The sequence below is a fragment of the Beta vulgaris genome, chromosome 4, assembly GCF_026745355.1.
Source record: "Beta vulgaris subsp. vulgaris cultivar EL10 chromosome 4, EL10.2, whole genome shotgun sequence".
Lineage (NCBI taxonomy): Eukaryota > Viridiplantae > Streptophyta > Magnoliopsida > Caryophyllales > Amaranthaceae > Beta > Beta vulgaris.
In genome coordinates this window covers 13,155,597-13,277,492 of record NC_079205.1, presented here as the reverse complement: position 1 = coordinate 13,277,492, position 121,896 = coordinate 13,155,597, and the positions used below count along the sequence as shown (strand labels likewise).

General features: G+C 36.0%; 4 protein-coding genes across 4 annotated transcripts; 2 read left to right on the top strand and 2 right to left on the bottom strand.

Moving 5' to 3' along the window:
• The first annotated feature begins 273 nt into the window (after positions 1-273).
• On the top strand, positions 274-5,971 carry LOC104891474 (probable aminotransferase TAT2). The gene is made up of 7 exons (XM_010677170.4): positions 274-791; positions 1,997-2,336; positions 3,917-4,135; positions 4,322-4,381; positions 4,473-4,628; positions 5,236-5,329; positions 5,506-5,971. The coding sequence occupies exons 1-7, from the start codon at positions 484-486 to the stop codon at positions 5,625-5,627; spliced, it is 1,299 nt and encodes a 432-aa protein (XP_010675472.1). The 5' UTR covers positions 274-483; the 3' UTR covers positions 5,628-5,971.
• A 21,330-nt stretch (positions 5,972-27,301) lies between these two features.
• On the bottom strand, positions 27,302-56,385 carry LOC104891475 (tryptophan aminotransferase-related protein 3). Its single transcript, XM_010677171.4, has 5 exons — positions 55,370-56,385; positions 49,796-50,087; positions 46,950-47,245; positions 34,617-34,897; positions 27,302-27,731 (listed from the first exon to the last, which is right to left on the bottom strand). Exons 1-5 carry the CDS (start codon positions 55,672-55,674, stop codon positions 27,514-27,516), a joined length of 1,392 nt encoding a protein of 463 aa, XP_010675473.1. The 5' UTR covers positions 55,675-56,385; the 3' UTR covers positions 27,302-27,513.
• Positions 56,386-62,676: 6,291 nt separating this feature from the next.
• Positions 62,677-63,276, bottom strand: LOC104891535 (uncharacterized). The gene has a single exon (XM_010677243.1). The coding sequence runs from the start codon at positions 63,274-63,276 to the stop codon at positions 62,677-62,679; it is 600 nt and encodes a 199-aa protein (XP_010675545.1).
• Positions 63,277-114,429: 51,153 nt separating this feature from the next.
• LOC104891537 (protein UNUSUAL FLORAL ORGANS) lies at positions 114,430-116,060 on the top strand. The gene has a single exon (XM_010677244.3). It carries the CDS (start codon positions 114,486-114,488, stop codon positions 115,884-115,886), a length of 1,401 nt encoding a protein of 466 aa, XP_010675546.1. The 5' UTR covers positions 114,430-114,485; the 3' UTR covers positions 115,887-116,060.
• Positions 116,061-121,896: the final 5,836 nt, after the last annotated feature.

Here is a 121,896-nt window from a genome sequence, read left to right as displayed (position 1 = left end):
TCATTAAAATATAGAGGAGTACTACGTTTTGGAAATGGTTGAAGAAATCCTATGAAATACGAAGCCTGAACAAATAAAATCTCTGGATACTTTTACATCCACGAATACGACCGTTAAGCCACTGAATTCATTCTCGTCACTCTTTACTTTCTTATTTTGTCATTATTCACTTCCTCTTTTATCATAATAATATTATTATGTTTTCAAACTTATGTTTATGTATTCATGCAAAAAGAGACAAAATATAACATGTGGAGGTGATTATAACCAAACTACACCTTGAAATCTCCGGTTACTATCCAATTGTATCATCTTTCACCATCCTCTCATTCACCAAATTTTTGTATGTAGTTCTATTACGCCACTATTTTCTTTGCTTTATATAAGAGGCGTACGATCTTCTTCCAACTTCATCGACATCAATATAAGCTAGCTACGTAATTCAAATCCAAAACTACATACTCAAACAAACAAATTAAACCAATGGTTCAACCTCATCTACAACAAAAAAATTACCAAAACATGAAAGAAGCAGCAATATTATCAAATCAGGAGTTAAGTAATGATAATAAAACACAAAATATGATCACCATTAAAGGGATTATTGGTCTAATAATGTCTCAAATTGATGAGGATAATCAGAAAGATGTGATTTCTCTTGGAATGGGAGATCCAACTGCGTTTTCATGCTTTACAACAAGTTATGTAGCAGAGGAAGCTGTAGCTCGTACATTATCATCTGCTAAGTTCAATGGTTATGCTCCCACTCAAGGTCTTCCACAAACAAGAATGTAAGTTTACTAATTCTTTTTTTAGGATGTTTTTTTTATAAACAATACATCTATTTTCGTTTTGGGTTTGTGTATGGTTGAAGTCTGAAATTTGGTCTAAAATTATACTTACCTTTGTTTTTTTTTAAATACATGATTTGTCTTTTTGATAACCGTATTAAAATAATTAAATGTTGTATCTAAAAAAAGAAAGGTAAGATCTTTATGTTGGTCCATTATTTTTGCCAGTTTTGAGATTCTCACTTTTCCAGAAAGTTTATTAGTTAGGAAAGTACGAACACATAAATTAAAATGTGGATGGTATATGCAAACACTCCACCGCGTGTACGATACATAATGTAACTATGTAAGGATGGGTAGTAGCTTATTTATGTCGTGATTGTTAATCCTTCCATTTCTTTTTTACTCATTTTTCAAGTAGAAATTAGGAAGTACTAAAGCATGAGAGAGAGATTGAAAAGATAGAGAGAAATTGAAAAGTGAGAGAGAAATAAAAAAGTCTGTTAAAATATTAAAAAGTGAATGATATGGGTGGAAAGAGAGAAGAAAGTAGATGTGATATGTTACAGAAATAGAAAAAACAACAATGTGTAGATTAAAAAGAATCGGACTAAAAAGAAAAGCGTGTAGATATAATATTTTCTAATAAAACTTGAATGACTGAATTTTACGAATTAAAACTGAATTCTACTGTTTCCTATTGATTTTAACGCTTACAACTAATTTTTGCTCTTGATTTCTGATTTCCAAATACAACTAGCTATTAGGTCTGGGCTACGCCCCGGGTAAGGAAAATTTTCATTTATTAATATTATAATTTAAGATGATAACACTAAATATTATTTGGTCGAGTGTATGTTCTTGAGGTTCCAGTATCAAACCTTATACTATGCAATTTCTAATTTTTTTTTATTGTTGTAGATTACATGGAGTAACACTCCCTTAGGGAGAGTGCCACGTGGCACCGTTTCTGCCTTGGGCACGCCTTTTAATATATTAGTATAGATTAATTTGTAATAAAGATCCTTATTTTATAGCTGAATAAAACACGACATACATGGAAAATTTAAAAATTAAAAGTTGTTGTAATTTCAAGACTTGTACATCATTAATGCATACTTGTATTTAAAGATAACAATAGTAAATAGTTGGAGAAACCATGAAATGTTTACTTGTTTTGGCCAATTTTGTGTAAAATTGAACAGGGCAATTGCTGATTACTTGTCTCGTGATTTGCCATACAAATTAACAAAAGATGATGTTTTTGTGACATCTGGGTGCACAAATGCGATAGACATAGCACTGTCTATGCTAGCTCGGCCAGGTGCCAATATATTGGTGCCAAGACCAGGCTTCCCAATCTACGAACTATGTGCTTCTTTTAGGCAAATTGAGGTTAGGCATTTCAACCTTTTGCCAACAAAGGCCTGGGAAGTCGACCTTGATGCTGTTCAGAATGTTGCAGATGATAAAACTGTTGCAATTGTTGTCATTAACCCAGGAAATCCGTGTGGAAATGTCTACTCTTATAACCACTTGTTACAGGTTAGTTTTATCCTTCTTAGCTTCATTTTTTGCGCTTTACACCAGGTTTCTTGTACGAGAAATTTATACTTCCTTAGTTCTGGATAAATGAAATACTTGAATAAAAAAACTCTCACATAAAAAAGATATATCATCAAAGACCTAGTCAAAATTTTTATTTCTTCGATATTTTAACCATTTTTGGTTTTAGATTGATTTTTTTTGCTATTACACGTATAAGTGAGAAATGATAAACATATAACTGATAGATGTTTGCCAACATCTATCAGGGATAAATTTGTCATTGTATATGGAAACAAGTTGTCAGTCAAACAAAAAAGTGATATCGAAAACCGCAAACTGTCAGTCAAACAAATAAGTGATCTCGAAAATTACGAGCTGAAAAAATAGTGTTCATACTACTACAACTAGTGTTCGTGTAACTCCAAATAGTGTTTATGCAACTAACAAATAGTGTTCATGAAATATAAATAGTGTTTTATTCCTTTTCTATTTCTTGGGACCCACATCACCCCCTTTTCAGCCTTTTATTATTTCCTGGGACCCACATCACCGCCTTTTCAGTCTTTTATTGTTTTTTATTCCCTGATAGATGTTTGCAGATATTTTTTTATCATTTCTCCGTATAAGTAGAGAATAATTGCTGGTTTGCATCAACTAGCCTTCGTTCGTGGTAGTTCATGCATGAGATCATCTCATTATGATTTTCAGTGCTTTTAGTTAAGCCATTATATAGGCCAATCTCTATGAAACCAAGTGTATGAAACACGTTGTTGGCCCTACCAATTTAATTTTATAGGCCTAGGAAAAAGAGCAGTGCACTTTTGATCTAGTGTTGTGTAACGCTAGACTAAGCGTGGACAAGATCACGTACAAGAAACCATGTTACTTACAGTCTCACATGTCCTAGTAAAATAGCTATTTATATGATGAATGAGGCTCTCAGCCCACCATCAATGGCAAGAATTTTATACTTGCTCCGCCAGTGTTAGCGTTGTTTTGTCATTATTGTTCGTTTGGGGAGCCTCTACTAATGTACAACTACTCATTTCTAGTTCTTTAAAGAAGCAAGGAATAAGGAATAACTTTAAATGTATCATGTTTATGATGCACAGAGTTATAACATAATTAATGCTATTCTATCCAAAAAAAATTTGTCCGACCACAAATTTTAAGTCGCTTCAATACAAATGACACAAGAGAAATACTAATCTTTTTTTTCTTCTTTTCTACATCATGTATTATGTATATAATCAAAGACCCAAATCAAGGTTGGGGGATCAATCCCACTAGAGGCACTTTGGGGTAGGGATTCCCTTTACCCTTCCCTCTTACTCTCAAGTGTCTGGCCCATTAAGACCCCTGGGGTCCGGGCCACTTCTTATCAAAAATAAAAATAAAAAATATAATCAAAGACCCAATTTATTTCCATGTCACGGCCTCACGGGGCGGTCCATAAAAATGGAGCTGCTGCTAATAAGTAATAATGATCAAATGTAATATGTATGTTTCATGTGGTAATCCAATGCATATGATATGGATACAAAAGTTTAATATCCTCTAATAAATTGTCAGTTCAGATTGCAGAGACAGCAAAGAAACTTGGAATTATAGTAATTGCTGATGAAGTTTATGGGCATCTTGCTTTTGGGAAAAACCCATTTGTGCCAATGGGAACATTTGGATCAGTTGCTCCAGTTCTTACCCTTGGATCATTGTCTAAGAGATGGTTAGTCCCTGGTTGGCGACTTGGTTGGCTTGCTGTAACAGATCCCACTTCTATGTTCAAGCAGCCTAAGGTTTTTTTCATAGTCTATATACTACTCCATACAGTCTCAATTTATATGCTTCATCCATTCTGAAAATAAATGAAACGCTTCTCTTATTTATGTGAGAGCTTTTTGAGATGATGGAGCGTTTAATTTGAACTACATATATATCCATCTGCAAGTTAATGCAATTTGATTGTCTTGTACAATTCTCAGGTGATGGAGCGCTTAAAAAAGTATGTTGAAATCTATGGAGGACCCCCAACATTTGTTCAGGTTTCTGTTTTGTTATGCTTAGTATTAGTCATTTCAAACTAAATACTCTTCTTTATTGTCTACTAATCAATAACTAATCTACTAAATTTAGGCAGCAGTGCCACAAATCTTAGAGGAAACAGACGAAATCTTCTTCAAGAAGAATATTAACATTCTGAAGCAAACATCAGATTTATGTTTTGAGGGTATAAATAAGATCCCCTGCCTCAGTTGTTCCCAAAAGCCAGAGGGTTCCATGGCTGTTATGGTAAGAATTTAATCATATTCAGTTATGCCTATGCTTCAAATGATAGGAACATATCTTGGTAGATTCTTTTACTAACTAATTTAAACTTGTATAAAGCAAATGGACTTGTTTAGTTTGTAAAGTGCGTGAGCATGTGAAGTTAAAACTCATTCAATTCAATTCAGTGGGATCTTTCATTCACATTTTTTTCCACCTAAGAACTTTTTTTAAAACTCTTTGACCTCCGAATATAGAGTATCCTACTTTCACGTAATTCACAGGGTTCAATAAGCATCAAGTATACAAGGAATGTTTTGGTATACGCAACTCTATGGGATAACAATAAACAATAATATATTAACTATATATTATTCTGTCATAGTAGAAGTATTAGTTTTGGGATTAATGACGAAATCACATGTCAGATGGTGTAAATGACGCTTAGTGATTGCTCAATATTCACTTTAAGTTTCTTATAGTCAGTCTTTAGGGTAACACATCATAATCCTATGAAGCAATCTAATATCCAACAACATTTTACTATGATCTGATTATGGTAGAAACTAAACATCTCGATTATGTAAGCTATGGGGATCCTTAATTGATTATTGTGCAATCATCCATGCAGGTAAAGTTGAATCTTTCTTCATTGAGTGATATAACTGATGATATCGACTTTTGTTTTAAGTTGGCTAAAGAGGAGTCCGTCATCATTCTTCCAGGTAAAGTTCTTCAGAATCATCGCGGATTTTGACATGATTTTAGTTGTTAAATTACATATAAATTCATTACCATTTCCGCCATTTATTATTATAACTTAGAAGAGTGGTGTAAAAGTTATATTGAGAAACATTAACTAATGATCAAGTGCTGATGAGAAGCTGTATTGATGTTGCAGGAGTTGCTGTGGGAATGAAAGATTGGCTTCGGATCACCTTTGCTGTTGAGCCTGCTGCTCTTGATGAAGCAATACGAAGATTAAAGTCGTTCTGTCAGAGGCATGCCCATCAGTCGGATTAAAACTCATTAACTTGAGTTTCTCATGGGTCTTATCACTTATGTTTTGTTAATAATTGTTAATAGAAAAAACAAAAAAAGAGTTAGAAAGAAAAGTTAGGAGCACAAGTGTACACCAATAATATAATATATCACAATTTGTCCAAGACCAAACTTTTGAAAAATCAATGAACTTAACTAAGGAAAATGCGACAGTGTTCATGTAAAGCTTAACATGTTAAGTCTTTTGAGGAGTAGTATCAAATAATGTAATCAATTTCTTGTATGTAGCACTAATTTATTGTGGCTTATTGTGAATCTCAAAAACATATATTATACTATTTATAGAATTGAAGTTTATGGTTTTAGCTCCCTTACATTAACAAGCACTCATTGCATAATCTACTATTATAAAAAATATATAGTATTTTTTTCTTTTTTTTGCTGATCGCTACATATAAAGGAGTCAAATATATTAAGGAATAGAAGAGAGATAGAGAGAGTGATGAGAAGAGAGATAAAGTTACCATATTACTAGAAAATTAATATGTAAAAATCAATATGTTTCTTTTAAATAAGGGAAATGTAGCAATCAATGATGAATGGAGGAAGTACTACTATTATTACTTGCTAAATTGAGGCATGCCACTTCCTCGCTCTGTTTAATTCCATCTAGTAATTTCTAAGGCCTTCCGCTCAACTATACTTATTTATGCTTTCTAGGATGCATGATTCACCACTACGAAGTCTGCTAGTTAATGCATATGTAGCTAGGGATCCATGTCTCATCATAACTGGACACACTTTATGACCTAGGGATCCCATAAAGGGCTGCTTATATAAAGGTTGTAAATGAAATGTGCTAAAGTTTGCTAGTTAATGCATATGTAGATAGGGTTATCCATGTCTCATCATAACTGGGCACACTTTATGACCTAGGGATCCCCTAAAGGGCTGCCTATATAAAGGTTGTAAATGAAATATGCTGAAGTCTGCTAGTTAATGCATATATAGCTAGGGTTATCCATGTCTCATCATAATGGGGCACACTTTATGACCTAGGGATCCCCTAAAAGGCTGCTTATATAAAGGTTGTAAATTAAATGTGCTGAGCACATAAGACACATTTTGAGAGGATGAATGAACGAGCTGGAGAAACTGCAATGTGGATCGGAGAAAACATAGCTATATACTATTTGATTGAAGTTTGTTCATGACAATCTTATTTGTCATCATGGTATCAGAGTGAGGTTCGTATCAACTGAGTATGCCACTCAGTGTTTGCTACAAAATCTTCACCTTGTGATTTCTTTTTCATGAAAGTTTCCAACTTTATAATGACCTGTTAGGTGTTCTGTTGTTCTTGAATAGTTGAACTGGCTATATAGTTGTGTTAACCTATGTAGTCCTAGCAACTTTATTAAACCTAGGTATTTGAGCTGTTTATTAACTAAATGCACATGAGACAGATAATACAAGCCCTTTATATCTTCATCCTCAGATGGCAACAATTCCATCAATGTTGAGAAACTTTAGGGTTCCCAATAATTACGCTATAAGGTTGGCCTCTAAAATAAAACTACGCTATGTGACAAGGACTATAATGAGAGATGCTAGTGATGTTGTTAAACATGAAGCTTGAGACACCTATAACAACATGGTGAGTTCATGGATTATAGGTAGTGTGACCGAACCTATCAAAAGTCCATCATGTTTCATAACAACCCATTTGAAATATGGAAACAACTTGAAAAAACTATGCAGTGACTAATGGATCAGGAAAGTAAAAGCTGAGCAAGGAGATTTATGAGACAAACACAAGGAGGAAAATGTATCTTATTACTACACAGAGGTGAGAGGTTTGTGAAAGGAAGTTGAATCCCTGAGTAGTTTGCCTCCCATCATAACCCTCACTAGTGAATGCTTTTGTTAAAGCATTGAATGAAATACAAGTAGAGCATAAACTCTTCCAGCTGCTGAATGATCTCGATGAAGCATATAGTCTGCAAAGAAATGACCTCCTTATGTTGAGTCCCCTTCCTGCATTAGATGTAGCTTGTAGTTATGTACATTAGGAAGAAAGTTAATGAAAAACAAGTGTTTAAACCAGTGAAAGAAAAGAGCGATGACACTGCTACGCTTAGTAAGAGTAGTGAATTCACATGCGTTGAAAGTGGAAAAATAGGACATGCAAGAGACAAGTGCTGAGTTATAGGGTATCCAAGTAGACATCCCAAGGCACAAAGGAATGAAAGAGGAAAAACAAGGGATAGCTGGAAAAATAGTAGAGGAGGATGGTGGAGTAAGGGTGGAAGATACAATAAAGGAAGGAGAAGTGTTGCACAACATGGAAGGTGGATCCATTAGTGGAAGCAGCACCATCATAATAGCAAAACAACTTGATCAACTCATGAAGCTCCTTGCAAACCCCTCCAAGACTCCAGGATTTGACAGTGAGAAGAAATAGGTTACAACTATGCAAGAATGTTGAGCTATAATCTAGCAGACTCAGTGAAAGCTAAATGGATCATTGATTCAGGAGAATCAAATCACATGATTGATTGGCTTGGTATGTTGAAAAACACTAGTAGAATAAATGCTTATTGCTGCGGTCATATTGTTGGGGTTTTGCCCATACGCAGCAATATATCACGTAAAAAGAAAAAGAAAAATATAAATAACCATATTGTTGCGGTTTCGGCCAAAAACCGTAGCAATATAGTATCAACGAATATTTTTTGAAAAATGTTGACCCTTTGACCAGAATATATTGCTGCGGTTTCCGGCAAAAATCGCAATAATATATTAAAAGAATATTAACAAAACATTATTTTAATATATTGCTGCGGTTCTTTGGAAAAACCGCGGCAATAGCCTTTAAAATTTAATAAATCACAGTCAGGGTTCTCTCATCACTTCTACCTAGTGCTGTCAGTTTGGTTGAAAACCGTACCGATGGTTAAACTGCAAACGGTTGATCAACTGAACTGAATTGACCCATAACTGAAAAGTTAAAAACCGATAAGTCAATCAGATTAAAGTAAATTGCAATTAACTGAACTGTAACTGAACTGAAACTCAACCGAAAACATATCAAACTGAAATTAACTACACGAAAAACCGATTTAAACTGAACTGAACTGAACTGAAAATGAATTGAATTTAACTGAAAACTATTTCAAACTGTTTTTAACTGAACTGAATCAAACTGTTTTTAACTGAACTGAATCAAATTGTTTTTGACTGAACTGAATCAAACTGTTTTTAACACTACAAGAAAATGTCTCAACTACGACGAAATTTCTCGTTGTAAATGCGCTTGATCTTGTCGCAAATGGTCTTTTACGACGAGAAACGCGTCTGGTCGTCACTCTTCGTAAAAGGCTTGGTCGTAAAAAGTTTTACGACCAGTTAGACTAAGTCGTTGTAAATAATTTTGTACGACGAGAGTTAGATCTCATCGCTAATGTGAGCTATATATGATACACTTACATTTCTTTAAGCTTTTTCTTATAAACTTTAAACTAATACAAAGTTGACATAAATATTCACCTTGAAACTTAAAATAAAGTAGAATAAAATCGCAAATTCATAATATTTATATTTCATCAATGTGAATATAATTACAAATATTCACAATTCACAATACATAGTAGAAAAGAACTTTCTAAAATATACATTTTATGTAAGGTATTACACATTCTATTACTACATCTCTAAAGTAGTAGATCCACATAATAATGTTCTAGATAGATGGTGATCATTGGCAGTGAGTCATCAAGCAAAATTATGACCCAAACAACTCCATGAATCTGCAAAGGAGAAGAATTAATCTTCACATGCCAAACTATTCTTCCACGATTTTGACTCCAATGTGACACCAAATCTGCAAGACTAAAAAGTTGGATAATCCAAGTTAGTATCCGCATTCCACAATCATGACAATACAATATTTCCCAACAAAAAGAAAGTACCATAATAACAAAAATAAAATCTGAATTAGAACTATGGGGTACATTAGAAATAAACACTGCAATCTTCATAATAAACCTTAGGTATAAGTCATTGAGATATTGTTAGAAGATTATAGAAATATTTTGGTGATTCATGAACTAGAGAGATACACTTCACACAAGCATTTTAGCAAGCACATGGTGTGCATAGAAGGAAAAGAAATTGAAACTTACATCAGTATTTGATTGACGAACAACTGCAAAAGCAAAGAAAAGCTTGTTAGAACCTCAACCAACAAAATGAAAATTTAATAATATTAACACAGAAGAATTCGAGAATAACAACAAGAAAAACCTAGAAAATTAAGAGTATAAACTCCCAATATCAAGAATAAACCCAAAATTTCGAGCATAAACAACAAGAAAAACCAAGAAAATTTCGAATAAAAAACCCCCAAATATTCAATCCAAAACCCCAAAGGATATCGAATCCCCAAAAAATTGCGATGGAAGAACCGAGACGCTCAGATCTACACAAAGAAACCGTTTTTTTTTTTCCTTTTATGAAAACCTCCATCAATTTCGTACCTTGAAAGTGCTCACAAAAAATGAGCTTAGCTTGTAACCAAAGCTTGAAAAATAAAAAGGAAATTAGAATTGAGGAGGAAGACTCGCCGGAGAACGGAATGCGGCGCCTGAACTCTGGCGAGATCCTTTGTTAAAAAAGGGGTTTGGTTTCAATATAGGACAGAGAACAGTGAATGGAGGAAGGATTTTCTTAAGTTAGTCTTGTGAGTTGTGATGAGGAGAGAGTAGGCGGATGAATAAATGAATGAATTTGGGTTTCAATTTTCACTTCAATACAAAGCGCGAAGTATCCCGCTTTTATGTTCGGTGAAAATTTCAACATTTAAGTATTCACGAATCACGACCAGATTTCTACTTTAACAATGAGATTTCAATCTTGTTGCAAAAAATATGATCTATTTACAGATGGTAGGCTGAGGAGAGAGAATGTGAGAGAGAATGTGAGAAAGATGAGGAGGCAGGCGGATCACAGATGAGATGGGAGGGGATTAGGGTTTTAGAGAGGATAGATGGAAGAGAGATTAGGGAAATGGACATGGGTTTGTGAGATTGATGGTTAGATTTTAATATTTCTCAAATTGAAGGGTTCTAATTCATGGTCCATGATATTATTCTTTGACCAATAGGAAAAAAGAATGACCTAGCACATGGATTGATGACCTAGCACATGATTGACAACTTATATTCATTTGGTTTAATAACTTAGTAACTTTAATAATTAGTCAATTATTCTATTATAATTTGAAATTTTTGTTATTTTTATTGAAATTATTATGATTAGTATTTAAATATAACTATCATTTATTAATTAGCATAATATAACTATTATTATTACTATTATTACTATTTAATTAAAGTTATGAATTGAGTTTCTAAATGTTAATTGGCCTCTTTCCTTAAAGCGTTACTTATACAAATATCATTTGTGTATTAATCAATTAAGTAATGGTATAATTATATTTATTTAAGTGAACTTATATTTGGTGTTACATTGACTTATATTATCGACTTACAATGATACATTCATTGATCTCATCCGATAACAACTTGTTTCAACCAAATATATATTTTTATATTCAAAATGCATTTAACATGAAGACTAATAGCCAACATAGTGTACTATTATATTGAATTAGCTAAAATATTGTATTATTATCTTAAATTAGCTTATAATCTTTATTGATACATTCATTAATCTTATTTAGTAACAACTTCTTCAATTATCTATGAACAAGTTAGTGAGTTACTGAGTTGGTGAATAAGTCCAAGTGAGTAACTAACTAAATGCTAAGTTAACATATGGTTATTAACAAGTTAGTATATGTAATTGTTAACTTATTGACTTATGGTTGTTATGTTTACTATCGTTTATATAAATTGTTGTTATGTTTATTACTATTATTGTACGACATATGAACTCTCGTTATAATCACTTAAGCCTCATATGAACCATTGTTGTAAACATATGATTGTCATTTGTTATAGTATTATAAATTATCAAGAGTCGTTGTACTAATTTATGATCAATATAGTATTCAAATGGTTTTACAATTATTTTAATACTAATGTACAATACTAAAATGATTAAACATATTGATAAAATATTTGTTTATACTTTATCATATATAGCCATAACGTAATACATATATACCGCGTTATATGTTTGTTATTATTATTGCTATTATTAGCATTGTTGCTATTGTTATTATTACTATTAATATTTATATTTATATTGTTATTGTTATCGTTAGTATCCATGTTCTTATTTGTATTACTATTGCTATAGTCAACATTGTTACAATTACTGTTATTATTTGTATTTTTATTAGTTTTTTGTTATCATCCATATATTTATCGCATACACACATATGTATATATATGTCGATCTTAATCCTTTTAATAATATGATTCATTTACAAAATCCATATCAAAATCAAAATGACCCGATCAGGAGTTAACCAAAGTTGAATTGACCTTCAATAGTAAATGGACCCGATGCTTCACATAGATCGAACTAAGGTCATTAGTGATTCAACCCAAGTACACTTGACTCAACCCAAGCGTACATGAAATCCAAATACGACATGCGCAAACCCGGTCATAGACAAATATAGATACGTCTCTTGGTGCTATCGTTGTGTTCGACAAGTTTAACCTATTTGATAAAAGTCCAACCGAGTTGGAATCTCCTGCAATGAATAATGACTTGACCCGAAGCGAGACCCGAAGTGAAAAGATGTACATGGCATAACTGATATAAAGTTTCACCCGAGTCGATGTGGGTTTACTTAAGAAACTGAAATTAACTGAATCCGAATTGAAAATAACTGTTTAATTGATAGTAATAGGTAAAAAGTCAACTGTTTAAACCAAAACTATATGGGTCAAACCAAAAGACAAATGTAAACTTAACTGAAAATTGAATTAACTGTATGGATTGAAACTGAAACTGAAAAAGTTTAAACTGAATCAATTAAGCTCGAAAAAACGAACTGAATTAACTGAACTGAAGTCAACTGAACTGTTTGGTTTGAACCAGAACTGAACTGGTTAACTGAATTGACACCACTACTTCTACCCATCTCACTCTTTCTGCCATTTAGGGTTTTCTCAACCTTTACCTATCTCTCTCTCTCAGCCGTTTTATCACACACTATCTCTCCTCTCTCCCTCCTCCTACCTCTCACTGAACAACAAATCAGCGCCTCCTCCTCTCCCTCACACGCCATTTTCATCTCTCTCATCCTCCCAACTCACAGTTTCATCTCTCACCTCACAGTTTCATCTCTCAACTCACTTTGTCTGCCATACGCCTCTCTCCTCTCCTCCTCGTAATTCTCGCCGACATTCTTTAAAGAATCAGCGCTGACGTTCGAAATTCTCGCTGACGTTGTTTAAAAAATCGGCACCGACGTTCGAAATAGATTTTCGTTGCAATTTACACTGAATTTGGCGAAAACAACGATTATCTTTCAACTCACAGTTTCTCTTGTTTCAACAATTGTAAAAAAGTGGGGACACTTTTTAGGGTCGAACGACAACCCAGATTTGTTCGAAACTGCTGCTCGCTGGCGTTGGTTTTCGGCCTCCATTTTCGGCCCACGACGGTTGCTATTTCATTATTTGTTTTAGTTCCTTTTTTTTTCCTTTTTTTATTAGATTTGTTTATTGTTTTTATTAGATTTTTTTCGTTGCTTTTTCATTTTATTGTTTTGTAATATTGATGTAATTAGATTTTTCATCGTCATATATTAATAAGATTCATCTCATTTCATCTTTATTTTGTCTGCGAATTAGTGGATAGTGAATACGTTAGTTGTCTGATTTTAATATTTCAAAATTAATTGGCAAATGCAAAATTTTATTTTTACCTGTATTAGGACATATTACCGCGATTTTGGCTAGAAACCGTAGCAATATACTTGATTTTTCTGATATAAAATAATAATATTGCTGCGGTTTTTGCCTAGAAACTGCAACAATATACTTGATTTTTCTGATATAAAATAATAATATTGCTGCGGTTTGTGCTAGAAATCGCAGCAATATATTATTTACCTATTGCTGCACCCTTAATTGTCGCGTGGCCAAAACCGCCGCAATAGGCCACTTAATGACCGCATCAATAAATATTTATTCTACTAGTTTAAATGTCGTTGACATGAGTAAGGGGTATAGAATCAATCATCCTACTAGAGAAAAAACTATTATCTCAAACACGGGAGAAGTAGATTTGAAAAATGAAATGAAACTTAAAAATTTAGTTGACATACCTATTTTTAAACACGATATTCTCGCTGCTCAGAAGCTTACTGCATATGGTAATTGCAAGGTGGACTTTAATCCAAAATTTTGCATCATGCAAGAAAAATCATGGTAAGGTGAAGGAAGGTAGCAAATTAAAGCAATGCTTGTTTTTGAAAACTGGATTAATAGACCTTTGAATGAGATGACGAACTCTAGAAGAAAAGAAGTGTAAAGTGTGAAGAAATGGTGAAAAAAAGGGACGATGTGAAAGCAATGAATGCTGAAAGAGAAGTAAGGTAACTAGCACTATAACTGAGGTTCTAAGCATATCTCCCACCACTTTGTGGCACTAGAGGCTGGGACATGCCCCTATGCAGAAGATTGGAAACATCAAGAACCTGAAAGGGTTCAAGCATAACAGTAAAGAAGTGTGCATAAAATGCCCACTTGCAAGATTCCACTAAACTTCCATTTAGTTCATGTGAATCAGCTTCCAGATTATTTGAACTTGTTCACATAAACATCTGGGGCCTTATAAGACCCCAACCAGGTACAACCAAAGATATTTCACCACATGGATGGCTATAGTAGGGTGACATGGGTGCATATACTGAAGCAAAAGTCAAGTGCATTTGAAGTAATTCAGAGTTTTGTTCACATGGGACAAACTCGGTTTGAAAAGCAAGTAAAAGTGACAATGCACTGGAGTTTCATGGTATATTGTGCAAACCATTATTTACTAAGCTAGACCTCACTCACCAAACAAGTTGTGTGGATAGACCAAAGCAAAATGGAGGGCAGAGAGAAAACACAAGAACATCTTAGAAATGGCCATAAGCCCATAACATTAAGGTTCTAAAGTGGTCTTCCTCTGCAGTTTTGGGGAGATTGTGTGTTACGTGTAGTGAAAATTACCAACACAAGCATAATGCTCAACAACAAGACACCATATGATGTACTATACAACTCTCTTCCTAGTTATACGCATTTGAAACCTTTGGAATATTTGGTTCTTGCTAGCAAAGATAAATTCAATGCAAGAAGGGTCCCATGTCTTTTCCTTGGTACCCTATACAGAGAAAGGGTATAAACTCCTTAACTTAACCAACAAAATCCCCTTTGTGAGCAGGAATGTTAGTTTCTTTATGAGTAAGTATTTTAAATAATTCTAGAAACTATTCTCCCCTACAAACTGTTTAGTGTGATTGTTGAAAACCATGAGAGGAAGAGCACAACACTTGGTTGTGTATATGATATTTAGGAAGTTCAGGAAGGAGATGAAGAGAATAAAATTGGTACTTCTTTACTATAAGGATCCAAAAATGTATAAGGAGACATAAGGAGATCCACCAGGACTAACAAACCACCTACTTGGCATCAAGACTATGTCACTACCGATACAACCCAAGCATTTAAACTATAAGAAAAATGACCAACTCAAACAACACCAGTCACCAATTCTCATGCATGCTTCTTATCTCAAGCGCTTACTCAAAATGAACCCAATGGGTTCATAGAAGCTGTAATAGCCTTAGTTTTCAAGTTATGATGTTTTTGATAAATAAGAACTATTAACGAAGTACGTAATCTGTTGTAACTTTCGGTGGAATAAAAATTTATGAATAGCTTCTTATGTGAATTTTATCGGTAATGTGAATATTATGTGTTATTACGTCTTAAGCAATATGAATTATGAGTTAAGATAAGTTATTTTTGAATCACGTTACGAACATTAAGTATCGTTCTAGAGTTATGAGATTTTGACCTAATATCGGTATTATGTTTGAGATATTATGTAATTTTATGAATTAAGGGATTATTAAGCCTAAAAGTCTTTATTGGGGTATGATAATATTTTGAGGATTTAGTTTATCAATACTAAAGGATTAAATTTTAAGTGAAGAGAAATTAAGACGTAAAGAGAGACCAGAACATTGTGGAAAGTACTTAAGTTGTGAAATGCCAACTTAGCATTGTTAATTAAGATGAATTATGAAAATAACCTACACCTCTTTTTCTATAATTACTCATGAGGGGATCCCATTGTTTGTTTCAGCGAAAATCATCCAAGAAGATTAAGCCCAAAGTACTTCCTTTCTTCCCCTCCATCACGCCAGAATGGCGAGTGTGCTCCTCCCTGTTTATTTGCCATTTTTCTTAATTTATTTTTCGAGGCAATTTCATGCAATCACATTTCTGGATCATGCAAGTAGCATATGATATTGGAGAAAATTTAGCTAAAAATCCAACCAAAGGTAAGCCATAATAAACCAGTTGTTAACCGACTTTTTTTGCGATTTTAGCCTAGTGCTTTTGGGATAATTCTTGACTTATCTATACATTCGTGTCATGTAAGGTTGTTGAAGCTCATTTAAGGAACATATTATGTTTTGGATAAGAAATCTTGAGTTTTGACTATTGATTTAAGGAACGACACAATAACAAAGAGAATTTAATATGAAATTAATAATCTTAAATTATGTGATTGGTATATCGTATATGTGTGATAAGTCGTGTGTAAAAGAGTAATGTGACTAACATGTGTGTGATATAATTGTTGCATGTGATGCAGAAAAATATACATGATATTTTTATCTGTTAGTAAGTCAACCCACCATTCTACTTTATAAGTAATTAAGGACGATATTGTTTACAAGTATTCATAATAGTGATGATAAGTGGGTAAACAGAAGTTGTGGAATTAAGCAGTGATTATTAAGAAAGACATGTTAGGTATGTGCGTTAACGAAATGTTATAGGTAGATCCTTACTAATAGGAAGGTTGGAAGTGATAAAAAAAAGTTAGTACATGAGGGTTAAGATTAAGTTTGAGTTTTGGTGAGATCCTTAGGTAACTAATAGATTGCAAATTATTTAATTAGGAACCATGTTAGGACAAAAGAAGATCAGGAAAATTATGTGTTGTACCTAGTAGAGGAGGAACTTTTATTTATTATATTCTTGTAAGTGGACAAGTGCTTAGCATAAACACACCCTCGCCTCCCCCTATATGTCTCTACATTCCACATAAATTTCATCACAAATTTCAAACAAACTACTACTATGCAGAATTTGTCTTCTTCTCCCCTAGGAACTCGCCAGCCTTATGGTAATGTAGGGGCTATGTTCCCGCCTTGTTTTCTTTCGTTTTTCTTTCTCAACTTTTGTATACAAAGCCTAACTTTTATAAATATAGGTGCATACTATGAAGGGAAACACTCGAGCTTTACAACATAATAGGATCTGAAATTTTGATTTTAATTTGAATTGAAGAACACACAAATTATCTAAGTTTTGTAAGATGAACTTTGATGAACAAGACGATCAATAATGCCAGAATAAGAACTTTAACCTTCATTGAATATGGAGAATTTTTTTCCATTGTGTTAGAGAGAGTTATGTGAATCTATCATTACTAAAAGATAAAGGAAATGAAATAATACTTCTATATACAAACAACACTGGATTCTGGTGGAAATGATTAAGCTGAATTAATAACGCTTACAAAGAGAAGTTGCCAAGTAATAATCTCCAAGAAAGTTCGTCGCGACAGCAAGCGGCGTGGCAAACCCAGAGAAGAATAATTACTTTGGATCGAGTAATAGGAGAAAAACCCAATTTCTTCATCACTCCCTATTACTTTGGTATTCATGAATGTAATTTACCCAATTATGTCCCGACTATTAACCATCATTTTTCCAACGAACTAGACCACAGACAAATGAGAGGGGTAAGCATGGTTCATTTTTCTTTTTCGTCCTCTCACTCCCTCTCCTCCATCTTTTGCACTTAAGAGGATTTTTTTTTAAAAGAGAGTTAACAGGTTACCAACAGATGACAAGTAAAACAAGACTATTTTAAGAAGATAAAGGCAAAAGGTAGGATTATATTGAGTTAGTCCAAAGTTGGGACTGCTTTAAGAAGACCGCTCAAAGGTGAGATTATTCCCATGAATTTTTCCCTCCTAAAAATGTCTGCATAATTTTTAGTATTATGATACTGTTGTGAAAGGCACACTTTGTGTTGATAGAATCTTAGATTATTTGCTTATATTTCTCCAAATGTAAATTTCTCATGATTATTAGAATATGTTTTTTGTGATTATATTCAAATAGTTTACTTATGAAAATCAATTGTCTGAGTAAAGAGTTATTCATAATACTGAAATTTAAGCTTTTGTTGAAATTGAAGATGTATAGGTAAGATGTGACCTATAAGATGACTATAATAATTAATTATGTGTCTATTTTTCTTATCCATGTTATGTATTCGAAACATTTATGGTCTGCTAGAAAAAGAAGAACAATAGTGTTAAGCCTTCCACAGATATAGTATGACTTATTGAGCACACATAAGAATGATAAAGGCAAACTTGAATGAGTTCACACCACACGATCAAAAACCATTCATGTATCTCTTCTATTTGTAAACAAAACCATACAATATTATATTTTGTAGAGTAACCCTGAAATTTTCCACTTTATTGAATCTTGGATCTTATTATAAATTATCAAGCTTTCATGTTCTAAGGAATGCCAAAAAGCACACACTAGAAAGTATTTCGAAAGGCTTCAGCTCCCTTGTTACTTACTGACAACACAATTACGTGCATATATAGGCTATGAAGAATGGATGACGTTAATTTTAATAATATTTTGAAGGTCTGACTTGCATAACTTTTAGATACCAACTTTTGTTAATGAAGGGAAACATTACGGCTTTTTGTTGAACTATGTATGTATTTTTTGTGATCTAAAATACATTATCATTTCAAATGTTATTTTGTAATATAATACAAAAAATGCATTTTATATTATACACCCAAATATAAAAGAATGGATTTGACGATCTTTCAACAAAATTGCATAATCTTATTAGAACGTAAATTTGTAATTAATAGATGTATATATATTCTTTTGATAAAAAAATTTAAAAAATTAATCTTTTGCAAACCTTTGTGGTTGTAGAAAACAAATCTATTCTAGCAACTACTTCTGTTGCCGAACAAAAGCCAACATATTGCAACAAGTATGGCTATTGCGCAAGATATGACAATTTTTTTTTTGGCGGAAAATAATATATTTTGCAACGACTTGTGTATAGTAATGACAAAAATAATTGCAAAAGCGTTTATTTTTTGCAACAACAAATGTCGTTATTAGCTACCCGCGTACCCGCAACAACAAAAGTCGTTGCAATACCTATTTCTACGACTTGAGTTGTTGCAATGAATATTTTTTCTTGTAGTGATGTTGGTTATTAATTATAAATAAGCATTGCATCTCTAAGGAAGTACATGAAAGTTGTGATTTTTGACAGTAAAACTAGCTTAAGGCATGTTTAATGGGTTTTTATTAAAGATTTATGTGTGAATGTATTTTGTTTGATTTTGGCTTGAACATGCGGTAGATTATATGGTGGTAATGAGGTTGCAAATATAAGTTAATTGTTTAAAATTTTTCCTATTTTGGTGTGGAACATTTTTGTTATGGAAGGTGTTAAAGGAACATTGTTTCTTCCATCTTAAAAAGAGGATTAATCATTAAATTGAAATTTTTATGATGAACTCTTGGTAAAAAGGCACTTTATTGTACTAATGAGGATTTTCCAAGTTCATTTCATAATTTATTAGTAAACTAAAAACGTTGGAAACCGCTAAAAATTACGTTTTTTTGGATGAACTATGGTTGATTCTTATGGGAGTTTTGAAAGGGAGGAATTTTTCTAAAACAAATAGGCATTTGCAATAGCTTACCAAATAATTTACATGTGTAAAAGTTAATTCCAAGGTAAAGATTATTTCAAGAGAAATCTTCTTTTACAAACTCCGAAACATCGTTTTCACTCATGGTTTTTCCAATTTTTCACTCTATCGTTGAGATTACTTTCCTTAGTTGAGCTTATGAGTTTTTACTTGCACCTCAAAGTCATATAACTACTATCCTAGGCCTCATAAATTATTTTACCAAAGTCTTAAAGTGGTTTTGTGAATAGAATACTACAAGAAATGTGTTTGAGAACTCGTTTAAAAATTCTTGAACGGCAAAAGTGAATTTGAATCTGTTTTGCACGGGGAAGGGTTATGTGTGTATCTTGTGTGGGGCCAATATCTTAGAACAACTTGCAAGCAAGTAAAACAGTAGGGGCTTAAGGTTTGAAATATATGGAATTTTACACTTAGGTGTACCTCAATGTGGGAACTCTTCTTTCTGCTTTACTTTTCATTTGACTAAAAGTTATATGTTCGTTCTTTGTGAGGTTTTGAACAAAGTTTCTTTAAAATGTTAAGTATTTTGTAAACATATGTTAGTAAAGTGTCAACGGAACAATGATTTGTGTATAGACTATGGAGAGTATACGTCGATCCCTAATTTCAACCACAATAATGTGTTTCTGGTTTGATTTGTGTACCCGCGTAAGCAGATTTTGTTATATGAATCTGTCTCAACCGGGCAGAATCTCTTGTGTAGGATTTCAAAGGAAGGTTCAAGGAATTCCAAGTTTGCGTTAAGGGATGTTTGTAGCAAGCTGGAACTTGAGCATGATCATATCACCTTTGCTAAATGGCTTTTATGACGTACAATGTTAATCAGTTTTTGTGTCAGCTTTTGAACTACGTACTATAATAACTTGAACCGTTTAGTTGGTTATGTATGTTTTTTTTAAAATTACGTTCCTAGAGTCAACCTAGTCATATTTTGTTATATATATATGTATGGATATCATTGCTTATGTGAAATCTTGGTGGCATGGAGATGTGGATTTAACTACTATTATTAACACATGCATTGTGCTTATCCCTAAATGTGATGATCCCAAGTGTATGGTTGATTTTCGCGCGATTAGTGTTTGTAATGTGTTATACATACTAATCTCGAAGATTCTTGCAAATAAGTTGATGCCTTTTCTATACTCTATTATATCTCAGCAACATAGTGCTTTTGTCCCGAAACGTGTTATTACTGACAACGCGTTTATAGCTTTTGAAACTTTTCATGCTATGAAGCGTAGACGTGAGAGTGTAGAGGGGTCTAGTGCTCTTAGGCTGGATATGAGTAACACGTACGATATAGTAAAGTTTTTTAAGCAGGTGATGCAGAGGATGGGGTTATGTTCCATGTGGATTCAACGCATTATGTGTTTGTTGAGTAGTATTTCCCTCTCTTTCAAGATAAATTCTAGGGTCTCTTATTCCTTCGAGGGGTCCCCATCAAGGTGATCCTATATTTCCTTATTTATGTCTTCTGATGCTTTTTCATTGTTGATTGATAAATCTGCGAGAAGTAATTTGGTACATGGGGAACAAGTCTGTAAAGGAGCTCCGAGGGTGTCTCATTACTGTTTGCAGATGACATTATACTCTTGGGAAATTCTCATTGGTAACCTTGTAGTATGGGAAATTATATTTGGTAACCAATTTAAAACCTTATTTCATAATGTGACCTTGTAGTATTGTTTTATAACTGAACATGACATTAATGAGGTGGTTTACATAAAATCTTGTGTTTTATAGGCTTTTAAGGTTTAACCATGATTATTTACTAACCACCCTCCATTTCCCTCTCAAAATCAAAACCTTCCCCCTCCCCCCAAAATCAAAACATTAATGAGGGTGCATGTCTCATTACTGTTTGCAGATGACATTATTTACAGAAGCCTTTGGTACTAAGTGGGTAGATGCCATGAATTGAAGAGCTTGAGGCTGTTGAAGAAAATCATACTTGGATCATAACTGATTTACCACTAGGAAAAACTCCTATTGGAAGCAAGTGGTTGTACAAAATATAATATAACTAAGATGAGAGTATAAGCCGATACAAGTCTAGACTGTTATCATGGGAAATAGACAGACACTAGAGTAGATTATGAGCAAACAATTGTTCATGTAGCCAAGATGGCCACATCTAGATATTTTCTTGTTGTTGCATCCATAAAAGGATGGTATTTGCACCAAATGATGGATGTAAAAAATACTTTTGTTTGTGGTGAATTCAAGGACAATGCGTACATGAAGATGCCACCAGAATTTTTGGTTAGGCTAACAGTGTAAAGAGTAGGTGAATATGTGAACACAAGCAAGAGCAGTAAAGTGTGTAAGTTGAATAAGTCTTTGTATGGATTTAAACATGCACCATGGCAATCGTTTGCCAATTTGAGCAATGCTCTGAAATAGCATGGGTTTGTACAATTAAATTATGACTACTCCTTGTTCAACAAATAAAACAAAGGAAGTCTTATGGTGATCCTTGTATATGTAGATGATTTGATTCTAGCAAGTGATGATATGAATGCTATAAACCCTACCAAGAAACTTCTAAGCTCTCACTTTCAAATGAAAGATATGGGAATACTTAGGTATTTCCTAAGTATTAAAGTAGATCATTGTGAAGAAGGTATCTTTCTTTCAAACAGAATGTATGTCCAAAATCTACTTAAAGAGTATGAAATGACCAATTGCAAACATGTGAGACTTCATGTGGACAGATTAAAAACTCACCACTACTGCTCGAGATGCTTTTCCACACTTTGGGTGATACAAAAACCTCGCAGGAAAGCTTATTTACCTGTCTTTGACAAGGCATGACATTACCTTCACAATCCATGTGCTTAGTGGGTTCATCCATCAACCTACAAGAACTTATATGTAAGATGCTAGAGAGTACTAAGATACCTAGCATAGTGCACTAGTTAAGGAATTCTTCTTGCCAAAAACTCAAGTGCAAAGCTTGAAGCACTATGTGATTGTGATTCATAAGGATGTGCATGGGTTAAGACCCTTACAAGACCCTACTAGACACTACCCTAATTTTTGATATGGGTCTGGGTCCAAGTGAATTTCTTAGGCTCTGGGTCTAGGTCTTAATATTCTAGACCCGGACCCTACTCAAACCCTATACTTAGATCATAAAGTAATTTAATATTCTTTTGTCTTTTGTGTTTTAGAGAAAAACCTTCGTAGTTATCCTAAGATTTCAAATTTTGATATTTGGATCCTAAATTCTTAACTCAAACCTAGGCCCAACATATCATAGGCATTATCAAAAGTCAAGAAATATACATGATCTGAAAAATTCAAGAAAAATAAAGGAAATAAGCTAGACCCTAGACAGTGTAGGCCCTAAGGGCTTGGGTCTAGTTCTAAATTTTCAAGACCCTTACGGTCCGGGTATGGATCTAAGTCCAACAATTTTAGGGTCTAGGTCTAGGGTCTGACCATAACCGACCCATACCCTACCTATGCCCATCCCTAGTGATTGGAGAGGTTGTGCATCTACCAAGAGATCCACTTCAGGATGTTGTGTGCTACTTGTGAAGTCTCATATTTCCTAGGAATGAAAGAGATAATCTGTTGTTCCAAGAATCAAGGCTGAATATATGTTTATGGCACTAACGATTTGTGAAGTCATGTGGCTCAGACAACTTCTGCAAGATCTAGGAGTGAAAGATGTTGGGACAACCTTAATTTAGTGTGATCTAATGAAGCTACTCTTGCCATTGCCTCTAATCCAATGCATCATGAGAAGACAAAACATGTAGATTTTGACTGCCATTTTATTAAAGATAAGACTAATGAAGGTATTATTTCCCCTATATATGTTTCACCAAGCAACAAGTGGCATGTGTGCTGATGAAGTTCCTCTCCACTCAACAACACCAATTTCTACTCCCCAAGTTGGGAGTTCAGTCATCTCATCACTCTCGGCTTGAGGGGGAATGCTAAATTACGGCATACTTCCTCTCTTGAAGTCTTTTTGGTAGTTTGTAACGATTTGGCCTAACTATGCTTAGATAGGGTTTCTAGAATGATTAACCACTATCGAGTTAATGCTCTTACTTTTTTTTCCTAGTTATTACTTTTGTAGCTAGGTGTCGCATCATGATTGGGCACACTTTATGACCTAGGGATGCCAAAGGGGCATGTCTATATAAAAGCTGTAAATGAAATTTGTGCTGAGCACATAAGACACAGATTTAGAGAAAATGAAATAAATGAGAGAAACTGCGAGTTAGAGAAAATATAGTGATGTATCATGCTTTTACATAGTTTAGGTGCATTTAGGTTGTATTTTACGAGCATTTACGTGCATTATTGTTGGTTCATAATTGGGTATAATTACTTAAGTTACGATTTATTAATCCTTTTATGTGTTTTTGGTGTTCTTTTTGATGAATTTCAGGTATTGAGAACATAATAGGAGTATTATTGAATAAGCTTTACTATTTAGGAGTAATTGAAAGGAAGCTACACTGATAAAGATCGGTATGTATATCTTTGAGTGCAAATTGGAGCCAAATTAAAACAAAGTTAGAATTTAATAAAAAAATTGTGGAAATTGAGTCATGTTTACTCCGTTATCCAAAACATCTTACTTGATAATTATAATTGAATGGTTCCAGAGGCATTGGAAACTAGACTTGAAGACCTTTCCAATGATAGGATTCGAGGCCTAAGATAAGTTTTATTATGGAAATTATGAGCTTTGCAAGTTCACACTATTTTCCTCAGGCCTCCTCCACGTACGCAGATTAGTTAATTTCGTCTATTTAATTATTTAATTGACTTTTTTTATCTGTTTAATTTACTTAACAAGTAGCATTAGGAGATACAATTTTATATGAGAGGATTTATGAATAGGTTATTATGATATATATTCATTATTCAAGTAGACATTATTTTTCTCCTTTAGATTTTCTCTCGCTCTCTAGTTTTTTCTATATTAGACTTAATTTATTTCTTTTGCAATTTGGAAATTCAAGATTGGGTCTTTAATCAAAATTTCAGATTCATATTCCATTCAAACACAATTAAATTTTTTTATTTTCCTACGTTTTGTTTGTTGTAAATTGTAATTATGTTTTCAATTGAATTTGTTGATTTTATTGCTATGATGATTAGTAAGTAGTCTTTTTTATCTAAGATTGAGTTGATACCTAGTATAAATTGATCATATGAATTGTCTTTATTTCCCATGTTGAATTATATGTTAGGATTTGATATATTGTTTTTGTAGTCTATTTTGCATCTTTATCTAATCCTTACTTTCTATTGTCAAAGAAAATTGGATTTGAAATTAGAAGTTATCTATTTGCTGCTAAATTGTTATTCTTTTAATTGAGTTTATCAACGAAAGTGGGTCATGTTTTAGATAGTCTTGTCAGTGATTTGAATTCTCCCATGAATATAGGTCAGAACTAGGATTGAGAATTGTATATATATATATATTTTTAATGCTTTTAATTATGTGTGTAAGTACTCAAAATAGGAGACATACATGTTAGGTAGGCCTTTTTGCTATCATGAAAGTGGCCTATAAGTATTCAGGAATGATAAAGGATCTAATTTCGATTTGCATCAGCACTTTGTTGCTGAGTCATGATGTTAATCTCGCCTAAACTATAATTGAGATATGAGGTATGTATTTATCAATTCATATTAGCGGGGATCCTTAATCTTAGTGTTTAATTATCATAGTTATAATCATTGATCATGTCTTGTTATTAGTTTAGCTACTTTTACTTAAAACCCATCTAGATATTGAATGGTGTAGTTATTTAATAGTCTAGAATCAACAAGTGTTTAATATTGCAGCTCCACGAGTTCGACCTATATGTGTTACGATACCGTTCACTTATGGTATTAAAATAAAACCTTAACGCATAGCTGCTTACTGTTTGATTGAAGTTTGTTCATGACAATATCATTTTTCATCATTACTCCATATTTTTATCTGTCCACTATTGATTGTTGTGTCACATCATAATGTTCATTTCACATATACTTATTCTAATTAGTTGTATGTACTTGATAAATATTTATTCCATGGAAGAGAGTTGGTTCGGGCTTCGAGTTGTGGAAAGTGACAGTGGTGAAGGGCTCATGGCTCCTAGGAAATGGTTTGGGTTTGTAGTCATGGGAGTGCTTTCCTACTATGTTTGTAAAAAGAAATTTAAGGCAAAATTTTGGACGCCATGAAATTGTCCCAAACTATCTTTAACTTTCAAATTTTTACGAGAAACTATCTTATAAAGACAATTATTGTCCTAAACAACCTTACTTTTACAATTTTGTTGTTGACAGCTACCTTATGCCGGTTTCCGGCATTGACTTTTGTTTTTTCAGTTCAAAATTGTGGGAAAAACAAAATTACCCTTGTGGAAATTGAGGGTGATTGTTTCAATCTTAGTTAAAATAGAAGAAGAATTTAATGATGGATTGGTGGTATAAAGTGTCACATAATCAATATGAGAAAGAGAGAGCGCGCGCGCACACATGGAAATGGGGAAACTAGGGTGGGGAAAAGTCAAAAAAGGTTTAAAGCGGTCAAGTAATATAACGTGATATTAAAAAACCGTAAAAAACAAAGGTCAATGCCCAAAACTGGTATAAGTAGTTGTCAACAACAAAATGGTAAATGTAAGGTAGTTTGGGACAACAATTTTTTTATAATGTAGTTTTTTTTGAAAAACATGAAAGTTAAAGGTAGGTTGGGACAAAAAATTATTTACATAATCTCTATTATATAAGCCATGGGGGAGATATGGCGTTCCTCTTTGAAAGACTTATATATCCATAATTAAAACATAAAAAAAACCTATTAAATTTTTTTCATTCATATCCTGATTTACAATTATGCATAATAAGGAAAGTTATAAAGAGATAAAACTAACATATAAAAGTTAAGATTGTCATTAAAAGATTACTTACAATGAGGAAGCTAACATAACAAAGAAATTTTTCAACAATTATAAAGCCAAAAATACAAAGTTTTATTTTACCTAAACATTCAATAACAACTACAAAGAACATAAACTAAAAATTCATAAAATGACCCAAAAATAAATTACATAACTCATCTTTTTATTTTTCGGTATAATTGTCGTAATCAAGATGTTATTGAAACAAAATAGTTAAACCTGATGAGAAAAAGTAAGTATATACCAACTTCTTTTATCTTCATTTTCAATGCTACGTTTTGTAAAAATATTGTACTCCCCCTGTTTTTTTTTATCTTTTTTACTATCATGTGCACTTCTCCTAATGCACATCTTGAACTTAAATATCTTTTATTATATATTAGTAAAAATTATAGCGATTGAATAATAATAATATAATGTACTAATTGAGACGAATCAAATAAGATCCCACATGACTATATCGTTCCTTATAAATTGGAAAAAGTTGAGAAGATGCTCTCTAAGTATAAATAGCCAAGATTCTAAGTACGATAAAAAAAATAAATAGAGGGAGTAAGTATAAACTACATGTTTATCTTTCACATTAATATTAATGTTTTTTTATGATTCCAAACATCAATATTAATATTAATGTTGTAGCATGCATCGATTGCATACGAGGCTAGTAGATATAGAAACTAAGGAGGCTATCATAATCGTTAGACATGACAAAAGTAGAAAATATATCATGTATACATGAAACACAAAAATATTAATGTCATTTGTAATCGTTAGACAACATTTTATATAAATTTTATTTGTTATTCAATAACAAGATAAAGTATAGTATATATGTATACATAGAGATAAGTAACCAATAAGATAATTCTTGGTCTAAGTTCATTTCCTTATGAAAATGGGGTCCGGGGGTTGTAGCATACATTAGCTTAGCCCTTAATTATTGCTTCATCCTTGCTGATGGACATCAACATTTCTAGTTTTTGAAGAAGCAAATCAAAATCACGTTGGCTTTTTATTAAGCTGAGGCGCACATATTGGTTTTCAGTCCCATATGATTGACCTTTACGACCGAGGATGTCCGCTGCTTTAAGTACTTCATAGCAATCTGAATCTTCTTCCCTTTCACACTTCACCCACGCATATGCTGCCATATATAATTCAAAAAAAAAAATCATATTCTTATTTATTCATGATTTGTCAAAGGATCATCTCAACCAAAAAGTTAAGTTGATGGTTGAGGCTCCATAATAGTTTTATACTTCTATCAACCCCCCTCACGTAAGAGCCCTTTGGACTTAAAGTGTGGATGCAACACATGCCTCCATCATACCTGCCGCTAGGTATTCCAGTTAGAAAGGAGGAGTGGATGAGATTCGAACCCGTAACCTTTATGTCACCCTGGCTCTGATGCCAAGTCAGAGGACCAACTAGGGATGTCAACCCAATCCCGATCCGGCCCTATTACGCTCCGATCTAAAGGAAAAAATTAGATTCAACTCCAACAAAAAAGTAATCCGCCTTCGACTACATTTAAAAAGCCCGACTCCGAGTCACAAGAGGATCGAAGTCGAATCTCATAAAATAATCCGACATCCGAATCCGACTCCGACTTTGAGTCAATCAATACTTTTTTCTTATTTATGTTAATGCATTATTTATGTATAACATATCCATATGATTATTAGAATAAATTGTAATGATTCTATTATTGTGTTCAGATTTTAAGTCGGATCGGATTCAGAGTCGGATTTAAAGTCGGCTCAGATTCGGATTTTCGGAAAGGATGTTGGAGTCGGAGTCGGATTTAAAATCCGACTTCTTGTAGGGTCGGAGTCTGATTATGCATAATACGGTCCAAGTTCGACCCGTTGCTATCCCTAGGACCAACTCAACCAAAAGCCAAATTAAATGGTTGAGGCCCCAAAATAGTTTTATACTCTATCATGAATTCACCTTTTTATTTTTGAATTCTATCATTTGTATGTCCTTACAAATATATTTTTCAAGTATTCTCATTTCGTTCCTCCTACATTAGCGTATGGGGATGTTAGTAGCGGTGTAAGCGGTGTAAGCGGCATGCGAAAAGTTTAGAATCCAATCTAATTCAGTCCAAACTCATTGGACTACACTGAATTGAATTTTTTTTTTGGACTGAATTGAAATTTTTTTTTGGATTGGACTCTGACTCAAATTTTTGACTCCAAATATTTTCAGACTGAATTTGGACTAAGCATTTCAGAGTCCAATAATTCCACTCCAGCTCAAAAATACTTGAGCACACACATATATATATACAAGTATTGTTTGCACACAATGAGTGTGAGACATCATAGTGACATTGTACATGTTTCTTTTGTTTTAAAAATTTGAAAGTTACCTTCAGTCCTTCATTAAATTAAACTAGCACTATATGCACGCGATGCGTGCAATAGTTTATTAATATTAATATTAACATCACAAAAGTGTTAAAAAACCTAACTTAATAGCGTAATATTTATGGTGAATATAGATGAACGTTATGATTTTTTGTTTACATTGCTCTAAAGTAGAGTAATGTTTTTTAGAAAGGACTATGGCCGAGGTAGGACATGTTATCTTTTATTTGGTAGATAATTCGACAACTCTCCTTAAACAATAATCTATTTAGGTTATGTTTTTATTTAGTTAAAAGTACATATATTTTATAACCGTATTTTATGAGTTGTAGTTCAATTTAATTCCATTGGATAATTGAGGTTTTTAGGGATATTATGGTGAGTATTGATTCAATAAAAGAGAAATTATAAATTGATATTATATGATGATGTATGTTTATCTTTTGAATTATTTATTATCTCAAGTTCTCAACTGATCGTGAGCCCCAAAAAATAAAAAAGTAAATATTCTTTAAGGTTCTTAATTTATTTATGGTCTGTTGATGCATGTTATTTGAAATTGTTATTGCAACTGAGAGTTTTGATTGTAAGAATCTATGGAAATCATTGCTTTTATAATTGTTTGAAAATTAATTTAGTCATCAGTTTATAAATTCAATTGTCAGTTTCCTATTTTTAAGCATTTTTATGTATTTCTTTTTTAGTAATGTAGAACTTTCTTTATTACCTATATCTCTATTATAAACGCAAAGGGGGGAACTATGGTGTCTTCCAATAAAATATCTTTTTTGTGTTTAGCTAAATATATACTTAATTGGATATTTAAATTTTGTACAATTATATCATTTCCTAATTCAAAGATGGATCAAAATTTCAATAATAAACTAAATAAGCATTAACAAAGTAACTTGACATAATGAGAAAAATGGTTACTCAGTTAAAAAAATTACAAATTTAATTTGACTATAAAACTTTGAATCTAAATGTTTATCTCAATTTCTAAACACTTTATAGATCATAGTAGTTTGTATAACAATAATTATACATCACATTTCTATAATTATATTTTGATGAAATTTATTAATAATAGACCCAAACAACTAGTTTGTTAACGAGGAAAGAATTCAGAATATCTTTTCTTTATTATTTTTTTGTGAGTTTAAGGGTATATAAGTTTTTTCAAGAGGGGACACCATAGCTCCACCCTTGTCTTATATTATAGAAATATGGTAGTTTTTTAGGGAAAGAAAGCTAGCAGTTAAATATTTACATTAGAATTTTTTTTTCAGAAAATGTCTATGAATTTTTCGTCCTCATTAATTATCTTAGAATCTCTCATTCATAAAGGGTATTTAAGGGAATTCATGTGTACACCAAAGTGCTTAAACGTTTCCATATATAATGGAGATGATGTTAAAGAAAAAAAAAATAATGTAGAACACATATGAAATTACTCTAAAGTGTGGACCTATGTAGTCAATTACCACTATCAATTAGCATTAAAATTTTCAGTCAATAAGAATACATAACAAATTTGCAATTTTAAGTCATAGCTCTAAACATTCATTCAAGGCAAAAAGGTAGACATGAGATAACACTACACTAAAACATTATTGGGTTGCTAAATGACACCCTATAATTTTCTAGTTACGCCATAAATACTTATTAAATATTGTATTCTCTTTTTTCATTTTATCCCCTTCTTCATCTTCCCTCTCCATCACATCACCACTAGGCACTGACGCCGGCACACCATCACCGCCACACTGATACTGGCGTTGCCACCTATCGCCTACCACCACACTGATAATAAAAATAATACTACTTGTATTAAGTAAAGTCCAATTTACCTCAAAAGATATTCATATAACATTCTTGGGCGATCACTTCACCATTTTCATCCTCTTTCCTACCCTATTTCCTCTCAACAATATGAGTATAATACAGTACTATCACTTTCGAACATCTACTTTTATTTCACTGGCAAAAAAAAAGTATACTTTCAGTCTATCACCAATTCACCACGCCCCACCCTTGTTCTCTCCTCTATTTTGTTCGATTTACAGAAAAAACATAAAAAAGGCGTCCATCATGGATACCCCACCACCGATGGAGGCGTCCATGTCAGGTGCTCCACTATAAGGTGAGGCGGCGTCCATGGCAGGCGCTCCAGCACAGGGTAGAGCGTCGATGCTGAACGCCTCTCCATATTTAAAAAAAAAAGATGCAATACAAAAAGGAGGCATACACCATAGATGCCCCATCATCGGTGGAGGCGTCAATGGTAGGCACTCCACCATAGGGTGAGGCACCTGCCAAGGACACCTCCACCGATGGTGGGGCCTCCATGGTGGACGCTTTTCATTTTTTCTAAAAAAAATCCAGTCTCTTCGTCGTGGGTTTAGTAGTGGTGGTGGTGGCGGTGACGACAAATTCTTGAAATTACTTGGTAGTTAATTCTTTTTGGGGGAGAAATTACTAAAACTATAAGAAGTACTCTTATTCGATGAAGTATTTATTATTTTCATACTATAATAAAGGCGTAATGATGGACTGGGGTGTGGGAAATATGCAAGTGGTAATATATGAAATGCAGTTGTAATGGTGGAAGAAGAAAGGAAAGGTGAAAGTGAGGGAAAGGAAGGAAGAAGGAGAAGAATTGGGAAGGTATAAAATACTATATAAAATTACGTATTTATGGTGTTAGTAAAAAAAATTAGGGCGTCAAATAACAAAATCCCATTATTATGCTACTTTAAGATATAGCTCTAAATGTTATACAATTGTTGTTGCATTTCGCATGTAGCTAATATAGCTTGATAGAAATAGATATATTGCACTAAAACATTAATATGCACCCCATGTATTCCATAACAAAAAGAGACCTACTACTCTTTCTCTCTCTTTAGTTCTTCAATATTAAAAAAATTTGTATGAACCCGATGCACATTATTTAGTGTACACTCAATAGATGTTATATAGGTTGTAATGATTACAATTTCTACTATTTTTTCTTTCTCTCTACTCATATTTCATTGCCTTTTATGTTTCCCTCTCATAACTGTTTATTCTCTCTCTTCAAGTTCTTACTCTTTTCTTTAGGTTTTATTATATATATAGTTGATTGTACAATTGAACCTGTTATGAAAGATTAGGAGTATATTATTACTTTCGATATAGTGTATTTATGTGTGGTATACTGTGTTTCTCTATTCTATAGTATGTTTATTTGTGATAGTGTTCTTTATGTTACACAATGTGTTTGTGATATAGTGTATTATATATGAGATAGTGTATATGTTTGTGATATAGTGTGTTTCTATGTATTATAGTTGATTGTACAATTGAAACTGTTATAGAAGATTATGATAATATTGCCAGTTTCGATATAGTGTGTTTGTATGTGATATAATGTATTTCTCCGTGCTATAGTGTTTTTTTTTTGCAAGAGATATAGTGTTTATTTATGATAGTGTTTCTATGTGTTATAGTGTATTTGTGTGTGATATAGTGTATTTCTCTCTTATATAGTGTATCCGATTGTGATGTAGTGGGTTTATGTGTATTATAGTGGTGTGTTGCCCGATTCAGTGCATGAGCCGGGTGCACGCTAATTTTACTGTGAACGAGGTCCACACAAGTCGAATTGCTTTAATATTTACCTACCGACAAAAAATTTCACGGACTACTCCCCCATTTTAAAGTTAAAAGCTCTCATTTCTTGCAAACCCATATTCTCTTTGTTACTAAGTAGATACTCATTGCTTTCGAAGCCGGGAAAGGAAGTTATGATTAAGGCTGTAGCGCAAGCTATTCCTACTTATATGATGAGTATCTTTAACATACCCGATGGCTTGGTTGATGAGATTCATGCTCTTTTTGCTCGGTTTTGGTGGGGATCAAATGATACATCGCGGAAGCTACACTGGCATAACTGGGAGTCGTTATGTCTCCCAAAGTCGATGGGAGGATTGGGGTTCCGGGATCTAAAGAGTTTTAATCTTGCACTGCTTGCAAAGCAAGGGTGGCGGCTCATTCATAGTTCGGGCTCTCTATTGCATAACATCTTGAAGGCTCGATATTTCAAAAATGCATCCTTTATGGAATCGGGGAGGGGGTTTGATCCTAGCTATTCTTGGCGAAGTATTTGGGGAGCGAGAAGTCTGTTGTTTGATGGCTTGAAATGGCGGGTAGGCAATGGCTCAAATATCCGGGTGTGGGAGGATGCTTGGCTCTCTGGAGATGGCTCTCATTTAGTTCCCACACCAAGGGCCGTAGTGGACCCATCCCTAAGGGTGTCTGATTTGATTTATTTTGAGGAAGGAAGGTGGAAGGTGGATATGATAAACTCTTTGTTTGAGACAAATGATGGGCGAGTAATAAGGGATATCCCTCTTTCGCAACAGTGGGGGAGAGATGAACTTTACTGGTGGCCAAATAATAATGGTTGTTATTCAGTCCGTTCGGGCTATTGGATTGCTAGGCGTGGCCACCTTCGTGCATGGGAACTGCAACACGGTGTGGAGGAAGTTGACAAATGGAAGCAAGTGTGGCGCATTGAAGGGCCCCCCAAGTTACGGCACTTTCTATGGCGGGCTAGGAAGGGTGGTTTAGCGGTGAAGGAGAGATTGAAGGCTCGACATATTATCAATGATGCAACATGTCCAGTATGTGGTGGTGAGGAGGAATCGATTATCCATACTCTTTTTGTATGCACAAACGCTCGCATTATTTGGGAGAGTAGCCAGTTCAAGGACCTGCTGATACAAGCTCCCTTAACCTCGTTTGCGGAGATTTTGGAATGGATGGGTTCTCAGGTTAGTAAGTCTGAACTTATGATTTTCTCCTCTTTGTGTTGGGCTGCCTGGTACGTCCGGAACTTGTCGGTTTTTGAGACAACACCTCCATGTCCACTAGAGATAGCTAGGGGTATGGCTAAGATGGTGCAAGATTATGTGGTGTATGCGAGTAAGGTTTGGGGGGGGGGGTTTCTTCTTCCCCCCCGTCTACGGCTACAAAGTGGATTCCTCCGGTGGGAGGGTGTATTAAACTGAATGTTGATGCGCACATCATAGTGGATAGGGGAGTGGGATTGGGGGTGGTGGCTCGAAACTCGACGGGTATGGTGGTGGGTATGGCGGTTTGTAGGTGCAGTGCGAGATGGGATGCCCTCATGGCTGAGGCTGCTGCTGTCCGGTTTGGGGTCCTTGTTGCGGGCCGGCTGGGGTTCCGAGATATTATGGTGGAAAGCGATGCTGAGCAGGTGGTGAGGTGTATTAACAATGAAGTGCATGGTTTGGCTCCCATTTTTCATTTCTATGATGCTGTTCATATGGCTAGAAGGGGTTTTAATTCTTTTTCTGTTAAACATGTTAAGAGATCGGGAAACACGGTAGCGCACTTAGTTGCTAGATGGGACATTGTGTTTAATTCCGAATTTGTATGGTTTGATTCTTTTCCCCAAAGTATTTTAGCTTTGGCGGAAATTGATTTATTATAAGCAACTAACATGTTTCCCCTCAAAAAAAAAAAGTAGATACTCATTTTTCTCTCTCTTCAATTGTTAGCTACTGAACCCATATTTTCCCCCAATTTAATTGAACATAACTAAGAGAAAGGAAATATGTTAAAAGTGAAAAGGCGTGAAATTTTACCTGGAGAAGGTTCTCTAACTCGTTGATAGAAAGTGCAAAACCGAGAAGGTACATGTTGGAGGGAGAAACGAGATGACGCAGAAAACGTTACCTTCAATTTTTTCCACCTTTCCTCCATTATCTTCTGCCCAAATTCAAAAATTTCCCTCCCACCTCCCTCAATAACGGCTTTCAAAATCTTTAAAATTCGCAATTGGGTGTCCTGTGATACACCCAATGTGTTATACATCACATAATCAATCATTTTTTGGTGTACAACGTTATCCCTTACCAAGGCCCACCTGCGTTGGAAAGAAATTAAATATCATGTTATGTTTTGCTTTATGACAAGGTTATAATATTGCTCTTTTTCCATTTACCATAGTGTGTTACCAGATTATCACTTTGTAGAGGTGCTTCGTAAATTTTCTCACTTTTTAGTATTAACAGGCCATATACCTATTAGGTTATGGAAAGCTAAATTTTAGATATTTTATTAAGTATATTGATATGTTTAGCCTTTTAGAACATTACATAAAATGAAAAAAATGAAAATGCATGCTCTTGATATGTGAGATAGGATATGTTTGGGCCCATGGCCTGTTCCCCTAAAAATATCAGGAAGCCATTTTCTCAAGACCTCAGCCTCCTAGGTCAAAAGGGGATTCACCAGATTTTAGGCAATAAAGCAACTTTACCTTAAAAAGGTGGAGGGTTCCCTAGGTCTTGGGATGCTCCCCTAAAGGGTTTCTTGTCTGGAAAATCCCCAACAACTATAAATACCAACAGTCTCATCAATGAACAGGTATTGAATTCTCACCTAACAAAACCAGAGCATCTCTCTCTAGATTGGATTACTTTCTCTCTCTACCTCAATCTCAACTGACTTGAGCGTCGGAGGGGCTTTCCCGGGAACACCCCCGGGCCAGTTTTTCCTTGTTTTGCAGGATTGGAGACTACGAGACTCGGGATTATAACCTAACTCGGGATTTGACTCTCACCCTAAACATATTACTCTTTTGACTAGTTTCTAGGCAGAAACAGTTTGACGCCGTCTGTGGGGATACTACATCTCAAAGTCACGTACCGAGAGCAACATGGCACCCCGAAGGAAAACCACCCGAGGCTCGCTGTCTCGTCAACCCACACCTCTCCAATCTCACCACCCAATGTCTTGGTCCCCAAGAGGACCCCAATACCTGTCATGATGGCGGACATCGAACGGATTGCTCGACAGTTGAACGATAATATGCAGAGGAGTTTGCGAGAGCTCATAGCCGGGATCCCCCAGCTTAATCAAGGGGAGCCCTGAGAGATGACCAAGGCTGAGGCTCGTGGCAGGGATAACCCTCAAACTCATGCTCCTAACCGGAGCGAGCAGCGAGTGGGAGGAGAAAGATCCCGACAGGCTCACTCTCAGAGGACACCGAACTCAGATGCCAGGCGCATCATAGAAGAGAACCGGAGGCGCAGAGCGGAGCAGGACGCTCGTAACCTCCTGAACAAGAAGAGGGAGGAAAGGGAGAAAACGCTCCGAGAAGAGCAAGCCCATTCTCAAACCCCGAGGAGGGAGCGAGAAAAGTCCCCTGTCGGATCGAAGAGGACGAGGCAGGAAGATGAAGAGGACTCGGGGCCTCCTCGAAACAAGACCAATGCCTTGATCAATCGAGGAGTGCTCAATTTCATGACACCCTTCAGTCGGGAGATCATGGAAGTGCCTAACCCGGGAAAGGTAAAGGTCTCCACCATCGAGCAGTACTCAGGAAGTAGCAATCCCGAGGATCATATGTCGGCTTACAAGGCTCAGATGAGTGTGCAGACGGGATGTGAGGCCACTTGGTGCCGCTATTTCCCGACAACTCTCGAAGGGTTGGCGCTCAGTTGGTTCTCGGGCTTGTCACCTGGCATCATAACCAACTTTTCAGTTCTAGAGGCATTGTTTCACCAACACTTCATTGCTGGACGTAGGCACAAGAAAACCAGTATCCACTTAATGTCCATCAAGCAACAAGAGCACGAGAGCCTTGCTGATTATATCAGGCGATTCAATGAGGAGTCACTGAAAATTTCGGATATTCAAGACGGGGTTGCCTTCACCGCCTTAATGACAGGACTCTGGCCGGGAAAGTTCAGATGGTCCCTTGCTGAAAATGAAGTTACCACTTTCACCGAGGCCATGAGTCGGGCTCAGAAATTCATCCAAGCCTCGGACATATGTAAGCCTGTTGGAGAAAAGACTAAGAAGAAAAAGGATGAACTCCCTTACCGGGAACCAACAAAGTGAGGAACACCAACAATTGCTCCGAGAGTGGCAAGACAATGGGAATGACCCACGTTTCAACAAAACAGGCGGAGATCTACTTGACTCAAACACAAGTCGGTGTTACCCATTCCCCCACCTATCAGAACTTCTAAAGATAGGCGGAATAAGAGATTATGGTGTGAATACCATCGGGAGTGTGGTCATACCACGAAAGATTGGCGGGAGTTAAAGAAGGCTTTGGATCACCTAGCTGATCAAGGAAAGTTGAACAGATACATCAAACATCCCCGGAGGAAAGAGGAAGGAGAAAGAAACAAGAAATGATAGTGACAACACCGACGGTATGTTGGTGTCATAGCGGGGGCCACGCCTCGGGAGGGCCCTCTGGCCACGCTCGAAAGGCCCATCTTCAAGCAATGACACATCGGTGTTGGATGTGGAACCTGTAAGAGCAGGATGCCCGTAATGACATTCGGGGAGCCTGATCGGCACTTACACACCCCCATGATGATCCATTGGTCATAGAAATGAAAATAGCAAACTCTCGGGTGAAGAGAATCCTTGTTGACAGTGGATCCTCAGCCGACATCATCACACTTGACTGTCTGCTAAAACTGAAGTATACCGAGAAGGATGTGATCCCTACCAACCAACCGTTGATCGGTTTCGGAGGCGGGTCGGTCTACCCTCTCGGTTATGTGAAGCTGGCTGTAAGACTTGGGGAAAGAGGAAAGGGAAGGAGTCTACCAGTAGATTTCCTAGTTGTTGATACCCCGCTACCTTACAATGCTATCATGGGCAGGCCCACCATGAACAAGATAAAGGCTGCCATCTCGGTATACCAGCTGCTGCTCCAATAGAAACCGATGATGGGCTTCTCGGGAAGATTTATGGGGACCAGCAAACAGCCCGGGAGTCTTATATCAACAGCTTTCGAGCCAGGGCACCCGAGGAGAAGAAGGAAAAGAAGAGAAAGAGAGAAGAACCGACATAAACCCCCGCGGGACTCGGGGTTTATATTCGAGAAACCCCAAGTACTATGAACGCCCCGCGACCTGTGGAGGAGGTCGAAGAGGTCGTGATAGACCAGAAGTCGGGCATCTTGAGGATTGGCTCAAACCTCAATCCCGAGATCAGGGATCAACTGATTCAGACTTTGAAAGAATTCAAGGATGTATTTGCTTATTCAGCTGCGGACATGCAAGGGCTGAGCCCCGACTTTGCTTCCCTGAGTAAACATCAAGGAAGGGTTCCGCCCTATCAACAAAAGCTCAGGCATCAGGGTCCGAGAGGAATGCCGCAGCGGCAGAAGAAGTGAAGAAGCTCTAGAGGCGGGAATCATGAAGAATGCATACACTGAGTGGTTGGCAATGTGGTCTTGGTGAAGAAGGCCAGCGGAGCTTGGCGTATGTGCGTCGACTTCACAGACTTAACAAAGCATGCCAAAGACAACCATCCCTCCCGAAAATTGACAGGTTGTCGACTCCACAGCGGGTCACGAGTTGCTCAGCTTCATGGACGCCAACGCGGGATACCATCAGATCCCCATGGCTGAAAAGGACCGAGTCCATACTGCCTTTGTCACGGCCCAAGGCGTGTACTGCTACAAGATGATGCCCTTTGGGCTAAAAAATGCAGGGGCCACGTATCTTTGCAGAGCAACTCGGGAGGAATATAGAAGTATACGTGGATGATATGATTGTCAAGAGCAAGAAGAAGAAGGATCACGTAGATGATCTGAGGGAGACATTGGCGACACTCAGGCGCCATGGTATGAAACTAAACCCCAAGAAGTGTGTATTCGGGGTAACTGGCGGTAAGTGTTTGGGATTCCTGGTAGATGAGAGGGGATAGAAGCAACCCCGACAAGATTAATGCAGTGTTGAACATGTCTTACCCCGAAAGTTCGGAAGTGCAGAGGCTGACGGGTGCCTTGCTGCCTTGGGCGCTTTCTGTCCCGATCAGCGACAAAACTTGCTTTATTTTCAGGGCCTAAAAGAAAAGAGTTCGACTGGGACAAGGAGGCTGAAGACGCGTTTCAGCAATTAAAACAACACTTAGCAACGCTGCCGAAACTCATATCTCCCTTACCGAGAGAGACTCTTTACATATACCTTCGGTATCAGAGCACGCCTCAGCGCGGTGTTGGTTGCAGAAAGGGAAGCATCTCAACACCCCGTCTATTTCATCAGCCATGCGTACCGAGGGGCAGAGTCGGGTACAGCGAGGCTGAGAAAATGGTGTTCGCCTTGGTGATGGCAAGCAGGAAGTTGAAGCCGTATTTTCAAGCGCATCAGATCATCGTCCTAACCGGACAACCTATCAGGAAGCTAATTGAGAACAGGAATCATTCAACCAGAATGACCGAGTGGGCGGACCAGCTGGCCGACTATGGGTTGGAGTATGAGCCTCGTCGGGCAATCAAGGCACAGGCCCTAGCAGATTTCATCAGCGAGTGTTGCTCCCGCCCTGAGGACATTAAGATAAGGGAGTCGTGGGAGCTACAAGTAGATGGTAGTGCAACCAAGTCGGGAAGCGGGGCTGGATTAGTCATCATACCCTCTGTCGGGGACAAGATGGAGTACGTTGTGAAATTCGACTTCCTCGCCTCAAACAACGAGGCCGAGTATGAAGCGCTGATATTGGGCCTATAGATTTGTATCACAGCGGGAGCTCAGAACATACTGGCAAAATTCGACTCCCAACTAATAGTAGGGCAGGTCTCGGGGGAGTACGAAGCTAAGGAGGATAATATGAGGATGTACCTCAACAAGACCCGACAGCTAATTCAGAAGCTGCTTCATTCAAAATCCAGCATTTCCCCCGGTCCGAGAACCAACAGGCTGATGCCCTTGCCCGTATGGCTAGCTCAGCAGAAGGGTTAGCCCCTCGCAGCATAATTTGGGAAGTCCTTGAGCAACCAAGCATCAACTCTTTGGAAGTGCATACTTTGAACCGCACCACACCTGGATGGCAGAAATCATAGGGTATCTCCGGGACGGAGTCTTGCTTATAGATGAAAAGAAGGCTGAGGCCCTTAAAAAGAAGGCGGGGTGGTTTCTCTGGCATGAGGGCAACTTGTATAAAAAATCTTACACGCATCCGTTGCTAAAATGCGTCACTCCATTCGAAGGGAATTACATTTTAAGGGAGATCCATGAAGGGGCTTGCAGCAGTCATCAGGGAGCCAGGACAATAGCTGGGAAAGCTCTAAGGGCGGGGTACTATTGGCCCACCCTAAAACATGATGAAGAGGTCCTAGTCAGGAAGTGCCCTAATTGCCAACTCCATGAATATACCTCGGGCTCAAACCAATCAGCTCACCACCATCCAAGTTGTTCTTCCATTTGACAAGTGGGGAATGGACCTCATAAGCCCCTTTTCCAGCAGCCTCGGGGCAAAGGAGGTTTCTCTTGGTAGCCATCGACTATTTCACAAAATGGGTCGAGGCGGAACCACTGGCCTCCATAACGGATAAGCAAGTGCAGAACTTCATATGGAGAAACATCATCACCCGGTTCGGGTTCCCAAGACTCTCATCTCAGATAATGGAAGGCAATTTAACAGTGGGCCAACTCGGGAATACTGCTCCAGATTCGGCATTAGAACAAGGTTCTCAGCAGTGTCCCGACCCCAGACAAACGGTCAAGCAGAGGCTGCAAACAAAGTTGTGCTAAATGGGATAAAAAAGTCTCTAGAAGGAGCTAAGGGAAGCTGGATTGACGACCTCCCGGGAGTGTTATGGTCGGCAAGGACAACAGTGAAAGAGGCAACTGGCCATTCACCCTTCAACCTGGTTTATGGAAGCGACCCTGTCCTTCCCGTGGAAGTCGGGATACCATCCCCGAGAATGACATTCTATGATTACGAGCAGAATGAGGAGGAAAAACCAGTCAAGCTCGACCTGCTCCCCGAAACGAGAGGCAATGCTCTGCTGAGATCCATTCACAACAAGCTACGAGTGGCTAGACAGTTCAATCAAAGGGTCTAAGCCCATCCTATAACAGTCGGGGACTGGGTGGTGAGGAAGGTAGAAGCCACTGGCCTCACCCACCTTAAAGGAAAACTCGGGCCAAAATGGGATGGACCTTATAAGGTTGTCGCCGAGGTCAAACCCGGGACATATCGACTTGAGTCACCAGAAGGCACCCCACTCGCCCGACCCTGGAATGCCGACAATTTAAAAAAGTATTTCATTTAACTTGTAACATGGCCACACTTGAGCAATTTGTGTAATCAACTTGCAAGCCAGCTCGGGGTATTCACCAACCCTTTTTTGAGTTAGCATGATTAAAGTCGCACTGGCCACAGTTGAGCCATCGGTCTTATCATTCGTCACAACTCGGGGCCATTAGCAATACCTTATTAGAGCTCGGTATTATTGCAATATTATCTCATAATTGCAACGAATGATAAACAACACATTTATAGCATAATGCACAAGATGAGTCAAGAAAATGCTTCCATTCATAAGAAAATAAAAGTACAGCCTAAAGGTTCCAAGAACAGACTCTCACAAACCACAAAATATAACCCGGGAACAAGCTCTTGGGGCGGAGAAAACAAAGTTCAAATAAAAAGCAGCAAAACGTAAAACTAAACAGCAGCAGCTTTGATAGGAGAGCTGTCGGTGCTTCCGGTACCATCCTCTCCATGAGAGCTCCCAGACAAGAGGTCCTCGGGATCAGCATCGACCTCGGGGTCCTCAGGCTCGACAGTCGGGACCTCGGAGACCTTGGAAGCTGAAGAAGGAGGCGCCTTAGAAGCGGAAGACGAGGGAGGATCCTTCCTGGCAGCCTCCTCGGTCTTCCTAGCAGCCTCCTCGGCCTTCAAACGCTGCTCCTCAGCAATCCGGGCATCGAAGGCCGCCTCGACCATATTCCAGTCAAGGGCAGAGTCGGAACCTGTCAGTATGCCCCTCAGATGCTCCTTGGTCTCCCGAACCGCCATGGCATAAGAGCGAGAGGCCATCTTACCAATGAAGTCATGCCACTCGGGAGATCTCTTCCAGCTCTCGAGGAATTTGTTATGCTCCACTTGAAGAGCCAAAGCTTGGAAAGAAGCCTCCTTCAGCTTACGCTCAACGTGCCTAACCTGCTTCTTCGACTTAGAAAGCTTCCCCATCAGCTCATCAAGCTGTTTTTGCTTAGCGTTCCTCTCAATGGTGACGGCCTCGAGGTCCGCCATTACCTTCTTATTGCTTTCCGACAGCGTCTTGTACTCATTTACCGCTTTTGACGCCTGCTCGAACGTCTCCTTTTGGGAGTTGAGCTCGGTATTCAGGTGAGCGATCTCAGCTTCCTGGTCCGAGATCGTCTTGTTAAGGCCCTCAACCTGACCTTTAAGGTCAATGACACCGTGCTCAAACTGAGAGCGCCGATTAATCACCGATGTCATACGGATGGAGGTCTGTAAAGCGAAATGTTAGAGAACCGAAGTCGGGAAAGGATAAGAAATACAAGAGCGGAAGACATACCTCAAGCCATGATTCGTACAAGGCATTGATTTCCCCGAAACCCAGGTCTAGGAGGGCCTTGTCGTCGGCATCCGTATAGATGGCCTGGACAGCGGCCCTGGCCCGAGCCATCTTCTGAGCCGAGGAGATGGAAGTAAAAGGGACATCAATCCCGAAGGACTCAACTCAGGCGCGTTTATGAGGCTCTTCGCTCTCCACTAGGGCAACCTCGGGAAAGAACTCAGCTCTCCACTTGCTACCCGAGGAGATCCCCGAGGAGGCCTTGTCAGAGGCCTTAGAGGCCACGTGGAAAGGCGCCCTAGTTGCCTTCTCAGAAGCTGCCTTCTCGGCAGCCTGAGCCTTCTCCACGTCCCCCTTTACCTTCATGGAGCGCACATGTGGCTTCTTCGCCCTCATCGAGTCAGTGTCCTGAAAAGAGAAAGGTCAGCAAAATCCCAATGAAAAACAAGCCTAACACACTAGGCACCAAACTACCTTTGGAGGCGGGGGCACAGAGTCTTCGCATCCAACTCGGCCATCAGCTTTGCGGCCAGATCAAAGCAGTGGATGAATCTTTCAGCCATGGCAGGATCAAGTCAGTGTCGGGCTATAACTGAAACGAAGAAAATGTCAAAATTTAGCATAAATGAAGCAATCTACATATTGGATAAAGGAATTTACCCTTATCACAGCTACTGCTCAAGCCCACGGCCGCAAAAAACATCTCGTTCTGAATGTCATGACGAGTGGGTAACCAGTTCGATGGCACATAAGCCAAATCCCCCGAAGCTATTCTCGGGGTAGTAGAAAGATAAACTCCAGCAACCGCCTCCTCCCGAGACATCTCAAGGATAGTCTGATTTAGTCGAAACCTAGGGCCATCCTCGGGAGGCAGGATCGGGATCCCCCAGTCACCACTGGTGTAAACATGGTAGAAGGTTCTCCTGAAACCTTTCTGGTTCGAAGGGGGATCACGAACCACCTTGTAACCCGGGCGACACTGAAAACGGAACCATCCCGGACCATGACGCTCGGCGGGACCAAGCATTAAAGTAAAAGTATTGTGCCACAAGCGCAAAGTCGGGGCCACCCCTAGAAGTTCGCAGACAGCAATAAACCCATTTATGGTCAACCAGCTGTTCGGGAGTAAGTTGGTTAGGGTAAGCTGGTAGCCGTTCAATAAGTCCTTGATGAAAGGGTGTAAAGGAAACCTTAGGCCCATCTGCATGCTATGGTGATATACAGTAACACACCCGACAGGACGAGTCAATACCGACTCTGCACTTTTAGCCCGCACAACGAAATATGGGTCTTGGATCCAGAATTTAGTCCCGATATATTTGGCGTTCTTGACCATGAATTTCATGAAAGTGGCGTCAGGAAAGTAGGCGTGAGGACCACCCTCGGGGTCCAAAGGAGGGGCTTCCTGTCCGGATATAGTCGGGGCCTCATCCTCGGGCTCTTCAGACACCGTCACTACCTTGTCCGACAAATACTTGTCTAAATAACTTGAGCTGCAAGGTTTGTGGGCGAGAGAAACCTCAAAAGGATCGGGAGCAGCCCCCTCATCCTCCTCACTAAGGGAATCCGAAGGCGTAGAAAGGGGAACAGCCTCGGGAATGGAAGAAGGGTCATCACAAGGAACCCGAGTGCTAACTAAGAAACCATCTACCCCCCGAATCTCTTCTAATAACCTAACGGGAGGGGAAGCAGATTCACTAGAATCCGACTCGGGATCCATTCTAAAAGCCTAAACAACAAAGAATTAAGAAAAGGAAAGGGACACTAAGAGGCGTACCTTCTCGAAGAAAAACAGTCGGAATCGGGATCGGGAACGCGCGCGTTCGGAGAACTTGGGAGCAGGGGGAGCAAAGAGAGACTCTAGAGAAATTCTAGAGAGATGTCAGAGAGATTTTAGAGAGATTCTAGAGAGAGAATGAAAGTGATCGAAAATGATTTTGGGAGTACGGACAAAATCTCTCTCCACCTCTATTTATAACCCCCATCTCCCCTCCGCGTCGCGACAAACTATGGACCCTCAATGGGCCCTCAAAAGATTGGGCCAAAATAGAAGAAAAAGCCCAACTCAAGTTAAGATCCAAGGGTCCAAATAACTTGAAAGCCAAAAAGTCAACGGTCAAACTTCCCAGGGTCAAACCCTACCCTAAGAAACCTTGACTCCCTCCAATCTTCCCCGAGTGGTACACCCCTACTTGGTCAATCCAAGGGGCTCCCATACTTAGCCAAATAATGAGCTAAGTTCCATCATAATCAACTCGGGATTGCATATGAAGGCTTATTGGCCCCCGATTTTGGTACCCCTACTTGGTCAATCTAAGGGGCTCCCATACTTAGCCAAATAATGAGCTAAGTTCCATCATAATCAACTCGGGATTGCATATGAAGGCTCATCAAACCCCGAGTTGGGTACCCCTACTTGGTCAATCCAAGGGGCTCCCATACTTAGCCAAATAATGAGCTAAGTTCCATCATAATCAACTCGGGATTGCATATGAAGGCTCATTAACCCCCGAGTTGGGTACCCCTACTAGGTCAATCCAAGGGGCTCCCATACCTAGCCAAATAATAAGCTAAGTTCCATCAAAACCAACTCGGGATTGCATATGGAGGCTCATTGGGCCCCGAGTTGGGTACCCCTACTTGGTCAATCCAAGGGGCTCCATACTTAGCTAAATAATGAGCTAAGTTCCATCATGACCAACTCGGGATTGTACATGGAGGCTCATTAGCCCCCGAGTTGGGTACCCCTACTTGGTCAATCCAAGGGGCTCCCATACTTTGCCAAATAATGAGCTAAGTTCCATCATGACCAACTCGGGATTGTACATGGAGGCTCATTAGCCCCCGAGTTGGGTACCCCCACTTGATTAATCCAAGGGGCTCCATACTTAGCCAAATAATGTGCTAAGTACCATCACAACCAACTCGGGATTGTACAGGGAGGCTCATTGGCCCCCGAGTTGGGTACCCCTACTTGGTCAATTCAAGGAGTTCTCGGACTTAGCCATAATTTGTCTAAGGTAATTTGGGGCCAACTCGGGAAAACACGCTCCCATGGTATCACACCACACCCGAGTCGGGCGGAAGCTCCCCGGGATTCCTCTTAGCCCTCGGTCTCCGGGTCGGGAGTCATCCCCCGAGAGTGGAGGTCCCCCTCTCTCAATTGGGACTTGGCCTCCTTAAACCCAAATCATCTACCCAAGTCGGGATCATCCCACTCAAGCTGGGATCCGCATCACCCCAGACGGGACTCGGTCTCTTGAGGCCAGACTTCATCACGCTCGAGTCGGGTTAGTCCCGCATCCGGATGCGACACTCTCGGGACAGGAGTCATCTCCCATGTCAGGATTTCATAAACCAATCAAAAGCTATTGGATATGGCCTCCGGGTCCCCCAAGGTTACACCAGAATCTCATATTCCAAGATGATGGATTAGCATGACGAACATTCCGTCAACAAACTGTGCCTTAAGTTCGGAATCAGTCCCCAATTGTTTGACGTGGGGCTAATTGTTTGGGGCCATGGCCTGTTCCCCTAAAAATATCAGGAAGCCCTTTTCTCAAGACCTAGGCGTCCTAGGTCAAAAGGGAGTTCACCAGCTTTTAGGCAATAAAACAACTTTACCTTAAAAAGGTGGAGGCTTCCCTAGGTCTTGGGATGCTCCCCTAAAGGGTTTCTTGTCTGGGAAATTCCCAACAACTATAAATACCAACAGTCTCATCAATGAACAGGTATTGAATTCTCACCTAACAAAATCAGAGCATCTTTCTCTAGATTGGATTACTTTCTCTCTCTACCTCAATCTCAACTGACTTGAGCGTCGGAGGGGCTTTTTCGGGAACATCCCCAGGCAAGTTTTTCCTTGTTTTGCAGGATTGGAGACTACGAGACTCGGGATTATAACCTAACTCAGGATTTGACTCTCACCCTAAACATATTACTCTGTTGACTAGTTTCTAGGCAGAAACAGGAAAAATGATTTTTATACATGTCTTCTTAGTTCTTACATACTTTTCTTTAAATTAGAATTTAAGAGGTTTTTCTTTAAATATCATGTGATTCATGTCATGAATAGAGAGATGGGAAAAAAGAGATGATGAGATGGAGCATGTTTTCGTATAATGTTACCATGTGATATGGAGAGAAATGGATGTTGCCAACTTGCCATCAATGGTGGTAAGTTGGTAACCCAGTCATGCTGGTTGAGTCATTTCGAGCAGGTTTGTTTGTGGGCTATGTTTCTTGAGGTAGAGTTCATTTGATTCGGGTAAAGTCAGGCATCATGGTGTTAGGATCGAATCAGTTTACACACGTTTAGGTAAATTTTAGGCCTATGGTGTTCGACTTAGGTGAATTATCCAGTCACATGAATTGACATAGTATGATTTATAAACTTGGCCACTAACTGACTAACAAATCTACATTGCCTTAAGTGTAATAATGTCATTTTTGAGGACGTAAGACACAAGATCAACTTGAACATTTTACCTAACCTAAGAGATATGTAAGATATTTTCTTATGATGTCCGAAAGCATGTAGTAATATACAAATATGTAACGAAAAGAAAGTAACTTTAATAGTCTAATTATATTAAGCAAAGTAAGATAATTGTACCCAAATCTGCTACCAGCATGACCGGTTAACTTGGAAATGGAGAAAAGCATCAAATCTTCCGATGCCGGCGCTGGAATCGGAGTGTAAAGAGGCCAATAATAAACACGATCGTATATTGTTTTAACTGAGGGCCCTTCAAGAATGGCCTCCTTCAGCTCCCCATCAGGATTGTTCGGCGAGGTCACAAATTCTATATAAGTAGCCTTTGCAGATTGTGTTTTGTTCTTCCATAAGGTTGCATCACCACTAAAGTTGTATAATCGAGACTGGAAGAAATCAGTTTGCTCTTTGTATAGCTAATGAAATGAAGAAACAACTATTTTAATTAGAATACAAAGTTAATTCAAATCATTAATGCTGCTAGAAACAAATCATTATTGTACCAATACTGATTATTAACTAGTACTGTGACATGTTCAAAGCATGAAGTGCCTAAGATATACTTCCTTCGTTTAAAAATATAAGGCATAAACTTCGATTCCAAATATTCAAGTTGGGTAATTGATCTTGGGCGTTTAATCTTGTTATATGTAGAATTAATTATACGTGAGAAATGTATTGAAAGTTCATATGGTGTACATGTGTAGTGCGTGTAAGAACTTATGAACATGATGAGAAAAAAATGGCACTAGAAAAAGGGTTGATGATTATATGAAGCCGACTTGCACTTTGTGCTGATTTTTTTTTTTTTTGATAATTAACACTTTGTGCTAATTAATAGCTGCATAAAGTATTTGAACTATTTGGAAACAAATGGAGTATGCATTCAAATTCTTGCATAAAACGTGATAATGAAACCTAGTATTCGTAAAGCCAAAAATAACAAATTTTAGCAAAGTAGCTAAAAAGGTAATCTATTAAAAAAGCTATACAAAAAACATGGCGAGTTCAAAAATTATACACAAATACTTAAAAATTCAACCAAATATGTAAAAGGTTACAGTTTGGTCAAACAAAATTAAAATCCACTGGTAAAACAAACGATAGTTTTACATTCAAACAATAATGTTATAGTAAGCAAGTAGTGAGGAAACATTGTCAACTAATACTTTTGGAAATTTATCAACTAGTACCACATTATATAATTTTGTCAAATAGTAGCTTTATAGGAAAATGTTAATAAATCAGTTTCTTAAGCACGAGTATGGCCGAAAGAGTAAACATTCTAGCATTATCTCTTGTTTTCCCTGAAATTCTTGCATTTATTTACTTTTATGTACCGTGTGTGTCTAAGAACTGGTCATGTTGTTTCTCTCCTTGACCTAAAGAGAGGCCACAATCAGTCTGAAAACTAGCATTATCTTCAACGTCACCGAGGTAGGGTCAGGAAAGAAAATGGAAAGAATAATTCTAAAAGCTAGAGTAAATTAGCTCTAGAAGGTAAAACATATGTTTTACCTTCTAGAGCTGATTTACTCTAGTTTCCATGACTTTGAATGATTCTAAAAGGCTTGAAGGAGTTTGGGATGTTTTAAGATGAATGAAGGATGTTCGAAAATGGAAAGAAGTCATTCTTGAATTTCCGTGGTCCTGTTAACGGAAAAGGTTTCAATCTATGTGTTTTGATCGAACTGCTTCTGACCATGGTTTTATTGCGCATCCCGCGTCAAAATCCCGGTCGCCCAATCGGGTCGGGCTCCGCTCGATTGGGGTCAATTTCTTCAAACCAGCTAGCATCTCGGGCCCCAATCGGGCGACATCCGTTCGGTCATAATTCGCTAAGGGCACCGTATCGAGTAGATGTCGCTCGACCCGGTCGGGCGACATTCCAGTGCAACAGTTTTACGTAAAACAACCATAACTTTCTCGTTTCTTAGCGGAATTGGGCTTATGACTCATTGTTGGAAAGCTATTGAAACAAGCTATCACCTCTAATTTGAATCACATGAAAAACATTTATAGATTAAAAGATATGTGAATTCAAGGTTAGCCTTATGCCATTTTCATAAGATTTCAAGTCACAACTAACATCAATAATTAAATATGGGCACAAAAGAATAAGTTTAAAAAATGCAATCTTAACTTCTAATAAGCGTGAGGCTTATTTTGGACAATTGACCAGCCAGACCCCTTGGATTTTGGTAAAAGTCTGGATTTTTTAAAACCATCTAGATTATGTCCAAATCAATATTAAGGGATCTAAATATAGTTTTAATGTAAACCCAGACCCGAACCATAGTCATCCCTACATGTATGCGTTTTATTTTAATCTTTCAGCTTTTCTCTTTCACTACTTCATAGTTCATATCCTTTACTGCACACAAACCCCTTGGTCTTTTTCTTCTCATCTTCTTCACTTATACTCACACCTCACCCCCTCTATTGCGCGGAGTTAGTTTGCCATTTTTAAATCACATTATGTGTAGACCACGAAAAATGGGGAGTTGATTTACCTAATAAACCAATTTCCTAGATTTGTTTGTTGTTCAAAGGAGATAAATTCAAAGAGGATGAAGAAAACAATGATAAACAGGGAAGGTGAGGGCTTTAAATGCATAATTTAAGGAATGCAGGCGAAAGCGTAATTTGCTCTTCTTTAGGATTGCAAGTTGCAACACAAGTGCAAGAATTGGAGGAAATCCAAGAATTAATGCTAGAATGTTGACTCTCTTGATCGGATGTATAAGAAACTAATTTGAAAATACTCTCTTAAGTTAAGATACAAATTAAGATACTATATGATAAACATAAACATTAAAAGTACTAATTGACGGATTAGGTGTTATAAAAGTTACTAATTGACCATTGTTCTTAGCTAAATTTATCCTCAAAAAATGCTAAATGATTATTATTAAGCTCGAAAAATAAACTAAAGACACAAGTACTTGGAAAGTTGCAATACAAACCAGATAATAGGGGATGGAGGCAACCACGAGCACAGATTTGGAATGTGAAGAGGAGGAGAGGGCGTGAACAGCAGCATTAAAAAGTTGAGTTGAGCCAGTGCCAAAAACAATGTGCATTCCTTCAGTAATTGCGTTCCCAGCCAACTCGTGCAATTTGCGGATGTATTTCTCTAGCTCCAGTGACATGGCAAGTTCGTTAGGGTAAGTATAACCCATTCTATGCCATCCTGGCACCAACATTCCGCTAATTTCCTTGCTCGTCCAAAAGGGCTCCATAAACATCGGATTTCCACTGAATGAACCATTTGGTTTTCGTTAAGAAGTATATGCAGAAGTGGCTCATAGATGCAAACACTATGTGTTCCTTTAAAAAAAATAAAATGTGAACACTAGGTGTTATACTTAATTTTATACTTATTTTGTTTTAATTATATTGATGGCAAATCGGCAAGACTTCCTTTTTTTTAATGTAGTTTTTAAATTGGTTGCAACATATTTGATAATTATTTCTCTCCACTAGGGAAAAAAAAGGAAGGGTTGCGCAGGAAGGGTTGCGCTTTTCCTAAAAGCGCAGCCCTACTAGTGAAGGGTTGCGCTTTGTTTAAAAAGCGCAGCCCTACATAACAGAGCGCAGCCCTTCACTTAGTAGGGCTGCGCTTTTCTACAAGCGCAGCCCTACTAAGTGAAGGGTTGCACTTTTCTTCAAAGGCGCAGCCCTTCTGTTATGTAGGGCTGCGCTTTTGAAGAAAAGCCCTGCCCTTCTTAAAAAAATTTTGAAATAAAAAATTCGCGAGCTTCAAATATATTATCCCTCTCTCTCCTCTCTCACGTCCCTCCTCCCTTTTCCTCCTTCTCTCTCCTCTCTCACGTCCCTCCTCCCTCCCTTTCTTCCTTCTCTCTCATCCTCTCTTCTCTTTCAAAAACTCCCAAAAATGCGACAAAAAGCCTGAAATGATTTGCAATAATCATGCCGACGGAGTCCGATTGCCTATTGTGATACCTTTTCGGAAGCAAAACGGGCCAAAATAAGTTCTAGAATTATACCTTGGAATGGTTAGAACATTCATAAGATCGCAAGACTCACATTCGTAAGAGATTCAGGATATCAAAGCATACAAATTCCTCTCTAAATCTACATTTTGTTTCTAAGTTATTTAACATTAATTAGTGAGTACCCTTGAATGGTAGTTCATAGAGATTTTTTATTTTTTATTTAGCGATATTGAAAATGATTAATATAAGTAAGCTTTTACTTTTTTTATGTAGTTCCTTTTGAATGATAGTTCATAGATTTATGTATGACATGACAGTTAAATATAAATTCTTATATTTGTATGGTGTATTATTACAGATACTTTTACAATAACAATGCTTATACATATATATAGCCGTGTATGATAAAGAGTTTTGTTATTGTGTCACAGTATATACATCTCAGTATTGGGTTTTGATCGATTGAGAAATTATTCAAGATAATTAAGCTCTAGGTGTACATAAACTTAAGTAACGACTATTATAAACGATAAATTTGTACATCTCAAACTAATAGGTAAATGTGTACATATTAAACTCTAAGATGAAGTTGGATTTGAGCACAATTATCGTAAACTAAAATATAAAATAATTTCTATTGTATTGAAAAAAAGATTCAATAATTCATCTCTCTATTAAACAATGGACTGCATGGATAGAAAGTGCGGAACATAGATGAACACATTACCAAATATAGAAAAAACAACCGTGCGTTACATAAAGAATGAACAAAAAAATAAAATTGCTTTTAAACTTACACTTTGGTATTAAACTTACACTTTGGTATTGGTGTAAGTTTAATGAACAAAGTGTAAGTTCAATAACAAAAAATTTTGGTAACAAAGTGCAAGTGAAAATAGTAGCGTACATATAAGGCTATCATATTCGATAGAGTCCATAATTTAGATGATAATAATAGCTCAACTTTATATATGTTTAATTTGATTTACTTATTTTGTTTTTCAATTACAAAATCAATACCTTCACAATATAGCAACTTATAACAACGTATCAATACCTTCATGAAATGCACTACGAACAAAGTATAATATTTGTTTATTTTTTAAAAAATGAAAGCCCACCCACAAAGAAATTAGTCCCAGCTTAATTTTCCTTCATGAAATGCACTACGAATAAGTATAGCTTTTGAAGCCATCCGAGTTCGTTTAAGGCTTCAAATAGGCATTTTAAGTATTTTCGAATTTTATTATTTCCTTAATTATGTATCGGGGTTTTGTTTTACGTATTTAAACATTATTAGGTGAATGTTTGGAGGCAGTTTTTTGATTAATGTTCTTGTATTTTCAGATCTATAATTTCTTAATCTTTATTTTGATTATTGTTCTTGTATTTTCAGATCTATAATTCCTTCTCTTCTGTATATTAGTTTTTGTTCCTTTTTTTTTTCATTTTCGTTTCGTTCTTTTTTTTTTTGTTTTGGGTTTAGTTGCATTGTAGATCTATAATTTCTTCTCTTCTGTATTTGGATGGTTTACTTTAAAATTTAATGCAAATGTTAAAATTCAGAAAATGTGAGATTAATATATGAGTAAAAAACTGTCAAAAAATTTTTTTTTTTTTGGTAGGAAGGGTTGCGCTTGAAAAGCGCAGCCCTACTTAAAAAGTGAAGGGCTGCTATTGAAAGGGCTGCTGTCAAAAAGCGCAGCCCTAAGGGCTTTTTTTTAGCACAACCCTACCTTATTTTTCCACTAGTGCTCTCTCTTTGTTCTTTAAATGTTTTTTTTGGAACTTATTCTTCCTCATATTACAAGGACATTTTTATTTTTAGGTAGGTAAAATGAAGAGTTCTAACGGGTTGGAAACTCTTCTAGGGTAACTCAGATTAGCAAGCTATGAAGTAGGCACTTTAAGAGTGGAGGGAGAAGGATAAGAGAATCTCCCCCTAAAAGTCGTTCTCTAGAGGAGAATGAACCTCTAACTCAAGGTTAATTGAAAACCCTGAAAAAACGTTAATTGAAAGGTGCAATTCTTTTCACTAAGCCAAACTTAGCTCGGTATATCGCTAATAATACAAATAAAGGAAGTATGTATACTAGTACAAAAATTTAACTAGTACTATTTCCTCCCTCTTGTATATATAATTTAAACTTATCATCAACCAACTCATCTAACTCATGTGATGTAAGTATACATCTCTTCGTATTCATGTCCTATAGGACTCGTGGTACTAACTCTCGATCTGTGATCAATTATTTATCCACACTTTGATTGTATCTAGCGGAAAAAAATTTAGAGCATCCACAATGGCAATATTCAACCTCTTTAACTTCATTTGCACATCATATTTCCATATTACAATATTTCCAAATTACAATACCTCTCAATGGAAAGCTAATATCCACTCCTTCACTATTCATTTTTAATTAACGTAATTCTTCAAACCTAACAACCTTCTTTCTTTGTCCCATTTTGTAGTTCTCGTATTTCATTTTTGGTGTCCCAAAATGTTATTCCTATTTCTCATGTTTCCATTTTAAAACATTATTTTTTACTCTCTATCTCTCCACCTTCTGACATGGATTTTTTGACACCATCATTTAATTTTTCTTCAATCTTATTGGTTGGATATAAACAATAAATTCATTTTTTTCTCTCTCTCTCTCCTCTTTTCAAATGTCACCCATTTAATGTTTTCATTTTTTTATGACAATAATTTCAAAAAAAAAATAACTACTCCTTATGCAAGTACATCATAATTATTGTTTCCTTAATTCCCGTGTCCAAAGTGAAACGAGAACTATATATAAAATGGGATTGAGGGAGTAATTTATCGAGGAAGAATAGTATACATTATTGTTGATATATGCCTTGAATAATCTCGCGATAGGATTAACCAAGCACGGTGGGGCGTGGGGACAACACCCCCGAAGCTTTTCGGTATATGTTATTTAGTATATCAAGTTTGTTTTAGTTTCGAGTTTAGTGCCATCTGTTTAGTTTGACTAGAAGGATACTATGTATACCTTCTAATTAACTTATGCCTCCATATGTATTTTGTAATGTGTACTCTTTCTACTAAAGATGATAACATGTTTTTCCTTTGTATGTGGATGTAGTTAACACATTGTTAATGAACCGCGTAAATTCTTGTTTTGATTGCTATTTAATGAATCGTTGTTTTACTACGTCCATTATATATATTACTTCAAGTCTAAAGATTTCAACCATTTTATTTTGATATAAATTCTAACACAAATCCAATAGAAGTTGGAGTGACAAATGAAATAGCTAGCACAATATCTATCCTATTAAAGTAATGCGTACAATCCCATTAAAATTTATTAATAAACAAATAACAACTAATAACTCATCACAAACTCATAATGCATTACAATAGAAGATTCAACAACAACATAACAACATGTTTAACTACATATCAGGTACAACATTACAACAATAAGTTAGGGTTCTAACGTGTAAGGAAAGAAAAGGATTGTCGGACCATTTTGGCTTTTTTAAAAAAAAAGAATCAGTTAAGCAAAATCATAAATATAAAATATAGGGCCTATTTACTATCAGTTATTATGAATTTTTGGTACCTATTATCCTCAATCCAATCTGATCTGATAATCTCAATTAAAGAAAAAGCCTCAATCTGAATCCATAATTTGGACATGTTCAAGTCAAATCAAATTACTCATTCGATTTAGATTTATTGGATTTCGGTTTTCATCAGAATAACTTTCACCCTCATGAGAGGTGGTCTCAAGAGTGGGGGAGGAGGGTGGTTTCAAGGGTGGGGGGAAGGAGTGGCGTAAGGGTGGATTGTGGTTTCAGGTGGATGGGTGGTGGGGGGATATGGGAAGGAGAAAGAGACATTCACTTTGAAAAATTTTTAACAATTTTTTTTTTACTTGTTTTAGAGGCCTCCATTCGTGTGTACCAACTCATTAGTAAAGTTTGTGTTATTACCTCTATTTATTTTTAAATGCAACATTTGATTATTTTAATTCACGCATCATAAAGGTAAATGTTACATTTAAAAAAAGAGAGGTAGATTTAAAAAAAAAACCCCAAAGCTAATATTATTTTGAGGGAACTAGCCAAAATTTGTATTACTTTAGTTAATTAATCCTAATTGAAAACTATATTCAATATGTAATAGTATGATATAGTCAATAGTTAGTTTGATGCAAGACACCAAGGTCATCTCCAACAACAAGCGTCCATAAGTTCCCGATATAGTTTCCTTCATATCCTTTGTAGACAACTGTCGAACTAGTAAGGTAGCATGGTGGTTTTTATCTTCGAGTCAATTTTTGTAAAAGCTAGTCAATCTCATCTTAATGCTCTTTTTGTTTTCGTCATTAGTTTGGATACTTTCTATAGTTTGTACTTCCGTTTTTAAGTAATGCAAATTTTGGCCATAGAAAAAAAAACACTAGAGGGGTTAGGAGAATGTGACAAAACGAATAATGTACTTAGAGAAAAATTTATGACATAAACAAATATGTAAGACGAGAGGATTTATGAGCACACTTTTTAAGTAGTACTAGTTTACTACTACTTGAGTACATATACCTATCGGCATCAGCAACGCATGGATGAGTGCTAAGGGAGCAATCAGGGCCAGCGAAACAAGCATAGCACTCACACACTGGTTTTCCATCCCTATCAACGAAGCCATCCAAGAAAGCCTTTCCATGCCCGGAACATGAAATTGATTCCACTTCTCCAACTTCTTTTGCTACCTTTTCTATCCATTGGACATTACTTACATCACCTCGCTCATAGTTTATGAATAGACCACAAAATAGTACTACGTTTATTAAGGAAATTGAGTACAAAGTTAGGCACAAGTGATGCGTTGCCATAAACAGCTTCATGTTCAAGTTGAATTCTTTTGCAATATTTTTTTTTTTTTTGAAAGAATGAATTCTTTTGCAATATGATTACTCGTTAATATAGACATTGATCGTGATGACTGATGAATGTGTGATAGGATTGGGTGGTTGGTGAATGTTCCCCCTTTGTAGTTTGTACTAAGAAAATAATTTTTTTTTTTTTTTTTGACGGTAAGAAAATAATTGATACTAACTTGAATGGTGAAGTGACACTTGCACAACGACTTCGTACCTCACAACATCGGTACTTAAATGCAATTTATTTCATCTTGAACATTTTGGAACTTGGGACAAGTTTTAGTCACTCAGCTAAATCCTAAGCTCTAAAGAAAAAAAAAACTTACAAATTAATCATCAACTTACTCATTAGATGTCTAGATCCACTGAAAATTTTACGTGTCTTTTTTTATATCCTAATGTCTACTAAAATTATCATGTTTATTCAAGTTAAATACTCTGCGTCTTTGCCCCCACTTGACTATGTTAACATTTTATTAAGTCTCTTTTAAACTTTTTGCCTAATTGCCTATCAAGGGCTGTCTAATAAGATGTGCATCAACCAAGGATATCTTGGCCTAGTAATTAAGATTGAGGTGTTGTGAATCATAGGTCACAATCCCCCCTCTCCTTCTTTGTACTACCTTCGTGGCTCCTATGAATAAAAAAGAAAAATGTGCAGCAGAGTTATGTATCTCATACTGCTCCTCATCTAAAAGGATAGGACTCAAAAATTTGTACTCTATTGTTTGTTTTAATCACAATATAACAACCCCCATAATTTGCATGTTTTATTTTGTAAAATTATTTTAATATGATTATTATATAAGACATATTTGATGGCCTAGTTTTTATTTGGCAATCAGAGCCGTGGTTCCTGTATGAATGAATCTTCCACTAATAACTCGCTCCTATTTTTCATTCAATTCTTATGGTAAATAATTTCTCTTTTAAGTGTTTTCCCAAAAACGCAACAAAATAAGAATGATTGCTTTGGCACATTGAATAATATACTTTCTCCGTTCTGTTTTAAATGAAACATTGGATGAAATGACACTATTCACTAATCAATTTTAACTCCAATTTATCGCTATTATATAAGAAAAACATAGTCAAGTGGGATCTTGTTAGATTCGTCTCGATGTATACTATCAAATTATAACTTTTTTATATTTTTTACGTTTACACAACTAAAGATATTAATGATTAAAGAAGCGCGTTGGGTTGCGTGAAAAAGCAAACGTTTCATTTAAAACGGAACGGAGGAAGTATTATTTTTACCTTGTCAACTAGTTAATAATAAATTGTTTATGTTCCCTGAAGTTTAGGACAATTTTTCTAAGTAGATTTGGCTAGAACAAAAAGAACTACAACTTATGTGCACTAAGCAGCATAACTTATTGTTGTTGTTGTTTGTAGCACAACCTCGAACTATAGATGCAACGCGTAACGTAAGGGTCGTAGGAGGTCGAAAATTCTGCCTAAGCCCTAAACCCGAGTTCAGTCATGGTACACCCGGGTGTACCATGAGCATGGTACACCCAAGGATATTTTTGTAATAATTAGAATTTCAGGTGCTCATTTGACACCAAATTTGCTTATATGGGCATTTTGCTCATTTACTTATTTGCTCATTTTGCTCATTTTCTAATAAAAGTGTTTGCTCATTTTCTTAAATGAGTAGAAATGTTTGCTCATTTGCTCATTTGTTTATTTTACTCATTTGCTCATTCTCTCATTTTGCTCATTTGGAGAAAATAGTCTTGGGTGTACCATAGATTGTCATCTACATCAACCTTCGCCGTGGTTGAAAGGCATTGCAGAGTTTACTGTCACCATGAGTTGCCTACCATTATGAACAAAAAAAAAAAAATGGTACCATGGCACTTGAGTTTATGGGTGTTCAAACTCGAAGGGAATTGTGTTGGGTTGAACTCCACTCCCCCCCCCCCTCCTTTTTCTTTTTGTTGTATTGAGTGGATTTGAAATTTAGGAAGCCTATGTACTAATATTCCTCATTTTCATCAAGAGAAAATTATATATAACCTTAATTCCTCTCACAATAACATAGTATGGAATTACAAAAAACAAGAGAGGCAAATTTATGCAATTTTAGTTTGAATAGATTGAGGAGGTAAAATAAAATAGTTGGATTATTATTACGCATTTGAACTAGATCGCGCCAAGTCGTCTTCGTCTTCTTCCTTTGTGATTTTCCCAAATAACAACTACAACATTTCTTCAAGTGTAGTAAAAAGACGTGGGAAAAAAAAGAGAGCACCTATAGTTTAAGGTTTTGGTAAGGATTATACCAGCCAAAAAGTGAGTTGCTCAGTGCACTAGCCACTAAGTTGTAGTTCGTGTTTTTTAGTCAATTTTTCTATTTTTAAAAGGAGTTAAGTATCCAAGAGGGTACTGAACTTTGATAAAAGTTTCAGTTAAGGTACTGAACTTTCAAAAGTTCCAGTTAAGGTACTCAAAATGGATGTCTGTTAACTTAAGGTACTAAACTTTGGTTTGTACCGTTAACATCCCCAAAATAAAAGAAAAATGTGACATGGCATTAATTAAAAAGAAAAAGCTGACATCACATTAATTATGAAAATTTCACTCTTTTCTCTCTCCTCTGATTCACCACCTTCTTTTCTCTCTCCTCTTATTCCTCAACTTCTTTTTACTTTTTACTACTTTTATTTCAACAATCTAGTAAAGCAAGTGAGTCAAACTTTAGTTAAATCTTAATTCTGACTAAATTATTTACTTAATTCACCAGCAAAATACAATAGATTTTCCTCTCCCTCCCTAGATTTCATTAATATAAATAATTTTGAAGTTTGCATATGGACAAGTTTAACTCAGGATAATACAAAATTACTGGTCTTATGTAGGTTTACTTATTCAACAACTAGAATTTTGATATATCTAGAATACTTAACTTTCAACATTTCATTACATCATCGAACTTCAAGGACAATTCTTTTTAAAACTTCTGACTTCATTTGAGATAGTGCTTTAAGGTAAGTTGATAACTTCATTGATTAATCTGGAAGGCCATCTTTGAAAAACTACTTCTCTCCTTGAATAAGTAATCCAAGAAGACAAAATAAAATAACCAAACTTTATTCCTATCTCCATCAAACCAACAACCTTCTTCAAAATTCTGAAATGAAGATGAAGCTCTGTGTTCAATCTTATTGCTTCATCATCTTTCCTTTGATTCAACTCCTTAGATTCATCAAGGCTGATGAATACGAAGATTGCTCAGGGCAGTTTTTGTGTGGAAATATAAACATAAGCTACCCTTTCTATGACGACGAAAACCTCCCAGAACACTGTGGCTATCCTGGCTTTAGAGTCAATTGCAACGGTGAATATGGTTATCCAGAGATATCATCAGTTACAACATCGTCAAGGAGATACCTTCTTCTGCAGATGGATGCAAATCTAAATAATATCTCTGTTTTTCAAGAAAAAATTATGGGACGGTCCCTGCTCTGAGAACTTGTATAATACCACTTAAACACAACCCTTTTTAACTTCGTACAAACAGTTGAGAACGTTACCCTATACTACGAATAATGGAGGAGGTGATGAGATTGATGGTGGAAATTAAGGTTAAACTAAAGTTTGACTCAGTTGCTTTACTAAATTGTTGAAAATAAAAGTAGTAAAAAGTAAAAAGAGGTGAGGAATAAGAGGAGAGAGAAAGAAGGTGGTGAATCAGAGGAGAGAGAAAAGAGTGAAATTTTTATAATTAATGTGATGTCAGCTTTTTCTTTTTAATTAATGCCATGTCACATTTTTCTTTTATTTTTGGGGATGTTAACGGTACAAACTAAAGTTTAGTACCTTAAGTTAACAGACATCCATTTTGAGTACCTTAACTGAAACTTTTGAAAGTTCAGTACCTTAACTGAAACTTTTATCAAAGTTGAGTACCCTCCTGTGTACTTAACTCTTTTTAAAAGATCTGGAGTTTAGATTATTCTAGAGAAAAAGCCTCATATCAAGAGATGGAAAAATCGTCCGACACCCTATTTTTGACCCATGAACAGCGACCTGAGGTCAACTAATATCCGAAAAAAGACGAATCGATTGTGATCATAACCTAACTGAAATTAGCTAGCCTCGAAAAACAACTAGTCAATAATTACCTGACCCAAAACTGACCAAAATATTAATGACTTGAACCAAGCTCGAAAATAGGTAGATGTGCAGATATTGTACCCGAAATAATCCAAGCCAAATATACCTAGCCTAAAATAAAACCAAATAACAATGACTCAAATTTAAAATGAGATCATGTAGATTCCAAGACCACTCGTATTTATATGTCCTCAAAACGATCTTATATGACTCAAAATAGAGTAAAACATGACTAATAGTAAGCATTAATCTCAATTCTACTATAAAAGTGAATATTGACTACCAAAGAAGTCTTGGCCTAGTGGTTAAGTTTGAGATACTGTGAACGATAGGTCACAGGTTCGAATTCCCCTCACCTTCTTTGTACTTTGTACTCCCTTCATATGGATAAAAAAAAAGTGAATATTGACTTGTTATTTGAATTGTCAACTTGATCTTCATGGCAATAAATTTTTACTGACTAAAAAAAACGAACATGATAATTAGATTAGACCTGGCTTTGAAATCAGTTGAACCCAAAAACAATTTTGTACGAAAAATAAGTAAATAACCACAATATTAATGTTGACCCTACCTCACTTAACCCGTGTCATCCCCAACCTTTATCTAAATGGACTAGTAAATATTATGGACCCAAAATGGACCGAACCATACCAACATGATGGTCAAACTTAACTTGAATGTAAAGTTAAATCTCTTTTTTTAATGAGCAATTAAGAAATTCATTTTCTACTCATATCTATAGGCTAAATTTTTTTGAGGAGTTACGATAATTTATTCTCGATTATAAAATCAAATTAGGCATATTCATAACTGAAAAGTCTCACATAATGGGTGAATCCAACCCGATTCATGACCATTGCATAGAGTTATAAGGCAGGACCCCAACCAAGTAAGTGTTGGCCCAGTGGTGATGGGGACTGGCTTTGGTAGGACGGACCTGTGTTCGAATCCCCGCAACACCCTTGGGAGAGGAATGGAACCTAACCACCCCGAACTTGGCCTCGATCCGGATGTAGCTCAAAGGGTGAACCGGGTGCAAACAACGAAAAAAAATAAGGCAGGACCCAATCTATTTTTTTTTATTGTGCTCTCACAATTTCATCGCAACACTATTGTCGTATTTTAATTACAACACTTCCATTTAAATCACGACCCCTTATTTCTTTATTATTTGTCGCTTCACCACTATATTTCACATATATATCTGTTGAAAATGGTGAAACAACAATAAAGTAATACCCTACCCGTCCAATCATTCACCATTAGAGGACCTACACTACATAATTTACCTATAATATAAAGCATTCTATTATCTTCTATCAAATCAACTTTTATAATAAAATAATAAGACCACTACATCATTTTTCTTCTCTTGAAAATGTGTGTGGGAGGATGTGATTAAATTAGGACAGGAGGAGTAATATCTAAAAATGAAAGATAATACTTCCTCCGTTCTGTTTTAAATGAAACATTGGATGAAATGACACTATTCACTAATCAATTTTAACTCCAATTTATCGCTATTATATATAGAAAAACATAGTCAAGTGGGATCTTGTTAGATTCGTCTCGATGTATACTATCAAATTATAACTTTTTTATATTTTTTACGTTTACACAACTAAAGATATTAATGATTAAAGAAGCGCGTTGGGTTACGTGAAAAAGCAAACGTTTCATTTAAAATGGAACGGAGGAAGTATATAATTTTGATGATTGAGTACAAGAATTTTCTTTAACGAAATATGATGGCCTAATAGATCTAAGACAATGATGGAAGAATGTGCTTACTTTTCAAATATATTTATATTTTTGGATTTATAGTTTTTAAGTAATATTTTCATTTGGTTTTGAGAGATTTATTTTCGTTCTTATTGAATCAATTGTAAATGTTATATGGCTTTGATCAATGATCTGATCTCAATATCTCATGATATTTTTTGTATACAACTTTTGTATATACCCGAATGTATTACAAACATAATAAATCCGAGTTATATTATTGATCATTTGTTTATTTAGAGGCATCCAAATGAGCAAAATCTGTATAAATGTATTAAAAGACGTTCCTATCAAAGGAACGGTGCCACATGACACTCTTCAATGTATGTGTCACGTGGCACTCTTATCAAGTTTCTAATACTTGTGATCTCGTTTAAAAATATTAACAATTTGTAACTAATAGAAATCAAACACATGACATTGAAATGAAATGTGAGAGTTTGACACCAATCTATTACAGTTTCAATGTATAATGTTTCAAGTAAAATATAGTAAAGTCTTATAAAGATATGTAACTATAAACACATAGACAAGTTTTGTGATCTTTAACATTTTAGTTAAGTTAATAACATTCTGTCACCCCGGCCAATTCCATTGAAATTATTATTTTTATCCAAATTCTTTAGAAGATTTCTAAAATAATTTATTATGTCATAACATTCATTTTTCCATTTTTGATAATCGTAACTAACTCGAGGTATTAACTGGACCAAAATATTAACGAGCATAATAAAAAGAGCCCTAAATGAGTAAATGATTGACCTTAGATTTACCTATATAGTGAGCCGACTCATCTTCGTCGGTGGGATGCATGATTTTATCATTCTAATTTTGTCATGAGAATGAGTGCTCTATGATTAATTGGTGGGGTGCATGATTTTATGTCTGTGGTTGATGTCATTGTCTTTCTTTAGAAAATCCTAAACAGTAAGTACAAGAAAACGAATCGTTGTTGATACACCTGGTAGCTCGTTGTTGTTTAATACTAACAATCAGATTTTTTTTTTTTTTTTTTTTTTTTTTTTTATTGGAAAGAAAAACCTTAGGCAACCCAACTTAATCAGGGGGCCAACTTAAAACATCCTTACGGATAAGAAGGGAAAAATCAATACAGTAGGGGGGGTGCCAAAACCAAACTTCTGGGTGCGAGTTCCCCTTGTGAGCCATGAAATTCGCCAGCCGGTTAGCCTCCCTATAACAATGTTGAAACTTGACTTCTTGGAATCTGCCAAGGAGAGCATATGCATCCATGAGAATGTTAGCAATGGTCCAGGGAACATTAGCATTTCGGCTCATAGTGTTGATAACAGAGATATTATCCCCTTCAATGATGACCTTCCTACTCCGATTTTGGAGCGAAATGGCTCCATTAAGGCCCTCTAAAAGCCCCATGGCTTCCGCCATAAGGATCAAAGGGAAGACGCCTAAAGCTTTAGCACTAGCCATGAGCACTTCCCCATTAGAGTTTCTGATGACAAACCCATACGCCGCTTGCCCATTATCCAGCTTGGATATGTCAAAATTAACTTTAAGAAAATCCTCATTAGGCGGGGACCAAACAAGATTTTTGCCTGAACGCACTGGCAACTTACATTCCTTAGGGAAAGGGGAATTAAAAGAAGGGATTTCTAAGTTAGACTTCTCCCATTTTCCCATAAAGGAATGAATAATAAAACTTGCTTGAGGGAAGGAGGTACTTTCGTAATTGAAAATTAATTTATTCCTAAAGTACCATATATGCCACCATACTATACTTAACTTTGTAAGGTGCTCCAGCGTCAAATTGATGTGACAAGCTTCTAAATCCGAACTGAACGAATTTAATTGTAGGGAAGAAAACCAACTAGGGTAGGCAGGCCATTGGAACTTATCCTCTAAATGAGAATAGATGTCTAAAGTAAAAGGGCATTGAAAGCAAAGATGAGAGATTGTCTCTGAAAGACAGTTACAAAAACAACAATTTTGGGGCACAAAGATGTGACTTCTCTCCAATCTACTAGTAGTAGCCAACCCATCATTGCAAGCTTTCCATAGAAAATTCTTAATTTTGGGCGGAGCATGAATACCCCAGATCCAATTAAATTCTACTTTTTCGTTTGTCCCCCCATTAACCTCTCTAATGAGGGAGGCACCTGATTTAACAGTGTATCGGCCAGTCGGGGTTAGACCCCAAATAAGTCTATCGTTTTGGGAGGAAGAAGGAATGAACACAGAAGAAATAACCTTAACAATATTTGGGGGAACTAAGGTGAGGAGTATACTAACAATCAGATGAACTACGCAATTGGTACTTGGGTAAGAACAACCTACAACTAGATAGAAGTGAAAAGGGGAGGAAATTATAGATTACAGGTGTCAACATGTTTCTATTTAGCTTTTTTTGACCTTCTATATAGCAATTATTATTTTTTATTTGTTTTGACAACGAAAATCTGCATCCATTAAAACAAGTACAATAATGTTACACCCTTTTCCATGTGCGATGCAAATAGGTAGCATCTTCGTCGCATGTTGCACTATGTGCGACGAAGATGTACGTTTTTCTTTTCTTTTTTTCTTTTTTTTTCTAGCTGTTTTTGTTGGGTTTTTTTTCATATTTCGAAACCTCATGATTCAAAACTAAACAAACATTTATATTAACAATTTTGAGCGAAAAATTTCGACAGAGTCTCCTTTGTAATTTAGACAACCTAAGAAATCGTTGGGAAAAAGTTTTATATATAAACAAAACCTGTTTCAATACATCTCAAACAAGCAACCAATGTTGCAATCAACCAATTCAACCAATAATGTTCAACTACAACTAACAATAACAAGTTAGTTTGTTATTCCTTTTTCGATGAGCCGTACAAAGTGTTGCGCAAAAAGTTCTTTGATTTCGTTGATATCATCTATGGAGTATGGTTTAAGACTTGAAGGAAAATCCTATAAATATGTTAACTTAGTTAATAAACTTTAAAATTATATAAGTAAAGTAATGAATTTACAGCATACATATACCTCATTCAAATTATTTGGTTCATAGAGAAAGCTTGGGATTTTGCTTCATCAATTGATTGAAGAATAGAATATCAAATTGGAGTGGGTTTGTGATGATTTTGTGAAGAAGCTTTTTGGCACCTTCAACTGAAGACACAAAACCAAGAGGAAGGAGTCCTCTGGTTGTTTCACAATGAAACACGAAGTGAGGAGGGAGTAAAAGAGTACTCCAGGCCATTGCCCTTCTTATGGGTTATGAGGAGAGAGAGTATAAAAGTATTATTCGTTTATTAGGAGAGAGAAAATTTTGGCCAAAAAATTGATGCCCAACTTCATGATGGACCAAGAAAAAGAGGAGAAAAGAAAGAATTGGAGGAGAGAGTAAGGGTCCGTTTGGTTGGAAATATTTTAGGTTTGGAAACGGATTGAGGTAACACACTCCCTTATTTTATGTTTGGTTGGGTTATCCATTTTTTTCACTCCCTTACTAGCCCAATTTGATTCCCCCATCTTGAAACCCTCCTCACACCATAGGAAACATAAAGTAAGGGAGTCATTAGGCCAATGATTCCATTCCTACATCAAAACAAACAAGTGTCTAAAGTAACACATTCCATTTCCATTCCATCCTTTCATCCCATTCCATTCACTTTCCATTCCTTATTTTGAACCAAACGACCCCTAAATATGGTGGCGTAGGTGGAAGAGTGAGGAAGTAATAAAATAATCAATGAACACAAACTATAGGGCAACCATTGGTTGTGCTCTAAAGTAAATGGGATTGGGGTTCTTTTTCCTTTTTTTTATTTTTATTTTAGAACTACAATACTTAACCCCATTAGACCTATTTTATGAAAACATGAAATATAACCACACCTTAACTTATGAAATTTAATTTTGTAAATAACCTTAATATATCATAATAAATATAATATTCATATTTCAACTCAAATAAAATAATAATATATAATAAATAATTACAATTGTCATTAAGTAAACTCTTTTAATTTTCAAGGCCATTACAGCCTCCACTACATCTGCACACCTTGATTTATCCTCACAGACTCACACTTCAATACATGTCCCTCCTGAAAAGCCTAGTACTTTTTGTTGCTCTTCATCTGCTTGATACAACAGCTAACCTATCACCTGATTAGTTTGACTGGTGTGATAATAGACCAAATTCCAATTCCATACAATCACCTTTTATTTGATGATGAAGAAGAAGAGGGTTCGGGTGAGTCTGATGCTTTGTATGAGCCAAAATCCGATAGTACATATGTTGATCTAAATGATTCGTAACCTAGAAGGTGAGGTTTTAGATGCAGATGAGGAGTTGAAAAATGGTCAGCAGTTGTTTGAGAGTGACGTTCCCCATAATGGTGAAGAATGTGATGATGATAAGTTAAAAGAGGCAAGAGATAGAGTGAAAGGGTGTACAAGCAAACTGTTTGAGCTTGCTCAAGAGCTCTAAAGGGGAGAAATTTTTAGGCAATGCTGGTAGTAGACACATAGAAAATAATGGTGAGTAGAGAGTTGACTGTCTGAGTGAATATGAGGACAGTGATGAGGTTGAGCTCACTCCATGAGGGAGTGATAAAGAAGACTTCAGTAGTAGGAGAAGGAGACAGAGAAGGGTAGTGGTCAATGAGCATACTGACGTCACTAACTTATTGGAGTGGAAGGTTGGCTACAGGTTTCCTAATAGAGAGAAGTTCTAGAAAGTAGTTGTTAAATTTGTTGTAGTTCAAGGCAAGAACTCAACTTTTACCGCTAGCAACAAGAATAAAGGATAAAGAATGAAAGCCAAATGCTTGACTAGCTGTCTCTTTAGACTATATGGATCATGGGACACTAGGAGAGCATGCTTTGTTGTTAAATCTATTAATGGTACTCATACTTGCACAAGAGACATGGAAAGAAACAAACAACTCAAGTGTACTTGGATGGTTGCTCAGTTTTCCTTGAATTTTTCAAGGCCAAACCACACTTGACAACAAAGGAAATCATGGAGATTGTTAGAAGGGTATTGAGGGGGCTCATAAGAAAAGACTTGGCTTATTAGGTTAACTACCATACTCATAGAATGTTGAATGCATGGCTTTATGAGAGAGTATTATGCTAAGCTTGGTAGGTATATTGCAGCATTATTGAAGCATGAAAACCCTGACACAGTGATTACATTGGTGAATAATCCTATTCAAAACGGACCAAAACTAGTGTTTCAGAGGATCATTGTCTGTTTTGATGGTATAAGGAGGGGCTGGATAGAGGGTTGTAGGAGGTTATTGTGTGTAAATGCTTACTTCTTGAAGACTTTTCTTGGTGGCCAGCTACTTGCAGCAGCGGGCATAGATGGAAATGACCAGATGTATCCAGTTTATTGGGCAGTGGTAGAGGGAAAGAACAATGATTCACGGGTTCTGTTTTTCACTTAATTGCAGAAGTGCTTGCAATTGGGAGATGGTACGGGTTTGACTTTGATTTCAAATATAATCAACATCAAGTCAGCCATAACACAATAATATTTCTTACTTATTGCTCATATTAAACATGCTTAATAATTTATTTGCATATCTATTTCAGTTTATTATACATGTTGTGGCAACACTCCTTCCAAGTGCTGAATACAAACATTGTGCTAAGCACATATTTGCACACTGGCACGATGATTTCAAAGGATATGAGATGAAGAATGTTTCCCGAAAGGCTGCAAATCATGCAATTTGTCTGATTACAATGATGTTTTGGAAGAGATGCAAGAATTCAATCTAGATGGTGTTGCGGGTTTCAGAAGCTATAACCCTATCGGCCCGTTTGGTAATCGTTAATAAATTGTGGTAATGGGAATGAATTTCAAGCGTAATTTTATTAGGGAAGCACCCTTAAAATCTCCATGGGGATGCCTTTTTTCTCCATGGGAAAGCAATCTTACCCCTAAACTTGTGTTTTTGTCTCCAAGGGGAAGCAATTTTCATTACCACTCATTACCACCCTACAAGGTGGTATTGGATGGGAATTAAAATTCAAGAAGGAAAGTGGACACTTTAGGACAAATTAGCATTACCATGGGAATGGACAATGATATTTTTCACAAATTTACACACAAATTCATTCCCATTACCATCATTTATGACCAACTATCAAACGGGCCGTATGTTGTTTTGCAGATGTTTCATGGACACCAAAAAAAAAGTGGATGTGGTTGTCAACTACCTAGTATAGACCTTCAGTGGATATTTTATCTAGGCTAGGACAACCACCTCTTTTATATGCTTGAGAAAATCACAAGTTCACCCATGCAGAGGCTGGTTGTAAAAAGATAAGAAATAGAGAAGAGCCAAGCTCAAGTCCGCCTTAAATACCAAGTTAAGCTTGAGAAATCCAAAGAATTAGCTGCCCTATGTCACCTAATACCATGTTCGGATATTGTCTTCCACGTGGGGTATCAAATGGACACTCTATCTGTTGACTTAGAGGCCAGATCTTGCACATATAGGTGATGGAACATAACTGAGATCCATTGTGATCATGCAGTGGCTTGTTTCTTCATGTACTAGTATAAAGAAGAGGATTATAAAAAAGATACTTACCTCTGAGCCTACAATAATTCAATCTCTCCTTGTGTAGGTAAAAGGCATTGGCCTAAAAGAGACTACCCTCTACAACCACCTCCAATCAATGTAGGGTTAGGTAGACTAAGGAAAAATAGGATCAAGAATCCTTATGAAAACCCAAAGAAGCCAAGGAAACTTAACAAACATGGGGTTAAGATGCATTGGAGTGTTTGCAAAGCTAAAGGTCACAACCAGATCAGAAGATGTCCAAACAAGGATAATGCAGGCCCTTAGAAAAAAACGCAACAAACTGGCTGCTCATCAAATCAGACTTCCACATCAACCAAGCCTACTACTTAAACTCAATCCACTACTTCAGCTTAAGAAGATAATGTCACTACCCAGCCAGCAAGAACGGGCAGAACAATAAGAGGAGGAGGCAGGGCCACAACAAGGGGTGATGGAACTGGAGGCAAGGTTACAATAAGGGGTGGTGGAAGAATGTGGGTAAGGAAATGGTAAGTGTCTTTTATTGAAATTAGTCTGCACTTAGGAAAATAAATTTTGTTACATATGAACTTGTCCCGGTGGACAAGCCTGCCCTCATCAACAAATTTTATTATATATACCCTAAAGGCTAAACTTACTCATGCTAGTGAATTCTTGAAAAGAAAAATTAGCTTTAATTTCCTCTTTAACCAAGCAAAGTTGCTTCCAATACCAACTGCTACCAGTGGTGGTTTGTAATCCCACCAGTTCTACTCTTTAATACCAAAAAAAAATGGACCCACTTTATCCAAAGGATATCTTCCTTAGTACATAGCTAGTGCCCAGACATATCTGGCCATAACAACCTTGTGTCTTAGGCTTACAAACATCATCCCTTTTAACTCTTGCAGCTTTTCTACTGTAATAAGCACCACACCAAAGGAAAGCCCTTCAAATCTTGAAAATGTCATTAAGGACATACTCTTCGAGAGCACAAAAACCTAGGCCTAGTACATGTGAATGCTTAATAACACAAAATTGATAAGTGGCAACGTGCCTGCAAAGGATAGATGTCTACAGCTCCAAATCTTTATTTTGATACATGTATTTTCAACTAAAGCATTACATTCATTCACATGAAGTCTCTTTTAGCAAATTGGTACTCTCAAGTACCTGAAAGGCAAAGTACTCCGAGAGAAACCAAAAACATCTTTTACCCTTACACCTTATTTGAATTCATACCAGCTGTATAATAAGACGTTTACTAATCGATTCCATAATCAATTAATGCGTGAAGTAGATAGATTATACTATTTCTAAAAGTCTAAAGTGGCTAACATTTGATCGTCGGGAAGCAGTGCACTCCTACAAGAGTTATGATGTTAACAAATATACGTTTTGGACAGCATAGTGGTGTTTCATTAGAGGCATCATCTACAAAAAATGCAAGGGTCGAACATAAGTCTCATATTTGTGCTAGATTATTATACTATGGGCAACTTCAAGATATATGGGAGCTTAACTACTCTAGTTTCACAATTTGCTTATTTCGATGCAAGGGGGTTGACTATAACTAGCGCTACATAATAAGAAAACATGACCCATGTGGATTTACTTTTGTAGACTTGGGTCGGCTGCGTGATAGTGAAGAGCCATTTGTGCTAGCATCACAAGTTAATTAAGCAAGTATTGTACATAACTGACCCTACTGATAACACGTGGCGTCAATTATTGTTGTCCCAGAAAAAAGAAGTATACTTGAAGTTGGTGATGTTAAGGATGAGGAGGAGTATGATGTGTCTGAAGACACCCCGCTTTTCACCATTCCCAACTCTAATGTCAATGATGTGGAGTTAGCAGCAAGTTACATGCTGCAGATCATAAGGAAGGGATAATGTTGAAACTTCAAATGAACTTGGCAAAATTCAACAATAGGCTCGACTTCTAAGGTTCAAATCCCCCCGGAATTTACTTAATTTCCCATTTAGGGTCGATTTGGCCTCTTAAGCTCAGTTTCTTTAATTTCCTGCATTTAACCATATAATAGGTCATGAATAGCTTTATAAGTACATATATGACCATTGCAGTCGATTAAAGTCAAACCACATGCTTTTAATAAACCCGTTTTGGGCAGATGAATCTCATTTAGGGTCGTTTTTGGCCTCTTAAGATTAAATTCTTTAATTTCCCGCATTTAACCACATGTTAGGTCATGTGTAGATTTTAGAAGTACATATATTACCATCAGAGTCAATAAAAGTCTAAGCACATGCTTTTAAGTCCATTTTGGTAGATGAATCTCATTTCGGCCCGATTTTGGCCTCTTGAAGTCAATTATTTCCATGAAGGGGTATGAAGGGGGTTGGCAGAGTCATTGCAAGGACTAGTAGGTTGGGGTGCTAGAAGGGGTCAGGGAGACTGTGTAGGGGGGCACCATGTACGGGGACCGTGCAGGGGGGTGCTGCTATAGGTGGAGGGACTATGCGGGGTGGATGCAGGTGGGGGCTGTGTAGGGGTGAGCAATTGGTTGGTGACTGTGCAGGTGGGGTGGGGGTTGTGCCATAGGGGTGAGGGACTGTGCAGGGGTGCAGTAGGCGGGGTGCAATGGGGGCAGCTTGTGGGGGAAAGTGTGGGGGTGCGGGGAGGTGCATGGAGGTGGCTAATAACTAAAGTAGGTTAGGCTCCAAATTGTTGTCTTCGCCTTGTAATAAAATGTCACATTCAATTTTGATTATTTCTGAAGTAAGTTAGTTTGATTATTCCCGAAGTTATAAGATGTCGCGTTCAATTTTCGAGTCTTTGGCCGATTTTCGCCTTTTAGGTTCGGTTTCTTAAATTTACCACATTAACCCACATGTTAGGTCATATATAGTTCCAACAAGTAAATTTATAAGTTTTAGAGTCAATTAAAGTTCACTCAACTTTGAAACTCATTTTGCGTAGATGGATGTCATTTAGGATCGATTTTGGCATTTCAAGTTCATTTTCCTTAATTCTCCGCATTTAGTCTCATGTTAGGTCGTGTATACTTCTAATAAGTAAATATATAAGTATTTGAGACAACTCAAGTCCACTCACATCCTTTTAAAACACACTTCGGGGTAAATAAATGTAATTGTGGGTCGATTTTGGTCTTTAACCTCAAGTACTTGAATTTGCCCCTTTTAGCATCTTTTCAAGGCATGTATAGTTCTAATAACAACATATATAACCATTAGAGCCAATTAAAATTCATTGACATGTTTTGAAACCCATTTTGGGTAAATGAATGCCATTTTGGGCCTATTTGGGCTTTTCAAACTCAATTTACTTAATTTTCCGCATTTAGCCCCATCTTATGTATATATATATATATATATATATATATATATATATATATATATATATATATATATATATATGTATATATATATATATGAAATAGCCTTCCTGAATAAGTGGAATATTAGAATTAATAAACATTCTTAAGGTTATAAAAAAAAAAAACACACACAATAGCAAGTAATGGGGTTAAGATTTGTTTCATATTATTAATTACAAGAATACTTTGCTAAATAAATTATTTATAGAATTCACGAATAACGGGTTAGTAAGAAATGATTTTTAAATAAAATAAAAGAGATGGATCCAAGAGGAGGAAAGGAATTGGGTATGAATATGGACTTATTGGGAGTCTAAGTTTAAATTTTCAAGTGAATACCTTAGCCTTAAGTGGGTCAATCAAGGTAAAACATTAAATGGGGACTGTTCAGAAAATGCTGAACACACCTTTATGGGAACCAGAGTTTTAGACCTTGTAAATTCCGCCAAAGTGTAAAAAAATTACATGGGAGTGTCTTAAATACATTGGGGAACTTAGGGTAAAGATTTCGTTCCATTTAGAGTAAGAACCAGAGAAACCCAGAAGTTTCTTTCCTCTCCCTCTTACCCGCCTGTTATGCTGTGTAGGAACCAGCTTTGGTTCTTCGTCTTCCTCTCCTAAATTGCTACATAAAAACTCTTCAAAAATTACATGCAAGTTGATATCTAGCTATTTCAGTTGATATAGGTTTTGGGAAGAAAAGTTTTCAAGCCAAAGTTCAAGGAGATTAATCAAAGTCAAGGAAAGAAGAAGGTAGGTGAGGTAAGTAATGTATGGTTGAAAGATTGATTCTTTGGGTCGAATTTTGAGAGTATTCTTGTAAGATTATTGATGATATGTCATTTTGGATATAGGTACTAATAAGTTCAATAGAGAATCAAGATATCAAGGAGGTTTAGAAGTGAAAAACCTAGCAAGCAAGCAAGGTACACAAGCAATACACTAAAACACTAAATTTTGGTTAAGAAAATTCTGTAAATTGGTTATGTGTGATTATGGCTACGAAATTGTTGTGTGCATGTGGTTTTATGATGAATATATATTTGTATAAATGCTGTTTTGATGACTAATCAAATGCATGTGAAGTTTCCCACTAGATTTATGTTTAGTTTGTCACAAAAACATGATTTTTGAACATTATAACTCATGAATATGTATCTAATTGTTTTGTATGAGGTTTCTAATTAAATTATTTATAATATGGCAGTAGTTAAGCTATAGTTAATTTTAGGAATTAATGGATACAAGTATCTAAGATTTATAATTGAGTTATGTACCAAATTGTGACTATCGTTACTAGACTTTTAATGTTAAATTTTGATTCAAGTGCTAAGAACTTATTAAGAAGAATTTTTTTTTTGTAAATAACTAAAGGGGGCAGTAGCTTGGTATCATAATATGAGAGTCAAATTATGGAATTTTAATGATTAAACAAATTTAACAATTAAACTGCATTTCTAATGGAAAAGAACAAAAATAGATTATTTCGATTTCAAGGTTTATTTATTAATGTAAGAATACTAGTAAAGTAATATTTATATACATAAGACCCTAATATAAGAAGTACTTCTCGAGGAATAGTTTGAATAACAAACTTAATTATACTTTACGAATTCATAATTTCATAGAAAACTTTGTATAGTTTACCTTACCTTAAGAAAAAGAATTCTTGATGATTAATACTCAACCTTCAATTACTTAAATACTTTCTTTAAAAATCATTAGTATACAAGTAATTATCCATAGTGATTTCGAAAAAAGAGACTACTTTATCTTCTTTTTCCTTCTCTAGTATATAACGTTACTTTAAAACTTTAAGTCAAATAAACCGATATGATAAAAATTCTTTTATTCTCTTAGTGGGGACTTCACATGATGAGATTAGTTCTTAGTAAATTTTGGTTGAAAAATAATTTTCCTCAACACTCCAAATAAGTTTTATTTTTTTTGTATTTTATTCTTGTAAGAATGATGATTTTCACTTGTGAATATATGAAACGATTGGGGAAAGAAGCTGTTTAGCAGTGATGTTGTTTATGTGAATGATAAGGATATGATAAGGATTATGAATGAGTATTGGGACATGTCCTGGAAGTCTTGCAAGCAGAAATGATAAGAGAAGGGAGACGTCCCTCATCAGTTATACACAGTTAGATCTCTCTAATCAGGTTCTCTTTCCCAAATCGAAAGTATGCGGGTTTAATGTGGATCATAAAACTATTTATATCTATTCCCAACTGTTTGTATATTGTGTAGAATAATGTGAATAAGATTTGAACTGTTGGTAAGATCTTCGGAATGGTAACAAGAAACATTTTCTTTGCTTTAATTAGAAAGACACGTTTATTATGTCCTATTTCTTTTGTGATAAGTGGAGCTTGTGTACCAGCCTTGCTGATTGAGTATATTTGGAATGTTTTGTAATGGTTGGGGGACAGGGTCCCCTAATTTGCAGGAATAAGAAGAAAAGGTGTGAAGGATTACCTACTTGGGTATGCATGTGATTCAAATAGTTAAAATGGAGCATGGAAGCTGGGCTTTTGAGTTATTCTGTTAATTATAATAGTTTGCTTATTTTGGGTTATGTAAATTCTTAAATTGGATTTAGTTATCTCTCAGATTAAGATGTAATAGTTGGTAGTTATATTTTATTTCTAATTATCAAGTAGGTTAATTATGATATCATTTGGCTACCCCTTGTTATTAGGAGGTAGTTCAGTAACACCCTCTGATTAGATGTTTAATTCATGATTGACTGAGGGTTTATGAGTGGAATCATGAATGGATTAAGCAACTAATGGAGTGGGCTGTTACAGATGGTATCAGAGCCGAAGGTTCTTGGTTAAAGACAATTAAGGAATAGGTTATGAATAATATATATATAATATATATATATATATATATATATATATATGTGGAGTAAAACAGATCTAGGGGTAAAGAAAAGGAGGATTTAAGGTTGTGATAATTATGTGGATATAGGATGTTCTGTATATAATGGTTTATTGAACTATAGGAAAATGGCTGGAAATGGAAGTGGATCAAGCGGGAGTAGAAGATCTGTGTCCGTGGAGTTTGAGGATGGACCTGACACATGGAAAGCTAGTTGTTGGGATGAACCTATCAGTCACATGATAGATGTGAAAGAAGGAATCAAGCAATGGAATGAAGATCATGGTGAAGGAGATCATAACCCATTCTCCCGTTCCGAGATTCAAGCCTATACCCTGATTAAGACCTTACCTCCCTATGAACCTTGGGTGACGTTTAAAATGACCTATTGGAGAATACTGGTACTCTTTGTGGCCACCGGTGCTTATCAAAATGATGGTGTTAGCATGGAAAATATTAACAAAAACCTAATTCGTTGGAGGGGGGTCCCGGAAGAGGTAGAAAAGGAAGTAGAGTGGACTAAGGAAGCATGGGCTTTGGAGAGACTCCCATGGGACCTGGAGCTCAATATTGGCATGATATGTATGCGAGGTTAGAGCAGAGAGAAATGAATAGGAATGCGCCGCCTCCTTCACCAATAGTGGTGTCCAATGAGTCAAGCCGCAGAACTAATAGGACGCGATCCAGCAGTTCCAGGGGTTCTAGCTATAGGAGCTCTAGGGGTACTACCAGCAGTTCATCGGTGGGTGGAGCTTTCCAGGGTACTAGTGATTCCGATTATATTCCAGGAACCCCAACTCCCAGTAGCAGCGACAGTGGATATTGTTATGATTCTTATCGGTTAAATTAGGTGGAAGCTGGATCAGGCAAGGGATTAAGAATTGTGATTTAGACAAATGTGATGGTTCTTTTATGTTTCATTTTAATATGTAATCTTGTTATCTGCAATGAGTAGGAATTGAGTAGGAATGGTGGAATATGTGTTTTCATCTTATGTAATGTGAGGATATTAACGTATGATTATTGAATGAAAATGAAAGAAGTTGTGTGTGTTATAATTGGTTGTTCATTGTGTTTCCTTTCCTCGAAGAATCGGAAGGAAATAATTATGGAATGAGAATTTGAATTGTTTAAATATTGTTATGTGTAGGAAATGGCTAGTGAAGTAATGTCTCAAACAGCGCTGGTGAAAGAACCAGCGAAAAAGAATCATCTAAAGATGAGCAAATTCAAATGCTGAAAGAAATGAATGAAAGATTGTTAGCCTTACTAGAAGCTCAAGGGGCTAGTAAGGTTGATGAAGAGGAAAAGTTTTACAAAAGATTAGCTTCTCATCAACCTCGATTCTATGATGGGGAGGCGAACCCTGTTAAGTTCGAGGATTGGGTGAATCATATGACCAAATTGCTGGATGTGGTGAGTTGTCCAGAGCACCTGAAGGTCAAAATGGCCTCCTTCTATTTAGAAGGACCTGCTGATATTTGGTGGAACACCACTAAAGGATTTCCAAGCAGCCTGACTTCAGCTGGGAAAAGTTCACTGAAAAATTGAAAGACAAATTCTTCCCACTGGCTTTGCGGAGGATTAAGGAAAATGAGTTCCTATTTCTAAGACAAGCTAAAATGTCTGTGTTGGAATATGCAGCAAAGTTCTTAGAATTATCAAGGTTTGCCCCAGATTTTGTGGCAAATGAAAGAATCAAATCTATGCGATTTTTTGAAGGGTTGAATTTGAAATATCAGAAGCGGGTAGGATCATATTCCACTTTCGAGGAACTTTATGATAGGGCCTTGGAACAGGAGCGGATCGAGATGAAGATGAAGAGTATCGAAAGAGGAAAAATGGGGGAAAAACTAAAGCGGAGAATGTAAAAAGATTCAAGAAAGAGGAGGGAACTGGAGTAACTTTTAAACCTCAAGGGGGAGGTGAAAAAATAAACAAGTCAGAATGGAAGTGCAGAATGTGTGGAAGGAATCATTATGGGAGAAATTGCGCTGGGGAGTTGATTTGTTTTAAGTGTAGAGGTACGGGACACAAGATCGGAGAGTGTCCAAAAGGAGCAGGGGATAGACGCTTTAATTCAGGAAATAATCGAGATAGCAAGCCATTGATGCTGACGGCAGGTGCAGGTAGCTCCAGCCGTGGAAATAAAGGAGGGTTTAACGGTGCTCAAGGAAGATCAGCTGGAAAGGTGTATGCCATTAAGTCGGAGAATATTAGCAGACAGAGACCCCGGAATTGGAAGGTAATGTGATTTCTGGAAACTTTTTAGTATGTAACAAGTTGGCCAATGTGTTATTTGATACTGGTGCGTCCATTCCTTTATATCTAATAAATTTGCTAAGGAGATACAAAATAAACCTTGTGTGGAACCTATCAATATGTCAATTTCCATGCCCGACGGGAATTCAGTTCGTTGTCATTGGATCCTCCGGGACTGTACAATTCGAATAGTGGACTCCGAGCTCCTTGCAAACCTGATACCGTTAAATTTAGAGTCTTATGATGTTATCTTAGGAATGGATTGGCTGAGTAATAATAGAGCAGTGGTTGAATGTTATTCAGAGAGTAAACTGGAAGCACCAGGAGGAAAGGAAGTGTTTTATCAAAGGTGTTTTCCTAGGGGCAGGAAATGTTTGAATTTTATAAGAGAAATAACCCTCAGTAATATGGGAGACAATGCAGAAATGAAGTTTTTGGTCATGAAGGAAAAGATGTCATAGAAAAGACCAAAAATATTCCTGTGGTTAGGGAGTATTCAGATGTGTTTCCAGAGGAGTTGCCTGGGCTTCCGCCCCGGAGAATAGTGGATTTCCATATTGATTTAATACCAGAAGCCACACCATTTCCCGAGCTCCATATAGAATGGCACCAATGGAGATGGTGGAATTGAAGAAAAAAATTGGAGGAATTGTTGCAAAAAGGCTATATTCGGCCAAGTGTATTCACCTTGGGGGGCACCCGTGCTATTTGTTAAGAAAAAAGACGGCACCATGAGATTATGCATTGACTATCGGGAAATCAATAAGATCACAGTACGGAATAGGTATCCATTACCTAGAATTGACGATTTGTTTGATCAATTGAAAGGCGCAGGAATCTTTTCTAAAATTGATTTACGATCTGGGTATCATCAGATGAGGATAGCAGAGGAGGACATCTCTAAAACTGCATTCAGAACCAGATATGGTCATTATGAATTTGTGGTAATGCCATTTGGCCTTACTAATGCTCCTGCTGCATATTTATGGATTTGATGCAGAGATATTTCAAACCATTCTAGATCGGTTCGTGGTGATATTTATTGATGATATCTTGATTTACTCCGTGAATCGGGAGGAGCACGCAAAACATTTAAGAATGGTGTTGGATGTACTGAGACGGGAAAAACTATATGCGAAACTCAGTAAGTGTGAATTCTGGTTAGAATCGGTAGTGTTTCTGGGTCATGTAGTTTCAAAGGAGGGTGTATCAGTGGATCCTGAGAAAATTAGAGCAATTATTGAATGGCCCGCTCCGGTGAATGTAACTGAAGTTCGTAGCTTCCTCGGGTTAGCAGGGTATTATCGACGATTTGTTAAAGATTCTCTCGGATTGCCTTACCCATCACCAACTTAATAAGGAAAAGCACTAAGTTCCAGTGGACAGAGAAATGTGAGAAAGCGTTCCAGGAATTAAAAAGAAGACTGACAAGTGCACCGGTATTAGCATTGCCAGCAGGAGTTGAAGGATTTGAAGTATATAGTGATGCCTCTTAGGAAGGGTTAGGATGTGTATTAATGCAAAATCAGCGTGTGATAGCATATGCTTCACGCCAGTTGAAAACCCTGAGAGAAATTATCCGGTGCATGATTTGGAATTGGCAGCAGTGGTCTTTGCTTGAAATTATGGCGACATTATTTATATGGAGTAACCTGCAAGGTCTATACAGATCACAAAAGTTTAAAATACATTTTCACCCAGAAGGAAATGAATATGAGACAAAGAAGGTGGCTGGAATTCATCAAGGATTATGATATAGATATTCAGTATCATCCGGGGAAGGCGAATAAAGTAGCAGATGCCTTGAGTCGCCGACCAAGACGGGAGGTAAACTCAATCATTTCTGTTCCAGAAGAGTTGTACCGGAGTTAGTACAACTAGATTTGCACCTGGTCAGGAAAGGAGATATTCAAGGGGATTTGAATGCTATCTCTGCTCAACCTTCTTTATATGAGGAAATTCGAGAAAAACAAAATCAAGATTCCTTCATTCAGCAAATGAAGGAAAAGATTGAAAGCGGTGAAACAACTGACTTCCAAAAGTACGCTGATCAAAGTATACGTATTAATGGAAGGTGGTGTGTTCCAGATGATAAGGAGTTAAAAAGGAAACTCTTGATTGAAGCTCATAGTAGCGCATACTCAGTGCATCCTGGTCGAGATAAAATGATTCAAGATCTGAAGAAATTTTTCTGGTGGAAAGGGTTAAAAAGAGACGTATCACGGTTTGTGGCGAGTTGTATGGTATGTCAGAAGGTAAAATTTGACAGAAGAAGAATGCCAGGACTTTTACAACACGCTACCAGTACCAGAATGGAAATGGGATTCAGTATCTATGGATTTTGTAACGGATTACCAAAAACACGAAAAGGGTATGATTCTATTTGGGTAATAGTAGATAGATTGACGAAAGACTGCACGTTTCGTCGCTATTGGTAATATCATGGAGTAAAAAGCAATTGGCAGAGACATATGTCCGAAATATCATTAGACTTCATGGAGCACCTTCAACGATAGTGTCAGATCGAGATCCTCGATTTCTGTCGCATTTCTGGGAAAAATTACAAGAAGCCTTTGGAACAACACTCAAATTAAGTACCGCGTTCCACCCCGCAACAGACGGACAAACGGAGCGCGTAATACAAATTCTTGAAGATATGTTACGAGCGTGTGTCTTGGAGTTTCAAGGGTCATGGGAGGAACGATTGGCCTTGGTAGAGTTTTCTTATAATATATAGCTACCAGGCAGTATTGGGATGGCCCCGTATGAAGCCTTGTATGGAAGAAAGTGCCGAATGCCCATTTGTTGGGATGACATTAGTTCCGGAGTTCCGTGGGGCCAGAGTTAGTGCAAGAAACGATGGAAAATGTAAGAAAAATTCGGGAGAAGATGAAAGAGGCACAGGATCGGCAAAAGAAGTATGCTGATTTGAGAAGAAGGAAGTTAGAATTTGAGGAAGGAGACCGGGTATTCCTAAAGGTATCCCCAAACCAAAGATGAAGAGATTTGGAATGCGGGGAAAGTTAAGTCCTAAATTTATAAGGACCATATGAATCCTCAGAAGGGTAGGAGAAGTGGCATATGAACTTGCCTTGCCAGTTGAACTTTCTAAGGTTCATAATGTATTCCACGTGTCTCAATTGCGAAAACGTGCATGACCCTTCTCATATACTGACTTATGAACCTCTTCGGATCGATGAGTCATTAAGTTATGAAGAAAGGCCTGTTCGAATTCTGGAATAAACGAGAAAAAGGTTGAGGAATCAAGTTATTCCATTATAAAGGTGTTATGGTCAGACAATAATACTAAGAAATCACTTGGGAGAAAGAAGTCGACATGAAAGAGCGCTACCACACTTATTTTAAGGTAAATATTAGTTTCGGGACGAAACATCTTAAGGTGGGGAGAGTGAAATAGCCTTCCTGAATAAGTGGAATATTAGAATTAATAAACATTCTTAAGGTTATTAAAAAAAAACACACAATAGCAAGTAATAGGGTTAAGATTTGTTTCATATTATTAGTTCAAGAATACTTTGCTAAATAATTATTTATAGAATTCACGAATAACGGGTTAGTAAGAAATGATTTTTAAATAAAATAAAAGAGATGGATCCAAGAGGAGGAAAGGAATTGGGTATGAATATGGACTTATTGGGAGTCTAAGTTTAAATTTTCAAGTGAATACCTTAGCCTTAAGTGGGTCAATCAAGGTAAAACATTAAATGGGGACTGTTCAGAAAATGCTGAACACACCTTTATGGGAACCAGAGTTTTAGACCTTGTAAATTCCGCCAAAGTGTAAAAAAATTACATGGGAGTGTCTTAAATACATTGGGGAACTTAGGGTAAAGATTTCGTTCCATTTAGAGTAAGAACCAGAGAAACCCAGAAGTTTCTTTCCTCTCCCTCTTACCCGCCTGTTATCTGTGTTAGGAACCAGCTTTGGTTCTTCGTCTTCCTCTCCTAAATTGCTACATAAAAACTCTTCAAAAATACATGCAAGTTGATATCTAGCTATTTCAGTTGATAATAGGTTTTGGGAAGAAAAGTTTTCAAGCCAAAGGTCCAAGGAGATTAATCAAAGTCAAGGAAAGAAGAAGGTAGGTGAGGTAAGTAATGTATGGTTGAAAGATTGATTCTTTGGGTCGAATTTTGAGAGTATTCTTGTAAGATTATTGATGATATGTCATTTTGGATATAGGTACTAATAAGTTCAGTAGAGAATCAAGATTTCAAGGAGGTTTAGAAGTGAAAAACCTAGCAAGCAAGCAAGGTACACAAGCATTACACTAAAACACTAAATTTTGGTTAAGAAAATTCTGTAAATTGGTTGTGTGATTATGGCTACGAAATTGTTGTGTGCATGTGGTTTTATGATGAATATATATTTGTATAAATGCTGTTTTTGATGACTAATCAAATGCATGTGAAGTTTCCCACTAGATTCATGTTTAGTTTGTCACAAAAACATGATTTTTGAACATTATAACTCATGAATATGTATCTAATTGTTTTGTATGAGTTTCTAATTAAATTATTTATAATATGGCAGTAGTTAAGCTATAGTTAATCTTAGGAATTAATGTATACAAGTATCTAAGATTTATGATTGAGTTATGTACCAAATTGTGACTATCGTTACTAGACTTTTATGTTAAATTTTGATTCAAGTGCTAAGAACTTATTTAAGAAGAATTTTTTTTTGTAAATAACTAAAGGGGCAGTAGCTTGGTATCATAATATGAGAGTCAAATTATGGAATTTTATGATTAAGCAAATTTAACGATTAAACTGCATTTCTAATGGAAAAGAACAAAAATGGATTATTTCGATTTCAAGGTTTATTTATTAATGTAAGAATACTATAAAGTAATATTTATATACATAAGACCCTAATATAAGAGTACTTCTCGAGGAATAGTTTGAATAACAAACTTAATTATACTTTACGAATTCATAATTTCATAGAAAACCTTGTATAGTTTACCTTACCTTAAGAAAAAGAATTCTTGATGATTAATACTCGACCTTCAATTACTTAAATACTTTCTTTAAAAATCATTAGTATACAAGTAATTATCCATAGTGATTTCGAAAAAAGAGCTACTTTATCTTCTTTTTCCTTCTCTAGTATATAACGTTACTTTAAAACTTTAAGTCAAATAAACCGATATGATAAAAATTCTTTTATTCTCTTAGTGGGGACTTCACATGATGAGATTAGTTCTTAGTAAATTTTGGTTGAAAAATAATTTTCCTCAACACTCCAAATAAGTTTTATTTTTTTTCGTATTTTATTCTTGTAAGAATGATGATTTTTCACTTGTGAATATATGAAACGATTGGGGAAAGAAGCTGTTTAGCAGTGATGTTGTTTATGTGAATGATAAGGAATATGATAAGGATTATGAATGAGTATTGGGACATGTCCTGGAAGTCTTGCAAGCAGAAATGATAAGAGAAGGGAGACGTCCCTCATCAGTTATACACAGTTAGATCTCTCTAATCAGGTTCTCTTTCCCAAATCGAAAGTATGCGGGTTTAATGTGGATCAAAACTATTTATATCTATTCCCAACTATTTGTATATTGTGTAGAATAATGTGAATAAGATTTGAACTGTTGGTAAGATCTTCGGAATGGTAACAAGAAACATTTTCTTTGCTTTAATTAGAAAGACACGTTTATTATGTCCTATTTCTTTTGTGATAAGTGGAGCTTGTGTACCAGCCTTGCTGATTGAGTATATTTGGAATGTTTTGTAATGGTTGGGGGACAGGGTCCCCTAATTTGCAGGAATAAGAAGAAAAGGTGTGAAGGATTACCTACTTGGGTATGCATGTGATTCAAATAGTTAAAATGGAGCATGGAAGCTGGGCTTTTGAGTTATTCTGTTAATTATAATAGTTTGCTTATTTTGGGTTATGTAAATTCTTAAATTAGATTTAGTTATCTCTCAGATTAAGATGTAATAGTTGGTAGTTATATTTTAATTGCTAATATCAAGTAGGTTAATTATGATATCATTTGGCTACCCCCTTGTTATTAGGAGGTAATTCAGTAACACCCCTCTGATTAGATGTTTAATTCATGATTGACTGAGGGTTTATGAGTGGAATCATGAATGGATTAAGCAACTAATGGAGTGGGCTGTTACAATATATATATATATAAGTGAGTTCATATGAGAATGCATACTTACATGAGAAATGAGTATGAATTTTACGAGCTATAACTCTTATGAATAAATAATGTAACTCTAATGAAAAATTGATGTAACTCCAAGAAAAAAGAATATTAAAAAAAAAAAATTTGGGCTCAAAATTTTTTAAGGGGGTATAACTCTAATGAACAAGTGTTGTAACCCTAATCCAATCGTGTGGTTGAGATTCATTCTCATTTCTCATGTAATGAGTTTTCTCATGTGATCTTGCCCCTATATATATATATATATATATATATATATATATAGTCAATGAAGGTCATTTCGGGCCAACTTGGCTTTTCAAGCTCAGTTTACTTAATTTTCTGCATTTAGCCATATGTTAGGTCATATATAGTTTCATATAACCATCAGATTCATGTAAAATCCATTCACATTATTTTTTAAAAAATGGAATATTAGCAAAGATAGAGGATGGGAATTTTCTCTCTCTAAGATTTTCTCTCGGTGCACAATAGTGTGTTGAGCTCCCATGGCCAGGAAATGTCGAGCTCAAGTTAATTCCAAAACCTCTAATCCTCAGCAAAAATGTCCTTCGTCATCTTAGGCGAAGAAAACACGTACTATGGATGAAATTTTAGGTGTACAATCAATGGAGTTTGAGAGTTCTGATGAGGATGAGTTTGTGACAATTGGTGAACACCTTTCACCTCGATTATCACTGCGGGAATTACAGCAACAATCTGCAATTAGAGGTCAATTTTCGGATTCGATGACTGCAATTAAGGAAACTGAGGCAAATCAGGGAATCTCTACTCCGATTATGCTAATTACTCCAGGTAAAAATAACTGCAATTAGATGTGTTGAGCATAACAATTTGAATGTGAATTCTGATCAATGGGTGAGTAATCATAACGAGATTGTGAATAGCCATGTTTCACATGTTCGTTTAAATAATGTTGAAGGAATGTTGATGAATAATGAAGTGAATTGTGTTGAGATAGATATGGAGGATATACAGGAGGAAGTTGACTTCTGGAATTCATCACTAATATGCAATGTGTTAGGGGCCAATCCACCCATTTATGTTATGGAAGGGTTTATATGGAGGATCGAGAGAAATATGGGGGTTTATAAGGTAGCTAGTGTGAACAAAGGAGTATTCATTGTGAGATTCACATCCATTGAGAAAAGAGACAAGGTGTTGAAAGGTGGACCATAATTTTTTGATAAAAAACCGTTGAAGATTAAGGCCTGGTCACCGGATATGGACCTCTCAAAGGAGGTGTTAGATACTATTTCATTGTGGATTCAATTACACAAACTAGACATCAAATACTGGGGTGAATGAAGTCTGTTTAAGATTGCTGGTCAAATTGGGAAGCCAATGAAGACCAAGCAACACAAAAAAGGGAAAGGCTGAATTTTGCTCAAATTTTGGTGGAGGCCAGTGTTAGAAAAGTGTTTCCTGATCAGGTCTCGTTCCTAAATGAGAGGAATGAGGTGGTTCAATTGGTGTAATCTATGATTAGAAACCTGAAAGTTGTGAAGCTTGTAAGGCAATTGAGCATGTTGCTGAAAACTGCAGGAAGGTGAAAGGTAGGCAAACCTAGAGACAGAAAAAACTAAATGCTCCCGATGTGCCTGCTCCAAGTAGGCAGCAACAAGAGCCTCAGGTGGACAGAGAGGGGTTTCGCTTGGTGCATAATTCAGCAAGAAAATCCCAACAACGAGCAACTAAGGTGAGTACTAGCAATGTTTTTCAGATATCAGCAGAGGAGGAAGTTACAATTGGAAATGTTGTGTGTGAAATTGTTGAGTCAGAGTCTGAGTGGGGTGATAACCCTCCAGTTCCTGATGTGTAAGGTGTTATGCTGGAATCAATGTTGTTAAAATCGCGATCCGGATCGTAGGATCGTATGATCCTACGATCCATATGAGGCACATCGATCCGGATCGCTTGCATAATCGCAATCCAATAGGATCGTATCAGGATCGCATTAGGATCGCTAGGATCGTTGGGATCGCGATCCTGATACGACTTTACCGATCCTAGTTTTAGTGGCCAAATGGACTTTTTTTAATTTTAGAAGTTGAGCGCGGCAGCCCAAATGCGAAATCCCTAAGTCATTCTGCCCAAACATTCATTTAACAGCCCAAAACATGTGAAATCCCTAAATTCTCTTCCTCTTCTTGAACCGTCTTCCTCTTCCTCCCATTTTCTCTGTCTACTCTGCAAATTCAGCTAAATCTCTAATTTGTGGTAAGCTTATTTCTCTTTCTAATTTGTTTTCTAATTTTATGGTGTTAATTTGTTTTAAGCTGATTTAATTCGAAGTTATTTTTGCTCTGTGCTTGACTGCTTGTTGTATATAGTAATTCGACTATTCGAAGCTAATTTTCGCTCTGTGCTTGATTTAATTCGAAGCTAATTCGATGCTTGTTTGCCATTTTTGTTTTTGCCATTGAAATTATATGCTATGAATGGCCATGCTTCTGTCGATTTTTGCCACTGAAATTATATGCTATGAATTTTGCAAAATTATGAAATTAAAGCCATGTGATGTGTGCTACTGATTGTATTACAGTAGTATTGTACATTATTAGTTTCAATGTTTCATTGCTATAATTCATTTTCGTTTTTATTTTCCTTCTATTATGTTTTTCATTTTGTGTTTTTCATTTTGTTTTTTCTTCGTTTCTCTATTTCAATTAGTGTTATTCTTCATTGTTCTAATTAATTTCATTTTTTTAATTTCCTGTGCGGTTAGAACTTAGAAGATAGATCATGTCAACTTCATCTGGGAAAAAAATGAGAAAAAATGCATCTGGAAGTAGAACTGATTTTTATCAACATATTTGTATTCTAATTTGTATCAACTTTTATTAAGAAAGTCTTTATATTGTTGGTTTGTATTATTAACATTTTCAATATTTGTTTTTTTTACTATCAATTGTTGTTGTATGTTTGGATCTTTTTATTATGCAATATCAACTATTTTCGATAAATGATAAGTTTTTAGCATCATTTTACTCCATGTATGAGGAATGTATAAGTAGATTAGCTAAAATTGACTTAATTTTTCAAATTTCATAGGATCTTACGATCCTACGATTCGATCCTGCTAGCTCATCACGATCCAAAGTGGGATCGCGATCTTGACAACATTGGCTGGAATGTAAGAGGCTTGAACAGTCTAGCTAAGCAAAAAGTAGTTAGGAATCTCATTCAAAACTACTCAGCTGGACTGGTCAGTCTCTTGGAGACAAGGGTAAAGGTCAATAATATGGGGAACCTTTATCTTAATGTCTGACGTGGTTGGTGCTTTACCTCTAACTCTCATTGTCATAAGGGAGGTAGGATTGTGTTACCAAGGAATCCTAATTTTTTCCAGGTGTGTATAATTAGATGTACTAGTCAACTCATTCATTGTCACATCAAGCCTAGGAATGGTGGGGAGTTTTATGGAACTTTTGTGTATGCCTATAATGATGTTGGTGGTAGAAAACAGTAGTGGTGTGACTTAAAACTCTTGAAGAAGGATAATGTTGCTTGGGTGTGGATGAGAGACTTCAACTGTGTCCTTCACATTGAAGATAGATTAGGAGCCCCTGTGAGGAATAGTGAATTCAGGGAGTTTAAGGAGTGCATTGATCAGTGTAATATGGAGGATATGAAAGCAACTAGATGCTTTTATACATAGAACAATAAGCAGGGAGAGGGTGATAGAATTTTTTCGAAAATTGACAGAGTCATGTGCAATTTTGAGTGGGGGAGATGTATCCTCACACTGAAACAAAATTCCTTCCTGAGGGAGATTTTGATCATAGCCCTATGATCATGATTTCTCATCCTGCCCCTGATATAGGGAAAAAAACCTTCAGTTGTTTCCCAATGTGGAAATCTGCTGTAAATTTTGAGATAATGGTAGCCAAATGTTAGAATGGCACTATTAGTGGCACTCCTATGTTCAAGTTAGTGCATAAGCTTAAAAGGCTGAAGGTTGTGTTGAGGCAGCTAAACAAAGAGGGGTTCTATGATTTGCAAGTAAAGGAGATTCAAACATCACAAGTGCTGAAAAGGTATCAAGAACAACTTCTTCAGCAGCCTGAGAATCTTGATTTAAGAAGATAGGAGAGTAATGCTGCCAGATAGTACAAAAGTGCTCATGAAACATACATGGAATTTCTTAAGCAGAAAGTGAAATGTGCATGGTTGAAAGATGGGGATAGCAATTCAAAGCTTTTAATGGTAGAGCTAAGACTAGTCCTGGATGTATGCTGAAAATTGACATGAGGAAAGCATATGACACAATTGAATGGGGATTTTTGAAGGAAATGTTGGAGAATTTGGGGTTTCTTGCCAGATTTGTTGGGTATATCATGACATGTGTTACTTCCCCTAGGTTCTCTTTGATGATAAATGGGGTTATGCATGGGTACTTTCCCTCTAAAAGAGGCATTAGACAAGGGGATCCCTTGTTTCCTCTTTTATTTGTAGTATGCATGGAATACCTGTCCAGAATTCTGAAAAGAGTTGGCGAGGAAGCTGAATTCAAGTATCATCCAAAATGTAGCTCAATGCAATTAACTCATCTTTGTTTTGCTGATGATCTGCTTTTATTTTGTAAAGGGGAGTTCATATCCATTCATCCGAGACTCAGGGGGTTTAAACTCTTTTATGAAAGTTCTGGTTTACAAGCTAATAACCAGAAGTCTACCATGTATTGTAGTGGCATGAGAATGATATTCAGAGAAGTTTGAATATAACTAGTTTTGTTAGAGGTCAGGTTCCCTTTAAATACTTGGGTGTGCCAATATGCTCAAGGAGAATCAATGTTGCTGATTATGAGAGCTTAATTGAAAAAGTGGTGGCCAAAATCAGACTCTGGAGCACCAGGAACATCTCTTTTGTTGGTAGATTGCAACTAATTAACTCTATGTTGATTAGCATTCACTCCTACTGGGCTCAGGTTTTTGCTTTACCCAGACATGTGCTTCATGGGATTGAAAGAGTATGCAGGGCTTTCTTATGGTCAGATGAGTATTATAGTCACAAGGCTGGATATGTTAAGTGGACAAAGGTGTGAACACCTAAAAAAGCAAGAGGCCTAGGAGTTAGGAACATTCATGTATGGAATATTACAGCTTTGGGTAAATATGTGTGGGCTGTTGAGAAAAAGAGTGATAATCTCTGGGTGAAATGGGTGCATGATGTATATATTAAGCATGATACATGGTGGGATTTTGTTCCTAAGAACACTAGCAGTTGGTACTGGTGCCAAATATGCTCTGTCAAGGAAAAAATGAAAGTGCACTATTCTGCATAACAGATACAGCAAATGCAAGATTACTCAATCCAAGAAGTGTATCAAAAGCTAACTGGGGAACATGAAAGAACTCATTGGTGCTCTGTCATCTGGAGTAGAAGTGGTGTGCCTAAGCATCAATTTTGTTGTTGGCTGGCTGTGCAAGGCAGACTACATACCAAGGACAGACTACATAGATATGGTGTATGTGAGGATGACCTGTGTCCTGTGTGTGGAGAGTATGCTGAGGATCACAACCACCTTTTCATTTATTGTCACTTTAGCAAAAAGTGTTTTGAGCAAATCAAGGAATGGTGTGGTATGACAATTCAAAACATGAATCTGCAGTGCGTCATTAATTGGTTAGTTAGACGAAGAAGGGGGACACAATTTAAAAGATCAGTGCAGGCAGCAGCTGTGGAAACAATGGTATATTTTGTATGGCCTGCTAGAAATGAGGCGGTATGGCGTGGACAGAATACACTCTAAAGCAAATTAAAAGTATAGTGAAATACAGAGGTATAGGGTATATGCCAAAGAAGGTTAGTGCTAGTGACAAAATGTGGATTGCATCTTTGTAGTTAGTGGTGTTCTGTGTTGATCGTTGTTCACTCAAGGATAGTTAGTTTGTAATCGGTGTTGATTGTTTGAAATATATTAATCTCACTTACCTATTAAAAAAAACAATCCATTCACATTATTTCAAACCCATTTTGGGTAAATAAAAGGTCATTTTGGATCAATTTTGGCCTCTTAAGCTCAATTTTCTTAATTTTCCGCATTTAGCCACATGTTAGGTCATATATAGTTTCAATAGGTATATATAACTATGAGAATTAATTAAAGTCCACTCATAAGCTTTGAAACCCATTTTGGGTAAATGAAGGCAATTTCATGCCGATTTTAACTTTTCAAACTTAATTTACTTAATTTCCTGCATTTAGCCACATATAGGTCATGTACAACTTTTATAAGTACGTATAGCAATATTAAAGTCACTTAAAGTCGAATCACATGCTTTGAAACCTATTTTCGGTAGATGAATGTCGTTTAGGGCCGATCTTGGCCTCTTAAGCTCAATTTCCTTAATTTCACGCAGTCAGCCACATGTTAGGTCATACATAGTTCTAGGACAATAGGTACATATATAACTATTAGAGTCAATTAAGGTCCACTCGTATGCTTTAAAAACCATTTTGGATAAATGAAAGTCATTTCAGGCTAATTTTGGCTTTTCAAGCTTAATTTATTTAATTTCTTGTATTTAGCCGCATATTAGGTCATGCATAGCTTTTATTGCTGCATATAACACCATTACAGTCACTTAAAGTCGCATCACATACTTTGAAACCTATTTTGGATAGATGAATATGGGCGATTTTGGCCTCTTAAGCTCAATTTTCTTAAATTCCCGCATTTAGCAACATGTTAGGTCATATATAGCTTTTATAAGTACATATATAACCATAATAGTCAATTAGGTCAATTTGTCCGATTTGGCCTGTGTAGCTCAACTTTTTTTTAATTTCCTTTATTTAGTCTCATGTTAGATCATATATAGTTATAAAAAGTACATATACAAGTAATAAAGTCGACTAAAGTGAACGCACATGCTATGAATCCCATTTTAGGTAAATGATTGTTATTTTGGGTCAGCTTTGACTTTTTAAGCTCAATTTCCTTAATTTCTTACATTTTATTATTTCACAATGTCTTTAGAGTCAACTAAAGTCTTACTCAAACTCAAAATGATCTTATCTGTGTGTTTCCTCATGTTTTTTTATAAGGTATACCTCGATGGCAAACCAAGGCTTTCACCACTACCGAGATAAATAAGGTTCGCGATTTGCTAGCATGTAATCTTACCGACGTTTGCATGTGAATATGATGTCGCCGCTTTGCGTTTATTTGTTCTTATTATGTTACTAGCTAACTATTTAGGTACAATTGGTGTTTATTTTGGATTTTAGGTCTTATTAAAACTTCATTTATACTACATTCCCAAAGTATATATATATACATTTACATATATATATATAGAGTCGGGATCCCGTGAGAATGAAGTGTTATGTGAGAATAGATTAATATGTGAGAATAAATCAAAACCGTTAGATCATAGAAATCTAAAGGCTGCGATTTTCCCAAGCTCTAATAACCAAACCCATCATTTTTCATAACAAGTGATGATTCTAGCGTTTAAAACGACAGCTAAATGGGAAAATTGAAAACCCATCTCTCTCTTCATCGTTCGATTTTTTGCGAGCAAAAATCTGAAATCTTCTCTCTTCATCGATTGATTCATCCATCAAAAGTTTGTTCAATTCATCAAATTTTGGTGCTGCTCAATCGTTCAATTCATCAAATTGGGTGCTGCTCAATCGTTCAATTCAATCATTATTAGGTACGAAATTTTGATTGCTTTCAATCTGTTTTCCAATTTTGTTGCTCTTAATATTATGCTCTTCTTGTTAAATTAGCTCTCTGATCATAATTTTTATTAATTAGTAACAATCAAATTTGTTTTTTTTTTTGTTGATATTCTGCCATGGCTAAACGTAAAGATCATTACTTGCTTAGTTGCAGAAATTAACCACCTTTCCTTGCTTTCTTTGAATGTAAAGATCATTTCTTTTTATTTTTATTTTTCTGGATCTGTTTTATTGTGATTTGAGTATTTGGGTTGAATTGTGCTAAACTCTAAGCTAAATCAATTCTACTAATTGTTGCTATCTTGCTAACCTTTGTTGAATGCTTTTTATTTTATTTATTGATTCTCAAAAGTAAGTTTTTTTGGGTGTATACTACACGAGTTGTATATGAGACCTGCTATTTTATTTGATTGTTGTGATCTTGAGTATCTCACCTCGATTTTTAACATATTTGGGTGAAAAATGCCAATATCTTGCTGCGAAGTTACGGAGTTTGTACGTCTTTGTAAGGATAAAAAAACACCCTTTAACTCAATACGTTTCTTTCCTAAATATTATTTTTAAACTAATTAAAAGTAATAGTACAAGTTTAACAGTCCATTCAAATGGAATTAGACAAATTAAAGAGGATATGACCAATCACTCTTAAGGTATAGTTGCCACCACCTTAGCTTGGTTAAGGATTGATTTTCTCTACGATGATGGCGCCAAAAGTTTGGCGAAGCAAAATTGAAGGGTTTGCAAAGTCATCACATCTAATTAAAGATCTATTACATAATGCTCAGAAAAGTTTAGTTGAGTGATATTTGTATGTCCTTGGATACTCTAATTTTGTTAATCATACATAGAACTCCACTTGAAGTACATTAGTGCTACACTAAAAGTACATTATTGCTACACTAGAAGTACATTAAATCTCAAGGACATTATTAAGTACAAGTTGGCGATTTATATTGCATAGAAGGAAACAAGTTGATTGAGAAAATAATATACGAGCAAGAAAATCTTAGAGAGGTGTAGGAAGAGAAGTGCAATGGTAAGTTTAGAAGAGTTAGTAGTTTAGAAGAGAAATAAAATCTTCTTGTATGAACTTGCTTCTCTCAGAATATTGTTTACATGTACAATGTGGTGGTAATACTCAGAGCACTGACTAGGATGTCTAGGGGATTGGTGCAATGACTAGTGTCACCATTTTTATATCTTGATAACTTTTTTCTCTGATATCTAGAAATGATAATTCCTAAAGACATGTTTCTGTTCAAGAAAATGATATTTTTTCCCACCTTTTCTGACGAGGCCAGTAGTGGGCGAAGAGTGGTGTCTAGTGTAGCATTATAACCAGCCTTGAATTATTTTTTTCAAGCTAGTCTTGTACTGTGGTCTAAGTTGGTATATAACTGTCCACTGGGTGCTCTTTATATATACGCTGCCTCGTTTTTGGGTACTTCTTAATCAGTTTATTAGCCTATTAAGCAAGTCTTCCTTCTAAGGTTGGAGCTTTCGCTGGTTACTAGATGCTAGCAACGCTTCTTTGGTTTAAATGTTTTGTCATTGTTTCTAGTTGAATTTTGAAGATATACATTTTAGGGTCTTCTTGGCTGCTTCTGTCTGACAATAACTTCATATATTGCACCTATTTGGTATTACTACTAGCTTTCAGTTTTGGTTGTAAGTTTGCACTAGTTGTCTAGCTATAAGAAAGTGTTTGGTTTAGCAGAAACATTATCCAGAAATAGTGGATTTCCTATTTCTTTTGTTTAGTTTGTTACTGGTGGAAAATATGCTGGAAAATACTTCTTACAATGTTAGATTATATCTTCCTTTAATTTTTTATTTTCATTGTTTCTTTACTCGCTAACTTTCCGTTCAAGAACCAAACAAAGGAGAGTAATTGACAATTGTGTTCCCGTTGAATATGTGGTCACAAAAACATATTTGAATATGTTCTCTGTCCAGCCAAATACAAACAAAAAACTGAAGACAACAAGCAAGTATCTGTCTGATAGGTTTTTCTTCATCTATTTGGGTTTTGCTGACACTGCCCTGGTATTAATCTTATAGGATATTAGAAGAGCACTACAAATGGAGCCAATTGTGAAGGTGGATGAAGTGATTGGTGGTGATGTGAAAGTTGAAAGACAAAGCTGGTTGTTTCAGAATTTCAGAGATGTGCATTTGTTGTTGTTGAATTTTTTGCGATATGTGGAGAAATTGGCTGAATTTTTGTATTTTTTTTTTGGTTTAAATAGAATTTTTATGTATCAAAATTTTTTGGTCTTGAAGTGGTTGATTTTCATATGAATAGTCTATAAAAGATGATTAAATTTATTATGTTGAACTAATTTGCTTATGTACATCATCAATGGCTTGAATGTACATTACCAATGGCTTGAATGTACATCACATATATTTACTTGTTTTCAAATCTCAATCCCACTACTGATTTATTAATTAAAATGGATGTAATGGAAAGTGAGTCAAGAAATGAATTGCATTATAGGAAAAAAATTAGAACAAGTGTATAAGTTAAAAGTATATTTCGAAAAGAATGTATCAAGATCTCATATGAATGTATAAGATTTTATCACGTGACCTCAAATCAATACAATAATGTTCTAAACAATGAACTATGCAACATTAAATTAGTTGTGAGGTGTGAGCTTGGCTCAATGAAACTATATATATAACTCATTTTGAAATGTAAGGTACAATTATAATACATACATGAGGTGTGAGCTTGGCTCAATGAAACTAACTTCAAATTATAAGGACTATATAACAATGAGTTGTAAGGTACATCACTAATGATTTGAATGTACATCACTGATGACTTAAATGTACATCACCAATGACTTAAAAGTACATCACTAATTGAAAGCATAACTACCAGGACACAAGGAAATTTTAGTCAAGAATCATCATTCATATACTATAAGCATAAAAAACATAATATGTCTTACATAGACCAAATTGTGCGATGGCACTTCATGCACAACTAAAATTCTCAAAAAAAGGCTTATACATATGAAATTCTCAATATGCACAACTAGTAGCCTCGCATTGCCTTAGTCGGAGAAAAGGGAGAGTACCGCGAACTACGTGGGATTAACGGCGGATTGTCATATGGATCAATGAACTCCAGAGATGAAAGGTAGTTGTGCTTCACGATTGCTACTTCTTCAGGTGGTAAATGATCTGTCAATTTCTTAAGAATATACTCTATACTGCTTGTACTTCATGGGCTTGATGGTTGGCTGCAATATAGATCGACCAACCCAAAAAGTAAATCCGAGCATGGTTGAATATTCAATTTTGTATTGGGCTTGTTTCTGTTTTTTCTTGTGCAAACTGCATTCAAAAAGATACAAAATCAGATTAATATATAGATTTCTCTTTAAAGACACTTTAAATATCTGTAGGGTTCTATCTTTAAGCCTCAATCTACTTCTCTACATGATCTCCTTCGCCAACTTTCTCTCATATCTTCTATCCTCTTCATTCTAACTAACTAATTATGTATTCCTTGAAGCGAACTGCAGTAAACTAAGGAGTTGGTCTGTAACAAAAATTGGTCTGTAACAAAAATTTTCACACGCAAAGTCTTTGATTTTGAATTTAGGTTTGTTGCCAACACATATTAATGTATGGAAGAGATCATGTGTTATTGCCTTTGTTTCCATATTTTAGGTTCAAGAAAGGATGAATCTAAGCTACGAAGTCTTTATGTTGGCTGGGAAAAGCAAGACTGCATGTCTACATCAATAAAAGCGCATGTTTCTGAGTTCTTGCTTCATTGCCAACGCATGCATGTAAGTAGGAGATTATGTACTGCTGCAATGGAGCTCTCTGAAGCTCTAGTTCTGGAAGTAGAGGTGTTCAGAAGGAATCTGGAAAAATGGAGGAGATAACAAGATGTATCCACAACGTTCAAAAAGAAATTTCCAAAATACTCATCAATTATCCATGACTCATTCTGAACTAATATAACTAATAATGGCTTAAAGATACATCACCAGTAGCTTAAAATTAAAGTCCATCACTAGTGGTCTAAAAGTACATCACCAATTATAAATGCTTAGTCTTAGAATCAAAAACATATTGAAATATTTACACTGCACCATCACTAGTCTCATGTAAAATTACATCACTATTAGTGGCCTAAAAGTACATCACTAATTCTCCAATGCACCATTATGTCCCCTATAATTCAAGAATCACATTGAAATATTTACTGCCTCAAAACTTGCAAAAGTTTCAACTCCTAACTTAATCCCATGAAGGTTAATTGTTAGCGTACAGCTTGCAATATTCTCAAGTTGATGCATTGTCCAGTAAAGCATGCTCCTAATACTTATTGTATGCAATATGCAGGAACAATCATAATCTAATCTAACTCGATTCAAGAACGCCTAAATTTCCCATCAAGAGAAATAAACAATTTTTGCCACAATCATATACGATAAAAAATTACCTAGCAAAATTACAGTTCCAAGTACAAAAAGCAACAACTACCCAGTGATCTTCTACAAACAATGAAAGAATATCATCACTAAATTAATAATAGCTCCACAAAAGATAAAGTGTAATAAAATTACAGTACACCCAAAACATAAAAAACAACCCAGAAAATATAAACACCCAAATAATATTAAGTAGATATGAAAGAAATGAACCACCCAGCAAAAATTATCGAAATTTGGGTTCTTCTTCATCCTCATACCTGGGGAACAAATTTGCAGCTTCTAATTGTTGCAATTGGAAGTTAGGGGAGAGGTTCTACACGAAAAAAATATAATGAAACATATGGAGTTAAACCAAAACACATAAAATCCTCATAACAAAAAAAATAATGGAAGTTTAGAGCCCTTCAACAAAATTCCAGACAAATCTTACCTTCAAAAGTTCTAAATCCAAAACAAAACAATTAAAACAAATAGGCAAAATGAGAATCACGTCTTCAATCGCTCAATTTCATAGTAACAACATCAAAATTATGAAAACTAGACCCTAAAATCTGAGAAATAACTGAAAAATAGAGCATAAAAAATTCAAAAAAATACCATTTTGTATCTTCTTCGAGTTTCATGAAGGAGTTTGAATCTTGGCCGAGCTTCAATTAAGGACGAAATTGCTATTTAATGAGAATCACATCTGCCACCGCTCAATTTCATAGTAATAACATCAAAAAAATTTAAACTAAACCCTAAATCTGAGAAATAACTGAAAAATAGAGCATAAAAAAATCGAAAAAATACCATTTTGAATCTTCTCCGAGTTTCAATGAGGGTCTTTGAATTTTTTTCGAGCTTTAATTTAGGACGAAATTGCTATTCTGCTATAGCTCGAGCTACTTTACCATCTTCGAGCTTCCATGGAGGATGAAATCGCTAAATTTGCTTGTATCAGTATGTCGAGGAAGCACGAGAGTGTTTTTGGATTAATGATGAGATAAATTTCAGCCATTAGATTATAAGGATCTAACGGCAGGGATTTATTCTCATATAACTAAGTATTCTCACATAAACATGTTATTCTCACCGGAGCCCAAATCTATATATATATATATATATATATATATTATAATATATATATATATATATATATATATATATATATATATATATATTATATATATATATATATATATTATACCAATTATAGCAATATATTGAGTCTTGTACTAGGATTAGGAATAGATACATAATTAGGATGATTAGAAACCTAATTATGAAGTTTTTTTCCAAAAATTTGTAAGCTAAAGAAAAATCATGTGATGAAAAAAATTATAATAGGAAGAGAAGAGAAAACTGAAATTGTGTATAACATATAGTAAGATGGGCATTTATTTATAGAGAATGAAAAAATATAAATTGTGGTATTTTTTCCGAATTGTATTTTTTGAAATATTAACGTTGCAAAAATTGTAAAGTTAATAATAAAAGGACCAATGGGAATGAAATAAATGGCGCTTTTTAAGTTGATTGTCAGGCACGTCAGAATTTCTTACGCCGGCACACCTTTTTTGTTTTTTCTGAGCTGCTTCCTCTAGTTGCAGCACAAATTTGTTCTGAATCTGTTCACCTCAATCCACACACGAACTCTTTTGGGTTCATGATTAAGCCCTAAATTAATTGTTCATCCTTTATGAACATTTTTCAATTCATGAATAATGATGCTCTAATATAAGCTATAGACGTAGTAGATTGACTATTGACTAAGGTGTACCAACTTTGTGATTAAAGTAGTTTAAAAAACTCCCTGGACTTTTAGCAACTGTGCTACTTGGCCCTTTTAGCTTAACATTATTGGAGCAAATTTGTGCTGGAAATTAACTACATAGATTATACAACTAACACTAGAGGTGAGAGTGTGCCATGGGTCAAGACTGGGTGGGTTGGGAGAACTTGGGTCGGGATCAACTTGGTGATGGGCTCTCGGAACAAGGTTAGCTGAGACTGGGTCGATCGGTATCTGGGTGGGTAAATTTGGGTTAGAATGGAATACGGTGAATTCAGCCCAAATCAGCTTTCAGAATAACTTGGGTAGGAAGAAATCGGGTTTCAGAATGACTTGGGTCGGAAGAAATCAGGTTTCGGAATGACTTGGGTCGAAGGAAATCGATTTTCGAAATGACGTGGGTCGGAAGAAATTGGCTTTCGAAATTATTTGGGTCCGAAGAAATCGATATCAGAATGACTTGGGTCGGAATAAATCGGCTTCGAAATGACTTAAGTCGAAATAAATCAGCTATCGAAATTACTTGGGTCGGAAGAAATCGATAACGAAATGACTTGGGTTAGAATAAACCGGCTTTCGAAATGACTTGGGTCGAAATAAATCGGCTTTCCGAATGACTTGGGGTCGAAAGAAATCGGCTCTTAATAGGACTTGGGTCTTGGGTCAGCTGAAGTCCCAAACCGGCGGCGTATTGACTTGGGTCGGAATAAATCGGCTCTCGACAATCGGAATGACATGGGTCGAGATTCTTAGAACTTATAAGTTATAACATGTGATATTGTGATATACTATACTGATATTGTGAATTGTGATGAGGCATTGTGAATTTTGTAATAATACATTGAATCATTAATAGTTCGATACTTATATATATTTCTAATTTAAAAAGTTACTAAACTAAGACTTATGATTTATATAGTTATATTATAGGGTCATTCACCATTGGTTATTTCCTATCGATTTATTTACTTATTCTTATTCATGATTGCATAAGTATTCAAGTAACAACTAACAACCATAAGGGTTAAGTCGTTAAGAGGTTAAGGCATAAGTCCATACTCCATACTGATTATTGATTACAGACTTGGAGTGTTAGAGTCAATAGACTATTAAACTTAAACATTTTGTTAGTTAATGACGACTTACTCACTCTCAAGTCTGAATGAGTCACTATATAGCAACAAAAAGAGTTAGAATTAAAGAAATAGGTTGACATTAAATGATTAATGAAAGCATTGAAATTCGTAATTATAAAATTGTTTGATTATCATCGTTCATGGAACAATTGAACAAGTAAAAATGATCAACAATAATCACTTAATCGAATATGTCATATGAAGATGATACATAATCATACACTATATCAGTAGAGGATGAAACATTGAAACTATGAAAGTCGATCATAGTTAATACGAAATTATCATGTCACTGCATCAGTAGAGGATGAAACATTAATCAACTTTCTTTAAGTTAAGTTTCACATAAATCAAATGATCATAAGATTGATCGTCTTCGACATTAATCAAAATCATCAAAAGATTGATCGTCATATAAGATAGGGTTAAATAATCATCGATGTTATTACACGGTTTTAACAATAAGGCATCATTAGAAATTTAGAATGGATTGATCGACTTTCATCGTTGATGTATCAGTTGCGGATCTTAAAAGATGCTAAGATACTAACTAGTAACTATTAAGATAGCAAGTATACTAGTATATTAAGATAGTAATATTAATATAAGACTTAGGAATCCGTCTATTTGATTATATGTCTCAATGACTTGCTAAGTTGCTATATATATCGTCGTACCCGTATTACGATAATTACGGCATGTATTACGCTATTTCAACTTCTAAAGTTTATTATTTTTATTAATTTATAATATTACTAATTACTAAACAAATTTACAAAGCAATACTATAAGTCTAGATTGGTTGTTTTACTTGTCTAGATTCTAAAATGTTGAATTATATATATTTTTTATTAGAAACAAGAATACTTAAGCTTGTCTTAACCTTAACCATTTGATTTGAGAAAGAGTAAATCCAACCATTGAGATTTGAAATCCATGTGCTTGGTCACTCTTGATGTTCATTGGTCAAAAAAATAAATCAAGGATCATGCATGTTTTGAGACCATTGATTAGCCAATATTAAATATGAGCCCTTCATTTCTATAATCTCTAAAATCAAAAATCTAAAATCAACTCACCAAAATCTCAGCCATTCAATGATTCAATCTCAAAATCCAACAGTTCATATTAGACCTAAAATTAACCCTAAACCTCCTCCCTAATCCCTACTATATAAACCAAGTTTTAACCCCTCCCCCCTTCATTTCTTCACCTCTTTTTGATTTTACTCTCCTAGCCTGCTCTCATTCTCTCTCACTCCTCTTTACACTTTTTGTTTTTCCCATCAAAACCCTAAAAACCCTAAAAATTCTCTCATTTTTTTCGATCAATCTCTCTCTCATTTTCTCTCTGAACTTCCAACTTCTCACTTTCTATCTTATAGGTTGTGTTAGAAATTGCTAAAGTTGAGGTTTGTGGTGATTGGTGAAGATCTGAAGATCTGAGGAAAAATGTGTTGATCGGAGGAAAAATGCGTTGATCTGAGGAAAAAGGTGTTGATCTTGGGGGAAAAAACAATATAAAGCCTAAATTAAATATTTAAAAACACTATGTCACAACAACCAGGTAAGTGTTCTACACTTCTAGTTTTCGTTCTTTTTTTTTTTTGGAATTGAGTATGTAATAGCCCTATTTTTAAGAGTGTTTATTTAAAAGCTAATTATAATTATTAAGTTAATTTTTGTTCCAGATACTCTTATTTTATTTGAGGTTTGGAGTATGATTTTTATTTATCGTGTTTGTAATATATTCATTTAATTAATTTTATGCGGTTATTATTGTTATTATTATTATTTTAAATTTTGAATTTAAGTGTAATTTGTTGTGGACTATTTGCCCAAAATAGAAACTCATCCCATAAGTTTTCTTTGTCGGTTTGCAAAGTAAAACACAAAAACCTTTCTCTCATTTTTTCCATTCGGTGGATAAACTCAGAAAAAGAAAAAAAAAATAGAAGAACCCGACCCATTAGTACTCTTTCTCACTCCCCGTGAAACCCACAAACCCAAACCCTCACTCCGCAATTTCTCTCTCTTCTCAGTTCGCTTGGCTTATTGCCGGAGCCGTACTCTCTTTTCCCCTTCGTGTTTTCTCTCTCCTCCCTCGAAGCTCTCTTTCTCCTCGTCGCGCGTTTGTTGTTCGCGGTTGTGCTGCTGCTCTCGACGCTGCTGTTGGGTGGTGCTCCGCCACCATCGCACGTCGTCGTGCTGCTGCTGGTCGTGGTCGTGGTGCCGTCACCGGTTAGTTTTCCCATCCCCTGCTCCCGTTGCTGTTGTTGGTTGTTGCTGTTGCCGTTGTTGTTTGTCGCCGCTATTTTTGTGGCGGCGTTGGCACCGCCGTGTTGCTGCTGCACCTCCGCCGTCGTGGTGTTGGTGGTATAGTTTCCCCCTTGACGGTACTAACCCTTGGTCTTCTCTCTATTTTGATTTTATGACTTTTAGTTTTGGAATCAAAATAATCAACTTGATTGTGGATTGTTGTTGTTGTGTTGTGCTATTATTGCTGTTATGGAACCATAGTTATGAGTTGTTGTTAGTAGTTTTGTTCTGTTTTTTCTTTTGAACTGTTGATGCTGATGTTATGTTATTGGCGTAGTAGATGTTGTTGTTATGGTGGTTAGTGTTGCTATCGTTATAGTTAATGATGTTGAATTAGTGTTTCTTGTGAATTGATAATCCAACTTAATTTGTATTTGTGTTGATTGATTGAATATATATGGTACTTTAGTTGTGAATTTGTTGTGATGAACTCAAATTGGAGTAGCACCTTCACTTTACTAATAAACATATTTGATTTGTTGTTGGTTGTGGCAAGAATTATGATTAGAAGTTCTTAAGTTAGTTCAATAAAACTTACTAATTTCATTTGATTAATGGGAAGCCTTATTCTAGTTATATTAAATAGTAAGTTATACACTGGATTAATGTTCTTAATTAGAAATTGTCATTTAGATTATTGAAATGGTTTAAACTAAGAAAGTGAATTGGAGTAATTCTTGAAATGAGTTTTATTGAGTGATGGTTAGTGTTATCCATTAACATAATAGCGGTGAAATGATGGGATTGGGTTATTGAGTTGAAACATGATAATCTACTTATATCTAGAATGGTTTTCTACTATTATTGGTTTAGGAAGGCTCTAAGAAGATGTCTAGTTTGAAGAAAGCTAAGATGCATTAATGGATTAAAAGAATTAGCTTCTAAAATGGCAGAGTAGGTGATGGGAAGTGTTCAATGGTGTTTGAAGAATAATTATTTGAGTAGACTTTAATAGTTATTGATAAATTATAAGAATTAGTTTTTAACAAAGCATATAATGTGATAGGAATAGTTTAATGATTACAAGAATAACCATATGACTAGACTCTAAAAGTGAACTAATTTAATTAGTTTACTCGCATGACGTTAGAAAGAGAATTAACTAGTCCTTATGAGTAATGTGGAGAGTACTTCAGTTAGTTTGATTAATTATGGATTAGATTAGTGAAGATGTGGTTAAATAAAGTATTTTAGTTTGATAACTATAAACGGAATAAGATAATAAAGTCGGCTTAATTGACTAGTGATTCACTAAAGTAAATTAGTGCGCGTGTTTAACTACATAAATCAATGTAGGTTGTGGATTACTTTGAAGAGGTCCAACTTAGATAATAGAATGGTTTCCTAATTAGTAATGATAAACTCGTTCTATAGGATTATAGCCACGGGTCATAGTTGAGTTTGTTGTTAAATAAGTGACTTGGAACTCCACTAATGGTATAGTTAGAATCAAAACTGGTTGTTTTCAATAATCAACCTTTGATTAATGACTTGGAGTGTGTTGTGTCAGTTAATTCTCCTTAGTTAATTCTAAGAGAGAGACGTGTATATTTTAAGTATTGTTGGGACTTGATAACTAAAATTATTGACAAGATCAATATAAATTGATGAATATGAAAAGGAAATTAGTATGAACTATATATATGCAAAAGCATGTAACGTGTGGAATTGGCTTAGTAATTCTCGTTAGTTAATTCTAACTGGGAGACCTAGTGATATTGTTGTGGTATTTTATCGACATGAATATTTACTACCAGTTGGGGTTCACAAGCTTTATGATGGGATTTGGAATTAAAAAGCATATATGTATCGATTTCAAATACGTATTTATAAGAGCTATATGTTAAATGATTATGGTTATCTACGGGGGAAATCACTTGGTTTGGTTTATATTCGAAGATTGTTATTAAGATTTATTAATTAAATTATTGGATGAGTTATATGAATGATCTGATTATGTTATGAACGACAATCGAAAGGAATCTAAAAGGGGAAAGTAGCCTCGTCTGAGTCGACGGATGAGGTGACACAAACAGTCCCCATGGACTGTGAACCTTGGGGCCCACAGGAAACCTGCCATTGCTCTGTGGGGCGATAATCGGGCGTTATATCAGGTAATGTGAAACCTGTGGATGGCTGATGAAATCAGCGGAAAAATGTACTCCGGACTAGTCGCGGTTATTGGCCAAAAGTAAAGCGAATGGTTGGGTGACGACCCCCACTGTCGGAGTGTAAGCTTTGTCTCCTCCGCCGCGTTGTCTTTCCAGCTGGTTAAAATAAAGTTATCTGAAGTTGTGAAATTGTTTCGATATTGGATTCCCGATAAAGAATCATATCAGGTAAGTAATGAATGTTTATTCAGTATATGAATATGAATATCGATATTGGTTTCCTGATAAGGAGACATATCTTGGTAAGTGATACTAATGTTGGAGACCGATAAGGAATCGTATCTTGTTATGTGGATTCTCGATAAGGAATCGTTATAATGAAAGTTTATATGATATTTATTGCCTGATAAGAGGTTGTTTAAAAGTATAAGAAAGTGATTGATAGAGATGAAAGCATAAGTGTGAATTTCCATTAAGGAATCAATTAAAGGTAATGAAGAATATTGTTTATATCAAAGTTGGTGACCTCAAATTCCTATTATGGAATCGTAGTAAGTTGAAAGGTTGACTAAATGAGAATATATAAACATGTCATTGTTGGGAGTCACCTTATTGTGTTTGTTACTATGTGATTAATGATGTATTGTGAAACGAGGAATTGGATAAGAGTATAATATGTGTGTTCAACAAGATTGTTGCTGCTAAGCATGCTATAATGGATGTGATTGTTGAACTTATGTTGACTGTTGAGTCGTTTTCAAGTAAAAGCCATCAAAGCATGTGTTAAGCTTATTTATGGGTTTAATACTCAGCTTTGCTGATGTGTGTATGTTGTTTTGTCATTTATGTGGCCTGTCACTTGGTGGGTGGCAGTTTCCATAAATGTTTCAGCTTGAAGCTGTGAGTTACTCTTTTGCATCTTTTGCAAGTTGAAGCTGATACGAGATGGTGTAGTATTGTAGTTGTTACCAAAGTGAGGATGCTTGACTTTGTAATAGTTAGTTATAAATCTTTTGTTTCGATTCTTTATATCTAAGAGTCGTTAGTGCTCCTGATTCGCTATTGGTTGTTGCTCCGCGAAAGCGTTGAGGCTGATGAGCTTTGGAAATATTTAATAAATTGAAATTGTAATAGGTTTAAATTATTTCTCGCTTTAGCGTTGTCCTGTTTTCAAAGGAAACTCTACCGGATTTTTTGTAGAAATATATGGGAATAGAATCTTAGAATCAGATCGTTATTGTAATATTTAATTAATTTGAATAGAGTTGGGAATTGAGTTCCATACTCTCCGATGTAGTTCGGTAAGTATGATGGTAATAGTTTGGATTATCTCGACCGGAGTCTCTTTCGCTGTGCTTAATCCTTTGTAAGCTGACCGGGGTAATTCGGGTTGTTACAAGGTAGATCTGCTTGCATGTGAATGTGGGATTAAGTGTTGGTTCAGATTTGCAGATCTGCTAGAATATCATGTTTTTTCCATGGTTTTTTTGTCATATGTGATTGTGAAATTTGGAATTTTTTAGGGTTTCTGATTTTAATGTATGTTTATAATTTTATTTTTCGATCTGAAGACTGAAATTATGTAATTATATTTATTTTACAATTTAAAGACTCAAATTAAATCAATTATATGTGTTGATTGTGTTTGTTTTTATTATCTTGTGACTTGTATATTATTATAATGTGTTATATTAGTTTTTGATTTTTTGTCATGTAGCTTAAATTCTTAATTATTTTTATTTAGGTTCATAGTTGAATTTGCTGTTTGTTTACATGTTGGTGATTTGTCTTTAATTGTTTAACAGTTAAGTATTTAGGTTTGCCGTTTTTATTAGGGTTTTGTGGTTGAGTTTGTATTAGGGTTTGTTTTGTTTAGGGTTTGTGTTTTCTGGGTTTGTGTTTTATGGGTTTTGTTTTCTGGCTTTGTGTTTATTGGGTTTGTGTTTTGGGTTTGTGTTTTGGGTTTGTGTTTAGAGTTTCTGTTTTTGAGATTGTGTTTATGGTTTGTGTTTCTGGGTTCAGGTTTTGGGTTTGTATTTCTGAGTTTTGTGTTTAGGGGTTACTGTTTAGGGTTAGAGTTAGGGGTTACTGGCAGCGGATCCTGGACCCGGCCCGGATCCGTGGACCCGGATCCGTTTTTGCGAGTCTGGAGCCTAAAATTTTGGACCCGTTGGATCCGGGTCGGATCCGGGTCCTTTTGTCAGATCACTGATCCGGGTCCGGATCTGTTCAATAGACCCGAACCCGGATCCAAAGATCCGTTTTTTTTAAAAATACCCACATTGTGCTGGCTGGTCCATTTTAACGCCCAAGACCCCAAGTTCTAAGTCTCCTAAAGTCTGCCTTCTGAGTTCTACTTAAACAGTAAACACGTAAAAACTAAAACCCTAACTCCTAAAGTCCCTGCGAGGCTGCGACCCTGCGTGCTCTCCACCAACTTCCGGCACCTTTCTGCACCAACTTCCGGCACCTTTCTGCACCAGAGGAAGTAGCACAAATGATTTGATCCCCATTAGGATGCACCGCAATGCTAACTGGCTCTCCATCTTCAATTTCCTGTTCAGTCTGTTAAGAAACCACAATTTCAAGTTCCAAAAATCAGTCAGAAAATTTAATTTTCTCGTCATATCACCAGCAACATATTACAACAACAACAAAGTCTTAAACGTCTGCTAACATGAACCCTCATAAAAAATCGTTTCGATGACAAATAAAACAATAAAAGAAACGGAACTATGTGTCACAACTCATAATAAATATCCCATCTACTTATATACATGCGTCAAAATCTCACAAAATTTGGCCATATATGCTAATTCATAAGGCATAAATTCATAATATAACTTTCTATAATAAGTAAAGTACCAGTGGAGAAGATTCGAGAGTAGTAGTCTTAGGATCAAATGAAAAAAATCTCGAGCTTTGATTTCGCAGAAGAAGATTTATAAGACTTTCCTAGAATGACAAAATTGACATTTTCTGGCCTTTTTATCCACTTCCCACATCTCGCAATACCAACGTTCTGCAATTCCATTGATGCCCCACTTGTTCAAATCAAATTAAGAGAAAAACCCAATTCTCAGAAATCTCAATCATCTCAATTTATTGTAGTTTTATTGGTTTTTCTATCTCTTAGTTGTAATGAAATTGATCTTCCATCCTTTGGAGATGTGAACAATTAGCGTTTCAACGCTTCGGAAATCATTTTAATCGCTTTGGAAATCATTTTAATGTCACAAAGTAGGTGAAATTGCATGAAATGAGTCGGATCCGTTTTGGACCCGGATCCGCAGGATCCGTTGGATCTGGATCTGGGTCCAACTTCCTTAGACCCGGTGGATCCGGGTCGGATCTGGATCCAGGGTCTGAAAACGGATCTGGATCCGGGTCCACATGGACTCTGTCCACATCCGACCCGTTGCCATCCCTAACCCTAACCCTAACCCTCACCCTAACCCTAACCCAAACCCTAAACACTAACCCTAACACTAACCCTAACACTAAACCTAATAGGCTAATCCTAAACCTAACCTTGAGCTTAAACATAACCTTAACCCTTACCTAGCCCTAACTCTTACCCTCGATGCCTAGACTATGTCTTGTTTAAACTGTATATGTGTTTAATTTATTTGTCGGTTCATTAATTAACACTAGACTCCACTAGTGGGTCCAATTCCCTTTCCGTTGAGGAAACCATTTCTCCCCAAACCCATGACCCTGTTCTGTTTGGTAGGCGTACGATTAAGGTTTGGCAGCACTTTACCTTGTTTAAAAGGGAAGATGGTAAGATATTTTCTACATGTAAGCATTGTAATGCTAAGATCTGTCGTGCTGAGGGAACACAAGTAACTAATAACCAAAATAAACATTTAGAGAAGTGTGAAGCTTACTTAAAAGTAAACGTTGCTCAACCTGGGGGCATTATGATAAAAAACTTTAGAATCTTATGTTAGCTGAAGCTATTATGTGTCATGGATATCCACTGTTGATGGTTGATCATTCTAAGCATAGGGAATCACTTTCTTACTTGAATCCTAATGTGAAGCATATTTCTAGGAGTACTATGCTTAAGCATTGCATTAATCAGTTTGCTGCTCTTAAAGCTCAATTAAAGATAACTATTGGTAATTTAGAAGGAAAAGTGCGTTGTACTTGTGATTTGTGGTCTTCACTTAATAACGTTAGTTTTACTGTTTCGACTGCTCATTATGTTGATAACTCTTGGGTGATGCGTTTTAAAATTCTTGTTTTTAGGCATTTTCCAAGGTCTCACACTGGTAAGGAGTTGGGTAAGTTTACTCTTGATTTGTTTGATGAGTGGAATATTAGAGATAAAGTGTTCTCTTTGACTTGTGACAATGCTACTGCCAATGATGTTATGATTCAAGAGATGGTTAGGGACTTGAATATATATAACTAATTTATTTCCTTGTTCTGGTAAGTTTTTTCATATTAGATGTTCTGCCCATATATTGAAACTGATTGTCCAAGCTGGTTTTAACTTCATGGATAAAACTGTTTTGAAGTTGTAACAAGTTGTTTCATATGTTTCTTATTCAAACACTAGGAAAAAGAGGTTTGATGATTGCGTTAAGTATGTGAATACTGGTTTTTCTGGTTCATTGATTGGTGATATTCGTACTCGTTGGAATTCTACTTTTCTTATGCTCCATAGGTGTTTGGAAGCTAGGGAGGCTGTAAATAGGTATTGTTTACTTGAGCATGGTTTAAATGTTTCTCTAACTGCATCTGAATGGGAAACTTTCCTAAATGTTTATGATTTTCTTGAAGTTTTTTATGATATCACTTGTCTTTTTTTCTAGTTCTAATTACCCCACTGCCAATCTATATGTTGGGAACATTGTTTTGATTGAAAATCTTTTGTTTTATGCTAAAGAAAAGGCAACTGATTCTATTCGTCTTATGATTGCTCCTATGTATGCAAAATTTAACAAGTATTGGGATAATTATTCTTTGATTCTTACTATTTCTATCATGCTTGATCCCCGTTACAAAAAGAACTTTCTTCATGAGTTACATGCTACTTTTTATTTGCCCAAGATCTTAATCGTAAGGTTAAAGAGGTTGTTGATGATGCAGGAGCATCCCGAATTTTAACTTATTTCAACTAATGCTCTCATGTGCTTTATCAATATGTATTAGTTGATGCCTTTACTAAGTTGTATATGCACTATGTTAGTGTTTATTCTCACTTACAACTCCAACCCTGTTCCACTACATCTTCTATGACTACTGGTTCTGATTCCTCTACTCCAAGTTTTGCAAGGTCGTTTGCCCGTCCATTTAAGAAGGCCAGCCTTGGAAAGGTTGGCTATTATGTGTAACATTTGATTCATTTGATTACTTACAATTGGTGATTTTTATTTGTTAATTGCTTAGTGATACTATTTTATTTGCTGTTTTTTAGAATTTTGGTGCCAATGTTGCTGCTAGTAGGGGTATTGACAATGATATGGAATCATATTTCAATTCCCCTCATGCTCCTGTTGACCAAGATGACCACTTTGATGTTTTGGCCTATTGGAAAACCCATGTGGGCATTTATCCTATTTTATCGCGGATGGCTAGAGATGTGTTGGCTATCCCATTACATTTGTGGCTTCCGAGTCTTCATTTAGTGTGGGGGTAGAATTTCAACCAAGTATAGGACGCGTTTGTTGACCAAAAATGTTGAGGCTCTTGTGACTTGCCAAAATTGGATCTTTGGTTATTCAAATATTGAGGATAAGGAGTCTCTTGAAGTTTTTAAAAATACCGAGCCTGCTGATATTGATTATGATTCAATTCCTTAAATTGTGCTACTGTTGTTGTTTAATGGTTGTTGTTTGATGGTTTTTGTTCTGGCCTATTGAAATTGGTTGATGGTCGTGTTCTCGGTTTGTGTTTGTTTATGGGTTTCCGTTTGTTTACCGGTTGGTGGTGTTCTGGGTTTGTTTGTGTTCTGGGTTAAGTTTGATGTGTTTTGGGTGGGGTTTGATGTGTTGTGGGTTTTGCCTTTTGAGTTTTTTGTTTAGGGTTTATTGTTTAGGATCAATCATTAGAGATAAGGGTTTAACCCTAAACCCTAAACCATAACCTAAAACCTTAATCTAGACCCAAACCCTAATCCTAAACCCAAACCCTAACGCTATACCCAAACCCTAGCCCTAACCCTAAAATTAATTAGAAACCATAAATAGAATTGTTGGGTTTGGTTTAGTTGTTCCATTTACTTTTGCTTTATAATTGAATGTCCCTTGCATAAAGATCATTAGGTGTTTACTTGTTTGTGACTGTTTTTGGCTACATTTTACTTCACACACATGTTTTGCCTTTAGTGTCACGATGCATCTCTACATTTCTTTTGTTGGCTTGATTAAACATGATACGTACTTGATTGGTAAGATTGGCTTTGGTATTGTTGATGCTTGTGTCACTTTTGTTGGCTTTCTTGTGTTGTTAAATTGTGTTGTCAATTGGAGTCGAGTGCTCGATGATGAGGTGAAGTTTTTGCCTGAGAGTTGTAGTTGTTCTTTCTCTTGTCTTCCACCTTTCCCCCCTACTAAATTGATTTAATAATATTTTGTAATGATGAGATTTGGTCGATCGGGAGTAGAGGCTGGAAGAAAAGGGTGGGATGGCTAATTGTGGTTGTTTGGTTTGGTTTATGAAATCCCCCTTGTGCAAAAGATGATTGGTTGTTTGCAACTGTTTTTTGCTTCATTTTACTTTACACACATGTTTTTCCAAAAGTGTCACAATGTGGAGCTACCTTTCTTTTGTCTTTATTTGAGTATTGGACACGATATGCACTTGATTGGTAAAATTGGTTTTGGTATTGTTTAAAAGACAAAGAATTGTGGATGCTCGTGTCCCTTTTGTTGGCTTTCTTGTGTTGTGAAGTTGTGTTGTCAATTATAGTCGAGTGCTCGATGATGATGTTAACTTATGAACCTGAGAGCCATTACTGATTTTCAAAGAAAATTTAATTTTGACACTTATAAATACTTTATGTTTTATTTTTGGGAGTTTTTTCTTTTGGTGTTTTCTACCATTTGCCTTTATTTATAGATTGATCTAGATAATTTATTTGTTGGTTGCCTTATTTCATTTGAAAATGTTTCTTTGGTTTTTAATATTTCTCTTTATTTAGAATCTTCTGAGTTGGTAATTCCATGTTCATCAACTACAAAAATGGATAAAGGAAAGGGTAAGGTGATTTATGAGAGAGTTGGTTGTAGGAGATCACTTAGATGTAGAGGATGTGGTATTAAAATTCTTGATAAAGTTAGTGAAGAAGAGGGTAAAAAGAAGGATGTTAATGTGTTTACGGAGGTGATTGTGTGTGGGTTAAAGGCCGCTGGTGGTGGATTAAAGGCTGCTGGTGGTGATGTTCACATGGTTGAACATGATGAGAATCCTACAGAGATTTTTTTGGAGGGTGAGGATGGGGCTTTCACTCGTTTTGGGCTTGAAGAAGAATGGGATTGCACTTTGATTGAGGGTGGCCATGACATACTCATGAGTCCTTGTGTCAGTGGGGAGTTGGACCCTGAAAAGCACTGTTTTCTGATCATCCGCAACGGATAGGGCTTATAGTTGCTAGTTGTGAATAGTGTTATTTTTTTGCTTACTAGGCTCTGTAAATAGTAAACTTATGAAATTTTTGTTTATGCTAATGACTAATCTAACTATATAAGTAATGGTTTGACTTTTATTTAACTTTGTAATGAATTTTGGAAACTTGGAATGAAATGAAATTTTTTGGGATTTTTTTTTGTCCAATTCTGATTTTATTTTATCTTCTTTTGTTCAATTATGATTTTATTTTATCTATTTTTGTCCAAATTTATAATTTATTTATGTTGTCTAAATAAGCAAGTGAAGATTTGGAGGGATAAAAGAGTACATGTCCAATACTAATTACATATTAGATATTTCTTTTATGAGAAGGTATTGCGTCAAACGCGTCTGACCATAATATTTGGTCGGACGACTTTCAGTTGGTTTCAATTTTTTTCAGTTGGTTTCAAACAATATCAGTTGGTTTCACTTTTTGTTTTCAGTTGGTTTCAATTTTTTTCAGCTGGCTTCAATTTTTGTTCAGTTGGTTTCAACTGAAAGAATACAATAATCAACTGAAAACATCAAAAAATCAAAGAAAAAAAATCAAAAATACCAAATGAAAGATAGAAATGTCTAAATGAAAGAAAAACAACATCAAATGAAAGGATAAACCAACCAACTGAAAGAATAGACCAATGAACTGAAATAATAAATCAATTAACTGAAACTGTAAAAAACAAGTTAAAGACATCAATTGAAATAAAAAAGACATCGACTGAAACATTATAAGCATTAACTGGAAAAAAAATCGTCCAAAAACGAGTCAACATATACACCTTTCCTACCTCTCTCTAACTATTCTGATTTCTCATCATCAACCTTCATTTTCTCTCTCCTCTCCTTCATCGAGAGTTGTTTTAGCTTTTGCTCACTCTTCCCTAAGGATTATGTCATGGAGAAATACGATTTAATTAGTCTCTGGCTGGCACAAGGCTATCTTGATCTAGTTTATGAAGGTCAGAGTATGGAAGATGTGGGTGAATACAATTTTTCCATGGTGGTGCTAGATGCTTCTTCCAAGACATTGAACAGGATGAAGATGGTAAAATTCTCAGTTTCAAAATGCATGATCTTATACACAATCTTGCTCAACAAGTAGCAGGAAAGGAGATTTTGATGCTCAAAGAAAGTACAAGCCCTTCCAACACCAAAATCCGTCATTTATCTGCTGTTGATTGTACAAATTCGTCATACGGCCTACGGGTGGGTGTGTAAATATGGAGGAGGGAGAGAGCCCGTCTGACAGTAAGTATTGGGTCAGACGGTCTGCCCCAATACTTTCACTTCTTTTACACATTAAAACTTACTTTTTTTTGGCAAATTTTTTTCATACTTTTATTGTCATATATACCAAAATAGCAACACTTAATAATACCACTTGGTTTTTCATGTTATATAAGTTGTTATTGTTAAAATATCGTACAATGGACAACTTAACAACCGCATGGGGGTTGAATTTTGGAGGTTTCAAATTTAAATGAGGTGGTTGAATAAGTTACGTCCGAACAAATGATAGAGATCTGAATTATGTCTTGACAAAAAATATTTGTTAATTACTTTGACCAAAAAAAGTGACGAAATATTTTTTTGTTCAAAAAATAAAATTGACCAACTAAACAATATATTACACATAAGTGAAGTTGGGTCGGAATGATTTTGGATCGGGTTGTATTACATCAGAATATTTTTGGGTCGGGTTTAGTTAGGTCCGGTGATAATTGTGTTTGGTCACAATTGGTTTGGGTCATAACTGGGTTGGTTCACAACTGGATCGATCGATGATAGTTGGGTTGGATCACAACTGGATCGGTGATAGTTGGGTTGGGTAACAACTGGGTCGGCCGCTAACTAGGTTGGGTCACAGTTGGGTTAAGTGATAACTGAGTTGGGTTACAACTGGGTTGGGTAATAATTGGGTTGGTTTAACTGGGTCATTGGCGGGTAAAGCTGGGTGCAGGTTATTTTGGGTCGGAAACATGTTGGGTCTAGGTCGTTGTTCACGGGTGCAACTGGGCACGAGTCAACCTGGGTCGGCCCAATTCAGGTTGGGTTACCAATTCCACGGGTGAAACTTGGCACGGGTGTACACTGAGTCAACATGGGTCGGCTTTCCAACCGACCACTCTCGGCTCAGAATAGATTGGGTCTGGGTCGCATGCGGATTCACCCGTAGATCGGTCCAGTTTTTGACACCTCTAACTAACACTAGTTTTTCTCGCAAGGCAAGAATTTTATCGCAATAATGATGAGGCGAAATATAATCTATACTAATATATTAAAAGGCGTTCCTAAACAAGGAATTGTGCCACGTGGCGCTCTCCCTAAGTTCATTTTACTCTATGTAAGAGACATAGAACCAAAAAAATTAGAAATTGCATAGTGTAGGATTCGATCTCGTGACTTCAACTTTATATACTAGAGTTTTAACCACTAGACCAAGTGATATTTGATTTTATCATTTAAAAGTATAATATTAATAAATGAAAATTTTCCTTACCCGGAGCATAGCTCGAGCCTAATAACTAGTTTGTCGTGAATTCGTGATAAGTTGTATTCTAGTGATGGGTTAACGTTATTTACCAGTCAAAGAATATAGTAAGTTTTCTATGAGTATTCAAATTAACGAAAAAATGAGTGAATGTTAAGAAGATTTGGACTTGTAATTGGAACTAGATCAAATTAGACTCTTGTGACGTACTTATTGACTAAAGTCAAATTGTAACTGGATCATCGCAGATGAACTTTTCTTAGCACGAAAGCACATTAAAAGTCGAGACAAATTAAAGCAGTACTGAATTTCATAGGAGATGATCAATAGTGAAGGACTTTCAGGAGATTTCTTAGAGGCAAACGCAATGGCCCAAATTTGAACATGAAGCTTTTGACATTAATGGAAATTTCTCAAGTAGAAAAGAAATTTCTATATCTGCTCACTACATAACCCACACTTATAGGAAGAACTTGAAAATTCTTTCACCTATCAGAAAGACAAATTATGATTACTAGAAAAAAAGCTAAGGTTTGACAAAAACAACACATGCTGATTGCTGCAGGAGATTTTGTGTAAGACTACTGCTGCTGCACATAAAAAGTAAAGCTGTTGCGTCCCTTTTTTACCCGCTTCAGCCTTTTATTTCCGTTGTCTAATGAGGGCTTGCAAGTTTAATTGATGCAGCCTCTCTCTTGTTCGTCTCTTTATGTTCCAGTACTTGAGTTGATGAGCTGCACTTAGCATTGAGAAGTAAACACTGATAATGATAGATGGTTCTTGTAGCATTTTTACACTTTCTCTCTTTTATCAGGTGGTGAGTGATTGTTGAAACTAGATCTGGCTAAATTGGTCCGATTCAAATGACCCGACCTGATTTGTTTTGAGATAGATCGTCTTTAATCCAAATTGAAATTAAACTAGCCGACTCAACAAAAAATTATATATGCTTAACATGTATTAATGACATTATTCTAAATTTTGAAAAGTTGAAAGTCGTAAAATATGCGTTGAAACATATCCAACATCTTCTCAATTTTTTTCAATTTATAAGAAAAATAATATAGTCGTGTGAGGTATTGTTTAATTCGTTTCAATAAGTATTTTTTTAACATCTATCATTATAACTTTTACTAATATATAATAAAAGATATTTGAATTCAAAAATGTATATTGGAAGACGCAGACATGGGAGTGAGAAAGATATACAACCGACGGATTATTATTATATAAAGTCAAACTTTGTAAATAAATACTGACACAAATCTAATAACATTATACATGATAATTACGTTGATATATTAGTTCAAAAAAATATATGTTCAAAGTGTAGTATATGAATAGATTTGAAAATCAAAGTGGAAGAACCCAAACCAAAAAATAGACTTTATACTTACATATTTAATTTTATACTTCATCTGTCTCATAATATAGTGCTTGTTTCTTTTTATACGATCTCCAAGACGCTTGACCTTTAATATCTTCAATTCCGTATTAATAAAAATTATAAAAAGTTGATATTATGAAACTACATATTGAGACGAATCTAACAAGATCACACATGAATATGTTTATATATATATATAAATGAGAATATTCGATCAAAGATTTTAAAGTTTGACCCACCAAAAATGAAGTAGGCACTATATTATAGGAGGAAGGAAGTATCATAATACAACCAAAAATTGAAATTAGTAAATGAAATAATCAGGAAATTATAATTAATAATGTTGTAATTATTATGAAAGGGAGGGTCTACTACCCAAATCGAATTGACTTGTTAGTATTTTAGTAATCTTTGAAGATTTAATAGAACTTAAACCGTACCCCTTTCCCATAAAAAACAAAGGAAAAGAAAGGTGGGGATACAGATCAGTCTGCTCTTCTTTTTCCTATAAAAACCAACTGCACTTGCACTAAATCTCACAACCCACTCAAACAACCCCAAAAAGAAAACAAAACTACCTTAGCTTGATCAATTTCCAACTTCTTGAATTTGCTCAACCATGGAAGCTTTCAATGCTGCTTCTATAGCCATCCCTTTCCCTTACACTTATAGTATAACAAATGTTGCCACTTTCACTCCTTTTCCTCCTCAAACAACAATTACTACAACAATCTTTCCTCCTACACCTCCTACTATCATCACCACCTCTTCCTCATGGTTAGATAGTCGAATATGGAGCCGACTTCCGCAACAACTCTTGGATAGGATCCTCGCCTTCCTTCCCCCACCCGCTTTCTTTCGAGCTCGGTCCATTTGTAAGAGATGGTATGCCCTTTTATACTCCAACTCCTTCCTTCAACTCTACCTTCAAGTCTCTCCTAGACACCATTGGTTCATTTTTTTCACCCACAAAACACCCAACACTAACATCATTTACAAAAACCACATCAACAATAACAATAATAATAATGGCCAAGAAAGTACTAGAGCTTATCTATTTGACCCTTATGAGGTTAAATGGTACACCATTCCTTTCCCACTTATACCACTAGGGTTTTCACCCGCTACCTCCTCGGGTGGGCTTGTTTGTTGGATATCCGACGAACCCGGGTTTAAAAACCTCTTTCTCCATAACCCATTAGTCGGGTCTGTTACCCAATTACCACCCGCCCGTCGACCTAGGCTATTCCCTTCTATTGGTCTATCTATTACTCCATCATCTGTAGACCTCATCTTAGCAGGAGATGACATGATCTCCCCCTACGCGGTGAAAAACCTCACTGCGGAGACATTCCACATTGATCCTAGTGGATTCTATTCGATGTGGGATACTACGTCCTCACTCCCTAGACTCTGTAGCCTTGAGTCAGGTCAGATGGTTCACTCTAATGGGAAATTCTACTGCATGAATTACAGCCCTTTCAGCGTCTTGGCCTACGATGTTTCGTCTAATGTTTGGTGGAAAATCCAAGCTCCTATGAGGAGGTTCTTAAGGTCACCATGCTTGGTGGAGAGCAAGGAGAAGCTCATCTTAGTCGCCGCGGTCGAAAAGAGCAAGCTCAACGTGCCGAGAAGCCTTAGAATGTGGGTCTTACAAGGGTGTGGGACACAATGGGTGGAGATTGAGAGGATGCCACAGCAGTTGTATGCTCAGTTTGAGGAAGTGGAAGGAGGAAGAGGGTTTGATTGTGTTGGGAGTGGGGAGTTTATAGTAATTATGATTAAGGGTGTTGATAATAATAACAATAATAACAAAGGATTGTTGTTTAATATTGAGAGGAAGAGGTGGGTTTGGATGCCTTCATGTCCAAGTAACTTATCATGTGGGCTTAATCATCATGATGATGAGATTAATATGGAGGGTGATTTGCATGGGTTTGCTTATCAACCAACGTTGGCTGCTCCTGTTACTGCATTAGTTCAGCAACTAGCTCTTCCTTTTCAGTCTTTTAATGAGTAGAAAAGAAAACTTTTGTTTGATGTGATCAAAAACTTAATTAGTACTATTAATTAGCTACTTTGGTGTTGGTGTATGCCTGTATGATTTAGTTTAGTAGTGTAACTTAGCAGTCTTAGCCAGGCTTTTGTAATATATATATGTAAGATATATTAATAGAAGTGTTTAATGTTTAGTTGATTTACGCAGAAAGTTGTTCAAAAGCCTATCTTTTTGTTTTTTCTTCTAGGTCAATATTTAAAAAAAATAAGCTATGAGGTAAGGTTATGGTTAATTTATGGGTTGCTAGAAAGTCAAGCAACAGCAAGTTTTTGGGATTGTTACGAGGAAAAGTAGGAAAGGTATGTATTATAGTAGATCTTCAAGATATAAATGAAGCAGAAATAGCTTAGGAGGGATGTAAGAGAGAACCAAGAATTAAAAAATCATCAATTTAAAAGAATTGGGAAGTAAGAAGTTCATAGAAGTGATAGAACAATCCTTTTTTGTGTAGGAGTATATAGAAGTATTAAATTGATGAAACAGCAAGCACGTTTTTGTGTTTATGAATATGATAAAACTTATCAAAGAGCTCAAATGCATCCAATGGATCTAGAGGTGTGTTCAGTTGATTGAATTTTGGTCACTTGCCTTCTTGCTTCCCTGTCCTTTTGCATCATCAAGGGGAAAACATTGGCAGATATTAGATATACTACTTTTTCAATAGGTGATCGACTTCGCAATTTACCAGCATTTTCAATTTAATTGTAAATTACTACCTTTTCAACCGTGTTTACACTTTCTCGATTTTTCTAAATTGTATTAATGTTTACACGTTTTGGCTCTATTCTAAAATAGTATTAGTTTGACTATTTTTTGTGTATGTGTTATACTCAAGATAAAACACATTTTTAAAGATCCACTTTAAAACAAAATCTAGAAGAATGTTTTTAGATTTGTCATAAAGTATATATAAACATCAAATTTTATAATTTTAATTTATTAATGATAAAAAATATTAATAAATAAAATTATGCATTAACAAGTATGACAAAAGAATTAGGTCCACTAAAAGCACACGGAGGAAACACTATATTTATATTATTAAAGAGTGCTTGTAGTACGTGTTCGAAATGAATTATTTATAATATCGTTTGTACAACCAATGAAAATATAAATTTTCAGATGCACAATTATTTACTTCCTTCGTTTTTATGGTATTGCAAAATATGGATTTTTGCACTGTTCATACACTACCATTTGATCATCTACTGTGATTTTTGCATAAGGTAGAATATAGTTATGAATGTGTGGGATCTCATTAGATTCGTCTCGATATGAGCTTTCAAAATATTAACTTTTCATTTTTTTTATTAAAAGGTAACTAAAGATATTAACAATTAATAAATTTTGGGTTGGGCAAATGTGAAAACTAATACTTCGTTTCTTTTTAAGTGACCATATTTAATTTCCTTTAAGAGAATTGTTACAATAAGTGACACGTACATAGCTCAAAGTGGTAAAAAAGTTTGGAGTGTGTCTTTGATGTAACACATTACATCATAACTTATTGTGTAACAACATCTCACATGTATATCATTATGAAAGTCTTCATGTCACTATTAGTGTGTTTCATATCAATTTTAGAGTTGTTTTATGTCATTTTAAAATTTGTTCCATGTAATTTTTTCATGTCATTATTAGTATGTTTCATATCATTATATATTACTGAATTCTATATCATTTAATTAATTTTTAAGCAAACTTGTCTTATTTCCCCTATCTTACTACTATTTTTAACTCTTTATATACTTTATCATTATTACACAAACTAATATCATTTATAAGAGAAATGATATCATTATTATTCACTTTTGTGTCATGTTACAGCAAACTTGTACCGTTTTTCCTTATTTCATTATTATTTTTCAATTATTTATATATCTTATCATTATTATACAAAATTGATATCTTTTATAAGACAAATCATATCATTATTACTCACTTTTATGTCATTTTTCAGCCAATTGAATGTGTATCATTTATCACAAAATATATATCATTTTATGTTAGGATTTTTTGTCAGAAAGTACCTTATAAATATCACTTTTTGTGAAAAAGTATCTTATATTAAAAATGTTGTGAACAAGTACCTTATACCATTTTTTTTTGTTGTAACTTAGCACCTTTTGCCGGATTCTGAGCGTTGACTGGAAATTCCGGCGTTGACCCCAACACGTGCCAATCACGTGATCATTTAATGATCCAAAAACACCCCAAAATCCCTAAAAAAACCCGATAAACCCCAAACCCCAATTTCCCCTAAATTTCCCCCCAAATTCCTTCTTTTCTCTCTCCTTCTCTTTTCAGTATTCTACAATTGGCAATCAAAATTCCCCCTAAACTATGCTGCTCCATTCGCACTTACACTATCTAATTCCCATTATCACTTTTTCCTCCATTTTAAAATTTGGTGTTGCAATTAGTAAGGGGGAAGTTTGCAAAAAATTAGGGTTTTGGGAGAATTTGGGCAAGTCTTCATGTCTTCTTCTTCTCAGCATGAACGAAGGTGCAACTGTGGGATTAGAGCTGCAAAGAAGACTGCTTGGACTCATGACAACCCAGGAAGGAAGTTTTTGGCTTGTAAGTTCTAAAATTTTGAGACAAGGCACAAAGGGTGCAATTTCTTTGAGTGGATTGATGAAGAGCCATGTAATTGGCAAAAAGAAGTGAGCAATGTACTTCTTGGTGAGAAACAGAGATTGGCAACTGAAATGAATGTGTTAAAGGCAAAATTTGTGTTTGTTGAACATGAAAAAAACAGGCTTGGTGATAAATTGGTGAAGGCAAAGAAGAAAATGGAGAAGGTGAAGAGGATTCTGGAAGTTCCACAACAAAACTTAGGGGGGTTGTTATCATAGCATGTGTTATTGCACTTGTTGTTAGCTTTACTGTTTCTAAGTTATTAGGTTAGGATAGGTTAATAGCAATGTAATGGGATGGGAGATGAATGTAGTTTTATCTAAAGAATTGATGTACGAATGTTGTGATATTTGTCACATCTTCTATGATATGTTAAGTTTTTGTTTGACTATCTTATGTTTGTTTGAGTACATTGAACAACCATTCACAACAATTGACAAATACTAACTGATTGTGGCATTTGCAAACAAATAACTTCCATTGCATTACTAACTGTTTTAACAAAATATCAACATAGCCTAATGTATGACCAAATAAGCATGTGTTTGTTCATTAGAAACTTGAAATCAAAAGCCAAAGAGATGTTTATTACATTAATAGACTTCAAACAGCAGCTACATTATGCTTCATTTGGGAAGTTTGCAGCCATTGAAATGCAAGAAGGACCAACCGTAAACTGCTAGCTTGAGAACACAAATCAACCTGATGTGGTTGATGTGGATGCACTGGATCTACTGTTGCTTGTTGTTGTTGCTGATTTGGAGCTGTTCTTTGCTTCTTGGCAGGTGGAGCAGATGGATCTTTCCTTGGCCATCCAGTCTTGCCTTTTGGAGGTTCTACTAGTTTGGGTGGATTCTTACACGTGTTCTTGTAATGACCCAAACCGCCACAATGACTACATGCATTTTGCTTTTTTGCCCTCAAAACCAACAACTTTCCCCTATCTTGGCATTTACCTTGACCTTCAACTGGCTCTTTTACTCTCTTTTTTAGTTTAAGCCTTCCTGGCATTTTTTTAAAAGATGGGGGTCCAGGTGGTTGTAAGTTAGTCTTGGGCCATTCATTCTGTACAGGCATGGGGTGAAATGCAAGGGCATATGTCCTGGAATAGGTGGACACATGGTAAGCCTGATGCACATAATCCTCAACATTAAGCCTTTGCCTCACAATACATGCCAAAGCATGATAACAGGGGATCCCCAACAAGTCTAATCTAAAACAGCCACATGTATTTGTCTCTAAATTCAAAATATATATATGACTCCCCAGTTGACAAATAGTCCACCTCAAACTCCCATACATCTGCCTGAGCAACATCACAGTTCCTCACTTGGTCAACAGCCTTATCAAGCATTTTCTGAACTGAAGGCATAATCACTCCCTTAAAGTTCTTAAGTCCATTTCTTTTTGCATTACACCTCTTCATTACATACCTTCCCATCCATTCCATCATGGATAATATAGGTTTTGTCCTAGCATCCCTAATAACAGCATTAAAACTCTCACAAGCATTGTTAAGAACCATACCAGACTTAGACCTAGTTCTGAAGGCATGCCTAGACCAAGGGCAAGCTGGAATATCAGCTACGTATTTATGTGCATCAGTTGACAACAACTTAATGGAGGCCATCTCACACTCAAAATGCCACTGCACTTGCAAAATCACAATAATCACTAACCTATATCATGAATCCAATTATGCTGGAATTAAATAAAGGCCATTAAAGCATGCACTAACCTTTGTAGATGCTCTTGCTGTTTTACAAAATGATTGTCTGTATAACTCTCCAAGAAATTTTTGTTTGAAGTTGGCCCAAATGTGTCTACAGCAGAACCTCACCTCTACATTTGAGACTACTTTGTTGAAAGCATCCACCAGGCCCTACCATCAGTTAAAGCAAAAATGAATTAGCAAAATGAATTAACAAAGCAATGTAAAGAGAAACATCAAGTACCTTTTGCCTGTCAGACATGTAAGTGATGTCATAAGGTGAGCCCTCTCTAATTCATGTCAAATTATGTGCTACACTCTTAATATCCTTCACAAGAAGCTCCAGAAACCAGGCCCAAGTGTCTCCCTTTTCCACTTCCACAATGTCCCATGCCACTGGAAAAAGATTGTTGTTCCCATCCTTGGCTACTGCCGTTAGACAAATACCAGGGTATGTGCCTCTAAGGTGGCAACCATCCACCCCTATGATGGGTCTGCAGCCTGCCATAAAGCCTTCTTTTTAAGGTTGTAGGCAGATGTACAATCTCTAAAAGCAAGGGGTACCATCTTCCACCCCTGTCACCTTAACCACTGCTGTGAAACCAGGGTTATGCAGCTTGATGGCCTCAGCATAGTCCCAAACCTTCCTATATTGCTCACTTGCATCCCCATGAATCATCCTCATTGCTATTTGTCTAGCATAATAATACTTGAAATTCCCAAGCTGCATGTACACCAGTCACCCTCCTTGCTCTTTTCATAAACTCAACCAACTTTGAAGATGGTGTGTCCCTCCACTCATCTAAGTACTGTGAGGTGACTTTGTTGTTCTCATGTTGCCAACCACATGTATGCTCTAACCTAATGCTCTTGATTTGGAATGTAGCCTCACCCTTCACTTGCTTGCAATGAACCTTAAAGTTGCACTTCTTCCCTTCAGATGTGCACTTCACCCTTTTATTGTTCTTCCACTCACACTCACATCTATTGACACAATACACACTCACTCTCTTCTTATTGTTATGCAAAAATAGTAGTTGTAGCCCCTGTCAATGGCATGGTACCTTAGTGCCTTCCTAAAACAGCCACTGGAAGGAAACTTGAGTCCCAAAGTCAAGTTGATTTTCCCCTTGAAATCAACTGCAGGGTTGAACACAGAGTATTGTGCCCCTAACTCCTCATCAGATCCACCTAAGCTAGCCACCTCATCATCATTCAAATCCTCTTCATCTAATAGCTGGATGTTAAATCATCCTCCTTAACTTGCTGTCTTCCTAACAAACTACCTTCAACACCACCTAAGCTCATTGTAACCCTCTCAGTTATACGTACCTTCATCAACATATTTAGAAAATATGTCATCGTCACTTTCATCTTCAAAGTCACCCTCACTTAACACTACATCACTATATTTCTCATCAGAATCCCCTGAACCACCCTCACTTAAATCTTCACCCTCACCCAGTTGTTCACCCTCACCCACTTCTTGACTTGCACCCACTTCCTGACCCTCACCAACTAAACCTCCTGCCTTACCCTCACCTTCCAAACCCTATGGATAAGAATTTCTCCACCTCCTGACCTAGTGGTTATCCTAGATCTAGAGTATGACTGCTGTTT

What these genes read in the sequence shown, in the direction of transcription:
- LOC104891537 (XM_010677244.3), top strand. Translation starts at nt 114,486, where the DNA reads ATGGAAGCTTTCAATGCTGCTTCTATAGCCATCCCTTTCCCTTACACT.
- LOC104891535 (XM_010677243.1), bottom strand. Translation starts at nt 63,276, where the DNA reads ATGGGAAAATGGGAGAAGTCTAACTTAGAAATCCCTTCTTTTAATTCC.
- LOC104891475 (XM_010677171.4), bottom strand. Translation starts at nt 55,674, where the DNA reads ATGAAGCTGTTTATGGCAACGCATCACTTGTGCCTAACTTTGTACTCA. An exon ending in TGCGTTGCTGATGCCGATAG is followed by an intron (nt 50,088 to 55,369) that starts GTATATGTACTC and finishes TGGTTCATTCAG; the next exon opens with TGGAAATCCGATGTTTATGG. An exon ending in AGTTAGAGAACCTTCTCCAG is followed by an intron (nt 27,732 to 34,616) that starts GTAAAATTTCAC and finishes TATATATGGCAG; the next exon opens with CATATGCGTGGGTGAAGTGT.
- LOC104891474 (XM_010677170.4), top strand. Translation starts at nt 484, where the DNA reads ATGGTTCAACCTCATCTACAACAAAAAAATTACCAAAACATGAAAGAA. An exon ending in CTATGTTCAAGCAGCCTAAG is followed by an intron (nt 4,136 to 4,321) that starts GTTTTTTTCATA and finishes TACAATTCTCAG; the next exon opens with GTGATGGAGCGCTTAAAAAA. An exon ending in GTCCGTCATCATTCTTCCAG is followed by an intron (nt 5,330 to 5,505) that starts GTAAAGTTCTTC and finishes TTGATGTTGCAG; the next exon opens with GAGTTGCTGTGGGAATGAAA.